We start from the raw sequence: 142,784 nt of genomic DNA, 5'->3' as shown, positions 1-142,784 counted from the left end.
CAACAAGGAAAGCTTATAAAGGTACATGAGAGATAAAAGAAAGATTAGGAAAAATATGGACCGTCTTCAGGAGGAAATGGGAGACCTGGTTACCCAGGATATAGCTATTTAGGATGTTACAGATATACAGGATATTATCTAGGATATGGGGTAGGGTGAGGCACTCTATGACCTTTTTGCCTCAGTCTCCACTGGAAAGTACTGCCTAAGTCACTGAGAGCAACACACACACACACACAACCTCTCATATATTCACACTCTGCCTTGGCACTAGTGCTCATCTAACCCTGCAGTGTAAGGTTTTCGCTCTGGGAAGTGTACTGGGAAGTCTGAGAATTTGAGAAGAGCTCATTTACTGAAATAACTCCTGTACAGGGGAAGATAACCTAGAGTTGCAGATATTTTTAAGAAGTTAAGCATTTATATATGTGGCGTTGCTTTCTTAGGTAGAACGTTAACATGTGATGAAGTGGATTCTATCTGTAAATTATCTTTGAATTACATGCTCTTGTGTGTTTATCTAAAATTTTAATGTGAAGTGATTTTGATATTGCTTATCTGACAATTGCTTTCTTTATAAAATTCCATGTTAGAAATAATTGTGTTTTTTATGTCAAATGGAAGGTGATGGTCAATTTTATGTTTCTGAACAATCTCAGATGCATTTTGCTTGCCTCAAGTGGTATGTGAAAACACTTGCTATGCCAGCTCCTGTACTGGACTGATGCTTTAGGTATCTGAGCATGAGCAAAACCTGAAAAGCTGGCACTGCAAACAGAATGCCAATTTCAATAGAGGGCAAGCAGTATCTAGAGTGGAGAGCTTCTGAGTGGTTACAGGCATAGTAAAAGTTAAATTTGCCTATGGTGCATTAGTTATTATCTTGAAGGCTCTCTCAGATTGTGCTAAAGGGCTGTTATTCTTCAGAAACACTCAAAAATACTTTACAATGGAGATATCCAAGACCTGATCCAAATTGGCTGTGGCAGATGACATTCAGGCAAATGAGCAATGTTACCCACAAGACAGCATATTGGTCCTGGAGGGCTGTGCTGTTGTTGTAGGCTAGAGCATATTCCAGAAGTGCATTAAGCTAAAATCTGCCGGGTTACAGGTGCAGTTTCACTGGTTTAAGTGGCTTTGAATCAACAAGCAGCAAATATCAGCCTTCAGGGATTGCTTGCAGAGCCCCCAGACAGAGATACAAACAAATTGCAAGCAGTGTTTGTGTGAGCTGCAGCGCAGAAAGGCACTTCCAGCAGGACACTCTGCCACCCCAGGCACTTGAACTGCCTCCCCAAAGAGAGTTCTGCCAGGAGCAGAGCTCAGGAGGTTCAAGGCTGATGCAGGAATTCAGCAAGCACGGTCTGGGCAGGTCCCAATCACCCACCTGGCATGGAAAAGTTACTACAAATGACAGCAGATCAGACAGTGTAAGAAAAGACTGTGGGGTTATAGATGGGGAGGGGTGAGAGAAGGGTTTCAGTACAAGCTTTTAGGTCTCATGGAGGAACCAAGCAATGAAGATGGTTTTCCTGCCCTGAAGAGGGGTATCTGGCCAAAGTGTGGTTAGTGAATTTTAGGTTAGACAAAGGGCTTCTGGCTTAGGACTGGGCTTCTCCTCTCTTGAATGTGGAAGCCCTGGCTGCCTGGGTGGAGGCTGGGGTGACAAAAGCTGGCCTGCAGGTCCAACAGCTCTGCCCAGCGGTGTCCTCCTTCGGCAGGCAAGCAGAGCTGACTGCCATTCCTCACATGAGGTAACTCAAAGTCATGGGGCTGGTGGCTTGCTTTCTGCCAGTCTTCAAGCACCCAAATCAGTAAACAGTAGTTTTGAAAGCTCTTCTTCATGCCTGGGCACAGGACTTTGTTTCATGCACTTAAACACATTCTCACGTCTAAACTCTGGGTGGAGTTCTCAGGGAAACATGAATGCTAGTCAGGATGAGCCACAGTGGCAGAACTCTTCTGCAAACATCCTCTTTTAAAACTATGTTTTTCTTTTCCCCAGAAGAAATTCGTCAGCATTGTCTGGATTTAGCCTAATGGATCTGTAGGCTACTGACTTCTCAGTTTTGTTTAACTGTCTTTTTTTTTTTTTTAAAGAAAGAGAATAAATTCTCAAAATTGGAATTTGAGGTGTTTTTTACTACTTTTCTCATCAAATGTAGACTGAAAAAGCTGTATGCCAATTGCATCATTATGGATGCCCAGATGTGTAACCTATTGATGTAAAAGTTGGTCACTGGTACCTTTCAGTAAGCACATTTTGATGCTTTTAATGAAAATAGTCAACCTTGCTGGACATACCAAACCTGGGGCAAGAGAGCTGTGCAAATTCCTCCTGTAAAGAGTTTAGAGGAAAACCTAAGTGCAATATTATCCTCACATTGTACCTTTTATATGTGCTTGGGACATCATTTGGGCAACTTCAGACAAGTCTGGGAGATGAATTTGAGTGGAAGCGTCATACTGAGTTGTTCTGCATTTGGCCACTGGCACCCATGGAACGATGTTAGAGTAGCTACAAGTGCCAGGGGCATCTCATCATGCCAGCCAAAGGTCTTTTGCTGGAATAAGAAAGGAAGCAAATGCCGTAGAGTTGTGCTCTCCCTGCAGCACCGCTGCAGTCCCAGGCCACGGGGTGGGGAGAGTCACCTTGGCGTGATCCTGGGCCACCAGGAATGCTGGTAAGAGTGTGCTGGAAGGGAAAGGTTCAAGGAACTTCTGTTTCCAGCCTGGCAGGAAGGATGTCAAGGTCAGCACAAACAGCTGACTTGTAGTGCCTGCTGTGCTTCATTGCTGTAGTAAACATGGCAGGCAGAGAGCTGCTGCTGACCCGTGCATGGCTCTTAACCCCTGGAATGTTTCCTGACCTGTAGCCCGAGGGAGTAATTGCTCAGTGAGGCTGTGGGGATGTGCATCTTAGGAACAAAGCCTGGAAGCACATAGGAAATTACTGGTTTTGCAGCCCATTCTGAAGACTCAGGGAGCAATATTACATTCCTAGAAGCATCAGAGAGGGGGTCTTGATCCCCCTCTCTCAGCTGAGGTAGGCCTGATAGACGGGTACTGGGTGAAGGCTTAGGAACAGAGTGAGAACTGCTGTACGTGGTTTACAAGAAAGGTATTAACTCCTTCCCGAACAGAAAGAAAGAGGACTTGAAATGGTTATTTTCTGATATTTTGACGTCCTTCTCCTTAACCCATTAGAGATCCAAGCAGCCTGCCTTGTGTGAAGCTTTAAATGGAGGGGAATAGGCCAGAAAGAAATTAAAACAGCTCGCAATGCAGAGACAAGGAGTGGTGCTTGGGAAAGGACTGAGTGTAGCATTTCGTAAAGGTGGGGGAAAGAGGAGATTCTCTACAAAAACACAGGCCACCATGGCTGGGGACAAGGCTCCTCTGTTCATATCTGCCCTTGAGTTCCCTGATGTACCACAGGCCACACCTGTCAACTGTGTCCTAGAGGCAGGATATTCTTGCTGGGGTAGGATGTTCCTCCTGGGGCAGGATAGGCCAGGGGATGCTTCATAGCAGCACCCTGGGGACCCTGCTGGTGCCCTGGAACGAGCCCCTCTGTCAGGCCAAGTGTGAGGACAAGGTGCTGCCTTCATGTTTGTGTGCAGGGAGGGCCAGACTGACCTCAGCCTCCTGCAGGCTGGGGATCCCCCTGGACTGCACTAGCACGGTGGTGCAGGTGGCCATAGGTGGGTAAGTGGGCAGCTGTGAGCCCAGAAATTCCTGCACCAGGCAGGGAAGGAGGGAGGGCACGACTGGGAGCGCAGCTGCCAAAACAGGAGACTTGCAGGAGGGCAGCCGAGGGCACAGCTGCAAACACCCTGGTGTGTGTGCTGACACATGCTTTTTTAAAAAGTCACTTTGGTTCAACTAAGATTCGTTTTAGTAAGTGGAAACAGGTTCTGGAAAATGACTTGCAACAGAAAATGTGTTCTAAATTGTGTCCCGTGCGTGACAAACTAGATAACTATCTGTAGCATACTGGTTTTTTCCATTTCCCCCTGCTCAGCACAAACAGTCTCACTCTTTTCAATCCATTGGTACATCCTTGTTCCCAGTCCATGCCTACACAACTGATGCATTCTGGGCTTAGGGTTTGATTTAGTTTTTTTTCCAATTGCCCCATATTACCAGAAGCAGTGGGTGTTTCCTACTGGTGATTTCACCTTTACTTGAAGGTAGAAATTGTAGGCATACAGGATGCCTTGGCCCTGGAGCCAGTTCCTTTGTATATCTTTTATAATTTTCCTTTACCCTTCTAATTTTATTCCTCCCCCACTGCTCCTCCTCTTCCTGCCCCTTTTTGCCTCCCCTCCCTGTGCTTCCCTGGCGGCACTGCCGGCTCTGCACAGGCCCAGTTTCTCTAATCAGATGAAGCAGCAGGATTATCTCTCTCCCTCCCTCCTAGGCTCCATTTTATTTCCTCTCCAGCCAAGGGGGGAGCCAGGAAGGGATGCCACATCTAGGCAGAGGGAACCCCATCTCCCAGTCTCCTGCCTTTGAAGCTCTCTGACAATCCCACCTCCTTCCCCTTGTCATATGCTCACCTTAGTGTCAACAGCATCAGGCGGATCAAGGAAAGGAAATCTGAACTCTTTTGGCTTTTGTTCTCCTCAGATTTCTGAGCATCTATTTTTAAATACCCTCCAAGTAACTTGGACAGGGAAGCTGGATGTGCAGTCTGTGATTAGGGGGAAGGTAAGGACCACAGAAGTCATGTATTGCCCGTTCTCTCGTCTCCCGTAAGGACACTGAGTCCTCCCTGATTTGCCAGCAGGTCTTTGAGAGTAACAAAGCAGATGAGGGGAAGGCAGAGGAGCTGCACAGAGACAGACCCAGGCTTCTGTAAGTGCTGTGTTGGCAGCAGAGGGTTGAGAGCTGGACTGAAAAGCCCAGGAAATGGTAGTTTCTCTTTTTCTAAGATGATGGAAGCTATGGCTCTGAGCTTTAATTGAATTTAATATATTTCTGCAGAAGGGTTTTTTTTGGTGCTGGTGTCTTTCACTTACATGTGTATGTGTTTGTCTTTTAGTAAGTGTTTCTAGAATATGCTTGTCACTGTTTCTCTGGGGGAGAAAAAACCCCATAATCTTGTTCATCTTATTCCTTTGCACATCTGCAAGTTTATCAAGATGCTGTTTGATTATCCTTTGTGTGTATGTCAGGGGTTTGATACTAAAAATAAGAGAAAAGAGTAAATTGTATTATTTTAAATTACTACCTTTTAGTACTAATCTGCCAGAGAATTGTTTACCTTGTTTTTTTATACCATGTGTACCACATGTTTTTTAAATTCCTAAGAAGTTAATATCCAACACTAGAGAAAACCTGAGGAATATTTCAGTGCTTTCTGCATGTCAGCTCTGTTTTACAGTCTTGCTTCCTAGATAAATGTTCAACTGCTGTTTAGAATGACAAAGAAAAATTTTCTCTTAAACCAAAACATGTCTCTTCCATTGTGAAAGATTTGATTTGGTTTGGCCTTTTATTGTCTCTAGAGGAAATGTTTTAAATCAGAATCCTTAGTAGAAGGGTGTTTTGTGCATATATTGTGGTTTACAACCTCCCATGATTAAAAGCAAGAATCTGTGCTGATGCACTTCTAGTTTTTAGGGCAAGATGTTTAAAAAAGGGAGGGGGAACAAGCAGTTATTTCTGTTTAGAGAACTCAAAACATGAAAGGTGACTGGAAAGACAGCCATGAGATAAATATATTTTGTAAGATGTCGATCTTGTGCGTGAATAAGATGGACCACACAGAGATCAAAATCTACCTCTCTTCCATTGACTCAAGCTTCAAAGTCATCATCTCGTACAAAAATATCAGTGATTTCCTTTCACCAAGACATGGATTAAAGTTTGCAGGTGGTTGTTTGCATGTTTAAGGTCAAGCATGTGTCTGAATGCTTGCAGGATGTAGACTGTAGTAAGATCCGAGTTCAAAGACCTCGGCATGGAGTCTCTGTGTATGAGAATTAGATTTAGGGAAGGTTGCATTTATGAGGGTGGATTAGATGAGGACTTTTTGTTTTCATATTGTGACTCAGTAACTCTGTAAAACATTTCTCCAGTTATAGGGTTTTGTTGATTTTTACGATCCAGACCTTTTATCTTAACTGCACTCTAGAGAAGGCTGCAATTGCCATTTAATTGCTCTGACAGTTATCTAAGACTGCATAAACAAGAGCAGTAAACTGCATATGGCCTTGTGGTATCTGAGCTGGTTTATAATACCAAATATCATAAATTCCCATTAGATAACCATATCAAATCCATATTTTTCCTGCCATAGTAGACTATGTGTATTCACTTTGCACTTGAAAAATCAAAGTGTCTGAGGGAGGGTAGAATAGGTGAAAGCTGTTATTGATGATCATTATAGTTTTGAAGTTTAATTTTCTTTCTGTTAAGGGTAATAAGAAAGGGTAAATTGGAGGTAGCATTAAAACACTCCGGGAGCAGAGGAATTTGCTGTGACAGTGAGATAATGTTACATCTCAGTGCAGGTGAGTTAGTTCTGAGCAGAACAGCAATAAAATCCTGTTTCTTCTTCAGCATCTCTTCTGGAGATTAAAGAGCCTGCATTGTCCATTGCTTTCCCTTGGAGTTAATGTTTTTTTAAATGAGGATGGAGTGTACTTCACTGGTCCCTTGTATTTGGATATTGCAAGCTGTTATCCAATTTGCAGGAGAATGAAGCCTGGGAATGATGCTTTTAAAGGCTAAGGACTAGACAGAGAGCTGTTAATTGAATTTTTTTGTATAAGTACTTTTTCCAGTTAATTAGGGGAAAATATAGCTTCTTTTTGTTACTGTATGCCATAGTTTTACTGTTGCAAGTGACCCTCAAGTCACTGGGCAATTCTCTTACTTCCTAAAGGAAGCAAAGGTTTGTATCTTTGGCAGGTGTGTGTGATATTTCATTACTTGTAGCCCCAAACCATTCTGGCCCAAGAGCAACAATCATAGGCCACAAATGATGTTACACTTTACTGTCTTTGTCAGCCATGAACTCTGGGGTTTTTTTTTGGTTTGTTTGTTTGTGTTTGGGGGTTGTTTCTTTGTCTTTGCCATTTCCCATAGCAATGAGCCACAGCATAGGGCCCTTTGGTTAATTCTTGCACCCTCATTGCGCAGAAATAAGAGGTTTTTAACTGGTGTAAACTGTTAAGCTGTATTAGTGAAAATGCTTCTCTCTGGGCTGTTAAAATTCTGGAAGATCTGAATTATCCAAACTCTGAATAGTCTTGTTTGTTTTTTTCTTGGCAAGAGAGTGGGGGATGTTTCAGTGATGTGAGAGAAACCTTTTCTGTAAAAGCAAAATGAGGGGGAGAAGGAAAATAAATGTTGGAGTACAGTGGTCAGGATTATCTGCATGAGGGATACAATGAGAAGGTAGAGAACTGAAAAATACTGCATGAACTATTCTGTGGTTAAGATAATTTGATGCAATATTTCTTATGGATGCCTTATAACTATTGAATTAATCTATAGCCATGCAGCTGTTAGTTCATATATGTCTTAAGAGCTGTCCCTTAAGGAGTGTCCTCTGATTCCTTGGTGGTTTGTGGGCAAGAAGGTGGTCTCTTCCATTTAGAGAAGCTGTTAAAGTTTTGAGAATAGAGTTGCAGTCAGAGAAATTATCTGTAGCAACAGAACCAGAAAAAAAAAAATCTCTTTGATGCTGCTTAGGTGTATATGCTCTGAGCATGGGAATTGGGTCAGGCCAGCTAAATGAAGTTGACATCAGCCAGGTCTTTGCTGGCTTGGTGTTGAGTGTGAGCATTAAGCACGTGAGTTATAGCCAAGCATCATTCTGCACAAAGAAAGATCATCTTTAAACTGGCCTGGCCCTGTGTGCATCTTTAAAGGTCTGTGTCTTCCAAAATTATGGCTTAACTCTTGCACACTGTGGATTTAATACAAAACAGAGAAAGGAGCAGGAGTATTTCTCCATCTGCAGAGTATTTGCTAATGAAGCTTTAGCAAGGGCACACCTGAGTGTGCAAATGAAGGTTAATGGGATTGAGCAGTTGTAAGACCTTCATTTGACTTGCAGAGCTGCACTGTGGTCGACAGTGCAGAAAACAGGATCCAGTTCATCAGAGCTGAGTTGGAAGATCCAGCTTCCTTTTCAGCTCAAACTAGGCAAACCTGACATGGAAATTGGAGGGATGATGAATTCACAAAGCCACCCTGTTTCATTTGGTTTGGGGTGTTTTTTAGACTTGTAAAATTATTTGGTTCTCAATGGCCTCCAAACTGTGGAAGGGGTGGAGTGTTTTTGTTGAGAGGTGCTAACGGATTGGAAAACTTTTGGAGTCACTGCCTCCTTCATATGTATCCCCTTACCTGCAGAATACAGGAATCACTTTTGTGATCCTTTCTAAAGTCATTCCTTTTTCAACTTGTTTCAGTAAAAGGTGCAGGTTCCACTAATCAATTAAAAAATGGTTTAGTATTGCAAAGTGGCTGCACATTTCAGCTTCTCTTGAGGCTCAGGATGAGAAGCTACATGAAAACTTCTCATTGGCAAGGACAGATAAAAGCACAAAATTATGAAAACAATAAAAAAAATACCATTGTATCATTCATTTTTGAAGGGACCTTAGGAACCCATCTATTCCAATCTCCTGCTCAAAGCAGAGACAGCTGTGAGATCAGATCAGATTTCTTAGGGTTATGTCTGCTTGGGCCTTGATTATGGTCAAACCAATGTTTGAAAAGCAAAGAATTCCTGTCACAGGGGCTTTATTTATTATAATCAGTATCTTGTTGCTAGCAGCTAACACCAGATGCTTAAAGAGTTATCCTCTAGCTGTCCTCGGGATCTTCCTCTATCCGAGTGATGACAGGAGCTGAACTGTCTTGCAGCTCTTGAGTTGTTTCAAATTTATACCTCAAAATTTTGTGTTCCTGACATTATTAAATGATAAATAAGCTCATTTTGTGATTGAGATTAACCAAAGAGAGGGGAAATTTGCTTCATTACGTAGAGCAGGGTGTAAATGTTAGTTCTAGAGGAAGTTCTTCTCATACTTGGATTTGACAAATATTTGCAAGCTTTAGTCTGCTGCTTTGGTCTGCTACTTTACTCTGTCTTGGTTTTTCTCAAGGTCTCTGGTGGTAAATCAGCCTTGGATAGCATGGATTTTCTTCTAGCCAAGCTCTGATGTTTTTCTTCTTTCCTGAGAAGTCCTGATAGAGTAGAGAGATGCTCCCTTTCATCCCTTTCAGGCATTTTCTGAAAAATATAGATAATAGTTTCCCACATAGGACTGATCAGATCACAGAGGATCTGGTACAGTTGCTTTTTTGAGAGACAGACAATGCACTTTGACATAATACCACTTTTTTAATGACAAAATAACAATTTTGAAATGAAAACTTCTTCTTCCTAGTTCCTCCCATGTTCTTTGTGTGTACTTTTCAAAGCTAGCTCATACTACAATGGCAGCTTTTAGCAGTGCTATGAAATACGATTAGATAGTCCTCTTTTTAGTCCTTTTCAATACTCACTTATCCCTTTGGATAGAGATTGCCAGTTCTTTTCCAGCTTAAGGATATACAAAAGACAGCTTGCAGTGTGAACTGACAGCTTAAATTTCTGAGAGAATCTCTTTTTCATGAGAAGTCCATCATAGTAAATAAAAGCTTGCAAGTGAATGTGGCACTGCAGGACAATGTGGTCTGCAGTTGTGACAGCGTTGCTTATAAAGGTTTAATGAAGCTGTTTATAATAACACATTGCTATTTAATATACCATGCATATTATATAGAGAGTATATACACACAACACCTAATTTGAGAAACTCTGGTAGTACTGGGTTTGTGTATTTGAAATCCTTGAGATAACTCATCCTCACTTGATGCTTGAAAGCTGGAGGGGGGAGGGTGCTTCTGAGGCTTGATTAGTGTCTCTACTGGTAAAGTGAGCTTTCTGCAGGTACAACAAGAATTTCCTGTAGAGATGCTCTGTTTATTTCTTCCAAACCAAGTATTACAAAAGAAGGGCCAGAATACATTATTTTCAATCTCTTATATTTAATATCTTTCATTCTGGGATTTGAAAGCACTCTGCAATCATGAATTAAGCCTTTAAATACCTACATCAGGGGCTTCTGCATCTAATCCCTGAGTCACAGTGAGTAAACTGAGTCACAAAGGGAATGACTTGCTCAAGGTCATACAGTATGTCAGTGGGCACAGACAGAATTAGAAGGCAATTGTTTCCTCTTTCTAATTACTGAGCAATTGTTATTTATAATCTGGAAGTCAGTTTTCTGTGGGTCTACAATGTAAAAGTCAGTCTTTTCCCTGCCACCACTGAGAGCGGCTTCTGGGGTTAGATTGTCGTTTTGAATCTTTCTTTTCTCCAAGGTTTTGTGTATAGTTCACAAACACTCATTTAGATAAAGAATTGAAGGGGCTTTTGAGGCCCTTTGTGTGGTGTTCAATCACAGGAAAAAACAAGGGAACAAGAAATGAAGGTAAATTACTGGGTCTTGCTAGATGAGTTGTCAGATTTCTCTAGGTAGGAAAGAGATTCAACTATTACGTGTTCAAGAAGAATGAACTGTCTTTGATTGTTTTGATGGGGCATCTTTCAGTCTAAAATACTGTTTACTCTAATGGAGATGTTTTTGCTATTATTATTACTTTTGCTTATTTCCCCATTATTCCTGTTTGATGCCACTATAGGAACTGCCATCCTTCAATTAATGTTGATATGTGAACATGAAAAGCCACTGTACCTGAGGCTATATCCAGGCAGTATCTTTAAGGCAGATTTGAGCTAATAACTAGTTATAAAGCTTTTATCTCTGTTGGCACAACACTGGACCAAGTGAGGGAGCTTTTTGGAAAGGCTGGGCATGTTAGACAGAGGCTCAGCTCTGTGCTTTTGGCCACCGCCTTCCAGCCAGCACTGAGCACACACACACTGACTGTGTCCACTCACACAGGCTCTGTGACAGAGCTTTAGGTGTCAGAGGTGTGTTCACTTGTCAGGGCAGAGTATTTCACTGCCCTCATGTTCAAAGGTAACTAACTACAGTGCTGAATCCCGTTATTAAAGCCAGGGTATCCATAGGGCAGGGTGGCTTGGCTGAGTTCGTATCTTCCCTCTGACTGTTGCTGTTAAGCTTTCAAGCAAATAGCAAAAATGATTATTTGAACATTTTCTACTAAAACACATGAATTTACAAGTAAATGTTCTAATCTTGGAACGCTTAGCCAGGTTGGGTGGAGTTTGTTGGATGTGGAAACTGCTGGCCTCTTGTAAAGGTTGCATTAATATCCAACTGTATTCCCTTGCTCTGAGATTGGAAGCAGGCTGTAAATGAGCTGCTGCTTTTCTGCAGGATTTGGGCCTCTGACAGGCAGAGGCTTGCTGAGCAAGCAATGGCCATGTGTTTTTGCAGAGTTCCAGATCAGTGGGTTTGCTTTGGAAGTGGTTTGCTCAGGACTGAGGAGTAGACACAGAAAGAGAGCTTTGAGGAGCACAGGTCTTTCTATACCAGACTGACCCTGTCCCCTCCAAGCTGGTACATGTGATGGAATACAATTTGATCCTCTGCTGCGAAGAGGAAAAGGTTCACTCGTGTCTGTCACTCTGAAATATATCCAAATGTTCATAGATCACTGCAAACATTTTCTGCATTAAAGATTAATTCCTAAAGAAATTGTGAAATGTTTTTCCCACAGGACTTCTGTACTGCCAGTGGATACCAGTAGCCAGCAATTCTTAGCAGCATAAACCTGGCAGCTGAATTAACAGTTTCATTTTGCTTAATTCTGATCTGCTTAAACCAGAAAGACAATTATATTAATATACCACTTCTCTAGGCACGCACTATTCACTGCAAGCATGATTCTAGGTCAGTGTTGCCTGCTGTCATAATATTTGATTTTTCTAAAGCCCCAGCTGCTGAAAACAGCTGATCACATGAGCACATCAGCATATTTCAGTTGTAATTAAAATGTTTTAAGTCTTCTGACTTATAACTGTACAATATCTCATATTTTAGCTCTGTTGGGTGTATTGTAGGGTAATTGTATGCTGAGGCAGATCTGTGTGCACATTGAGTGGGAGTAATGTTTTGCTTGTAAAATTCTTCTAAAAAAAGATCAAAATCCAAGAGATTTTTGAAATTGTTTCTGGGACAGATGATTAGATAACGGTGGTGAAGAGGATGCGTAGTTGCACAGTAATCATGCAGTGGTGTCAGGACTACATCCCAACACATGCTTCCCTTGTGACAGAGTGTGCCTCTGGTTTCCCAATGATTTATTTACAGCCCCATGTGAATTGTCCTTCCTGGGAATTCAGCTACAGATGTCACTGAAATAGTCTCTTTGGGTTCATCCATATCAGGCTCCTCTCTTGTAGCACTCTCACTTTAACCTTTCTTATTCTTAGAATTCAGAGTTCTCAGCTCTGCTTTCCAGGCTCAGGCTGTACCAGAGCTGTGGGCTGTCCCTGCTGGTTCTTAAAAGAGAATGTTCACCCTCTTGCATGGTGAACTTTTCTTGCACTGTTGGGGTAATTGTGGACACAATGGCCCTGTCCCTCTGCACTGAGGTGAATATATTGGAAAATGTTGGAATCTATTAATTTTCTGGTGTGCCAACTCATTTATTATCCCCTGGTGAGGTCACTGGTAACCAGGCTACCCATAGTCCCTTCAGCATTTGGGGGAGGAGGTCTCTGCTTCACTCCTCAGTACAGAGATGGAAAAAGGGGACTCAGGAAAAAGGGGACTCTTTCCTTCTCATCTTGTTACCAATCCATGCAGAGAGATGTCTGTCCAGTGTGCCTTTGCAGTCCTGTGCACTGAGGGTCAGAACTCTTCTGCTCTCGTGTTTTCTAGCCTGTCAAATGTACTCCTCTTCCTCTTCCTGCAGGGAATTATGGTCCCAGTGACACGAACCACTGTCACCGGTGCTTCTCGTGGTGCAGAACTGAAAAATGATCCCATTCATTGCCATCAGTGTGCACTTATCTGCTGTGTCCATCTGATGGCTTTTGTAAGTGCCCGGACCAGTCTGTCCTGTGGATCTGTCTGATGCTTGGAAATATTTAAGATGACCTGAAATATTCACAAAAGGACATTAGCAGATTGAACTGAATAAGTCATAGTACATTTATAATGCTATTCCAAAATGGAAAGCCTACAGGAAGATGATGGATTAAAGGTTAAGTGATTGGGGTCTCAACCTAAGTCTTTATTAATCTAGTTGCATTGAAACAGTTGTATTGACAGAATTAGAGAAATTCTTTTATGTTCCGTGACAAGGGATACCTTTTACCCTATTGTAACTCCTCTATTTCTTCCTTTCACTTATAATTCACCAAAATAAAATAACAATTAAAAACAACAACAAAACTCCTAATCCCAGACACTTGAACCTCTAAGCTTTTTACCAAGGTTAATCCTGTTTTGCCAGTGCCTTTCAAGTGGTTTGACTCCCCCCACCCAATATAAATGTTAGTGATTACTGCTAATGAACTGTTTCTTTCAGTAGTAGTAATTAGGGAGAGGCCATCAGAACTCATCATACTAGCATGTCAGTCTTTTTCTGAGTGCAGAACAGATCTTTCTTGTGGAAATGACTGGTAATTCTCAGTGTGGGCAAGCAGGGACACATTTTTAGACATAACCTTGCTCTTATTTTTTTTTTATTTTGGTGGTATAAGTCTCTTCCAAATTAGTACTGCTCTAAAAGAAATCAATGTCATATTAGATGATGTTCCTTTTTATGTCATTTTACCACTGTAAACATGTATCTTAGAAGTTCAGTCGCAGATTCCAATAAGGAAGACACATTGCTTAAATTCCAGGCCTGAAGAGAACACAGTGTAAATATGCTGTACTGCTTCTGGCATCTGAGGTAATTTGGCTGTTCAGGCAGAAATTCAGGTTTTCCTGTGTGTGTTGTCTTGTGTCCCAGGCAGGTGTCAGCCGTGTTTATGGCTACATGACAGCTGCCCCTTAGGTTGTAGTTCTGTCATTTTAACCATAAACTGTTCTTGCCTTTTCAAATGTATAACCATGGTGTTTGTAATAAGATTAAATAGAGTTAAGAACCTACATATAGCAGCCTTCTATTCAAGTAAATCTCCTAAGTTAATTAAAATCACACTACTCTCCTTGTATAAAACATATATGTGTTTGTCTTGGAGTTTGGTGCTATTGCAGAAATTCTGTGTTTGCCTTATGAAGCTGATTATTGCACAGGTTACTGAGGCACGGTGGGGCCAGAATGATGCAAATAAAGGAGCAAATTCAGGGCAAGGACCCAAAATTTACAATTATCATCCAAAAATGTTGGTGTGGATCAAATTGCCAAATGTTTTTCCAAATTCCACATTTGCATATTATTGCTCTCACCTCTGAAACTGGCTCTGATCACCATTTTGCAGTCAGATGCTGGTTTTGAAAGCATAAAATGAATCGTTATGAGGAAATTTTTATTTTTTTTAATTGTATGATCAGCAAAGTGAGAACAAGTGAAACAGCCTGCAGTCACTATTATAAGTGTAGTTGACTTGTGGGTTGACCATCACAGTTATATAATGCAAAGTCTTAGAGAAATAAGTCTCTGGCACTGCATGCATGGTTTTAATAAATAGCAATTAATTTCTCTGAGTCTTCCCAAATTCTGCAACTAACTTGTATTGTTTAATGTGTGAGGTGATTCATACTGCCTCACTGTCTATTGTTGCTGTTGTTAACAGAGTACTAAACAGGGGTTTATAAAAAAGAGGGAAAATTACTCTTTACATGGGCAGATAGTGATAGGACAAGGTGGAAAGATTTTAAACTAAGAGATGGGAGAGTAAAATTAGATTTTAGGAAGAAATTCTTTATTGTGAGGGTGATGAAGCACTGGAACAGGTTGCCCAGTGAAGTTATGGATGCCCTATCCCTAGAAGTGTTCAAGGCCAGGTTGGATGGAGCCCTGAGCAACCTGATCCAGTGAGTGGCATCTCTGCCATGGCAGGGAGTTGGAACTAGGTAATCTTTAAGGTCCCTTCCAAACAAAACCATTCTGTGATGATTCTGTCAAAGAGCATAGTCACTCTTGCCAAGTTGCAGTGTAGATTTTTTCTTGAATTCTCAAAATCAAGCATCCTAGAAGGATCCAGCAGCTGAGTTACTTTTATGGCATTTTGTAGTTTCTCTCTTTGCTTGTTGGAGGAAATGCAAGCATACCTGGATTTCTTTTGTTATTAACACATCATCTCATGTCAGCATCCCGTGTTACTGTCCTCTTTATGACATCTATGATCTGTTTTGTGGATGTCTCATTTGTCATATCACTATTTTGAAGCCTGCCAGTGCAGGGAAGAAAGCAATCACTAACGGATACATAACTCAGGAGCTAAATATGATCATACTGGAATACATGGAGTATTATTATTTTACATGAAATCTGGCTTTATATATTGACATGCGTGGAACATAAAAATACTGAAGAATTTTACAATCATCATTAATTTACCAGTGTATGTCTTTCGATTCATAACATACATTATATTTAATATTTTGAGACTAAATTTACTGGTGCATTAAATAGGTCACAACTTTAATCATAAGTCATAGCAAAATACACATTTGTTGCTTTAAAGCAGTTCAGTGGAATTAGTGAAAGCAGCCTAGATCCTCTCATAAGCTATCTGAAGCTAAGCCAAAAATAGTGGATGTTAATTCCATTTCTATCCTAATCCTTTCTCTGCTTGTCTAACAATTTTCTATATATTCACAGCAGAGTATCTGCCTCAAAGTTACTGCTTTCTTGTTTGTCTATTCAGGTGTGGATTTCCTTTGAACTTCAAAATTAGAATCTTTCAGACAAACTCAGAACCTACAATAGGTATTTTTGAATTAAATTCCTTTCCTATAAATTATATATTTACTTTTTAAGAAGCAAAGCTAAGCAAAGCAATCTTCTCTACCCAGCATGCACAGAGAAAGCTGGTTTGGGTCTCTAAGTACCCAGTAAATCAGCTGTGTCTCTGTGTTTCACATGCTAATCCATTTCTAATTAGCTGATTCACAGAATACAGTGGTGGTGTGTGACTGTGACATTAGAGACGTCCCATGTTTTGGGGGTGGATTTTGTTGTTTTTTTTAAAAGTTTGTCACACAATTCTGGGTGCCTGATCCATCCCCTTGCTGGTAGGTGTGTCAGTATGACCATCCAGACACTTCTGCTTCCCTCCTACTCCTTCTCCACGGCTGGATGAGCCGCCCAGGCCCACGAGGGACGTGTGGCACTGGGCCCCTCCTGGGGGGGGTGGACCTACACAGGAGAATTTCTGTGCACCCTGAGCAGCCAGTGCCAGCACTGCTCGTGTGAAATGTGGTTTGGGAAGTAGGAAGTAGGAAGATTCCATGCCATTTCCAAAGACTTGGGAAGAAGAGCGCTGCATGTACAGCTTTGCTGTGGGTTTGTGCCATGTGTGAGTTTGTGTTTCTCCAGAGGGGCACAGCCTTCTTTTCCCTCCCCGTGCTGACGTTAGTGATTGGTGTGTTTGGATTGATGAATTGATGTCATGAGAGCTAAGCCACTGAAAAAAAAAAAAAGTCAAGGGGATCAGCAAGCTGGTGCTGTTTGTGGCACACCTGCAGGCTCACTTGTGCTGCTGTGAAATGCTGAGGCAACATTTGGCTGCAGCAGAGGGGAGGAAAGGCCAGGGCTGCCACAGGTCTGTTCTGCAGCTGTCACTCTCCGTGCAGAGCTCCACGTGCACAAGTCCGGCTCAGGGCCCTGCCTCTGCCAGGTGGACACAATGTGCTGGTTGTGTAAGAGCTCCAGAGTGGGCCAAAGGAGCAGGGAATGGAGGGGGGAAGCAGTAGGTGGCCTATAAAAGGAGAAATGTTCAGGCTGTCTGGGAAAAGTAACTCCAGATTTCAACATGACAGGAAAGTGCATTATTCTCAAGGAAGCTGTTTCATCTTGCTTGAATGGGGCTTTGTTTCCTTTTTTTCCCCATCCTTAACTGTGTCATAAAGTCTCCGGTGAGAAGGTGAGATGTGGTTTTAGTTAACTGGTAATCATTCCTATTGTTTTCAAGGCCCAAATCATAGGATAATTGTTACAGTTGTGCTAGCCTGGAACACTGGTCTATCTGAGCAAGGATGTTTGGATGCTGAGGGTAGTTGCTGGTTTTAATGTCATACATGTGCATATGTAATATATGTTGCATTGGCCCACATTCGGTCCTGATTTCACCTGCAGTGGGGCAAAAATAAATTTCTTCAGAGTTCTCTTGGAGAACTATATAGTGACTATATGTCACTATATTTGGACTGTTTCATTTGTCTGAATCTGTTTTGTGTGAGGTGATGAATCAAATTGCATCACTTCTTTCAGTTACAGAGGTTTCTGCAGCAGTGCTACACATAGAAAGTAAATAGAGGCCTTGGTCTTTGTGTATATTTACGTATTTGAACCTTGTAAACTTTGTGAGAGAACCCTTCAAAGTTCACAGAGCCGTGTATCATCTGTAAGAGGATATGTTTGCGCGTTTCAATATGTGTGGCTAAGGATTCCCACTAGTCAGTGTTGTTTCATCCCGGTGTGTGTGAGAGCCTTTGCAGGTGTTATCTGTTAAAGAGATTAAGTGTAAGGTTCTCACCTTGCAGACAGCTATGCTGTGGTGTTTAATCCTATTGACTCCTCTGAGCTCTGTGTGGCAGACTATCCCCACGTGTGTAAGTGGCTGCAGGACAGGTAACGTGCTGGAGGAGGTGAAGCATGTATGAAGGACAGGAAACTGCCTTTTTTCTGCATACAGTCCAAATTTGAGCAAGCCCTTTGCTAGACCATGTTGCTGCCAATCACAAGTCCCTGCTACACAACCAGCAGTTAGAAGCTTCCCAAGGAAGTGATTGCAAATATTATTATTTTTTAATGTTGTTGTGCTCAATTTAATTTCATTATGGAAAATAGGCAACACAGCTGGATTTCAGGTGATGGGAAAATTGCAACCTGTTAGCCTGCCAAAGTTACCAGTAAAAATGGAATTACAAGCACTGATAGCTGCCTGGATCAGCAGTAGAGCTCTTGGTTTGTGGATGGAGCAAAAGGCATGCTCTTTATCAGTTGTGCTGTTTGGTAGATGACTCTTTGAGCCTGTAAATATCACATTAGAAGGATCACATATTAGAAGCTTCTCACTGAGAGGGTCAAGTGTGAGCCCTTGCAGCCACCATGTTCTTGGTGTAATGAGTGAATTTTCCTGTTACATTTGCAGAATGCTTTTGTTCACCACGGGTATGTACCTTTTTTGTTCCGCACATTCATTTTTATTTTAGTGATACAGTGCACAGTTGTGCAGGTTTCTGTAGGAGACCTGCTTGGGAGGCAGAGTGTATAGAGAACATCTGGGGGAAAGTTGTCTTAAATGAGAAACTGTGGCTTCCACTATACATCTGCACGACAAAATATCCAGTAGTACTTGACCTCAAAGAAATGCAAAAATGCTCTAGATTTTCCTGTTCAACAGATTGAGTTCTTGTAGAAAAGAAATACATCTATGTGTGTAGTTATAGATACATGAGCATATTAAAATATCCTAGTTATGGAAATATTGCAACACCTCTGTGACACCGAGGGAATGTGCACAGTCGATCAGTGGAAGATCTGATTGAATCAGCAAAAATAAGTCACTAAATCTGGTTAGATTCAAAATCTTCAATCACAGCTTTTCTTAGTTGTGGCAGTGCTAACAATATATAGCTACATCCACCAGTAGGAGCAAGAAGTGACTGAAAAAAGGACAGAAGAACCACAATACTTTGGTTAAAGATTTTCTTGTTTTGTTTTTACCCTGCTTTCAGTGCAGTGAGTGTGCACTTTCCACAGCCAGCATGAACTTGTGGATTCCCAAAGGTGATCAGCCCGAGCAGCCCAAAGCATGTACCCTTAACAGTCTGTGCTGAGGTGCAGACTCTCCTTGGGCCTTTATGGTTCCTAGAGGAGTTTCCTCTCCCACCTTTCACTGGATCCCTCTTTGCTGCCACCTCCTATGGTGCCAGTGGTCAGCACAAGCTAGAAAGCCCCCTGAGCTGTCACAGTCCAGCTGGGCATCAGTGCCCTGTGCTGCCCAGCACTATTTGTTCTGGGAACACTGGCACTGACTCCACACAGGCCTGGGAGAGCTCATTTCTTTGGGTTTCATGTCACGTCTCCTGTGCCACAGGTAGCCAAACCAGTTTTGTTCATATCTACAGTTCACTTGTGTGGAGTCTGGGAAAACAGTTGACTAAAATAGTGATCTTCTTGTGAAATGAAATATGAAGAAGCTTGAGTATGGGGAAAAGGGAGAACTTGTTCAGCTGTTAATGGCTTTGGTAATGTTTGAAAGCTCCAGCAATAGCTGGATAAGTTCTGAAATTATGATGTCAAGAGACTAAAAACTGAACGTTTCTTTGTTTTGACAATCAGTTAACATTGTTGGCTTAATGAGCACTGTGGCAAAGAGTTATCCTGTTTGAAAATACATCTGTCTTTGCTTAAGTTACATGACATCTCTGCATGTCCCAAAAACAGCTCCAGTGAATTCAGGGGAGATGATAGTTGGGATTGTTTTTGTTAAAAGGTAGAAACCAAAAAAATTTTTTCCCTTTGTGTTTTGTGAAATGGAAAAAAACCAACCAACCAAAAAAAAGAAAAACAAACCAAACCAAAAAATCCTCACCAGAATTTCAATAAAACCAGAATCTGATTTAGGGAAAAACCCTTTGTGGAAACTGACTGGCCTGAGTACACATAGACTAGAATACTGCGCTTTTTCAAAGGTATTTGTGAACTGTGAGTAGCAAGAAGCCCAGGCAGAAGGCAATAGAGATTATAGTTTCTGGTTCATTTATTTCCTTCTTAAATTGCTTCTTTTTCTTCTCCACCATTTTCTGCAGATCTCTCTTTTTTGCCATGTCAGCTGACAGCCACCAGCTCCACACTCATTCCTACCAGGACTCGCTGAGTTCTACTTGTCACAGACTCTTGAATGTCAACAGTCACCCCCTGTCCAAGAGCTCCTCAAATCTGACCTGTATTGGGCAATCAAGTCTAGAGGAAAGGCTAAACAACAAACAGGAGCTGAAGAAAAGCTACAGTAGCACCATCTGCCATACCCTGGAAAACAAGAGTGATGCAAGGAGTGTGCAGAGTCCTGGGTGGTCCTCCTCACAGCCTGGGAGGATGGGACTTGGATCAGAGGTCCAGATAAGTGACCCGTCAGCAAATGACCGTTCAGAGAGCAGAACTAAGACTACGAACCATTTCCTTATCACAGAACAGCCTTCAGCATCCTGGGAAGTGGGGGATGCTAAGATGTGTGTAAAGAGCAGCACCACTGAGAATGTTTCTTCAGCCTGTGCTGCTCACCAGCAAAGCATGTGTGAAATGCAAGAATCAAGAACTGCCCTTCAGAGAAGCCACTCAGACCTAACCTGCAGCTGCAAACAGCAGACTTATGTCACTCACATAGAAACCAGTGCCACCCACTCCAGCCTGAGCTCTTCTAGCTGCAGACATGGCCCACCAGGGGCTAGGATGTCCTTCCCAACACAGAGGTTTGGATCAGAAACAAATGAAAACACATCTCACTATCAAAACCTTGTGACTCATCTTCCAGTCCTGCCTAGAGACCAACAAGTACCCACAAACACCTTTGACAGTGGCACTATTCCACGTAACACTACTGTTTACACAGATCCTGGCACGTTTCACGCTGCTGTTCTAGGACACCACATGCCTGGAAATGGTTTCCCAAACAGGACAATGTTCAATCAAGCCACTGGGATTATCCATGGCGGTCTGACTTATGGTAATATTCCAAACTCTGCATACTCCCCCATGGTGATGGCAGTTCATAACAACTCTGCAGGGCCCTGCAGTATAAGGCAGGATGCCTTGAAGGCAGATGCCACCATCCCTGCCTACTGCCACTCCTTGCCCATCCCGTCCATACAGCTCGTTCCACGGTTGGTGTGCTCCGTAAGTGAGACAGGAAGAGAGCCAGCAGCACCTGGCTATTTTCATTCCTTTTCTGCTTCAGACATTCTGACCTATCCTAAGCTGGTGTCTTCAGTAAGTGAATCGGGCCTGGATGCCAAGAGAGTCCTGAAGTGCTGTAATGTTCCTGGAGAACAACTGCAGCACGCTCAGCACTGTGCTCATCAGGAGAGAGCTCCTCCAGAAACCAAGGCTGCCTGCGTTGCCCTCAGCAGCCAGCAAGGTGCAGACATGGTAGTGACAACTAAGGATATGTGGACTATGACCTCTATGAATGATTTAACCAGAGGACTGAAACCACCTCTTGAGCGAAGAGATGCCGAGGTACAAACTCTTCCGACCATGGAATGCAAATCTGTGGCTACAAGCCCAGCAGCTGCAGCAGAAGGTCACCCACATGTGTTCCCAGAGGTGAACCTGGAGCAAGACTTGGAGGCCCCCAAAACTCCAGTACGTGAAGTGAGGTGGGATGATGAAGGAATGACGTGGGAAGTGTATGGGGCATCCGTGGATCCAGAAGTTCTCGGGGTAGCCATTCAAAAACATCTCGAGTTTCAGATAGAACAATTCCAGACAGAGCCTGCTGAGGTGGCTGAGAAAAGTAATGAGGAGCCACCTCCTGAAAAACCAGCAAAAAAAAGGCCTTTCAGGACAGTGATGCATTCCCTGAGATATCCAAGCTGTTGTGCTCGTTCCAGCACTGCAGTGGAGTGAGCACAGCTGTAGGCTGCAGGATAGCTGTGCTGCTTTTAAATTGTAAATAAATGCCAACTCTTAACTGATAACACAGTCCACATCAGGATAAGTGGGAGAAGTTCAGTGATCATCGAATATACATCAAAGCAAGGAAAAACCTGTGGTTGGGCCATATAAGAGAGAATATAAGCTGGTATCTACATCGTGTCGTCCGAATGCTCGACTGTATGTAATGTAGCACTGTTTTCTTCTGTGTTATTTTAAACTGTATTGTAAGGAATGAAACTTCTTTTCTAAATGATGGATCTTTTTAAAATAATGATGATTTTTTCTGTATTTTAATAATTTAGGGCTAGAAAACAAAGTTAGAAAATTACGCTTTCATCAAAGTTCTTAGCTTTCAATCCTGCTCCCTTAAATCGTTTTGGGGGCTTTTGCTGTTAATTTATAAAAATGCTGACTATAAGCCCACTTTAACTGTAGAATGACAAACTAGTGTAATGCTCTATGACAAAGAATTGTAACTTTTTCTACATAATTGTGAAGTAATTTCAGTATTACTAGTCTACACTCTTCCCTCTACGAGCTCACGTACATTGGATGCTCCTCCAACTTCCCAATTAGTTTGTAGTTATGATGAATTACACTATAAATATCCAGAACTGATGTTTACCAAGCGATTGACACAAATGTACAGTATTACCAAAGATGACTCATGTAATGTGAATTACTTACTGAATGCTTGTTTTAGAGACATAAACCAGAAGGTGTTCAGATTAGTCTGTCACACATCATACCCTACAACTCGTAAGCAGTTTTGTTTTGCTTATATTAAAAGTAATTTCCAGTGAGTTCTTTTTATGTGCATCTATGCTGATCAGTGGTTATTTGGCTGTTGCATAAGCCACAGGGGACAGTTTGCATGTAACCTTTGCTCGTCTTGTGTTTCTCCTCTGGTCTGACGTCAAGCGCCTGCTGGAAGTCAGACCTTGTGTCTTCCCCAAAGTACAGCTCTAAGGTTATTTGTTCCGAGTGCCTTGGTCATTTGGGCAGCTTAAAGATTTATTTTCTCCTAAAAACAACTTTGCAAACCATTTCTCAGTGAGAAACCTTTTATGATAGTGTAATGCAGCCATGGTGCAGGGCCTGCTTGAAGTGAAAGGTTTGTCAAGGAAGCTGAGAATACCATTCCCAGTGTCATACGTGGCCTTTGGTCAATGAGCTGTGATGCATTCATTTAATAATATACAGTGGCTGAAGATCAAATTTTCACTCCTGGACAAAGTGGAATTAAGCAGAGCTGGCTGCTGTGAAATTCACTTTGAGTTCAGGAGGCTTCATTCAGGCCCTGGGACTTTGGCCTCAGTGAAGTCTGAGCTCAAAATGGGTTTTATACAAACCAAGTCTGAAACCACTGGAATATGATGCCTTACTCAGGATGCTTCTATAGCTCTGAGCATCCAAGTTTTGATAATGATCCTGGATGTTAAAATTCCTTTTCTTTAAGCTTTAATAGAAGTAAAGAAGTAATGAGTAGCTAAATAAAATCACTCTGCTGTTATTTAGAGTTTAGCTAAACAGTTTCTATATGAACTTATTTTATGGCCCAGAGTATCAAACGCTGATTTCTCCCTTTCTTCAAATATTACACTTTGAGAATTTCAAGCACTATGGTGGTCTAAAACCTTGTGTTGTCTATTAGCTTGTCATTGGGTGTGCAGGAGAATTAAAGATTTGAAGAGTCAAACTAAACCTTTAAAATAGCAAGTGTACCTTGTTCCCATGGCCATCATAATCCATACTTTTAAGCTATTTGACGTGTGGAATAACCTGTATTCTCTTTCCCACCCCTGCCAATCCAAGAACCCCTCTAAAATAAAGCCCCCCTGCTCTAGGAAGGTGATAAAATAGGACCAGTATCAAACTTGTCAGAAAGAGATAGTTTGCAGAAGGGATTGGAACAACATGGTCAAGTCCCTGGAATCCTTTGGCTGTTGTACTGTAAAAACTGGAACAACTCTTGGATTTCATACGGCTCTGTTGGCAGTTATTTGTGGTTTGTGCATTGCTGCCACAGTCCTAAATACTGATTATCATTCCTGGATGAGGAAAATAACAAGTAAGGAGAGAGGATACCAATGATTTGCAAGTCCAGAAAAACAGATGCTCACTTATTACAGTCTTTAGGATGACAATTGGAGTTGTTGTTGTTTATAAAAATAGTGTTTATGTTTGAGGATTTCCTATGCTTTTGCAAAGGTTTAAAGTACAATGTATATTAATGGAGATTTAAGGAAAAAAATACCAACTGAAACACTAATCTGAATATCAGCTGCATGGATAAAATAAGTCTTTTCTGTTGTATGATAGATGCCTCAAAAAAAAAAAGGCAATTTGGATTCACTTTGCATTTGGGTTCAATTTTTAAAAAAAATTAAATGCAGCCACATTGTGTATTAAGTATTCTCTGTTTAAGTGTTACTCTTATAAATGTGAGAACTCTGATTCTGTTTTTTAATGTTTTCTAACTTAGGAAAATCCAAATCCATTACATTCTATTTTCAAATATGAATAAAGTAGCAGAAAAGCTCATACTGGATTTATAACTGAGTGGGTCAATGCTGAACACAGATGCTTATCAAGCCAAGGTGAAATCAGGGCGTATTATTTTCTTGAGCCCATTTGAAAACCAGTTTGCACTGCATCATGTTGCCTCTGCTCCCCAGCCTGAATGCTGAGGCACCAGTTACAGCTGAGGAAATTGGGATTGCCTTTCCCTGGAATCCTCAGTGAGGGCTGCACTGACACACTGGGTGCTCCAACCATTTTGCCTTAGTGCTCCTTGTTTCCCTTAACATATGGGAACAGCCACAGCTAATGCAGCGTTTTGGATGTGTTATGTTGTCCATACACACTAACTAATGTCTCTAGAAGGGTTTCATTGGATATGATACTTGAGGCTGAGAGATTGAGAGTGGGCTGAGATGCTTAGCTCAGTGGCTCTGCACAGGTTAAAGGGAATTGATACTAATATCAGTATGCTGAAGAAAGGGCTCTGAAAAGGGGTTAGAATAATTCATTTCACTCTGAATTATTATTTACTGTTACCATTCCTAGAGGAGAGACCAAAACCTGTCAGACATTTGACACTGACTATTATCATTGCACAGTTGCTATTTGAGATAACCTTTGACTGTGGGGTTAAATACTGAAATAGAGAATATTCTCTCAATGTTTTAAATAAAAACCTCCCACAGTTAAATCGATTTTTAAAAAACAACAAGCTACTAAAAAGTTGCTTTGTCATTGTCGTATCGGTCACTTTTAAAATCACTGTCCCTATTGTTTGGTCCTCTCCTGACAATGTCCGTTTGTTCTGAGGAGCAGCTTTCTAGGGTTGTGTGTGTGACAGGTTGCTTAATGTCTGGGAATCGAGTGGAAAGGCCACCTAACCAAATTCACTCCAGGCCCAGTAACGTGGCTGCCCCCATAACAAGCTCCCCAGCATTCCTGCTGCCCCGGGGCGATGAGGAGGCAGCAGCTGGATGGGGATGCACTGCTGAGGGGCTCTCTGAAGGCTGGCAGCCTGTGACAGGGGTGCTGTGGGCTCTCTCTCACTCCCAGTTCACTCTGTGGTGTCTGCAGACACCAGATTTGAGCTCCTGCTGCTGGAAGAGACCTGGATCCTGAGCTGGTTCTGTTAAGGATGGCCGCAGAGCCCTCGCTTGAGACACAAGTTTTGCTGTGGGAAGCCCTGCTCTAGAGAAAGCTTATCTTCCTTCCAGGTTAGCTTAAGGAAGTGTGTGTCGTAGGGCTGAGCCTAAAGGCCCCAGGGAGCAATGCTGCTCCATGCCCATGGTCCTCTGAGACAGGGCAAGTGGGAGGAGGCAAAAGCAGTCAGCTGTTATGTACCCAAATGTGGCCAAGATGTTCTAGGGAAAAAGAGCAGCCCCTCTGTACAGACAGGGGAATGTATTTCTTCCTGATCACTTCTCTGCTTATAACCAGTAAGAAATGATGACAGGCTGGACTAATTGCATTATTGGATAGACATTTAGTCTTTTAAATCCAAAACAGTAAGAACCTGTCTGGAGATGTGGTGAGGCAAGAGGCCTTCTGGAGGGATGTTACCCCTGTTGAAGATGGAATAAGAAAAACAGTGTAACTTTGCTCAGAAAAAGTAACCTGTGGTGAGGTTGGGTTAGAGCAGAAGCTCAGAGTGGAGACAAGACTGAGGAACCCCAGCTCCACACAGGGAGCAGGGCCAGGTGCCCTCCAAACACTCCTGCTGCCCCCTCTTTCAGGAGCTTTTCCAACTGTGAAATTGCAATGTTAATACTTCATTGCCATCTGTTCCTTTCAGGCATGTTGAGGTGATTAATTTGTCTTCCTAAGCCCCTTGAAAATGAAAGCAGTCTATTAGTGCTAAGTAATACTGTTAATTGGCAAGAGAGAAAGAGGCAGCATGTGGGTTTATGAGGTGGAAATAAATAATTCTAATCAACTTCCACAGTATCAGTTAAATAACTTAGTGGAACTTGCTGCGTCAGCCACTCATCTTTCCCTTCCAGAGGACTTTGGGGCTCTAAGATTGATTTCTGAGTTTTATTTCTTTTTTCTCCATTCAGAACTATGGATCTGAAATTAAGAACACAATGTGCCTACTGAGCTTCTTTCCAAAACCTTGTTATTTACTGAGGTCACAAGATCCAGCTGACCCTCTGCAAAAAAAAGAGGAATCTGATGCCTGTGAGCCTGTGCACAGAGCCTTGGGCTGCTTGAGTCTGCAAGTACATCGTGTCCACAAATACTTCCTGCCTGCTGAGGGAGGGAGCTGTGGTGCTTTCTGCTGGTGCTACAGTCTGGGTCATCCCACTCCCCTGCCCCTCTGCAAGGGGGAGCTCTGCATGGGTGTGCTCCACTTCCCAGCCTCTGCCATCTGGAATGAGCCTGTCATTTTCTGTGGGGCAGCACCCCTGCCCCAGGCAAAACCAGTGCTGTGGAGTTGTTTTTCCTTCTGGAGCTCCTTCATCAGACTAAGCACACAATCACTTGTGGCTTTTACTACCAGTCTGCATCAGTGAAGGGAATGGTGCATATCCTTTGCCATGGTCATTTGGATGTCCAGCTTCCATGTTTCTTGAGCTGTAGAAGTGCTGAGTCTCGAGCTGACAGCCATCACATGTACCAGGGCCCATGTGTTCAGATAGCAGAGTACTAAGCTGTAGCTTGTAAGTCCTGAGAAGCATTAATCCTTTCTAAGATGTGACCTAAACAGATGTCATCTGTCTTATTATCAGGCTTTCAGTGTACTACAGGCTATGCCACTCAGATGATGGGAAGGAAGCTTAGAAAACAAAGGGGAGAAATGGTGCTGCAAGCTTCCATCCATCCTGTTCCAGCCACCTCTTGCTCTCCTCTGGGCACAAAAGACAGCTCTAGCAACAACAGTGTCACAGGTGTGCTGAAGGGGAGATTTTGTCCCCCGTGGTGCTCAAGGTAGTGGAACAGAAGGAATCTGGGTCAAGTGCCCTGGTGAACTGCTGCTGGCCAGGATTACATCTCTGAGCTCCACCTGGCGCATGGCCTGGCAGGACACACCCACTCCTCCTCCCCTGCATCTTCTGGTCCCTGCTCACCTCCTACAATTTTAATGTAAAGCAGAGATGGGGGCAGAGCTTGGGGGGTAGTGAACCTTGCCCAAACACCCTTTTGTCTGTGCTTTCCAACACACGCCTGCTGACAGGCAGCTCTTCGTAGTGCAGGAAGCACGCAGCTATCCAGGCCTGGGTGCCTTTGCCTGACCTGTGATGTATTGCCCTGGCAGCAGCAGCAGCTGGAGCTGGAGTTTCTGGTCCTTCCCCTGACACAGGCACTAACCCTCAGTGCCTGTGGAAAAAGTCAGGCCTTTCACCTCCTCTGGTGGCTTTTTGCAATGGTTATAGGTAATTTGCTTGCCCCACCTCTGGTGCTGGTTGTAGGGCAAACTGCTTTGCCCCTGCTCGGGACTGAGCAGAAATTCCTGCATGTAGGTAAGTTAAATGCTGTTTTGTGTTCACATTGTCTGGAAAATCCTGCAAATGCCATTGTCTCAGAGAATCCAACTTTAGGAAAGCCTACCTGTTAATTTGAATTCATGGTATGATGGGTTATATTGTAATTTCTTCCTTGTTTTTGTAGTGATCTGCATTTGCTAAATTTCACACTTTTTTCAGCACCAACCTCACTCTAACAGTACAATTAGGGGTTAATTTAGTGTTGTGCTGCTGTAGCTGCTTCCTTAAAGAGGATCTTGAGAAAAGATAAGTATTTCTGAGGAAGCAGAGACCTGTTTTGATTGTGTTATGCCTGTTGTTCAACAATCTACTTCTCCACTCAAACGAGAGTAATCCCTAGAGCTGTTACACAGCCCTCATACTTTAAGCCTGCACTGAGTCCCTTCCTGCTCCAATTTTGACTGGAATATATGTGTGTGTGTGTGTGTGTGTATATGTGTGTGTGTGTGTGTATGGGGAGGAGGTTCAAAATGTTTAGTGGCCAAAATCACGCTGCTGTTTCACTAAAGGCTCAATCTATATTTGTGATAGGAAAAGTTTCCTGCAGTAGGTTGAAGCTTTGTAAAAATGGTTTTAGGTTAGTTAAAATTGTTTATACACTGTTTACATGCTCCCTTCCTTCTAGTGTAAGCCCTTTGGTGCTGTGCCTGACCACTGATGCTGCGACCTCGCCTGGGGCTGCAAAAAGGGGGGACTTGCATCTTCTCTGCTTTCACCTCCCTGGAGGCCCTTTCCTCGTGTTCAAAAACAGGTGTTTGTGGTGGGGCCAGCACCCCACTTGAGTCATCAGGCCTGGGCCTTCCCCATGCATTTTCTTCTCATTAATTTATTATTTACAGTTTTTGTTACTTTTGCCATAGAAAAATGGAATATCTGGGTATTATGTGCCTTTATATGAAATAAAGTACTTTCCTCTATTGTGATGCTAAATTTCCCACCCTATGTCACACAGCAGCTCTTTCCTGTACTGCTTTCCCACCTTTCAAGCATCACAGAAGCCAACTGTCTTTTGCTGAAGGTGGCTCATAATAATCTTTCCTAGTTTAAGCTCACCTCCTCAACCCTGAAATTTTGGCAGTGAGGTCTACACTTGCATGGCAAACTTTTCCACTGATGTTCTGATTTCTTAAATTTACAGCATTTTTAATACCCTAAGTGTGCCAGGCAGTAATTCAAGAACTGTCTGTGTGGTGTATGTGGAACATGACTAAGGATTTGTGTTTAATACTTATCTCCTTCCTCAATATTTCAAGTTGTAGGAGCCATCAAGTCTAGGATCGATGAATGACTGTTGGGATGTGACTTTGTGACTTTGCTTATTGAATGTATTTCTTTGTGTATTGGAGGCTGGCCAGCAAACACCACAGGGAGAATTACATCAGGTACTGAAGCAAAGCCCCACTCCTGGCCTTGACAAGTCTCATTAAAGGTGTGCACCGTCTTTAAGGCCATTTTTCAGTGACATGAACATTGCTGTCGTGGCAGAGGTTGATGATGAGGTCAGTAACACACTTATTGACAAATAACACTTTGTACTGCCAGATTTTTGCATAGCTGTTGAGCCATTCCTGCTGTCACTGAAGATGTGATGGAGCCTGTTGTAACCTACAAAGCACATATGGGCATTCCTCATTTGTAAAGCTCATGTGACTTGCAATACCTATCCATTGTACCCAAACCGTGTGTGCCTTCCCCTTCATAGGTGGGAAGACATTTAATTTTTGGCCATCAAAGAATCTCCTGTTTCTGCAAAAGGATATGTGTAAATGTAGTGGTTGCTGTTTCAGATGCATCTACCAGATGAAACTTTGGAGGGTTTCCAGAGGGAAAAATTAATAACAAAAGAAGCAGAAAAAAAAGGGGTGAGCATTAAAATGGCCACACGTGTAGTTTTGTTTCCAAGGACATGTGGGATTCCTAGGAAAACCTACTTGCATAGGTATCTATCACACAAAAGATGCTGTGCTGGCAGACATTTGGGTGTTTGGGTATGTGCTTACCAACGTGTCTGTGCATAGGGTATGGAGTCCTAATGCCTGCATGGCATACATGATGTGCTAGTACATAAATAAGGGTATTTCCCTCCAATTGCTGGTAACTGCACTTGCACAAGAGAAATCATTTCTGTTATCACAAGTTAATCTGTTCCTTTTGTCTGTTGCTTTGCTCAGGAATTGCACTGATTTGGTTAAAACTTCTGTTATTTTTGGAATTGATAGGTTTGGGCCACAACAGGTAAGAGATTTGTTCTCATCTGTGGCAGGACACTAATTCACAAACACTGAGTTCTCATTGGTACCCATTGCTTCCAGAAGTAAGTTCTGCCTTTGGTTTGACTGCCCAGAGAAGCTATAGAAAACTGTTCTGAGAACCTCTTTAAATGAAAGATGATTGTGGAGTTAGGTGTAATCTGTACTTCTGTTTGATGTGAAGCGGGACAGATGAATAGATAGTAATTAAAAAGTTTGCAGAAATGAGAAGTCCCTAAACTAGAGAAAGGAAAAAGGCTGTGTGTGGTGTGCAGGAAATGGCTATTAAAACATCTGTTTGCAGTCTATATATGGAACCGTTCGTGTGGGAGTTCAAAAACATTTCGTTTCTCTCCGGTACTGAGGTAGCTCGGCACAAAAAGCAAAGATTCAAGGTGAGTAAACACAGCAGAGAGCTTTGCAGGTCCCCTGCAGGGCAGTGAAGGCTCGGCCCTCAGCACGCAGACGGCTCCGAGCCGCGGCGGGGTCGGGCTGCGGGCACGGGCGGGATGAGCGCCGGGGGAAGGCTGGGGACAGCGCTCAGCTGTGGGACTGAGTGCCAAGTCACAGCCTGCCTGGAAGGGGACCAAGGCCAGACGTCAGCGAGGATCCGTGGGAGGGAGGGACAAAGGGAAAACAGCTCCCTTCCCGCAGCAGAGCTCGGAGGAAACTGGCCATTCCTCCGGGAGCTGTGCGAGGTTCCCTGACGCCTGCACTGGCGACTCTTCTAGAATTTCATGGTCCGGCTTGGGGCTGTTGCTGCTCCTGACAGGCTAGAATTTCGTAGTCCGGCTTGGGGCCGTTGCTGCTCCTGACAGGAGCGGCCGTCACTTGGTTAGTCTGCCCTGGCATTTGGCTTCACCTCCAGCTGTGCCGTTCTTGCTGTGCCACTGTCCCTGTGCTGCACTTCATCTCCCCTCCACGAGGCAGGGACGGACTGCTGAACTGGGGGGTAGCATTGCAGAACAGGGAAATTACATTATGGGGCCTTACACAGAGAAGTTAACACAGCTGATTCTCTTCAACTAAATTACTGCAGTTACTGAAAGAGGAACGGTCTAAACAGAAACCAGAAATACTATCTAAACACCATAAAAATTCCTCTAAAATCATCGAACCAGAGAACATTCTTCAAGTTCCTTGTGGTTTGGGTGGTGCACAGTAGTACAGTTTGGCAGGCCAAAGGACTGCAGGAAAAGCTTGCACTTCTCTGTCAAGGATCCTGTTTCCTGGGGTTGTGGAGGGATGAATCTCTCCCTGCTCTTCATTTTCACACTGCAGCCAAGCAAGGAAGAACTTGGAGTGTGCAAAGGAGGTCACTGAGCACTTTTGCAGAATCAAGGAAAGATGGGCTTTACACTGCAGGACTACAGGCAGGATTCCCATTTGGCAAGAAATAGCACTGAATTTTGGGTAGAGAAGTGCATAACACAGTGTCATACACTTCTGATGGGAAAAGCTGCAGGCTTTTATCCTCATTAACTATTTCTGATGTGTATGTAGATCCCTTTTATGCATCCAAAATGCTTCTCTTTGTGCCCTGGTTGGAAGCTCACTGCCAACACAGTGCTGAGGAACTGCCCAGTACATCTCCATCTTCACTGCTGTTTGAACATAAGCAGATCATCTTGTTTATTTTCCCATAAAGCTGCAACTCTTACCCAACCCTTTGCCCCTATTTTAACATGCCACCAATTTGTCCTTTGCTCAGGCTAATATAATTTTAAATTTCTTTTTATGATGATTATGCTATGCAGCTTTGGGTAAAAAGGCACATCTGGCATGGCACAGGATATGCCTGAGGGAGGAAGAGCATGTACTGCCATCAATGGTGGGAGGAAAGAGACCATTAAAATGTGCACATGGTTCCTTGACATCCTTTAAGGGCAAGATGGAAGATGTATCCAACAGGGAAATCCTCCTAGGAAGTCATAACCTTAACCACAATGAATCCACACAGAGTGTACCATGTGGAGTGTACTAGCTGTGGAGTGGTTCCACAGAAAGCACTCAAACCACCTGGATTATGGGATGGCCTTGGTGAAGCCCATGGAAGGCATGCCAGCAAACCACTTTGCTCTGCCTGCCTACCCAGGAGAGGCTGCTCTCTGTCCTCGGGCCAGTCTCGCTGTGTAACTGGATGGTGTACACAACAGGTGTACGAGCACTGCTGGTTTTCCAAGGTCAGGCAAGGTTGGTATTATTTTTCCTCTCAAATCCAAATACACAGAGGAGGATTATATAACACGTCCTGTGCCTCCTTCGTGTTTAGCCAAGGAAGCCAAATACCTGAAACACAGGTTCCTAGGGTTAACAGCACATTTGGGTCTGGGTGTCTGACTTCTACTTTCTCTTAGGTCAGCACTAAATTCCTTGTACTGGTAACCCCGGGTAAGGTCCTGTTCAAAAGAACGGGCTCCTTGGTCCGTGCCCAGGGGAGGAGATGTGTGGGAAGTAGTGACTCGGGTACCACATGCGCTCAGAGCTGCACAGACACTGAGATTTCCATCTGAAGCCCTTCCCAGGTGAAGCGCTGTCCCTTTGAAGCCTCTGTCGGGCTCCCAGCGCTGTGCAAACAATGCAAACACCGCACAGGGCAGCGCTCTGGGGCACGGGCAGCACCAGTGCTCCCTGCCCGGGCAGTAACTGGGTGCTTTTCCCAGCTGGCAGTACTGGGAAGCTCCCGCTGTGCTTCACGCTGGGAGGGAAAGGCAAACCCAAGAACCGTGCCGTGTGAGGCCAAACCAAGCCGCGCACCCTGGGCATTTCCCAGCGCCCACGAGAAAGACCCAGGCCACCCAGACCCATTCTGTCCTCGGGGGACCCGCTGTGCCGGGTCGGATGCCGTTCCCGGTGCTTTGGATGCCGTTCCCGGTGTCCCGCTGCGGAGCAGCCCCTCTCCCCTCTGCCCCCTCCCGCTGCCCCGCGCCGCTCCGCCGGGCCCGGCAGGGGGCGCTGTGGCGCTCCTCCGGGGAGGGCGCTGCGTCGCGAGAGCGCGCGGCGGTGTCGGTGCGGCGTTGGGCGGACGGCGCTGTGAGGGGAGCGGCGCGCGGCCGCGGTGAGGGGCGGAGCGGGGCAAGCGGGGGCGGGGGGGGCCAGCGCGGGAACCCACCGGGAATCCGAGGGGAATGCCGGGAGGGATCCCAGTGGGGAATCCCGTGCGGGATCCCGTGCGCGTCGCAGCGGGAAGCGCGCGGTCGGGCCGGCCTGGCGCGGGCCGGCGGGTCGTGGAAATTGGGCGGAGGGTCGGACGGGGAACACGAAAGGCGGGGGGGTTTTGTGCTGGTCTCGCTTTCCCTTCGTGCCCCCGAGAGGGTGTGCTGCAGGCGCTCCTGAGGTCACTTCTTTCATCGCGAAGCCAAAATCTTTAGTGAGCGGCCGCGCTCCCGGGAGGTTACATAAGCGGCAGTGTCCCGAGTGGTGGGCTCGTCCCGCGCCTCGCTGGAGTTTGTCAGACCTGTGTTGTTCGGTGCCTGGTCACTGGTGTGGGCCACAGCTCCCAGAGGGGCTGCTGTGCATTCTTTCGGCTTTAAACTCGGTGTTCGTGGGTGACATTAACGAGAAAAGCTGAGAGAGCAACCAGGTTGCCCCCCTCGGGGGTTTGGGTAAGGTGTGCAGTCACGGCAGGGTTTTCCCTGGCAGTCCTGTGAAAACCGCCGCAAATGCACAGCGTTGGAGGGGTGGATGTGCAGAGAGCGTGGCACTGCTATCTCTGAGGCCATATGCCTCAGGCAGAGCCAGGGATTTGTCACTTGTTTTCCAAAGGGTTTTAAATGCAAAAGCCTGGAAGACAGTTGTGTTGAAATGTGCAATCTCTGTTAAGATAACAGTTTGTCTTTAGCACTCTGGGACATACACTTTGGTATTGTCAGTAATTACAGCATAGAGATTTCAGGCCTTCGTTTTCAGATACTTTGTGATTTCACTTGTGTGCTGTGCATAAAACATATATTTACAATAGATGGAATTAAATGGTGACCAGACTTCTTGTCTCAGCTGCACTGGTGACTTGTAACTCTACAGAGCCCAGCTCTTGTGAGGGTGTCTGTGCAAGTGCTTTGTGCAATGACTGTGCTCTTCTGGGGCTAAAACAGGCTGAAAAGGTGTTCAGGTCTGTGGCACAGATCATACACTGTGCAGGCAGGTAAAAACTAACTGAATTTTAGAGAATGTATTACCTGAAACTTTTATTACTATTCCTTAAGGTGTTAATTTCACTTTCTCTCTTACTCAGAACTGCCAGAGGTCATTTTTTTCCTTCATGTGGCTTGTAACTTATACAGTAGGGTGGTACATACTTGTTTTGGAGGAAAATAATCCCCCCAGCAGGAGCTCCACACAGATCCTGACGCGTGATGCTGATGCTGTACTGTACAAAATGCTTGTTGTGCTTGGATCTAAATGGAAATTTCTGAGACTCAGCTCGTGTACTTACAGCACTTCACTCCCTGACCACAACTCCCACGTACCTAATTTGGGACAGTTACTTAAAAGGAACTACTGTTTTTTGGTGGGGTAAGAGTGAAATCCGTGGGGATTTCAGTTCAAACAAGCCAGTGGGTTTAAAACCACATGAAGTCAGGTCAAACAGGGCTTTGGAGCAGCCTTGTCCAGCTGACTGGAAGAAATCATTCCACATTTATAAACAGAGCCTGTTTGATGTGAGGATTCATTCCCTTCAGAAGTTTTTCCCCAGTTCCTCTCTTTTTGAGGTGATTCCACACTCATTTGCAGTGGAAAACAATGCTCTTCCCAAGGGCAGGGGGGACGGGTGTGCTGAAAGTGAAAAGCTGGTAAAACCAGTTTCCTGCTGGCCTGTTTGCAGCCTGTGCAGGCGAGGCAGGATTGTCCCGTCCTCCTCTGCTCCCCAGCCACCAGATACTTAATTAAAAGCTAAAAAAAAAATTTTTGTCCATCAGTTTCTGACCTACAAATAAAATAAAAGACAAATACGGGAAGTAACACCTCAGGGGTGGAGGGCAATCAGCCAGGGAGGTTGCACAGAGCACTAGGAGAAGTAATACTGTGACAAGGATTTGGCTGCACGGTCTTCGTGGTGACAACTCTAGCAAGCCAAAAATCTTCCTGCAAGAACTGGTAGTTGTTTTATGATTAGGAACAATAATATCACCTTCCTGCCTCATTCAGGCACTATTTTTGGTTTCGTGGCCATAATATTTTGACTGATTATGTACGGCAAGTACATGTACGTGGCCCTTCCCTGAGAGTGTTCAAGGCCAGGCTGGATGGGGCGCTGAGCAATCTGGTCCAGTGAGAGGTGTCCATGCCCATGGCAGAGGGGTTGGAACTGGATGATCTGCAAGGCCCTTTCCAGCCCAGGCTGTTCCGTGTGCTTTCCTCAGCTGTGTGTGGAATTGTGGATGCAAGAGTAGATGTGACAATAACAGTGTGTGTGAGAGTGTCATTTTGGTCCTTCCAGGAGCTAACTGCACCCGAGCGATCTCTTGTCCTGGTTTGTGGCAGTGCCAGGCGCAGCGCTGGATGGGGAGCCTCGCTGCTGGGCTGTGCATGGCCGGGGCGGACGGGAGGGTGAACTGTGCGGGCCAGCAGCCCTTGAGCCTCGGGGGCTGCAGCAGAAAGACGCGCTGGGTTTGCTTTGTTGCGTTTCTTGTGTGGAGAAGTCACATTGCCACACTCCCGAACTTGCAACAAACAGCGGGTTTGTTGCAAAACGTCGTGGTTTCGCGGTTTGAGCTGCCGGTGGGACGCTCGGAGGCCCTCGGTGCTGTGGCTGAGCGGAGCGGGGCCGGTGCTGGGCCCGGCCGGTCCCTCCCGGCGCTGCCGACGTGCGGCTCGGGCGGGCGCGGTGCCCGGGCCGGGGCGGGGCGCGGGCTGGGCCGCCGATAAGGGCTCGGGGCCGGGGCGGGGCCCGTCCGCTCCAGCCAGCGGGGCTCCAGCCAGGGGGCTCTGGGGCGAGCGGGGCTCTGGAGCGGGATCCGCAGCGGGAGCAGCCGCGCGTGACCGCCCGAGAGCATTCCCGAGGCCGTGCCTCTGCGGAGCGGGAGGCTGGGAATGGGAGCGCCGTGACAAACAGGACGCTGAGGGATTGATTCCTGCGCTCGGAAAGTAAGTGCGAGCTCAGCTGGGGGGGGTGTGCATCCCGTGAGTCACGTACCCCTGGAGGGACCCCTGTGTGCTCGGAAACAGATGGTACGGAAATGGCCAAAAAAGGTGACTGTGTTGCAGCCACGTGTCCTCTTGCAGAAGTAATTGTATTTTGTTACTGTTGAGCTGAAGTGTATGATCCCGGTAGTGTCAGAGCATGGGAACTGAAAACGGCTTTAACTCCCAGTGCTGTTGGGGGGTAACTGGAAAACGAGGAAATAGGTGGTTACTCTCACTTAGTTTTGTTAGAGGCTTGTGGAAATTGAAAAGAAGGGTGGATTGGCTCTAATCCTCAACTGTCATGTGAGTTTTACTGCCTAATTTTTGCCAAAGCATGAGAACAGCCATTTTAAGAGGAGTTGGCTGGCTGGAGGAAGGCAGCATTCATTCTCTCTGTACACATTTTGGAAAGAGTCTCGTGCAATCAAATGAAAAAAACAGAAAAGCAATAAACAGTAGTTTCAGAAATCATTAGAGAAACATGTATAAGCTTCTTAATTTTGACTGTACCAGTATGAAGTTGCTAATGCAGAGTATGAAAAAGTAGCATTTCTTCAGGCACTGAGCCCAGTTCCCTCGTGTAAATTCAGAGAACACATAAATGGTAACACAGCATTCTTTGGGCTTGGTATTTGTACGTACAGAGCTTAAAATAATTTTCACAGACGTTGTAAGTACATTATCTGCCATGTGAGCAAATATGGCAGTTATATTTAGCCTTTCAGACTTTGACTGGGTTGTTATGTAAGAATATAATAAATGAAATAATAAACAGTATGATTTTTTTTGTTGTTACTTGTGAGTATAGGATGGCTTTTAATGTATCAAATGCCCTTGCTTTCTTGGCTGGGTGTATCGCTGCTTTTGCATTAACATTTGTTAGATTACATCTGAGAACTAGGGCTCCCAGTTACATTTCCCTGTAGGTGGTACATGAGAGTTGACAAGCAAGATAAAGTCTAAGGACAGTTGCGAGGAGAAAGATTACCTTGTACTGAACATTGCTAGCATGGTGAAGATCTTGAGACCTTACAGAATTGTGTATTGCACCTCTGAATGTGCAAATACAGGGACAACCCCAAAATTTATAGTGCAGCATGGGGAATGATGTATTTTTGATTTCTGTACCCTGTCTAATTTGGTGTAGAATAACATAAGCTGAAAAAATACATTCAAGTTCACTTCACCTGTAGTTGTGCTCTGCACTTCCTAGAAGATGAGATGTTATGGTGAGGATGGGACTGAGTTGTGTGCAGGGTCTTTGGGTAGCTCCTGTGCCTGCTCCATGTCTCGTGTCTGGGGGCACGAGAAACAAGAAGCCCGTTGTGTTGAGGGAGCCAAGGGAGATGCAGCCTCTGCTCCTGCCCCACAGCAAACCTTGCTTTGTCTGTCAGCTTCCATGTGCAAGCCACTCCCAGCCCTCTGCTCCCTGAAACACGTCTGTCTGGTGGGTCTTGGCTGTAGAAGGATTTTTGGGTTGCAGTGGGGCTTGGAAAGTGCAGACAAAGTAGCTGCTCAGTAACACAAGCTCCATGGTCGTCTTATCATATTCAAAACAGTCTTTTCAGTTCCCTCCAGAGGAGTGGTAAAATCTGTGACATTTTAGATGGGCATGTGTACGCTTTAGTTAGTTCTGCTGGGAGTTTCCGTAGCTGTCATTGCTGAGGACTTGTTTTGAGTAGAACCTTCACTGTGAATGTTTCATTAGTGCTTCAGGAATCCCATGGTTGGGATTGAGGAGAGTTGAAACTCTTCAGTAATGAAATACCCACCGTTTAGAAAAAATGCTTATAATGATCCTTCCCATTTTTACTAAAAACCCATACTATCTTTTCCCCTTTACTTGCAGAATCCTCACCAGTCTGACTTCTGCAGAAATTTTGTGTCTGAGCCCCTTTTACTTGAGGTTGTGCTGAAGCTACAGTAACTTGAAGTAAGTTACTGCTGCTGTGAGACCAGGACAAAAATAATGGGGAGCTGCTCTAAATTTTGGCCTTTGCAGCTTAGTAAAGAGTGATCTGTGGAGCAATATTTGGGTGTTCAGTTAATGGAGCTGTATAGGAATTTTCTGATTTATGGGAGCCAGTTCCTTTGCCTGCAGCTGAAAAAGGGGTGACTGAAACATTTCCTCCCCCAGCTCTGGCATTGCTGTGGAACCCTCCCTGAATCAGCCCCTCAGCTCTGGAGTTTTGCTGGCAAGACAGAAAAGCCAGAGCAAGGTGACTGGCAGGGGAGGATTGCCTAAGCTCCTGTGGTTGAAGCTGTTGTTAAATATCTGTGGGGTTTCCTGCAGTTGTGCAAATTCCATGGGCTGAGGTGTTAGAGAGGCCATTGTTGCTCCTGGAGAAAGCTTTTTCTGTGTCTGGAAAACTTCCATCCATACAGGGTCTTGGGGTTTTTTTGTTCACCTTTATAGTGAAGTAGAGCAGATGGCTCTTCATATGATGCCCTTCCTCTTCTGTTAAAAGAGGAATAGAAACTATTAAGAAATTGTTTTTCCACTGTGTTTTAGGAACACTTCAAGAATGAGTCCACCACAAGATAGAAATAGAAATTCCTGCAGCAGTGAGACTCTGGCAAAGTGCTTTCAAGCAAAGAAGGACTTGGAAACAGCTATATCTGGAATTGTCAAAGCTGAACAGCAGATTAAGGAGAACTGGCGGGAGGTAATTTTAAATTATTTTTAAAAAATATTTTAATAACTAACATTACTGTAATGACAGTTTGCTATTCCAGAGTACTTACTATTGTCTTGATGATCTGAAATTTCCCTAGAGACTTGCAAGGATGTTGCTGTGTCATTTGGTCATGCTGTTGATAAATTCCTGTATTAAAAGCTTAGGCATGCAGAATTTCCTAAAGCTGTTGGTTGAAACATTAGAATTGGGAACTTTTACTAACCTGAGTTATGTGGTGCTGTGGATGACTGTGGTTAGTTTTTGAGAAATAAGTTGCTCCAGCAGCCCTTGTCACCTGCCTGTGACAAACAGCATTTTGTCATCAGCACAGCACGTTTGTTCCCCGTTTGGCAGATGTTGTAGAAGTGCTGGGTGTTGCCTTGCAGGTCAAAGCGAAGATCCACAGCCACATCAGCCGGCACCTGGAATGCCTGCGCAGCCGCGAGGTCTGGCTCTTCGAGCAGGTGGATCTCATCCAGCAGCTCAAGGAGGAGGCCTTGCAGCAGCAGGCACAGCAGCTCTACTGGGTAAGGCTTGGAAAGGGCCTTGTGGTCACATGTTGCACTGGGTTTTTGAGCAAACTTCGTCCTTGCAAGTATTTCCTCAATTCTAATCCTAGAAGCCGAAGCAATAACGTGTGTTTTGTCTTCCATGCAGTATTTGGGACAGTTCAACTGCCTTATTCATCAGCTGGAACGCTCCTATAGCAATGAACTAGCAAACCAGATCTCACTTTGCCTGGAGAGGTAAATATATTTTATTTATATTTTATCAACACAGTTGGTTTTATTTGACTTATGAATTTAGTCTGATTTTTTTTTTAATAGAACTAATAATAGATCTCACTATTACTACATTTTTAATGGTTCCTAGAAATAAGATATTTGAAGCAGTCTGAGATGATTCCTTTCATGTTTGTTTTTTTTTTAATCTTAGATTGAAAAACAGGACTATAACAAGCAGGGAGGTACTCATTTGTGCAGATTATTTCAAATATTAGTTGATGATGGCAACTGAAGTAAGGAGAGGAAACTTGTGTTTTGCTGGCTATTTAATTTGTTCTGTGGTTTGTGGATAGGCATCTCTTTCTTTTATGAAAGTATTTATTTATTTTTTTTTACCTAATAAGTGCCAAGTCAGCTAGGAAGCCTTTGCATGAAATAATGGAGTGACTTCCAAAACAGGACAGAAGAAGAAAACTGTAACTTTTTTCCTTTCTGTAACTGTTGTCTTACTCTTTCAGACTGGAAGGTCTTACACTTAAACCAGAAGAGTCTTCCATCCTGAATTTTGAGGCTGACACCTCTTACCTTCGCCAGGCTATTACCTCATTTGGTTCAATTAAAACAATGGTAAGCACCAGGACTTCCCTGGGTTGGAATATTTGCCTCAAAAAGTAGTGTGAAAAATTCAGAGGGATAGTTCTACTTGTTACAGCTTGAATGGAACCTGTGTACAAGTCATATGGTTTTAGCTGTATAATTAACTGTTGCATGTAGTTTTCAGTTTCACTGAATTTAGTTATCTGCTTATGTCCATATTATTTTAATATATTTTGACAGAGGCTGAGGGAATGACTACTGTATTCTTACTCTATTCCACCAACTGGAAATTAATGTCACATTTTTCTTTAGATAGTAATAGTTAAAATGTTCACTTAACTAATAGTTAAAATTATCACTTTCTGTGATAAAAATGTTTTGGGATTCTTATATAAGCAGTATATATCCTGTATTATTGGAGAAAATGCTCATAAAGGAAGTGAACTGAAGGTAGTATTTTTTAGTAAATCTTTCTCCATTCTGTTTGTAAATGTTGAGAAGATGGTTAGCCACAAAGCACTGACCAGTTTTAACTGCACTTTACTTCTGCTTTATTGTAGAATTCATCTTTGAAACTGGACAAAATGGAGATTGAGATTAACTTTTACTTTTCTTTCAGCAAACCTCAGAGAGAGAGAATGCTTCTCCCTGGTTCCCGGGGCAGAGCTGTGCCCTGATGAACTGTGAGCAGGTAAGATTAGAACTTGTGTCTGTGAGTGTTTAATTGCTTTAAAGGGAAGAGGAGAACTCAAGCACGTTATGTGAGCTTGAGTAGTGACTTGTGTTTGTTTGAGATGCTCGAGTAGTCAGTAACAGTGGCTGTGCTGAGCACCAGGGATCCGGTGTAGCTGCTCCAGGAACAGACATGCAAGGACATTTTATGAAAGGGTATGTGGGGTGTGAGTGTCAGTCAGAATTTTTTAATTGAATGTTGCTTGATATTGTCAGGTCAGGACTTCGAACTGTCCAATTCCTTTTAATGCAGAAATTCATGGGGAAATGTTATATTGGGCTCTGCACCGTGTCAGTGAAGGAGGGCAGTAGATCAGTGATGGGAATTGGGGCCAGGAGCAGGGGGCTGGCTGGGTTACACAACTCAGAGCTCTGCCTTTTAGGAATTGTCGCTTCCCTTTCTTGTAATTTGCTCTCTGAAGAATCTGGGGTCACAAACCAATCAGTGCAGTGGCTTCAAGTCATACAGGCAATTGAAGATTTACTTTTTTTGTAATTAGAAGGGACTGGTTTTTCTTTTGGTGCAGAAATACTGATGTATGTTGATGTTCACCATAGATTGCCTCAGCAATTAGCCATTCTCATGACCAACAACATTGTTTCTCAGCAGAAGACACTGTGTGGCACAGTGAGTGCCTCCCTTGCCGACTGGCTACTGGGAAGCAGACCCGTGGCTGCTCACCAGGCTCCATATGTTCCCAGCACCAATCTTGAGGAATGGGTTACACAGAAATGTGTGTCAGAGCCCAGCCAGGTAAGCCTTTTGTGCTTAACCTAGCTTTTAACAGAGGGGAAAACAGAGTATCTGATAGCAGGCAGAATATGGTGGGAATTAAACCTTCTGTAATTCTCTTTATTCTGCTTCATGTTCAGCTAATCCTTTGGCACTTACTGTCTGGATGCTCCAAGCTGTAACTATGCAAACAGTTACTGAACTTTGTCTTTCAGTCTTAATAGATGTATTTCAATGTGTCTTTACTAGGATTTGAATTCTTCCAAAGTTTGTTATTCTGAGCAAGCCTGGGGAAATCTGAAAGATCTGGAGAACTGGCTCCTGCAGAATCAGCAGTGTGATGTTGCTGGGAAGACAGACTCCCCTGGCCGCAAGGACTCCACCTCTACTTCCAGCTCATCCTTTTCCACTATTGAAAAGGTGGAGGAACTGGAATACCTTGGACAAGAAGAGATGGACCTTTCTGACTGGCTGATTACTGCTGACACAGAAAATGGAAATACTGCTTCAGATGAGAAATGGAAGTGTGAGTTTAAACCTTTTAGGGAAGAATGCAATTTGAGTGATTGGCTCCTCAAAGCTGAAACATGTACCAGTTGTCGTGGCAGCCAGATCAAAAATGTGGAAATTGAGAACCTGGGAAATCTGAAGTGCCTGAATGAGCATCTTGATGGAAAGAAATCGCCCACTACATCTGCTGTAAATGCTTGGCTTCTTCAACATCCCCAGGCCCCCTTTAAAGTGGAAGATGTGTGCAAAGCTAATGAGCTGTGTGCCAGCTTTTCAGAATGTGTGTGTGATGAAAACTGTGGAAAAGAGGCTCTTTGTAAATGGCTTCTGAAGAAGGATTGGAAGGATAAAAATGGAGTTCCGGTCAGCCAGAAAGATACACCAGAGCCTGAGTATGAGAAGACCAAGTCTGCTGCCAGTACCTGGCTTAGCCCCACCCAGCAGCTCCCAGGGCAGCCCATGAGTGTGGAGAAAGCGGATTATTCGGCAGAGATCGCAGAACCCTTGAAAGTCTTGCTGGAAAGGCCCCTGACGAGCTGGCTGGCCAAGGCTGAGCACAGAGCAGACAGTGCAGAAGAGAAGGCGAGCCGGGAGAAAGCAGACAATTTCAAGAGTCCTTTCCTAGACCTCCTGGCTCCATTCCACCTCCCCTTGAATGTGAACAGTTGGGTGTTGGCTTCAAATGACCTGGAAAATGCAAACCCGCCTCCAGCGGAAGATAAATGGCTTCTGCGCAAGAAAGCACAGGTGAGCATAAACTTGTTACTGCTCTGTCTTATGTGCTGGGTTATTGTCTTACTCTAATGACTTCTCTTCCAATTTCATAGCTCTTCTGGGTAATACTGAGTGACAGTTTTAGGTTTCTTAGCTCTTTTAATATTTTCATGATTATTTAGTTACTTAACGCAAAACAATGTTATACTAAATGAAGAAAGTATTAATCTCAAAGACTCAGAAGTCAGTTTTGGTTTTGTTTTCGAACACAGCAGAATTTGAAGAGAAATCAGAATGTATTTGTGTTTGGGGATCAGTAATTAAGGTGACTTCTCTTTCAGGACTTTGGCCTTCCTACAGTTTGTGATCTTTTTGCCTGTATGAAACTCAGTGGAGATAACGAGAAGTGGCTGTATCGATCTCCTTTACAGGTAGGATGCACAGAGTGTGTTAGAACAGCTGAGCCTGAACATGACTTGGGGGTACAGAACACAGACACTGGCAGCTAATGGTCATCTTCAGTTCTTTAAATGTAATGCTTAGTGTTGTAATTTCCTCCCAACAGACCTTTTCAATAGCTTGGACCATTCTCCTTTGTCATTATTCCTCCTCTTTTGATAACAAGCCACAGAAGGAATGACATATGTTCTTGTGTAAATCACTCAACTGATTGACACTTGGTCACTTCAGTTGGAACCAGAATGTGCAATTAATGTATAAATTTCCAGGTAGTAATATATTTACAACTGACATCACGCTTTTCCTTTCTGACAATGACTCTTTGTCATTGTTTTTGAAATAAATGAAAATAGTCCTTGGCAGGAGTACTTCAGACCCTAAAAGGCAAGACACTCATTCTAGGAGGAATTTTAGTATTATTTTTTCCCCCCCAGGGTATCTTATATGTGTTATTTTTGCCAAAGTGTTGCTTTCTATTTATCAAAGAGAGTAACCTCGTTTTAAATTTGTTTAGATGTGAAGAACTGGAAGCGTGGAGCCATCCCCCTCCTGCCATCAGTGCACATCGTGCTGAGTGACTGCAGCCAGCTGAGTTCTCGTCTTTTGTGTTCAGAGTCTGCTTTTTCTTCTAAAATTATAACAAAAAGAAATATTACTCATATAACAGAGTTATGGTGCAGAAGATGCCTTTTTGTTATGATTAATTCTGAAATGTAAACCCACTGAACATAAGCAATCTGATGCTATAGAGGTGTTGGCAAATTCCTGTCTGTTATGGGGATACAAGGATCTTCTTTCATGGGTTGTCACTTGAAGTATGTTGAAGCCAGTGCAAGTGATAAAGCAAAATCTTCCTGGTGCTGTGAAACATCCACCTTTGGCAGTGACTTTAGAAGTGCTGCTGTTCCTTTCAGCTGCTACAACTTTGTCATGCATTGCATTCCAGCTTATGGGGATTGCAAGGTAACTTAGGCTGTATTTGGAAGCAATTTCTTTTATTGAGCAGTTGCCAACTTCGAAGGCTTCATTTGCATCTTGTACTGGTGCATCTCCCAGCTGCGTATGTGTAGTCCAGATTTTGAAAAGAACACAGATTTATGGGACCTGGCATGCAACAGGAGAATTGGTAACTTATTTTTAAATGAAAACTTTTCTTGCAAACTTTTGAGCCGTTCAGGGAATATGGTAGGGTGATGATTTTCATTCATCAGGAGATCAGATCCTACCGTGTCCCCAGCATTTAATAACTATTTGAATGTCACTGGAAAAGCTGTAAAATGGAATGTGTATGTTTCTGCTAGTTCTAGGTAATTCATAATGAATCTTTATTGACTGAACCACTGCAAAGTAGGCATCTTAGCCATATAATATTTAAAGGTAAGATCTGGGGAATTAGATGCCTTTCAGCAGATTGATGTTATGCTGTTTCATTGGGAAACACTAACTTGGCAAACTGTGTGGCTCCCACTGATGCAGTTTAAGGTATTTAATCTGTGGATTTCCCTGTGATTATGCATGTGAAAGTGCATCCAGTAACTCATATCCTTATAGCTGTGGACATAATATGAGCAATACCTCTTCAGATATTTAGCAGTTTGAGCCCGTAGGAAAGAATGCAAAGATGTTAGATGGAAATATGGATCATGAAAAACTGAAGTTTTGTAATTTCTGGTGCAGTTTCTATTCACTTAACAAATTGCTCTTTTTGAAAATAGCCTCCCCTTCTCCCCTTCTGCAGCCTGCCTGGGAATGGAAGTTGATCCTTCACAACCCTGTAGAAAAGAAATTATTATCAAGATCTGACCTTGGTACCACTTTGCAGTGTGAACACATTCCTGTCTGATCGAACCTGTGCATTTGTTTAAAAATAAGTTTTTAGTCTGAGAAGGGGACACTGCACATCTGAAACCAGACCCTGAAAGGGCTTAACATCAGCAAACCACTTTAGGCTTTTGTACTTTCATAGCCAGGGCTTTCTGCTGGAGGCAGAAAGGTGTTTTGGAAGTCCACTGTCCCTTTTAAATGTGTCCTTGTTGCTGTATGGGAGGACTGCACTGTGACTACTCCAGTAATAGCCTGATGTGATTAGCAGTTGAATTTTATGAAGGTGATTGACGTGCAGCCCACCTCTTCTAATGAATTCCTTGTAGTTGTCATTGTGTGCTACTTTGTCAGTTCATTATGGGCCTTTAAAACTTGGGAGGTATGTATTCCTTTACTTACTCAACTGACTTGTTGTCACTAATTGATATTTATGTAAAACATTGATTAGTCTTTTCCATTAAAAAATAATTGCAACCAAAGGGTGTGTTATGTCTCCTTTGCAAGATGGTTATCAAAAAGTGCTGTGGCACAGGTCCTGGTTGGCCTCTGTGTGGGAGCTGCTGCAGTTGTGCTTTCATCCTCAGCTCAGATTCATGGGCTTTAGTTCATCTCACCACTGCCTGGAGCTGCATGGAGCTCCACTGGGAAAGGGGGAAACCCTGGGACAGGGTACACAGCCAGTGGGGAAACTCCTGTCTTTTACTGCCCTGCAAGGTGAGCTGCTGGACATGCAGCTTTGGGTCTGAATCACCTGGGCTCTGCTCAGCTGCTCTAAGAAATACAGACTTGGACAAAGTGGCACATTTGCTTCTTATCACTCTTGAATACTTAAAGAGGATTCATGGATTTTAGTAGCTTTTGCTGCTCTTCTCCTGTGGCTGAAAAACATCTGTGGTCTGGCTGTGCAATTGGAACAGAGTTCCTCTCTGGCTCTCCTGGTGTTTGAACATCAGCCTCCCTGCATGAGTGGTTCCTCCTCTGAGGATTTTCCATTCCTTTAAACTCCAGCCTGCCTTGTACCAGTAAGAGAACATTTACAGTTGGGCCTGGCAGCCTTTCAGCCACGGTACTTTGAATTTCATGGGTGTATCCTGAATGTTTAGCTTTCAGAGATAGGGAAAAAGATCCTATTAAGTCATCCCAAGACAAAGAGGTCAATAGCAGGAGCTGAGAATGCTCAAATGTTTGGAGAGCTTTCTTTGAACAATCTCAGATACTGGATTGTTGCCTTGTGGTGAGGAATGCTTCCTTCTCTCCTACCCAGCTCCCTGGAGCAGGGTGCTTGCAGGGTTCCTGGGACACCAGCTCCACTCCTTGGCCCCAAACCAGCTGTGGTGCAATTGGGCAGCTGTTGTCAGAGGCAGGGAGAGCGTGGCTGGCAGATGGGACACCCAAGGGGGACACAAGACTGGTACTAATAATGCTGTGAAAGTACCAAAAAGGGTTGTGGTACCCTCTGGTGTCCCTGCATTGGGCTGGCACTCACCAGCACAGTCCAACGCTCACAGAGTACACAAAGCTCCACTTAAAACATACCAGTTTCCTATCCAGAATTTATTAAGGACAAGAGTAACCTTCTGTTAAAGCATAGAAAAGGATTTTCCCCTTCTTCTGCAGTCACAGGAAACACAGGCTGTGAACACTGGATCATTTTTCTCCCCTAACATACGTTTGCCTCCTATTTTCAAAAGCAGCTTCTTTCTTCAGGGAAGCTGGAGATTTCTACCATGACTAGTAGAAATTTGTTGATTTTTTTTTTTTTCAACAAATTCCCCCAACCATAAGAGAAGTCACCTGCTGGCAGGGGATAGTGCAAGTGGTTTGCCTTTGTGTTCCAAAGACTAAGCAAACCCAGCATTACAAGATTCAAAAAGCTTTCATTACACCTGTTGTCTCAGGCTCCCTCACTTGCTGCCACAGCACAGAAAGCTGCCTTGGATCTCTCAGCAAAGCTGGATGCCAGACTGGCACCAAACCCCTGCTCTTCAAGACAGCCAAGGTCTCCCGTGCTCACATTTATGTAATGCTGCATGGGAGGGCTGGAACTTGCTTGCCAAATCCTGTTTGCAATTTGATTTTACTTCCTTTTATTCCTACTGAACTTGCATAAATTTTGGTATATTGATTGGTTGCCATTAAACTGTGAATACAGTATGTCATGTACACAGAATATCGTAAACATGTTCCCTCTATTCCATATGCACAATTCACCTCCCTCACTGCTGCCTCCGTGCTGGTTGTGTTTCAAAGCTCAAACTATGGATCACTCCATACACAAACAAATTATGAACCAAAGCTTTTGACAGCTGTAACACAGCTATTTCAGAAAAATGCACTCAGCTCTGCCCCTGAGGTAAGCAATTCCAGGAGATCTGGGGGTACTGCAGTCCAGATAACATGCTAAGTTGTTCAAGAGTCAGCCTAGACTCAGGTTGTGCTAACTCTGAACTTGGAAAGGCTTACTCCTACATCATCTCTAGTGTACCTAAAGGAGGAAAGACATTTGTTAAGCTTCAGAGTTTTCCCATTTAATTAGGGCAGAGAACTCCTGGGTCATATTTTAGTCCTGAAAAAATCTCTAGAAAACCTAAAAGATACATTGCAAAGTTCCTGATTTAAAAAGCAATGCTCACCCACCATCAGCCCCCAAAGCAGCTCTCAATCCTTCATCCATCATGGTCAAGAGCACTGGGACTTAAGTCCAACTAATGGTGACCAAGAAACGTGGGGGAGGAACTCACTGATGCCAACGGGGAGGGCAAAAGCTCAGAAGAGCCAGCAGAGCACACGTTCTCCTGATGTCCCACGACAGTGCTGCCAGTGTCCACGTCACCGCTGTGCAGCTGCGAGCAGGGGACAATTTCTTTGGTGGCAGCCCTCAAAAAATGCCCACTGGAAAGTCCAGCTGTCACACCACAACAGTAATATGCAACCCACTGATCACTGTGAAACACAGGGCTTAGCAAAAACAGGCATTGCTGGCATAAAGCATCTAATTTGACCTGGTATCCAAGCAAAGCTAACTGAGTTCAGCTGTGAGGGCTCGTTAGCTGGAGCTCTATAAAAGGCTGGTCTTGGTGGCCATTTCTTCCTAAGGAGGCTTCTTAGCAAAAGCTGCATGTCTTTTTGGAGGAAGGTAAGAGTTACCACCTTCCTGTTACTGCTTTTTGGTTGCCTTTATTTTGTCAGGTGCACTGTAGATATCGAGAGCTGCTTCAGGAAGGAGAACTCAAAGCAGACTCTTGTTTAGCTTAAAGTTGTCTGCTAAGCAGTAAGTTTCCTGTTTTTCCCTTGCCCTGCCTTCACACTGTCTTCAGACCTGTTTAATGATTTACCTGATTAATTCTTTAAACACTGAAGGAACGAGCTGTTGTACAGTAACTCTAATTACTGAACTCATTAACATCTTATTGTTTAATTTATGCACAAATGATGCTTGGTACATGGTTTAATTTTAACACTGGAGAAGGTTTAGGTTCATCACAGCCTTCATTCTGCCAAAACCTTACGAATGGTATTTCAGGCAAAAAGCTTTGTGCTAATTAGAAGTCCTGTAATAAGCAATGAGAGGAGTCTTTATACTGTTTGGTTTTTAACTGTTGGCTAAATGAGCTCTGAGATACTGGAGCACCCAAGTGTTTTGATAATCCATTGGCAGCTGTTCTGCAACAGCAACTGTACCTCATCCATAAACAACCAGTTCCTTATTCATTAGCACAAATAAGGGCGTGCAGGGAAGCCCTGCTATGCCCCACCACAACCATGCATCAGGAGACCCTCAGCCTGCTAGTCCACTTCCCCTCACCCACTGACTCCCCCAGGATTTTATCACGTTGGTCCTTCAAAATAAATCCATAAATAAGTCAGTGAGTGCAGCACATTTTTGTCTTACCAGTAGCAGGAACAGCAAAGGATAGAAATGGCATTGAGTAAGTACCACCCTTTTTATTAATGATGATGTCCCTTTTTATAGCTTGCCTTGTGCTGTCAGAGTAACAAGCCTTGCCCTGTGCCAGTTGCCAGGTGATGTGTGCTGAGGCTGCAGGGAATGGTCTATGGACACAGACTTTATTACGGGGCTGTCGCTGCCGTGCCCCAGCAAACCTGGCAGCGGGACTTGAGCAGGCCTTGTGGCTCTGGCCCAGGGCTGGCTGGTGAGCGTGCCAGGAAGACTGTCTTGGTGGCCACTCTGTTCACTTGCAAGTCCAACAAATATTGCTGCCTCTCCAGCAACTGGCTGGTGGGAAGGAAAGGGCCAGTCCAGCTACACGGTGTCAAGAGGTTCCTCCCAGCACAGCTTCCTTCGGTTTCACCCTAATTGTAAATAAAATAGGAAGGGGCACCAGATATATCTCACAACTGCTTTGATTGGTGACTATGCAAGTGTGTCCTCTGCCCTGCTCACAGGGACTGCCGGGCCAGGGAGCCCTTCATGTGCTCCCAGTTGTTGTACAGAGCGTAGAGGCCGGTCAGCGTCAGCCCCGCGATCCCTCCTCGCGCCATCCCACGCATCCCACCTGAAACAGAAAAAACAGTAAAGCTTGTGGAGTTACATTTGAGGAGATGGTCAGTCAACAGCACTTCCAAGAAGATCTCTAAATCCAGAGACATTTTAACGAAACAGGTTTTCTTTTTTGAGTAACTTTCCAGAAAGGGTCCTTGTGCTAATCCTGCCTTCCTCTCAACCTGCTGCCAGGCTTGAGGTCAGTCCTTCCTGATCCTGACACTAATTCTGCTCTTATGGCTTCCTCTCAAAATGTGTTAGCACTGCTGCCTCATGGAACCACTACAGAGCCCTGGAAGCAAAGATGGCTTTTCCCAGTCTATTCCATCTGTCCTTAACACAATTGTTTACAGTTAGGTATGATCTCTTCCTGCTGTAAGAACTCTTCCATTTAGGTTTTCAGAGGATGAATGTGTTTTTCAGTTATGGTAACTAGCACTGGGCAGAAAGAGAAAGGGCAGGAGGGAAATAAGTGAACACAACAGCAGCTGATGTGGACATGGCCTTGGGCTCCAGAGATTTGTGAGGGCCATTGTGCAGAACCTATCACTGCTTTTGTGTCTTTGGAATTTTAAAACCCTTTGATAAAAAAAAATAAAAAGTAGATGAGAGAGATTAACTGGTAAGAATTTACTAGGGTGTACATTGACCAATTTATTTAGTTTTATTAATATTCAAAATTATCACCTCACAACAGGTGATTAAGGTTTGTGAGCACCTTAGTGTAAGGCAAAGAGAGAGGGCAAGTTTGGCTACTACGTGGCTGAAGGTGGGAGTCAGATGGTCCCCCAACTCCATTCCATCCATGTAAGTGCTGGGGTGTACAGGGGCAGAAGTAGAGACTTCTGATGCTTTTACTAAACATCAAAATGCTTCTATTCCTCAGTAGTAGGAAGTGCCTCAGTAGAGCTCCCAGAATGCACCACAAATGCACAGCTGAGAGTATGACCCTCAATGCTAGGAAAACTTCACTGAGGTTGATTCTGCAATGTTTATCATTGCAGCTGAAGCAAGTTAGATAATGTGTACAGTGTATAGAACAAGGCCAGTTTCTGCTGACAGTGAGATAAAACCTGTCTGCCTTATTGGTGAAACTGGCAGTGCAATTCAGGTTCCTCAAACTTGAAAGCAAATCCATCTCAGTAATCAGAGATTTTTATTTTTTTTCCCCATTGTGGGTCATTATGTTGTCTCACAGAACTGCTTTTAGGCTTGTATTGGGGCACAAAGCTGATGGTGTCAGTTAGACTGAGACTGTGGTACCTGTGTTGCAAGGTTAAAATACATTTCATTGGAGTTGTTAAACCTCCTCCTATTGCCCAGGCATGCAATGAAACCAAAAAGCTGCAGAAGTGGGACTTGATACTAGAAGCCATGTCTAGTCATAGTTTCTCAAAAATTCATTCCCAGACCAGCTGTGACCATTTGAGTTTTTTGGTGCATAAGCCTAAGTTTGCTGCCCTAACTGCTGAGAATTCAACAGCTCTAAGAAAAGCCTTACTGAGTATGCTCTGTGTGCCTAAATCAGCATTTAGGAAAGCAAATGTAGACTTCTGTGTTTGCTAATTGATCCTGAATTTGTTGCACAAAAAGCTTTTCATATGAAGGGGTTGCAGCTGGGTACACAAAACTAACCAAGTGCAAGCAGTGTCTGGCAAAAAGCCACAGGTGAAATTTAAAGGACACTTTGTGCAAAACAAGTATTTGAGATAATCTGTAAAAATATTGACTCCTCGTTTCTGCTGGGAAAAATGAATAAAACATTAGAGCCTGATTTTCTGTTGTTATCAGGAATCACCTGATCACAGCAGAAAGCCCCAAAGGGGGCTCATAACCATTAGGGTGTACAAGGAAATGCACAGAATGTGGAACATCCCCACACAACACAATGCAGACAGAGCTATGACTATTCACATAGGTTCTTCCCTAAGCCCCCATGTTCAATTCTTCTCCTTTCCTCTTCAAATCCTGTTCTTATGGAAGGACAGGTAGTCAAAAGCTGATTGAGCTTGGTTCCAGATGCTGTGAAGTCAGGATTGTACAAGAAAGGTATCATCTTTAATTTGGATAGCTGAGCCACTTTGTAGCATCATGCAGACTCAGGGCACAGTTCTGCTGAGATGTACTAGTTCTAACCCAACAGATGTTGGTATTTCCACGTGCTGAGGCCAGCCAGGTAAGGATGGCAGCTCTGAACCCGCGTACAGGTGTCAACTGCAGGGCCTAAAGCCATCTGTAGGCTGGCAGACAACTTGGGGACATTGCTGAAGATGTTTTGTGAACAGGAACTAAACTTGTGCGTTACTGAGAAAGAAAATATCCAAGGAAACAGGTAAAAAATGTTTCCTACCAGGTTGCCTAAGCTTCTGCTACAAAACATTCACAGAAATTTTTTATTTTTTTTTTGTAGCAGTTTCTCCTGGTTTCTGAGCTATCCATGGTAAATACAAAAAAAGAGAAAGAGAAAACTTTCCTTTCTCTAACTGGTCAGATTTGCATTGGAGTAAGTCCGTGCAGGTCTGTGGTAGACTTCAAACAGTAATGCACTGTCAAATGCAGCCCTGTTGCTGGGCAGAAATGTTAGGCCCTCTGAGGAAAATTAACTTGTTAAGAAAAATAAAAAAAGAAATTCTCCACTCCCATCCCAGCTGTGTTTACATGATAGAACACGTTCCCACCCCTCCTCTGCAATCACTCTCTGCAAGCCTCTGATACCAAGTCTGCCGTGACAAACCCTGCTGAAACATGGTTGTGAGCCTCTAATCTTGCATGTCCCAGTAAGATAAAGGTTCCAGCTGACAGATGCTTCTGGAAGCAGGTATTTTGAGACCAGGCACCTTGCACAATAGTTGAGAACTGCTATGGGTTTCCAAAGATACATCTGATGCTCTCTAAATGGGAGTTTGGTTCTCTGGCTTTGGCTGCTGCACCCTTTCACCATAAAGTATTGTCTCTATTCTGTGCATTTACAGTAGGTTCTGGTGTACACTGTGCCATGACACACAGCACTGCATTCTGATGCAGCTGTGTTATGGCACAGCATTCCAACAGCACAGCTCTGTGTTTCTTCATGGTAGGAGCCTCTCCTAACACTGCACTGGACTTGTGCAGTAGGTAAAACCATTACTACGTGCCATAACATTAGGGCAAAGTCCTCAGAACCTTGTGGTCCCGATTTTCAGAATGTTACTCCACTATCCTGGGACAGTTCCTGGGATGTTAGAACCAAGAACTCCAACAGCAAACACTGGAAATACCTTAACTGAAACCTCAGGCTGGCACACTTATGCCAAACAAAAGAAGTGTAATCACTAAATAGTTACTAGTTTTCTGTCTTCTAATCTCTCTCTTGGATACTCTGAATGAAAATAGTTTCTCTTCCTTTCAGGCTTCCAGGAATGAAAATATTTTTTTATCGAGTTCAGCTTCTAAAATGTACAAGGCAATCTCAGTTTTGTTCCAAATGAAAGCATAGTGGTGCTAACCAGACCACCTGAACCATCAAGACATTTGTCTGAACATCTATGGGTAGTCCTAGTGGGCCTATGTCATTAGAAAATACAAACAGTTTCCTCCTGCTGCTCCATGGTGTTTATTTTATGAAGTCTTTAAAGTATGGGCAAAGTCTGTGGATACAGAAATTACTGAGGAAATTGATAAACTTATATATGGAAGCAAGATACATTCCAAAAAAGCATGTTCTGTTTTCATATTGCTGCAGCTAAGGCAGTATTGTGGTTAAAATACAGAAACAACAAAGCTTGAAACAGGGAACATTTCCTGTAGTTACTGTGCTATGAAGGCTAAATTAGAAAAACAGTAGGAATTTACAATTTAATTTACAAGTTTAGGAGTACTAGAGCTGTTGAAATTACTTTGCAAACATGATTAAAGCTTCCTGTCTTCTCACTGTGTGAAAGCAGCAGCACCTGAGTGACAGGAGGCTACTTCAGCTGCTTTAAATGGCACCTGCAAACCCCTGCAGGAATGAGCCCTTAGTTCATTGTTCCTGCCTAGGAGGGCTGGGCAGCACTGAAGGCAGCACTGCTCTCAGTGGCCACTCATACTCTTAGACATCAGTCCTCATGTAACTAAGAAAGCCTCAACAAGCTATTATGCTGCTTGTACTTTGCCCTTACCTCTTCCTTCTTTCAGATCTGAAACAAAATCCTTTCACTAAACACCATTTGACTGATAATCCTATGGACCTGTTCTGCTGAAAGAGCTTCTTAATTTCTAAAAGAGGTTCTTAATTTCTAAAATGCCTGACAGCCCTCAAATTCAATGTTCAGAGGCAAATCCTTTACTTGCTTTTCTCCAAATAATGCAGAACAGTGAGATATCCCAGGCCCACACCTGGGCAGTCCCCCAAAAGCTCCTCTTTCCCCCTCCCCACGCCACAGGAACGCGAAAACAATCCTGTCCAACCCAAAGAAAAACCCAGGTTGAGCCCAAAGGGAAGAGGCTTTCTACAGCTCAAGAAGTAGTCAGCTAACACAGCTGCCCTGAACTACCCACTGAATGTCACAGAACTGATCTTGAGCTCCAGCCAGACTTTACTGTTGGCAATAAAACATTCAGAATTCATAACGTATTGACTTTTCAGGGCTGTGTTCTGAGGTCTTAAAATGACAACTACTACCTTCAGCTATTGCTAGCATGCAGTTCCCTTCTTCTCAGACACACACCACTTTATATACCAAATTACATAACATCTATTGTGCAAAAGGCACGAGATGCTGTGCTTAGTATTGGTTCCTACTGCACAAAAGTATATAAAACAAAGTAATTCAGTTTTTCCAAAGCACTACTTTACTTTTGTTCCTGTTACCCCTAACCTTGGGAGGGGTAATTATCTAAGAAAAAGAACATCTACAACCTGTGTAACCCTCAGATAAGAGGTAAAGGTTAGTTAACTTTTTTGCTTACTGAAGTCTCTGTCAGGAATTTCAGTGAGAAATTAATGGCTGTCACACAGGGTCAGACCAAAGTCCCACCTAGCTCAGGATCTTTTTCCTGAGTGATCAATCCTTGAGCAGTGCAGGATCCTCAGCCAGCTGTACCCTGGTGACATGATGACTTGAACCATGTGCATTTTCATGGTGGGAGATAATAGTGCACGGTGCCAATCACCTTTTGTTACTTTTGGTTACTAGTAAAATTATGAGGAAATGAAAGATGTATGGCTTAGAAAAGAGGTTGAAAACATGGGCAAGGGGGCTAAATGTTTGTTTAAGATGTGTTTATGCTTCGTAACATTTATCAGAAAAAACCCTGGCATAACAGAGATTAATTTCTGCCTTTTCTTGAAACTGAAGAATAAAGAATAGTATCTTATTAAATGGAAAAACCATCCTTGTGGATTTGGGATATCCAGACCTCCTTTTAGCCAAACTCAAACTGAATTGGCTGAGTCACAGTAACATTTCTACTACATATGCCACTGACAGAGGAACACAAAGGGTTTTATTTTGTCTGTCACTCAAACTGAATGTTCTGGGTAGAAGTTAAGTGGTGAGCTCAAAAAGCAGCTTCCCTAAAGCTGTAAGTCTGGTGAAACAAGTTAATATTGTACTCTCATTACTACATTTGGGCTAAAATCTAGTAAGTAATATTGGTATTGAATTTAATTTAAAATAAATGTGAAAGCTAGAGATCACTTTGGTCAGAGGAATCAACCAGTATGATGTTTCAAAACTGCTTATATCAGTTTTATGTTTAAACTCAATTCAGTGTCTGTTAACCTAAGCCATGCAGTGTGGGGAGATGGATTCCAGCTAACACTTGATTTATGATGGGGATTTAATGGCTTTAGTCACCTGCAATGGGGAACTTCCAGTGACTACTGCCACTTCCAGTGAACATGGGGGGAGGCTGAACTGCCACTGTTTGTCCTCACTTGCAGACTTTTCAATCTTCTCACATCCAGCTTGTGTGTCAAGTAGCCTTGCACAAAACTGCTCACAATCCAATGGCTTTAGAACATACACGTTCTGTTTGACTCCTGGCATTTTGGTAATGATTAACACTTCCACAAGGACAAATTGTGAAAATGGGGACCAGTTTGGGGCAACAAATCTCAGCTTTCAAAAAGTCTTCCCACTACTTTTTTTTCCCCTGGTCACTCATCAAATGCTTATCATTTGTTTAAGAAATTCACTCTAGGCTTTGTCGTGTACACAAGAGGATTTTTCAGTGCAGCACAGCTGCTGATGTGATTCTTCCATCAGTGCTGTGTTTAAATATGAAGTCATAATAAAAGACCTCCATACTTTATAGGTTTCTTCTTAAGTATGTTCCCAACCTCTTTACAAAGCAGGAATGATGGAAGTGGGAAATCTGAGTGTTTGAACAGCACTGTTTCCGACTCTGTAACTACACTTTGTGAATTACAGAACAGCCTTGATTTGCAATGGCATGTTTGTGGGAGTTTCCAGCTGACACTAAAATATGGAGGTTTATAACTAAGTGTCCTTGACAGCTTTTAAATTTTCCTTTTTTTTTTTTATGGCAACACAACATGGCATTCCATGAAACAGAGGAAATGATTACAATCTTGATATGTCACAGATGTGTGCTGATGATTTGCATGGTTTAAATATTCAAGGTTTTTTAGGTGAATATATACATTGATGCCGAGCAAAGGCAGAACTTAGAAGTTTTACCATCCAGAATAAGAAAGGGCATTCTGGCATAAGGTGACAGGAGAGGCAGACTGGGAGAAGCAGCAAGAGGAAAAAAAAGATTGGAACTAAATTCTTGAAACAGATGTGAATATAATCTTTTTCACTTTGAGAACTAATCCTTGATCTTTGAGGTCACATTTCCTGCATATGGTGAAAAACTTATTTCTTTTGAGTTTCTCTGCACTATGGTTCATATGCACGACACATACTTGAAATACAATACTGTAATGAATACAGATTTACTGACTGCATTTGCCTTTATCAGTGCTACTATTAGCTCAGTAGATCTTATGTTACAAAACAGAAAGTCCCACTGTGCCCTGGTTAGAAAAACTTCAGTAGTGTCAGATGACTGTGCATGTGACTGGGGGAGTTATCTGTGGCTGCACTGTGACAAAACAAGATTACATGTAATGCCAGCTCTATACTTTGGAAAGGTAAAGGGGAAAGTTCTGCTGGAGACTAAGATGGCATTTCTTATTAACCTCATACAGAAAATGTTAGACTTCTACACTGCTACCCTATCTGGCTGTTATTGCTAACCTGTCATATCACTCATGAAAACTCAAGGAACTAGCAGATTACAAGAGAGCTGTGTGCCCTTGCAGAGTTAAGAGCACAAGCTGGTATTTATGAGGGCTGCTGAAGCCAATTACTTTTGGTTTCAGTTTGGTTTCAGTTCGTCTAGGCCAACAGGAAAATAAGACTGCTCAAACTGTTTTGCCCAATATATAAAGCTGGACTTCAGGAATGCTTTTGAGACACTGAGGCTCAGTTAGATATGCAGAAGTACATAGGTTAATTCTAGAATTATCTCCTTAGTAAAATGCAGGTGACTCACATAGCCAAACCTTTACTGAGTTACTTAAGGTTTTACTCCATGTGGTAATATCAGCCCGTGGTACCCAGGAGTTCTCTAAACAAGATGACATCTCCAATGGGCAAGCTTTGAACATGTGTTGACAGACATTTTGCTGATGAAGCTCAGACTGTCTCTTCTGCAAACAATTCAGGATGCATCAGCAAACTAACCTTAAAGCCATGCTGTTCTCAAATGATGTTGTTTGTTGGTTTTGACCACTATGCAAAGACCAGAGTCCTACCAGAGGACAACAGTTTCACCAACAGCTAAGTAATAACTTCATAAATACATCTGTTTCAATGTGTGTAGGGTTTTGTGTAGCTCTGGGTGCTACTATCCCATGAATTCCTATCACATGAATCACCTGTAGAAAGTTTCATGTTCATGCAGTCAAGCTCTATGTTCTGTGTTCCACCCCTGCCCCCACTTACTTTGCCTGCATTCCCTCATGGACTTGGGAAACAATCAGTTTTATTTCTGCTGTCGCTGAAAAACATGGCTAGAATGAAGTGGGTGTGTATTTTACACAACCTTACTATAAACCTGAGTAAATACTTGAGTGTTTCTTCAGTATATAGGTATAACAGTCATAATTTGGCTCTCGTGATTACTGTCAGTCCTGTGCAAGTTGGAAAGAATCAAATTTAATTCAGCTTGATTTTTTTTTTTTAAAGTGCAAATTCTCCTTAAGTAGTCTTAGTTGTGTGAAAAAACGTTGTGTTAGGGGACTTTGAGCTAATAGTCATTTTTACACTGTCAATTTTCAGAGCAGGACAGTATTTAGTAGAAGTAATGAGGATCCTAATAACTAGGACAAAGTACAAGAGGAGGAAAAGGAGAAACACTTTGCTACTCTACCAGTGCTCTTGTATAGCATTCCTGTCAAGGTTCCAGCAGCTACGGTGTTCAGGTCATCTTCTGCACCTCGTGTTTTTTCAATGATGACTCCAAATGCACTGTAAAGTAGAGCTGGGGAAAAAAAAAGATTAAGAAAACTCAAGTTAAAACCCCCATTGCCTGAGGCACAAGGCTTAGAATCCAGGCTTGGTGTAGCTATTTAGACTGTGCTTCTGAAGCACTGATTTTCTGCTTATTTAAAGGAGAGGAATCCTCTGAAAAATCCCACCTTTGGTGGTTTTCTCCTCAGACCTCTTTCTATTTTATAGATATTTAAATTAATATTGGATTGCTTGCGATTTGACATGCACAGGCAGAGAAGCAGCAGCTGGAAATGAAAACTTTATCCCTAGAGCACATTTTGCTCTGGGACAACTTTAGACAACTAGAAAGAAAAATGCATGGGCTTTTCAGTATGGATGCATCTATCATCTATGCCTTGGGATGAAGGGAAAAGGCACCACCATCACCACCCCTCGTGTATTTCATGCATTAAATGAAAGACACCAAAAACCCCACTTGTATTTCATGCTGACAATTTGAAATCTTTACTTCTGCTAAAAAGCATGTAAATCATTCCTGAACAACAACAATAATGCTGAAGAGTTGAACAGCAGCATCTTTCTCCTTTCAGCACAGGCAATGGTATTTTAGCTTGCCTTAGCAGCAAGTAATATTAAGAGTGAGGGGAAGGAAAAGCTGAATTCAACATAATTTTTTTAAGCAGTTCAACACAGATGTTGCCCCTGTTCAGGAACAGAATGACAAAAACTGTCAGTAGTGACAAAAAGAATCTTTGAGATACAGAAATGCTGGACAAGCAAAATCAAAAGCAAAAATAATTCAGCTCCTTTGAAAGGAACTTCTCTGGGAGCTAGGACAAGACAGAGCTATACGAAATCCCCAAAGTTAAAGTTCAGCTTAACTCTCTGATTTTGGAGGCTGCATTTTGTAGGAAAATAACAATTTGTTACTGGAATGCACAAACACTTTCTTGAGTAATCTTTCTTCAAACACAGCTGAAAAAACATGTTAATGTGTCACTTAAACTGGAACCTTGAACTGCAGTGTATCTGCATCTCAGTTTTCAGACATGTTTTGATTAGACTTGGAACAAAAAATAAGAAAAACCAACCAACCAAAAAATGACACAATAAAACTCACTAGGCAATCAATGCATCTCCTATGAAACAAGTGCCACTTTTGCTGTAGTTCAGAATCCTATCTCTAACTGTGGCTTCTCTACTATGCCTCAAAAGGTAATGTCTGATTTGAATGGCAGCTAATCTGCTCTTTAGAAATAAGACTGAAACAAAATGTAATAAATGCAACTTAGCGTATGCTTTGCTGCATTTCTCAAAATTCAAATATATTACATGATGTCTTCTGATTTAAATATTGCTAAGTCCCACTACAACGTTGTAGGGCAATGAGTTCCATCATTATTCTTCTTCAAAATAATTTCATCAGTTTTACATTTCTCCTTTCAAAGGTACTGTGTAACTTCTGGTCTTTAAGACTGGGGAAGACTGAGGGTGGGGGGAGGCCAAAGAGCTTGTACTCCCTAGGGCATTAGGTATTTCACTGACTTCCATGAAATCTTCTCCAGTTTTTCTAAGGCAACTGATGTGATTTTATTTCACAGCCCATTCCCCACCCAAAGTCTCTTCTTCATATATCATGTTACTGATCATTTGTTTTTCTCTTTTTTCCTAACCCACATTAGTTATGAGCAACATTTAGGTTCAGAGTTGGTGGTGTCATATGTGAGTTTTCTAGCTAATGGGTCATCATTAAAGGATAAATCTTCGTAGTCACTATCACTTTTCTACTTCAGATAAATATTTTGTTGACTCTTTAAATGGAAACAAACATCAGGCAGTTGATCACATGATCTCTGTAGGTTAGAAAAGTTACTTCAGAAGTATTAAATTATATTTTTTTGCCTTAAGTTGCGAATTAGCTGTAATTTATTAACAAATAAGCATTATCTATAATTTCTAGTTATTTCTTTTACTCTACAGATAGAGTCCTTGTTTGTAATATAGTAAAAACTTTGGGGTTTAATTAAAGGCTTTTGGTTACTTCTGCTTCAAACCCTATTTTAGCCTTTAATTTCTTTTTTGATGTCTACTGAAATGTCCTCATGTCCCAAAGAAAAAACTTGCATTTTTTCCACAATGGATTTAATAATGAAAATTTAGAGAATTCTGTTTAGAGAACACACAAATACACTTTCCCAATTATTACATCTTTAAGTAAATTGTTTTCCCTACAAAAGAATGACTTTACTTACCCAGTGATCCCAGTGTGTTAGCCCATAATGCTCCTTGCCTTGTCACCATATTTAGAATTCTAAAAAGGAGTTAAAAAGGTATGAAAATGTTTAGTGCTCTGTGTTTACATCAAGGCAGTGTTTATGACATCAGGTCTTGTGTGTTTACACTACACATTGGGTTAATAAAACTGGAATAATGAACTGAAAGCTCTTCAAAACAAAACACTAAGGCAAAACACAGCTTGGTAACACACAATCTCTATCATGGACAGTGTGCAGGCAATACTGAAAGCAAATACTCAGTCCTGTCAAATCTTAAGAAAACCTTTCTCTCTTTTCAGGGCAAACTTGACCCTCGCCAAGACTCAGATCTCTTCCCTGCAAATAGCTTGCTAACCCTGGGTGTTCCTTACGTGGTGACTACACACAGTTACCAGAATGATGGGTACACCCGTGCTGAGGTAACTGGGTAAAAGACCTCGGGGAAAGCCAGAGTGCCCTTCTAGAAGGACCATGTGTCAGGGGGTGGGGCGATGCCTGAGACTAAAACCAATTCTGAACTAAAGCAAGCCAGGAAGAAGAGAGGCAATCCTTTGCAATTCCATTTGTCCAACTCAGCACCAACAGAAGGTGAAGAACCCCAGGTGTGTCTGTATGTATGCTCCCAGACTAGCACTACAGAGGGAAAGCAAACCTCTAGTGCGCTCTCAGGGAAGCACAGGGACACTTCTTTCTGGCCTCAGCTGTCTCCAGAGCGGGGACAACAGCAGCCAGAAGTGACTGATCTTTATCTCCCAGCAGTGTAACACTATCACAGGCACAGGATTGCTCTGGACAGCTGACTACCACTGGAACTTGGTTTATCATTTAAAGCAAAAAAGTCACACGTCATGTCGTTTCTGGTTTAATTTTCTACTATTTTTCCTTTTTTTTTTTTTTTAAATACTTTTCATTAGGACACAGGTCATTACTGCATATGGTTAGGAAATGAACTAAACAATAATGGAAAATTTCGTTTTGAAACAAGAGAAAAAAAAATCCAAGAGGTCAGGGTACTGACAACCTGTCCTTAATTACAACTCCCACCCCCACTTCTTAACTTTACACCAATTTTGAACTGATGAGAAAATCGATAATTTTCATAACCATGACACATTGAGATACTTGATGCAAATTCATTAAAAAAAAAAATTTGTGCATAGTTAGGATAAATTTGGAGGAAATCTAGGCAGGTCTCTTCCCTGCATCTGATAAGGAAAACACAGAACTTAATGCAGTGTTTGAAGGTGATGACCTTCAGCAGGCCAGGATAACAGCAGGGTGTGCACTGACTGCCACCTCCTGGCCTCGACCTGCCACAGTTAGTGCTTAACAACATGGTTCTGTCCATTCCAAATACATATACAATTCTGTTCATCTAGGCAAGAGCTGTAATTATAGTGGTGAATATTTTGATAAAGAGGTTGAACACAGAAATAGAATTTAAAATGGGGCAGACCCAATATAAACTGTACCAGAAAATAATAAGTTCCTCCTCTAAAATTCCCTTGTTACCAAGTATTCTGGGAGTGAAAATTTTCCCCCCCCCCATCATTCCACTCCTCCAATTTCCTATAGCTCCTTCACTTAGGTTTTCTCATAGTTGTGTCTAAACTACCATTAATTCTAGAAGAACCATCCTGTTGAAAACAATGTTCCTGTTTCATACTGCTTTCTGTCAAACAATCAGGTAAGGTGAAACCATGGCAATGCCATGGGTGTTCATGGATGCCATAATCCAGAACAACTTCCACCTTGCAGCACTTGCTGAGCAGCATGCACCAATGTCAACCCTAATGCAAATCCAGGCAGGCCCAGCTTCTGCATTTTAATCTTCTCTTGGTTTTGAAAAGCTTGGGAAAGAAGGGAGACTCACTCCCAGAAAAATGACAGCAAAAAATAGCTCAAAGCAAACTCTGCTGCCTCTGGGAGTATTTCAACATATAAAAACACTGCTTTGCCTTTGAAGTAGATTTTTAGTAAACATCAAGACAGTAATTTAGTCTCAAGTATTTAAGGTAAGTCAGAGGACACACCAACTGTGACTAAGTGAAAAGTAAAAAGCTTGAACTGAACGTAATTATAATGAAAAACATTTGATAACTTGTTGAAGACAAATATTGATTCCTGTTTGTCCCCACTAAAGAAAAAAAGGGCATTTATTTTTGCAGTATATTCATATCTGATCGTGTACAAGGTGGGAGAAAGAGCTCTGTCACTAAGGTGTGCTTTGCTTTGAGGTGGAACACTTACTGTACGTTTCTAGGTTTTGACCACGGCATGTTCTGTGTCTCCTTCAAGCCAAGTCTCAAACCATTCAGTGCCCCAAACGCTGCCCCTGGGTGGCACAACATCAGTCATTACTTTTTGAGAAGAAAAAGGAACAAAAAATCCCTGAAACAATACTAGAAACAAATACTGAGAGGAGACTTCAGTGTATTTCAGAAGTCAAATATCTGTTCATTTAAGACTAGAACAAAGAATGCCTTGCAGAACAAGACATTGACAAACTTATCAACTACTGCAGTGCACAGGTGTTACCTGGACAGCTGGGAAAAGTGGAAAACACAACACCTACCTGTCATACAACATCCTCCAATGGTAAAAAAGGCCAGCTCAAATCTGCCTCGAGTTTTGTTGGCTCCTGTGGGCAAGATAAACTCATCTGTGTCCTGAGGGAAAACAAAAACAAATGCTTTTGTATTTTCCAAGCATACCTGCTTCAAATGTAGGTCATATGTAGGCCATATTAATCTTTATTCTTTAATTCATGCAATGAACTAAAGATGGATACAAGTGTTTCTGGAAATTTCTTGCCTACACTAGCAGAGAGAGGGAATACAGTTTGTGTATGCTTTATTAAGTGTGAAAAAGGACTTTAAAAAGATAAACTGAGAGGTTTTTTTTTTCCCTAGCTCTCTTAATTTTTAGAAATTACATCAGTCAGGCAAGGAACTCATACTGTGTGGGTTGTTGGTTGTTTTTGTTTTTAATGACTATTTGCCTAATTATTACATCTTCCAGCAGGCAAAACAAGCTTTCAAAAAACCTTCCTGTTTTCTGATTATGTAGCACTGTTTCCTCACTGAGCAACCTATATTGATGCAATAATGCCTTAATTAAGGTTTTCCACTACTCTGACACTAAAGAAAAACTACCTTTGTGCCAAAAGACGTATTTCCATGCACTGAAATAAGTGACCTATTTTAAAGAGGTGAAAAAAGAAGGAATACACTCAAAATTAATGATCAGGTGAGGTCAGTAGTTTTTTACTTGTGCATCTTCCTCTTACAGAGACAGGTTTGTGTCCTTGTGAATGGCCTGAGAAACTTTGGAGAAACCAGCACATGTAGAGAGATTAAGGTGGGCCAAAGAAAGTTTTCAGTTAGACATGAGCAGGATGCACATGTGTTGATGAGGTGCTAAAGCAGCAAGATCTGTTTTATGCTTCTGTGCTTTCCAGACAGAGTATTACTCACCCCCTCTGTAACTGATACATGACTGCAACAACTGCAAGCTCAAGGAATTGCATTCCAAGGGCTTTTATTGGCCCATACTTGACAGTAAATGTGGATGGCAATACAGGAAAAATATACAGCTTCTAAAACTGTGAATATTGTATCAGTAAACTGAACCTGTAATATGGTTTCTATCTTCCTTCTAACTAAATTGTTGAAGAAATTCAGTGCATACACTAGTCAGCAGCTTCTAACAGTTTTCATTACTGCCCCAAAAGTCAAGATGAACCAATCCTTGTCTGTATGTAACATTTAAGTTTCTATAACAACAACCAAGGAGCCCCATCCTCTGGGCTTCTGCCATAGTATAAAATGCTATTTTATAATGCATGTTACCCTCTGAAGGCAACAAAGCATTGCAGGAAACACCTTGTTCTGTGCCTGCATTAATGGACCAACCAAGAAAGTGGGTTTTAAATAATGAATACCACTGTCTCATTTGTTATTATGGGAAGGCCAGAATCAAAATGTAAGGTTCTCAACAATAAGGCTTTTCCTTTGCATTCAGAAAGCAAAGAGATGGTCTTTGAACACAGGAGACCCTCACCTCTCTTTTCTTCACAGAACCCCTAAATTTAAAGGCCAATAATTTAAGTTCTTGTATTCTAAAATATTAGCTTTTTTTTTTTCCTTGAATATTTAGAATCCCAGGGACCTGTGGAGACTGCTTGGTGCAACCCACACAGCTAAAAGTAGGGTCAGGTAGTGCTGGGCACTCAGTCGCTCCCAGGTCTTGTGCTTCTCTAAAGATGGAGACCCCACAGCTTATCTGGGCAACTTGTTCAGGTAAAAACCTCGAAACTGTCTCACATTTAAATGGAATTCCCTTTTTATTTCAATGCACTTTCCTTTTATTTCAAATCACTAGTGCTAAACTTAAAGGCAGGGAAGTGTTATAACACAGACTGCAGCCTATGTGTTACATCAACAGGTATTTTTAGAACTGTACCACGACACTGATGCCAACACCTTTTAGTTTAAAGCAAATTTCTCTTCTGTTTTTAAAAACTTTTAACACCACCATGTTCTCAGATAAACTGTACTAAGGACACAAGACAACTTCAGAGAGTGTTTTGGGGAGAGGTCTAAATAATCACTCAGCATTTTTCCGACCACTCAACAACAGCAGGCCCCACTAGTGAACACACAAACAGAGGCATATCCCCTGTTTTCTGCCATTATGGGAATGTTACATTGTAATCTGGGCTACAACAGCTTCTAAGGAAAGAGAAACATAATAAACAGCCCCCAGAACTCCATTCAGAGCTTCCAGGTACAGAATAAACAGGGTACCATCAAACATAAGGCACACACACATAAAGCAGATCCTATGCAACTGTGCTAATTCTACAAAATTTAATGTTCTCAGATAATATGAGCCACATATAGAGAAAAATATTAACTAAATAAAATCATTAAGACATGCATCCTAATTGGACTAACTTAAACATTTTCAGCTACAGTTAATATTGCTGAAAAAGAAAAACATTACTGGAGTTCAAATAATTTTTTTTTCCTTATGGTGCCATCATTTTACATTAAGTAATGTTAAGCTGTGTGTGACAACCACTATTCTGTAGAACAAAATGGGAAGTTTCACTTCATGATGGTCCCCCTTCAGCTGGGAAATGACATAAGTGGTGTGACATTAGCTGCTGCTGTGATGACAAACCCTGTTATCAGGTCTGGGTTTTGGCCCAACACCTCTGTAAAGTTCAGAGCTTCACAGAGTTCTGGAGACCAATCCCTGAATCATCAGAATTCTCACAGTTGTGATGATGATCAGAAAATTCCCACTTCAGAAAACTAATCCATGAGATGAGTGGAGAGATTCTGGCTGCTGTTAGGGATTGAGGGGGCTCAGGGGAGGGTGTGACCAATGCCAGGATTGCTGTGAGGGTGCCTTGGGTGTGCCAGCCTCAGGGCAGGGAGGGACACCTCCTCTCCTCCCCAGCAGCAGGCTTGTACTGACACAACAGCCTTACCAATCCTCTGTATTTTCACTGGTTGTCTTCTACATGTCATGGCACTGCAAACTTTTATTAGGTACAACACTCAAAAATTGTTTTTTTCCACTGTTCACCACTCAATACCTCAGCACACCCTGCACAGCACTGCAGGAGTTTTGGGGTGTTCACGTGTGGTTGTGCAAACACTGGGATCGAGTTCTACACGGTAAAAACAAGCCTCCGTCTCACCTGTACTAGATACTTGGGGTCCAAGTTTAAATACGGTGACAAAGGGCTCATTCCAGTCACTGAAAGGAAAAAAACAAATAAAACAGAGCACTTTAACAGCAGCTTCCCCAGTAACGATCCACATCCTGTGAGGCAGAAGGGGGCACACCTCGTGCGCGGAAGCGGGGAAGATTCCACCGTGAAGTTGCACAACTCGTTAAAAGGCCGCCCCGGCCTTTCAGGAAGCGGAACGGGAGCTCCGGGATGGGGCGGCCGCGGCGTGACCAGCGATTGTCGCGACACGCGGCACGGCCGGGGCCTGGCCCTCCGCCCCCGTCCCGGCAGGGGCAGGAACCGCCGGGGACCGGCTTCCTGCGGCGGCCTGTCGATGCCCGTTCCGCCTTCCATCGAGACCGGCCTCGCTCGCGCCGCCCGGCCCCTCCGCGCTGCCCGTGCTGGCACCACTGCCCCCCGTCCCCACCCACGCTCCGCCGGCTGCCCCGGTTACTCACGTGGCACCCGAGCGAGGTCGGGTGGCGAGTACCCGAGCCCGCAGGACGCCGAAGAGGCCCCGAGGCCCGGTGCCTTGGAGTTCCCCGCCCGCCCTACCATGGCGGCCGCCCCGCTCGGCCCTCACCCGCCCGCTGACGCCCGGGCAAACGCCGCAAAGCGCCGCAAGGCGCGCAAAGCGCGCCGGCCGGCTGCTTTGCGGTCACCATGGCGACGGGGTGAGGCGCGCCCGCCGCCATCTTGCCGCGAGCCGCTCTCGGACGCGGCTCGTTCCACGAACCCGGGTCCCGTTCCCGCTCCCGCCGCGCCTCGGAACGGCCAGGCGTGCGGGGCGGAGGATGCGGACGGGCCGAGCCGCTGCCGCAGCGACGCGCCGTTCCCCGGGGGGCGGGTTGCCGCCGGCCCCCGCGGGCAGGGCGGCCCCCGCGAGGATGAGCGCGGGCTGCGGGCGGGGAACGCCGCTCAGAGAGCCCGCTCGGCCGTCCCAGGCAGACGCCGGCGGCGCCCAGGGACAACGGCAGGACGGCGCCGCGGGCACGCCCCGCCACGCCGTGGGGAACAAAGGTTGGTTTGTGGCACGGCCCGGTCGGCGGGAACGGGGCTCCCCGGGATCCGGAGCGGCCCCGCCCTTGGTGCCGCTCCGTGTGGCCGTGCGCGGACGGCCGGGGGTCCCCTGTGCCGCCCGGGGCACAGCCCCTGCGAGCCTCTGCTGCCCCGGGCATCCCATTCGCGGCGAGGCCGACTGTGTCTCTGCGCGGAGCTTCCCTGGAGCTGTCCTTCCTTTGGGCTGGAATTATTTCCCGCTCCGGTTCCCGGCGTGTCCCGTGGAGCCGAGCCCGCTGGTCAGTGCGTGCTGCTCCCCCTTGGAGACGGCGCTGGGTGCGGGATCTTTAGCTTGGTTTTGTGCCTGACTCTTTGCGAACTTGCACTGACAGCGGAAACCATCCCAGAGAGGTGCGAGCCACCAAAGGGAGCGTGTTCTGTAGGAGAGAAGGCGAATACTTGCTGCAGGAAAAATGTCTTTGGGCGGGGATTGTGCCGGGCTGTCACAGGGAGAGCCGAGAGCAATGACAGGAGCCCACATGGGCTGTGGCTGCCGGCCCGGAGCGCTGCTGGCCCCGTGGGGCGGGCAGGGCTGGCTGCTCCTCCTGCCGCCTCGCACAGCTGCCCGGAAAAGTTCCCACGTGGCTTCCTTAGTTTTGTTTCTTATTTGGAGCTAACGCTGTCAGGATAAAATTTTAATGCGCGACAAAGTGCCTCTTCCAGGAATAGAGAGGAATGGAGGGAAGGGGAAAAAGACCCCAAACAGATTTGCTGTTGTCTGCAGCTGATGAGTTAAACCCCAGTGATCAGCAGGTAAGAGGCAACTTTGAGCAGATAATAGTTCATAATTGTAGGTGTGCACTCCTACGGAGTTGGAAAGTAAGTTGTTTTTCTCAGAGGTAGATTGTGGGGAGTGGTTTCTTTTATGGAAATGATTTGGGGAATCTTGAGTAGAAATTTAGACACCACTTTAAAAATTACAGCAAAGTCTGGTTCTGTTGTTTACCCTGAAAGTAAGTTTGTGTTGTCTTTTTGTTGCCTGTTGTTTTCACCACCCTTTCTGCAGCAAAAAGCGATGCTGACAGTGTGAAAGTGATGTGTGTTATGTTGGCTGTAGGACTTACGTGGTTACTCAGTTGTTAAAGTTCAGACCAAAGCCATTTGGTTGTGATGCTGCTGCCATAATTTCTTTTATTGTGCTGTGAATAAGTATTTCTTCCTCAACACAAGTTTATACCTCAGGAGTTAGCTACCTTTGAAGAGGTTTGTTTGTCCCATGTTTTCACATGTCTTTTCAGGTTTGGTTTTTTTTTTTTTCCTGGCTGCTGCTTTTCCCTTACCTTAATTTGGGTTAACACTTCAAATGTAGGAAGGTGAAATTTGGTAATCAGAATGACTAATAGACTTCAATTTAGTGAGTCTTTAGAAGTAAAAATATTGTAGTTCATAAAATCTGTCCATTTTTGTCTGAGTGTGGTGAGGCTGAGCATTTGTTGGAACATTGATTATGGCACAGGTATCCTTGTGCTTGTAACCTACACATACCTTGGCATTGCTCCCTGATCACCCAGTCACATAATGGCAATTTTGCACTATTATTTGTGCCATTATAGAGGAACTTAAAACCATTTAAACATCTTCTGGAGATTCCTGCTCATTCTAGAAATTCTCGTGTCCTCTGATGAGGATATTTGATAACCAACTGTGGGAAAGTGTTTCTGAAACAATGTCTCTTAAGTTACCTATGGCCTAAGCTGCCTTTGATACAAGTTACACAACGTCCATTTGCAGAAAAAGCCCCTAGTGACTGTTAAATTAGAAGAGCCAGATCTACTATACTGCTTTTAAAGTTCTGCAAAACTATTGTTACAATAAGGGCACTACAGATGTTACCTATCCAGTTGAAAGCATTGAGTGAACACTTTGCACAGTCAGCAGTAGTAGGTGGGTACTTTCTCTTGGCAAATGGAAGCTAGTTGCCACATTTGCAGAATTACCATTAAATAAAACAAACAAAACACAACTAAAAACTCATTATGCTAATGAAGATATTTCCAGTTGTGAAATAACTGCTTTGAGTTTTTTCTCCCTAATCCCCCACCCAAGTTTTTGCATAATTAGTTCGATTGAAAGCTTGTCTGAGATGCAAAAATATACAGATAAGACTGGAACTGTGTTGTTGGTAGTAAATCTGAAAAAATGTTGTCCTTTGTTTTGTTGCTGGTTTTGGGTAGTAAGCATTGAAAAGCTTTTCAAACTGTTTGTGAATGGAGGGGAAAAGAAGAAGTCCTTTTCGGAGCACTTGTCACTTCTAGTGTGTACCATGGTTATATGAAGCCTTATGTTTCCCAGTATGCTACATACAAATAAGGTTCTTGGATGGGTTCTCTAAGATGTCTAGTTGTTCATTCTTTGTTTCTTTTAAGCTATGTCATATTACCTCTTTGTTCCAAAAATCAGCAGAAGGTTTTGGGACTCAATGTGGTGGTGATTAAAGGTAATGATGAGGGCTGGAAACTTCAGATTGTCTTTTTTTTTTTCCCTAGACATTCACTGTATATTCTTAACCTTTTAATGATATTAAAAGAATGATATTGGATGAAAAAAAAAAACCCACCACACACAAAGCCTGAAATTTATAAAGATCATCACAAAAGCGACAGCAGATTTAATACTGCTGGTGTCTGGATGCTCCCTACAGTAGAAATGCTAATGAGGATTTAATTGAGGTGTTTTATCCTCATCCAGTACAAGTTACCTTATTATTATGCAGTGATGTTGCAGTTTTATCCTGTTCCATGTAGTAACCAGTGAATTGTGGTTTTTCAGTTTGCAAACAGCAGACAATTACCAGTTGGTTGGAGAATAAAGGACCCAAGACAACGGAGTCCAAAAGGTAAAATGCACAGCATACCTGTTCAAAAGTTGTGTTCTGTGAGTGGGTCTGGGGGGAGATAAAGGTGCAGGTTGCCAGTACAGCTGGATAAGTAGAGGCAGCCCCAGTTCTGCTGCTTTCCTTACCTTGGCACATCCTCTTGAGTTACTAACTGAAAGACTTTCACTACAAAAAGCTAACTAGTCCCCCATCCCTCTCCTCTAAACCCCCAAACCCCAACTTTTTGCTGACAGAGGTTCCTGAAGCATCTCACAGTTTAGGTGAAAAAACACAGCCGTTCCTACAAAGAAATAGATGGGAAGCTGCAGCAAGGGAAGGCAAAGCGGGACTTGCTTCCAGTAGCAGTCAACACTGGATCAAGTTAGCTGTGATATCAAACTGTGTCCTTGGTCAACAGCTCTGCTTTCAGTTTTGTTTAAAATAGGGCACGAACAGTTACAGATTTTGGCTGATAGTCCTGTGGTCAGCTCACAGTTTTGTTGTTGTTTTACATTTTGGTTTGTCTCATGGGACTGTGATTGTAGTTTAAACGTGGGCAGCTTGATTTAGTTTCAGCCAGAATTTACAGGTGCTCAAATGTGCATTCAGGTTATTTTATGAAAGATGTTCCAAAAGTTTTGCTGCTGAATGGCTTCAGGTAAAGTTTGGTATTTTTTGTTAGTGTGCTGTCCAGAGCAATGATTGCAAGGCAGTGTTAAAATTAAACTCCACAGAGTTTAACTATGTGGTGCAGAGCAATATCAGATAATATTTTTCTATAGTTGCCAGTAAATGTGCTGGTTTATTTTTCATTGAGTTTTTCCTAATAAATACAAATTGAAATCTGTATCAGTGCTAAAATAGCTGGGAAGACTCATCCTAATGGTTAATACAGAAGTATGCAGAGCTAATTAGAGGCTCACAGGCTGCAGTAAATCAGGGATGTTAAAAGGATGCTTAAGGAGGAAATTAATTATTTTTTTTAATTCCCTTTAGAATAGTGTTCCTCCATCCCTGCTAACAAATTACAGCCTACTCAGTTTTAAGCAGCAGATTATTCATGTAAACATTTCATGTGCCTTTCTATTGCAATTAACGTCACAATTTTAATTTAAACTCTGTCCTTGTGTTAGATTTGATATCTCAAGTTGGCAACACATGTTGTCAGTACCTTTAAAGAGTCATTCAGATGGCATCAGTAGCATAAGTTTCATTTCTGTTCATCAAAATTTTCAGGAACAAATGCAGACACGGGAAATTAAATTATCATAACATAAAGCCCTCTAAAATCCTTTCCCAGCTGTCATCTGTTGCTTCAAGCCCCCTTTTTTCTTTTTTGTTCTGGAGTGGTAGAGGTGTGAATGCTCTGTCCTAACCCTGAGTGGTCTTTTAGAAGAGGTCTGTTATCATTCATGGAGAGAATTAATGCCTTCGGGAATCTGCTGAGATGTTCAGTTGCTGAATTTAGGATTGTGTGATAATTGCATATTTTCCTTTTTACTGTAGATGGGAAGCTGGGCAATGACCAGACACAGAGTTTGGTTTGCATTGGTAATATACAGAGTTGTACCAATACATTCAGGAGAAGATACTGTTCAGAGCAGTGTATTCACCAAGACTAATCAGGGTTTTTTTAATATTCATGTGCCATCTAAGTAATTTTCTTTATCAATGCACGGACACACAAATTAGTACGTAAATGTGAAATGACTATGTCGTCTTGAAAAGTTTCCTCTGCTCATACAAAGTTCAGTTCATTTCTCTGTGTAACCATTAGGACACATTTCTATCCTGCACTGTCTTACACAAGGACAAATCAGGTTATTTTTCTCCTAAAAAATAACTGATGTAATGTATCTTTTAAATTTATTATCAGTTCTAAATATATTTTACACTTGTGCCTTTGTATGGTGATTTTTATTTTTTTTTTTGAAGAGTCATGGGCTGTTTATAAAAGTAAGGGAGTAATTGGATGTTTTTGAGACTTTGGACTGTTGTGCCCTGCTCTTCTAAAAGTTGAATTTGTAGCTCTGAGGGAAAGGCCCTAAACCCACCAATTTCCTTGCTCACTGTATTAACAGATAAAAACGAAAGTTATGGAGGACTTTATCATGACTTCTAATGTTTTTTCATCTGGAGAAAATAGCTAAATATTTAGCTATTTAGCTGTAACAGTATGAGGGTACAGCCTCTTACTGTTTAGGTATGAAAATAAGGATAATGAATAGATTCCTAAGGTAAGCAACTGATTCATCATCTTTTGGAGCCTTTAAATGGAAATAGGTTGCTGCTGAGCTACATTCCTCAGTGCAGTAAAAGTTGTTGATCCTGGTAGTACTCACTTACAGAGTAGAATGAGTAAAAATCTCTACTTTCTATTGTTTGGTTGTCATTGTTCCTTAAAAAAAATACTTACAGGAATTTCATTTGGAAATCAGACATTGAATTCCCTGACTTCTCTTCCGCAGCTCACACAGCAAAATTAATAACAATACTGAAGTAAATCCCAAGATGACTTCCATTAAAAAAGAGAACTTTTGTGAGCATGATGTGAAAAAACTAGAGAGCACTTGTCAGCAAAATTACACAAAAATGTCTGTGGAAGTTGGTGCAAAGCCTGTAAATTTGCTTCAGGCAGGCAACATGTGTAACTGGGAGGCTGAGGACAAAGACACAGCCTTGGAGACAGATCCTGTGAAGGGGCAGCAGTCTGGAGACCTCTTTAAAAATGCCAACATTGATCAGATGCACAGAACTGGCCAGCAGGCCCAGAGAGGCTGTGAGGAGAGCAGTGAGAGTTGGACTCAGAGGAAGCTGTCATCAGGCCAGTCTTTGAAAACAGGAAATACAAAAGCTCCTTCCAGGGACAGTGACACGGGTGGACAGGTGGCTTCATGCAATTCACAGAAGCCGAAGAGTTGCAATTCTGTCTGTTTGATGGGTGAACAAGAGGAAGGGGATGTCATTCCAGAAAGTCCACTTTCAGATGCTGGTTGTGATGCCTGTATACCTGATCTTGGAGGTCCTGGGAAACTGAGCAAATGTCAGAGCAGTTCAGGGGACTCACCTGCTTTTGAGAAAGAGAGTGAACCAGAGTCACCAATGGATGTAGATAATTCCAAAAATAGCTGCCACGGGTCAGAGGCTGATGAAGAAACAAGTCCATTTCTGGATGAGCGAGAGGAGAATAATATGTCAAAATCCATAAACAAATCTTTTAGAATTCAATATGGGGATGCTGAATTGGAGTCTAGAAAGTCACGTTTTTCTGCCAAGGTCTGTGGAAGCTTTGAGGAAACAGATAATTCGGTTAAGGAGGATGGTCTGCATACAAAGCCACCTGGAATCTCTCCTACTCCATCATCAGAATTCAAAGGTGCAAAACAGAGTGTGAAGAGAGACTCCAAAATCACCTCTCACTTCATGAGGATACCTAAAGTTGAGGAGAAAAGGTAGTGTTCCATCTGTCTGCTCCATCTGTTATTTTCATGCTTGAAAATTTCCTGTTTGGCCACAGAACTTTGGAGGCTGGATGATATAAAGAGTTTTGCAAAATATAGTTTAAGACAAAAAGACAACTCTGATATAAGATTGAACTTATTTTTATTAGGACTGCTTGTACCTTTAAAGGAGATGTTTGTCCAGTGACAAACAGTGAAATTTTTAAAATAATTTGAGATCTGTTAAAATTGGGGATTAAGACACTGTAGGAAGTTGATTTTCTTTATCAAAGTAGTGATTTAAACCATAGGATTTTTAATGCTTGAAAATGAATGGTGATACAGGAGTGCTTTGTGGAGTATCTTTAGCATTCAGCATTTAATTCAAAATACTTGAAGAAACTGATATTTTTTCAGTTCTATTAGTTTTACCTGTCGGAAACAGTGAATCTTGCTTTGTTGAACCATCAGTGCTATTGATGCTTTGATTGCAATAGATATGAAAAAATTCACCTTTGAAAGCAGTTGTAGAGATCTGTTTCTTTTTTTATTTGTTTGTTTTTGTTTTGTTTTGTTTGGCTTTATCCATAATTTGTTAGAGAGAAGGACCCATGGTTACACACTACAGCAATGGACATAGAAGCCATGAGCATGGGGACTCTGAACTCCAGGTGTTGTGTAAGGACAAAAGGATAATCTCTGCTCTGAAGAGCTTAGATTCCAGTGGGAGCTGAGAAAGTGAATTAGCAGCTAAGAAGTGAGCAGAAACAAAAGGGCTGTGTGTGTTGGTATAACATGCAATTATGTCACTAGACTCAAGTCCTGAAGGGCAAGGAAGGAGTTTCACAGGTCTTTACTGGGACATGGTTTCTGCATGTGAGGAGCAGGACAAGAAACTTTTCCAGGAAATGGAGGAGAGACTGACAGAGGGTGGCTAATGAGTGGCATTTGAGAAATCTTAAGAATAGACTGAGCATGTGAAACAAAAAGAAAGGTGGTTCTTAGCAAATTCTTCATCCATTTTTTCTAAAAAAAAGTCTGGAAATAGGGGTTTTCACGTTTAAAATAATGGCTGTAGAGAGTTCTCTTTTCATTAATTTAAATGAATTGCTGTTGAGCAAAGCAGCAGAGGTTGAGGCTTGTATTTTTCAGTGCTAGAGCATTGTGTGTTAGAATAAACTGATGTTTGAGAGGGGAAACTCATGCAAAAGTGGGGTTTTTTTTGTGGATAGATGGGAATTCTATCAGTGCTTTACAGAATAATCAGTAAGGTAGAGCATGAGGCTATAAAGAGATGATTTTTTTCCTTCTGGGGCCTAAACAAGATAATATGAAGGTTATAAACCTCAGTGCCAGGAAAAATAGTGGTATTGCCTATAGTGCTTAAGAGGGTGATTAGAAAATCCTAAAGGTTTACTGCTAAAGGTTTTTGTTAGACCAGGTCTACAGCAGATAAGACTGGCCCAGGTCTTAACTTGCAGGGGAAGAAGCAGTAGTGTATGAAGCAGGTTTCAGACATCAGTAATGCTGTGCCAGGGTTGTGCACAGGGGCCAGGACTCAGTGTGTTATGTCAAACATACAACAGGTTCAGATTTTTCTTCCCCAAAACATCCCAGATCCATGCAAATACCTTTGACCATTAAAGATGATTAGTTCATCTGCTCTTGCCTATATTTGAATGTTGCAAGTGGGTTTTTTTTTTGATTGCTTTTAAATGTCTACTTCCATTGCAAGTATTGTGTGCCTGACGTGAGAAATACAACCCCAGTGAGAAAGGGTGCTAAAGGAATTTGTTTGCTTTTTTTCTTTTTTTAATTTTCACTTTGAGGAGGGAATATGTGCGTTTGTGCATGCACACATTTGTTTTCTAACAGGCTGTAGAAGGTAGCCTGACAGATGCAGACCACTGAGTCTGCCTCCTGCCCATGGATAGAGAGATCCTGTTGGGGAGGATGGCTCTGCAGAGGATAACCCACTGCAGTTCTGTGGAGGTGTTTGCAGCCTGTAGAGAAGAGTGTTTTGGTAGACATCACGTACTTGTCTGTGCTGGGGAGGAGGAGGTTGGTGATGGTGGGAGTTTTCCCCAGATAGAGCTTTATCCTGGGGCCAGAGCAAAGGCTGGCACATAAACTGACTCTGTTATGATTGTAACCCTGGGGTGGAAGTTCGTGTATTTACCTACCAGGTTTTTTCAGTGGAAATAAAATGTTTCAACGCATTTTATTTTGACAGCAGGAAAGAAAAGTGTGAATTCAAACCCCAGAGGCCAGGAAGGAAGATTGCTAAATATGTGCCACCCCCTCTTCCAAGCAACAAGAAGTGGTTTGGAACGCCGATGGAGGAGATGAGGAGGATGCCGGCGTGCGGGGCCCGCCTGCCTCACCTGCGCCCCTCTGCCAACCACACCGTGACCGTCAGGGTATGATGGCTCAGGGTGTCACCTGGCACCAAACTCCTTACTGGGCTGCTCAGGAATGGGGAATGCTAAATGTTAGGCTTAGATTTCAACATTCTGCTAATACTGTTCTTTGCCATTCCTTGTGAGTGGGCTCGGGCAACTGAATTTCCTGAAAATTGATTTTTCTGATGCAGAATTAGGATATTAAAATCCACAGGAAACAGAATTATGGTTTTACTGCCTGTGTCTTCTTAGGAAGAAGTATTTTTGTTTTGCATGTGGGTGTGTGTGCTTCCTTGTCTGAGTTATAAACTGTGGGAATTTAAATACATCTGCAAGTAAAATTTGTACTTCCAGCACTTTCATTCTGTATTTTCATTTTGATATGATTTCTGGTTTGGGTTCAAGATGTACAAAAGGTTCAAGATATGAAAAAAGACAAAGAATGAAGAAGAATTTCTAGCAATTTTACTGCTTCATTTTAGATTGAATCTGATATGTTTGTCTTTAATCCTTTGGATCAGTGCTCAGTCCAATTATTGTTGAAATAAAATGTGACCAGAAACCCGTAGGATCATGGATAAATCCCAGCCAAAACAAAAGCACCTTGAGTTTAAACACACATTCTGAGACAATCAGTTCTGCCTGAGGGCTGTATATCAAATTAAGTGTTTAAGAACATTGTGTTATTTGGTTTTATGTTTCTGACGTTCTGTGGAGAAAATTTGAAATATTGCTCTATCTATAATAATTTCTCATCCTTTTCAGTGTTAGGTTAAAAAATATTATTTCTGAACATGACTATTTGGAATTATATTTTGAAAATATTTGGGTGAAACTGTATAGATACTTAAATTCATAAATGAGAAAATCTTTAACTGGTAGTTGGATAATAATTAAATATTATTATTATGCCACCTTTACTTGAGTGTGTTTCAAGAGGTCAAATGATAAGGTAGCATTCTTTTCAAGAAGTATAATGTAAGATTAACAGATGGATTTTTTTCTAACTGAACATCCTTTGTGTGGTCAGTTTGTAGCTTACCCCTTTCCACAAAGGGTGGTTGTAGATGAGAGCTTTATTAAACTATGTTTTTGCTTGCTTTTTATTTCTTCCATTTAGAAACTTGAAAGTAGGGTCTGAGCTTTTCCCCCCTCTCTTTCTGTGTTGCAGGTAGATCTTCTGAGGGAAGGAGAGGTACCTAAACCTTTTCCAACTCACTACAAAGATTTGTGGGACAACAAGCATGTTAAAATGCCCTGCTCAGAACAAAATTTATACCCTGTAGAGGATGAGGTAAGATTAAGTATTTACAGTTGTGTAATCAAATAACTTTGTTTACACATAGATGAGTTTTCAGTCTACTGCATTTGCTCAGTTGTCAAACTGTGTATGGAATGAGAAAATCAAGTCTGAAAAGCTGGATTCTGGGTCATGATGCTCCAGACAGAGCAGAAGACTTTTTTCCCTGGTAATTATTTTAGCTAGCAAATGAGTTGATGATGTGTATATTTCTATGCTTAAATGGAGTGGAAGCTTAAGCTCCTTATAAATCATGTATTTATTTACTTATGGGTTTATATGGTATATATATTTTGTGTGTGTGTGAAGCCATTTGCAATGCCAACAGATGTGAGTGAATTTGTAACCACAGTTTGACAGTGAGGTGTGTCTGACTGTTGTTCTGCTGAAACAGTGGCAGAGGTTAGAGTTGGCCCTGAATAGTTTGTTGATCTGGTATTTCTTGTCACTGCTTGAGACTTACTTAAACATACCCACTGAAATACTTCAGACTATAGTGAATAAAATCAGCAAGTGTGTCTTATAGTGAAAACTGTGTAATGATTATTGGTACTTGACTCTTGAACAGAAAATTCCTATAGCCTCTATGAAATACACTCAGCCTTTTCATTTATCAATTTCAAAGATGGAGCAGAATATGAATTTAATTGATGTTTCAGAGATAACATGTTGATAAGATAGATCTTTCTTTGCCAGATGAGCAAGATGATTTGTCTCTACCTTTGTAAGAAATAGTCAAGATGTGGTAGTCTCAGAAGAAATGTCATTATTGCTTGCAGTGGGCAATATGACTTTCTGTTGAGGAAAAGTGTCACAGAATGTCTTAAATTTGGGTTGGCATGAGTGTCAGCCACAGCAATATGCTTCTGTCTTCCAAGCCTTTAATGTTCTTGAAGTTACATTTTTATAAAGTTCAGTTTATATTTTCGAGTTGCAGATTTTATAAAGTGTGGTTGTGTTTTATCCTCAAAATTCACTTTCTTTGCAAGGAATGAATGGAACACTATTTGTCCCTCTTGAGATGGCATGAGGAAGAGTGCTGTGTTTGTGGAAAAAGAGCTCTATGAATTTTGTGAATGCTTCAATTAAAAATGAACTCTTGGAGAAGTAAAATGCAGTGGACTAGCAGTTGCAGAAGTTACTTTGCAGATACTCAAAAGATGTGTATTTTTAAAGAACTTTACAAATAAAGCAAAGTTTATTTAAAAAAAATATGTGAAGGAAGACAATTATTAGTAAATGTGTCTTTCTGTTTTGGATAACTTAATCTGACATTGTTTTGGGCTTTTGCTTTAAAGAATGGAGATAGAACTGCTGGAAGTCGATGGGAGCTAATCCAAACTGCCTTACTTAACAAATTTACCTGCTCACATGATTTGAAGGTAAGGTTGTCAATTTGAAATCAAACCTAGGTACATATAAGTACATTCAGGTTCTCTGTGTACTAATAGTGATCCTGTCTCAAGCCTATTTATTTAATTACTTAATAAATTATTAAAAAAATCTATGCTGTTCAAGGGATTACCTAATGAATTGAAGTTCTCAATGAGTCCTGAGTGTTAGCACTGAATTTATTAGGTATTATGAAAATTATTGTCTTTTTTAAGTTTACATAAAGCTGTGTTTGTCCAGCAGTATCTACTAGTTTGTGGTAAATGTAGCATGAGGGCTTTCTGTAGCCAGATGGTAGGGGATGCACAGGTGGGAGAGTTTGAAATAGTAACTTTTGCTTCAGTTCACTCCACTAGAATTGCAACCATTCAAGCTGCTGACAAAAATCTGGAGAGTTTGGAGACTAGAGCTCTGTTGATAACTTGCAGTTACGTTGCATGAATTGTGACTTGGAGCAGCTCAGAATTGGTATTATGTTTTTTTGTGAAGAATAATGTAATTTAGATTATACCTGAAAGGCAGGGAAAGGAGGAGAATGCTACAGATAAACTTTAAATGAATAAATAGTGCTTCCCCAGCAACTGGTGAGACTCCCCTTGACAATAGTTTTATTTGGTATATTTTTCTCATGAATTTTTTCAAGGGGGTGGTGTTGTACAGGGCCTATTTAATTTTGTTTCTTTAAGTCCCTAAACTGGTACAACTTCTACTATATTGCTAAGAGACACCTTTTATTGGTATTTTTAACAAGAGCAAGCATGGGGTGCAAACCATTGATGTTGTGTGTTGGCAGATCCAGGCATGGCTTGTCTTGTTTTGTGCCAGGAGGAAAAACCTGTAGACTGAAGCTTATTCAGTGTTAAACCTAATATAGAGAGTTCAGTGTCATGGAATTGCACTGTATTAATATTATGGATTTTGGTGGGCTCTATGGCAGGTTTTAGCCACCAGATGGTGCTGTTCCTTCAACAGGGGAATTTCCTGACCTGGTTTTTCTTCCCTTAATAATTATCTCTAAACTCCGTTTTGTTGTGCTCTTTCCCTAGGAAGCCATACTGAGGTACAACGTTGCTTATTCCAAGAAATGGGACTTCACAGCTCTTACTGACTTCTGTGAGAAGGTAAAACAAGTTGATGTAAAGTAGGAAGAAAAGTAAAATAAAAGTGACTACTTTGCCTATATACCTCAATGTTTTTGGCTTTATTTCCATTTTCAAGAGTAAAGGGTTTGCAGTCATCATCTATGTGAACAGCTCCTTGACTGGTAACTTCAGCTGAGACAATAATTATGCTTTATAAACTGGCTTAATTTTAAATCTTAAACATGTAATTTGGGTGCTTCAGTAACACCTAAACTTACTGAAGGTAAGGTGAAAAATGCCCTTTCTGTGTTTTATGAAATCAATCCTGACTGATAATCAGAAACTTCTAATTAAAGCATTGCGGGAGATTAAATGAGATGCAGTAGAAATTGTATTTTTATTCCACCAGCTCAGAAGTACTTCTAAAGCACATGTGCTTGTTTTCTTGGGAGGGGCTTGCTAAGCTCTATTAAGGTTCAGTGGAAACTAAATTTGATTTGAAGCTAATTTTGCTGGTTGTGTGTGTAAATAGAGGTCTGCTTGGGTCATGGGGTCAGAGGAGGTGTTCTGTCTTGCCTGTGTCCCTTACGTGTGGGGGCTCTTTCACAGAATGAGTTTTCTTTAGCATGCAGCACAGTATTGTTATTATTGACAAAAGGTAGTTATAAAAATGCTGGTGGTACCATATTTGCAAGCCATGAGAGCTACTGTGCTCACCCATCCTGCTGATTTAGTGCTCCCTCCTCTCACCTCCAGAGCCTCTCTTTTTTGGGCCACCTTGGCTTGGTGGTAGAGGTGTGGACATTTGGCCTCCTTGCTGCTGTTGATGCTTGTACCAGCTGAAATTCAGTTGGCCTGTTCAGCTGTTCACTCTTGTGTTATTAAAGTACACATATTTACATTTGAATGTTTTAAACTGCAAGTGCTCCTTAGTTAAAAATCTGACTCAGGGATGTACCAGGTTTGCATCATATTGCTACAAGAGCAACTGAGCTTGTCCTGGCATGTTCATGTTGTGCATTTGGGATTTTGGAAACTATGGGTGGGTGATTAGATCCAGAGATCATCAGCCAGAGAGCATAAGTAATATCAGCTGTCTCCAGAGAAGAGAGGGACAATAGGGAAATAAACTGTGTTTCAGTCATCAATCTTTCACTGGGATGAAAAGTAAATTTCTGTACCCTGGGAATGATGATTTATTTGTGGGGTTACCAGATGAAGGGGGGAGGGCTGTTTCATACACAGATTTTAGACCAAGTTAAAGAGTGTGCAGCAGTATATTAAATAAGAAAGAGTGAAGTGCTTGTGACACAGTGGCCTCTTGTAGACCAAAGGAGCAAAATCTTAGCCTGGCTTGTGTTGTTGAATGTATTGAGTTTAGTGAACAGACCACATGGATGTGGTACATTTTGTAGAGGAATACTTGAGTCTTTTGTATTATAAAGGGATGTGTGAACTCTTCAAGATTTTTGAGTTAACAAGACATCTGCTTTCAAAGACTGTTTGCAGTCTACTTAAGCTCTTGAGTGAATATTGACATGTGTGGAAATGACCTAAATATGCAAACTGTAGTGAATTGTAGTGCTTTTGAGTTTACTGTATTTGGCAGTTAGTGATTAAGGGCATACCAAGGGCCTGTGTATTTTCATGTTTATCCTACAGTTTTGAGAGTACAGGGGAATTGTTTCAGGTGATGTTCACCCAGCAAAGGTTGAGGGGGTTGGTGGAAAGGAAAGCTGCCTTCAGCAATCAGCCCAAAGGGAGTGGCAGTAGCTCAACAGAAGGAAAAATAGGCACAAATATATATTAAAAGAAAAAGATTAGAGCAGAGTCTGGTTGTGTAAATATCTACTTATATTCTTGGATGGTATTGACTTTCAGTGCATGCTTAGCCAAAAATTCTGTGGTCTGATTTAGAAGAGAACTGTGTCCTCAAATCTGGTGGTGTCTCTTTTAGGGATTGGAGGCCACTGTATTCAGATATTACTTCAATAGGTCTGTGTTTGATAAATTATAAAAAGCCATTTGTTGTTTTAACTTCTGATTATGGACACTGTTCACCTAATCTATTAATCTCTTGAAGGTTTTTCTGTCAGTCTTACATTGTGATTCTATTTTAGGTAGTTTCCTTCCAAGTTACATGATCAAAATATGCATTATTTTTAAATCCTACTCTGTAAGATTCAAGTAAATTGTCTTATAATAACAGTAATTACCAGTTTCTTTGGCTTAAGTTTCTTTCCTTTAGGATTAAAACACTTTCAGCTTTCTTAACTAATAGGAAATACATACATAAAATGCATGTGAGCCAGAATTTTTTTCCAAAACAAGATAGCCTGACCAGTTCTGCAGTTGTTAAAAGTGTTGGCAGAAGAGGGAGCTCTCAGACTTCTCAAAAGATTCTTTTGAATGTCAGTTTATGTGTGGAAGTAAAATTCCTGTTTGTGTAGTGAAGTAAATTTGGAAGCTTGGATTTTTTTTGTTTGTTTCTTTTTAAAAATTCATAGAATTTATACATAGGACATAGAACTTGTTTCTAGAATAATGTACAAAAAGATCTGGATGGCTTATTTGCTTCAGATATCTGATAGTTTTGTTGTCCTCTAAAGCGTTTTCACACTGTATTAATTTGTTTTGCCATCTGTCTGTTAATATTGACAGACAGGCTTAGGATTTATTCAAGTTATTACTTAGTGGCTGCAAGTTATTAGTGTAAAGATTTTTCTTCCTGTGTGCAAAGTTCTTGTCACTTGGAAGTCATCCTTGCATCTGTTTCTCCAGGCCTTACCTAGGAAAAGTTTAGGAAAGAGTAAGCAAGAAGTAGAAAAGGAAAAGTGAGGAAGCCACTATGGATGGAGCTGTACTGGGACCCACAATGTGCTGTAGATGAGCTTTTTTTATGTGAATGATGATGAGTTTGGTATTAATTACACCCTTTTGCTCAACAGTGCTATGTACTGTAGTACTTTTTATTTTTCTTTTTTTTGCAGATTTGCCCTTCCACTTCCAGGCAAGACCAAGTTATTTTGCTTTTTCCCAAGTGCATGAAATAAAAAGTCTGGTTCAGTCATTAAAGACTTATACCTTAGACTAATCTGCAACGGCAGCAACTTTATGTAAAGGAAGAAGTAGGGTTTTGTCATTTAATACAGTCATGTGGTCTACTGCTTTAGATTGGGCCTGCTTGTTTTGGACATGCTTTGGTTTTAAAGTCTCATAGAGCTTAAGCATAACTCTTCTTCTTACTTACTTCTCTTTCAGGAACAGAGGAGTGTTTTAATCTGAAAATGATGTGACATTGTATAAGCAGGGCATAACTTTCCTGAAAGGTGATCCTTCCTTTAAACTCAGTTTTAGTTGCATAGTATACAAGAACTTAAGTCAGTAGGATTTATGTTGTGAAGCTTCAGGAACCTTGATGTTAGAGAACCTCTGTTATCCTTAAAATCAGAGTTAGCATTTAGGATTCCCCAAATACCTGTTTAAAATGTCACTTGTGAAATGATGTCTGTATGCTGTTCAGTGCTGAAAAGGATTATATCCAATACTTAGGCATGTGATTAGAAGACAAACTGTAGTCTTTGGTGCTTATTTGTGTATTGGAAATTGCCAATAGTTTTGATGTAAGTTTGATTGATCTCTTAAGTGTAGACCAGAGATTGAGTTCAGGTAAATTTGTGTGGCGTGGACAGTGATTATCTCTGAGCTTCTGTGAGTCATCAGAAAAATGGATCACAATACATCCTGGAGGGTACAGTACATTGTATCCATAACTGTTTTTGTTCTTCTGGACTCTTTGATCTTGATCATCTCAGTGGAAAGTTTGTATCTGTGAAATGCAGATGATCCAGTGAGAGGAGTCAGGAATGGTGTAAAATAGTTCCCATATGAAGAATGTCTAAATAAGTTGGGAGAATTCCACCTTTTCATCTTAGGTAAGAGAGATGTGAGTAATGGGTATAACAGTGGTGCCCAAAATGAATGTAGGAAAGGGTAAAGAGGAAATGGCTGTGCTTTCTTCTAGTACAGCAGTTAAGGGACAGCAGCTGAGTGTTCCTACCCAGTAAAGGTTTCAACACCAGGCTAAAGTAATTACTTACTGGGGTACTGAACAGAAGGCTGTGGAACCCCTTGTCATGGGACATAGAGGATGCTGTGGCCTTACATCAGGTTTTGAAGGGATTTGGAGAAGTTGCTGTAAGAAAAATCCCATTGACACCGACACAGGTACTGCGATGGACTCTGGAAATGTCTCAGACTGATTACTGCAAGCGAAGTGTGTTGTGAGGAAGTGCTGCTGATTACTTGGTTTTCTTGCTGTTAGACTTTTTGAGGCATCTTTTCTTGATGGGCTTTGATGAACTTTTGTCCATTTTTATGTTCTTATGACTTTTCTGAGTTGAGGCTGAGATAGAAGTGGCTTTGTCATGCAGGGCCCGTTGTGGTGTAGCATTGGTATGAGGTGTTGCTGACAGAAAGGCATGGGCTCTATGCACTGCCCTCTTTTAGGAGGAAAACATAATAAAGGTAATTGACATTTTAAATGAACCTCTCTTGAAGGCACTTCTGTCTTTTGAAATTTGCTTTTCCAGGCTCTCTGTAGAACTTTAAACCCTTGGTGCCTACTTGACTCAAGTAGGAATACTTAAAGGGGATATGTTATCAGTATTTTTACAAAGACACTCTCCACTATATAATACTCAGTTTCCAGCTGTTAGATTTGGCTTTTAGTGTAGGAAGAAGTGTGTGTGTGGGTCTACAGTGCCTGTGTATGGATGGCTTGTGGTCTTTTTGTCTTCTGAGAAAGCTGTTTGAAGCCAATCAATCTATTTAATGACCAGAAATTGCATATTTACTCTTGATTCCCATATAAATTAGGCATTGAGGAAATCTTTTTATGTTATGAAAGAAGCTGTCTTAACTTTTACATTGGGATTTTTCTATCAGATTGAAAGAAACATGACAATGCTCTTTAAAAAGACCAGTCTCTTCCCTGTCTATACTTAATTACAGAGAAGGACCTTCAGCATGAAGGAGGAACATACCAGAGCACTTTATCTGTGCTCCTTTTTCTCCTTTTCCAGTCAAGCATGAGTTCACTGGTTTTTGCCTCAGAATTGACTGTTAGCAGTTGGGGTTTTTTATGGCAGAAATTTCAGCTTATCCTAAAATCTGATAAAAAACCCTGTAGAAAGAAAACAAGTCACTTGCCAAGCTAAAGGAATATATTGCAATTTTTCTTCACCCTTTAGTTACGCTTTTACATGGTATTGAATATAGACTTTTCAAAATGTTTCCCTTACAATTACAGCTGTAATTAGTTTTGAAAGAGGATTAGAAAAGAAGTTCCATTTCTCACTTCTTTCCACTAAAACTTGCATGATAATACTTCTGTATACTAGACCCTTTTAAAAGTCCAGAACAGCTGTGATGTGAGGCTTTGTTATCATCTGCTTTTACATGCGTCTATGTAAATTTCTAGAATCTCACTAAATGCCTCTTTCAAATTTTCTATAAATGTCATTTAAAAATACATAAACTTATTAATATATAACACGAAAGATAAATGTACAAAGAAATTCATGTATAAATACAACTTCTTCTATTTTACACAAATATTGCACATCTGTATTACAGATGTTTTGCTCTTCCAAAAGTTTGGTTTCCTTCTCTTGAAAAATTGAAGTTAATTATTGTACTAGAAATGATTTTTTGTTTGCACAAATGGTTACTATTTAAATTTTGGCCTAGCAATATTTATATGGATGTGTGCTTTCTAAGATACCACTTTTTCTACTGTAGGTGTTCCACACAGATTCCAGAACATAGGAGAATATTCTTAAAGTGAGGAGTGGTGTAGCATGTTACAATCAGTCTTGTTTCTGTTAGTTTATGCTTTGCACTTTTGAATAGTAAGCAGAAGATAACTAATATATTTCACTGAAGCACCTAGCACGTGTGTGTTGCTGAGTCGTGGTATAAACCTGGAAAATCTGGGATAATATCTGCAGAATGTGCTTAGTGCCTTTTTTGGCCAAACTGTAGCATACATTTAAATGTATACTACAACATAGTATACTGGCACATTTGGCCTGGACTTGTTACTTTTCAGAAAATGTCAGATGCAGGTAATTGATTTAAGGTAGAGAATACTTAATGTTTGAGAACTGAGGAAGACAGTCAGATGTGCAAATACTGGCAGTGTGTCTACTTCCTCTCTGAGAGGAGTTGGTTGCATTTTGATAGCACTGAATAAAATTAACTGTTTTGTCAATTAAATACTCAGAATGTGGCAGAACCACACAGCCTTTGTGCATGTGTGTGGTCTTATCCTTAATAACCTCAAACTTTGCTTGAGAAATTTTGGAAATCATCTGGACAATATTGGAAATTATGCTTCCTTTTTTTTTACCATTATTTCAAACCTTCATCTGAAAAAACACATCTGAAGATGATGCAAATGCATTATAGTCTAGTTGGATTATGGTTGAGCTCTGGATTTTCATTGATTTGAAAAAGACCAAACACAAAACACCCACTACAGTTAAGTATGTGCATATCTTGGTAAATTTTTATGTTCTAATAAGGCTTCACCTCGTTCCTGTCTCCTTGGTCTTAAGAACCATGTCAGTCTTTCTGGTATGTTTTGTTGTTTGAATGACCTGCTTGAAAAAAATGATTACTTTAATCAGTGATACTGGAATAGAAGGAATTTTGAAGTACCAAATTGTTCTGGTGACTGGGTTTTTGATAAGTCATTTTTATAATTGTCTGGACAGCACTAACAGAAGTGAGCATTGTACAGAGATGTCAGCACTACAAATGTAGGCTTTTAAGCAAGAAACAGAATGTCCCAAGGCTGAAAATAGCCTATCCAGTGCTCCTTGCTGGATTTTATTTTACTCCAGATGTTTTCAAGCAATTTTCATTACATCAGATTACCTTTGTAAAATCTAAACTGAAAAGGTCTTTTGAGTGTGCCATGAAGGGTTTTCTTTTCACAGTAGCAGAGAGGAATTTATTCCTGTACTGAACAAAAGGTGAGCTTTTCTGGGGTGGGGGGAATATGCATTTTGTACACATTTGAAGCAGAAGCTAAGCATTGCAGAGGAGATAGAACACTGAATTACAGGTTTATTCTTAGTTTTCTGTACTTTCTTAGCAGAACAGTTGAGTATTTTTTGAGTGGTGTTTTGTAAGCTCTATCTGACTATTGAGTTGGAATTACCAGGGAAGGGATATCTGCACACACCACTGTAGAGTTATATTTACACTGTCTCTTAAGTGTTTGTGGACACTTAATGCTTTAATAAAGATCTTTATGAAGACATTCTGAGGGTCTCTTTCATAGTTTTTCACTGTATTGAGAACATTCCTGTTTGAAAAAGAAAAAACCCACAGTAAATATAAATGTCCTGGGTTTAAAAGCTGTCTTCTGATATTTGCCTTGTTTTCTTTTGGTGTCGGAGAGCTGGTGAATAGATTGATTTCCTTCCACTGGATTATGTGTAAGTCATCCTTTATGTGTGCCCACCTATCTACCAAATGACTGAGAGAAACTTCTGTTGGTTGTGGGGGCTTTCCTTAGCTGCTTTGTGCTTTTGGATATTTTATGTTATTTTATTTATAGTGTATTGAACTGTTAGGGGGAAAAAACCAAAAAACCAACCAACCAACAGAAAAACCCAACCCCTCCCTCAAAACAACAAAACAAACCCTGATGGTCAAAGCTTTCAAGAGGAATGCTCATGGAAAAGGTGCACATGGAAGTAGAGAAGTGATAAAGAGGCATTGCCATTGTTTGGATGATTATGAAGGCATAAAGGAAGTGTATTTTAACTGTACTCCCATGTTCTTTATTTCTCTCTCTCTTTTCATATGGAAAACTGAATTTGCTTATATTGCTTCCTTGAAGAGCCATGCACTCTTTAAAGAGCAGGTTTACAATGTGGGCAAAGTGTGTACCCTGAATATGATCTGAGGGTCTTATTTGGCCAATATAATATTAATTACAGGATATTTTTCTCAAATTATTGTTTTTTTTGAGTTTATATAATACTGACAGTCAAGCAAAAGATAGCCTATAGATTTGATGAAATCTGCAATGCTATTGTGCTACCTTTACTGGATCCTTCTTTTTCCCCTTCTGCCTCTGCTTGACTTTTTTTTTTTTTTGGCATGTTAAAGAAAATACAGTTTTTGTAAAAGTAATAGCTGTGTTATCTCATGAAGCTTTTACTGCCAAGGTTATCAGTTTCAAAAGTGGTTGAAAAAAGTTATATTAAATATCTAATGGCTTTCAAATACTTCTACACTGTGGTTTTTAGCAGATGTTTTAAAGTCATAGCAGTATTAAATATTTTTCCCCAAGTACTGTATTTAGAGAGGTAACAGTTTTGAATAAACCTGGAAACATTTTCACTCTTAACTTGTGTCAGTCAGGTGAAAGGTACTTTTTTTTTTCCCCTCCCATGTTACAGCCTTGCTGTAGAAACAAGGTCACTGTCCTCTCCACTCCTCTACTTCCCAAGAGTAACTTGAAAGTACATAGAAAGTAGTATTTGACTTTTCATCCCAGGACTCTGCCACTGCTTTGGAAATGGTTGTGATGCCTCTAACAGTGGTAGAATTCTTTGCAAGAGCACACAGGTAGAATCTGTTGGTGGCCTGTCGAGAATCAGGACTGAGATTTCACTCATTGGTAATGAAAACGATTGAGGGTAGATTTCCAGTACCTTGGAAGTACAAACTGGGCTTCTAAGGCCATTAAGAGGTGATTGAAAAATTAATACACACTTTTCTGTCAGATTTTATTTAGAATGTTTAAAAGCTTTGAAAACAAAGCAGCAATTGCTGCGGGTGATACACCTGAGAGATCATTCCAGGGTTGGATTGGCAGAAGACATGAATGAGCCTTGCGGAGGGGGGGGGAATTAAACAAAAATGAATTAACCTCTGCCTTGTAAGCTGTCTTCTTTTTTGCTTTTGAAGTGTCAGTTTGTGGGTTTGATAAATGTCAGAAGCATTCTTCCTCTCAAATAAGATTCTTCTCTGCATAATCCAGTGTTGCAGCTTTCTCCCTCTTTCCTCCAAAGATTACTTCGTCCTCCCTTTGGTTTCTAATCAGACAAGTGCTTAAGAAATGGGATGGGTTTGACAGCTAAGTGTGTTTCCTACTGAATTAGTTTTGTGAGGGAACTAAAGGAGGCAGACGCAGTTTTGGAAGTTAATGAACTTAATAAAATGGGAACTAAAATGTTCACCCCCCCCCACTCCTTATTTTCTTATAGGTTTCAATCTGTTTATATGTATAATATTTGACATTATGGTAAGCAGTCATTTTTACATAAGCATACGAGTTAGTGGACTGCAGCCTAGTGTCTCTGTCTAGGTATGAGGTACACTAATAGTTATGGTACAATGTGTTTAAGTAGAATTCATCTTCTTCCTTGTTCAGAAGAAAAGGCTTTGTAGAGAGTACAATTTAGCGAAGCTTGTTTGGAGGTGTATTCACTTAAATATATTAGTTTTTAAAGTCAACCAATAAAAAGTTGTTTTGGCTTTTTTGTTTGTTTTCTTCCCAGCTGTTCCAACTAACAAATTGAGAAAGTCTGCTTTTAGGATTCTGTAATGTTTAAAAGCACTCATGACAAGGATTAGGGGAAGACGGGAAGTACAGGTTGCCAGTCTGAGGTTGGTTTACTTTCAGGTAAAACACTTCAGTGTCATAGACAGTGGCTTGGTTGTTTTATTGGCACTGGGATGTTCTAATCATGGATTTAAGTGTTTAAACTTAAACACTTAAACACCATGTTTAAGTGTTAAAGAGTATACTGAAAGCATGTGACTTCTGTATGAGACAGGAGAACAAGAAAGTAAGTACAGGCTGCTCTGGAAGGAAGAGAAAATGAAAACAACATTGCTCAGTGCAGTAAAGGTGCAGCCACATGTTGTGATTGCTTGAGCACACTCAGGTGTTTCAGTGTCTCAGAGTCATAGAATCATTTAGGTTGGAAAGGACCTTTCAGTTCACAGAATCAAACCATTAACTCAACACTGCCAAGGTCACCACTAAAGCATGTCCCTAAGCACACCACATCCACATGTTCTTTAAATACCTCCAAGGATGGTGTCTCATCGACTTCCCTGGGCAGCCTGTGCCAATGCTCTACAGCCCTTTGTGCCCTTATTTGCTACACCTCTTTGAAATCAAGTTTTTCAGCTTGGAAATATTTACCATGTGGCTCGAAATGCCCTGTAAAAATATCCAGAAATATTTTATTCGAGACAAGTTATTTGGTTTGTCTAGTTACTTAGTTCAGCATTACCACCTCTAACCATTTAATATCTTACAATAAAATCATTAGGAAGCTTGTTACTGGAAAGGCAGTTCAGTCTAGTAACTAATGGTACAGAGCACTTACAGCATGAGTCATTATGGCAGCTGGGAAGGAAAAAGTCAGAAGCACAAAATCCATTAGAATTAGGAAATAAGAGACACATAGTCTAAAGGAAGCACTCTGGTTTTCCTCTTCATCCTTAAGAACATGATTCAATTGGTCCTTGTCCTGCCACAGAAGTTAGTGTGGGGATATAAAACCAAACAAATTGAAAGCATTAAGCCGTTGCTGCCTTAGCATGCTGGTTGTCTGTTGGCATGATGGCTCTGCCTTCCCATGTGATAGATGGAGCTGTCCAAATCTGTGTTCTCTATGTGCAGTTTGTTTGCTTTGATGAGCTGTCAGATTTAGATTTAAACTCTCCACCATCACTATCACCCCATACTGCTGCAGATCCTTCTTATTAGGACTGTCAGGATCCTCGCCCGTTACGTTTTGGGGGACTGGTTTATAGTGACAAGAGGCCATTACTTATGGCTGCATTTAGTCAGGCCTCTTTGCTGCAGTATAAATGTTCCTTTTGCTAAATTGCAGTGCAGGTTTGGCAAAGAGCTTGTCCCTCTGCCACGGCTCACTGAGCCATTTGCATCTGAGGAATTGGAGCCCTAAGTCATGTTCATTTAATCAGTCACTCCAGAGCAAATTGCCAAGTGATTTCTTTGGCAAAAGACAAGTCATGCTTTCCAGCTTTGATTCCATACGCTTTTCCCTCAGGGTATAACCCCTTCTTTTATTAAATTCCTACATATTTTACATGATTGGAGGGCTGAATAAAGTCAACAGTGTATATATGTTTTTATTTCAAATCCTGAAGGAAGCTGCAAAGGACATGTATGGGTAATAAGGAAAGGAGAACCTGTTCAATTGTTCAAAACCAAAATTGCTATGGTACTTCATGTATTTTCCTTTATCAAAAAATTGTTGTCAACCATTTCATATTTTAGAATTCCTTAAGTTATAAAACAAATGTTTAGGTTTTTTTTAAAATGCAAACTCAGTTCTTTCTCTTAATGTTTGCAGAGTTGTAGCCTTGAAAAAGGTTGTACACAGGTAAAAGTATTACTGAATTGAAAACAGTTACTGAATTGAAAAAAGTTACTGAATTGAAACAGACATTCCTGTACTAACAGATTGACTTCCAAGTGAGATGCTTGTAACAGCTTCAATCTGAGTAGAATATTGCTGCTTTTTTTAGTGAGAAGACTTGCAACTGATATCTGCCTTTTGTAGCCCACTGACAAAGGGACAGGACTGGTTCTGTCTCACTACCACCCACACTGCACACATCTAATAATGCATGACTTTTTGGTAGGCTGCTTTGACTTACTAATGCAGAGGAAGGCTATCCCCTACCCCTAGGTTATTTTCCTGTAGAATTAGCAAGCTGAAGGATCTCAGGAAATTGTCAGGTGAACATGGGAACTGGTGAAACATGCTGATTGTGCATGTCTTTGAGGGGATAGAATGACACATCCCTCTTTCAGCAGCATCAAATAAGTAGAATAGCTAATGGCACTCTAAATATGCTGGATTTTATATCGGTACAAGTCACTGCTTCCTGAAGAGGGTTTCCTTCTAAATAAATCTTCCTTCAGTTCTGTGCCCAGGTGTTCTCTGTGCTGATGCTGGATTCTCCCAGGTTGGCATTTGCAGCATGGGATGTCTGCCAGAGGTAGCTGTGGTGTCAGCACTCCATGTCCTGGAATCCTTTTACTTTCCATGACTGAGTGTTCTTTTTTTGCTGCTTTCAAAGTCTGAAAAGACTGTCACAGATAACACCAGGCTCTGTGTTGCACTCAGCATATGCAGTGACAGTGGTTGGTCTACAAAGCTGCACCTGTGATGGTGTGCTGGGTTAGTGCTCACAAGAGGCTGAGGGCAGGCAGGGATTTGCAGGTGTTCTTTTCCATAGAAACCTCACAGGAATGTTACCTGTGCAGGAAGAGTGTGGGCAGAAAGGGTAAGCTGTAGTTACATGGATGTGGCTGTTGATGCTTGGTCATTTGATAGAGAACAGTGCTGAGTTAGGAGTTTCTTGGCCAGGTCTGTGAACTCCTAACAGTCATATTTTTGAAGTTGTGGGGTCCTCGTGGCACCCAATGCTTTTAAAAAAAATTCAGTTCATTTACATGTAAGAATAATGAGAAGTCAGTGAGAACTTGTGGGCATTAACAGCTCTAAATTTTGATGCTTTTCATTAGTGGAGGTCTAGTAAAAGCCATGCATAGAAATAATGTCGAGAGGAGGGCATATTCTGTTACAACATCAGGAAGGTAAGAAGAAGGAAAAGTAGAATTTCAGAGTTGAAGAAGTGACCTTTGTAGTTAAGCATTCTGCATCAGAGCTGAGCTGTGCAATTGCTGGCCTGCTCCTGTTTTGGGAAGAAATTGTCTTATACTATTATTATGTTGTTTTCAAAGAAGCATAAAGAAAAGGTTGAAGTCTTGACAGCTGTGACAAAGTCTGGTGCCATAATGTGTCACCAGATAAGTGATACTGTACAGTCTGTGGCAGTCAGCAAAGCATGGCAGCCACTATTTATATGTCAAGTTCAAAAGAGAGGAAGTGTTACCCGAAGGGGAGAGAATATCAGAATTTGACAGCCTGGTAGACATCTAAGGTTAAATGTCATCTTTTGAATAGATATAACTTTACATATTCATTCTGTGTATTGAGATCTGAAATTCCAGACTTTAAACGCTCATTTTGTTACTTTATGGCACTTAAAAACATTGTGCCTAAGAACAGAGCAGAGTTTCCTGCTGGAGCAGATGATGTTAAAGGTTAGGTCATAGTTTTCAATATCTGACTTATACTGTATAAATATGTGGGTGCATATGCAGCCAGTGACAGGAGAGATGCATCTTGCTTATTTCCTAATCTTAAAAATAAATTTCTTTTCGGTATTAATTTGTATATTACTTGGATTCCTCTTCTATTTTATCAAATGATTTTCGTGTTTCCTGGGCTTGCTGTTCTTTTTAAGTTCTTGTTTCATTTTAAAACTTTACATTAAAACCTTGTTTGCATGTCTCCACAAGCAGCATACATAATACATAGAAAGTAACTGTGTAGGTCTTGGGATTGTTTTATTTTCCCCCTTTTCCCTACCAGAAGTTGTTTGTCCTTTGGGCATTTGTTTGTGTTTTGGTTTTTAACTTCTTGAGTACTCTTATCCCTCTATCTTACTTGGAGTGGGAGAGGGTAGAGCAAAGATATTTCTATAGTTATTTTCATGATCTCAGAAGAAGAGACATTGTAGCCTTTAAACGATATTTTCAGCCTTTATGGGGAACAGTGTGCTTTGAATCAGAGGCACCAGATTTTCCTCTTCTCAAGAGATTTGCCAGTATCTTTTTTACACTCTGAAGGCTGTATGAGACTTTCCATTGAAATGTGAATTACAGGGCTCTGATCATATGGCTAAAAAGATCACTTTCTGTGATTTCACAATTAGTCTTAAGTGTTGCAGAGACCAAAGTTAATAATACCTTCATGCTGTTTCATCCGTTCTGTCTGCTTCTGGTTTTGTGTGAAATTGGTAGTAAATCAAATTATTTTCCAAGCGTTACTTGAAAAATAATATTCTGTCGTTTTAAAGCCACCATTTCAGAATTTGAATGATTTTAATCTAGAAACTGGTAGAGATAGTGGTCTCAAATACACATTCACTGGGTGCAGGGGAAGGGGGGAGGCAGCAGGCTGAACTGTGACCTTTGGATTCCGCTCCCCAGCTGCAGTGCAAGGTGTGTGTTCTATTCTCTCTGCTTTTTGCCTTAAATGCAGCATGCAAATCTAACAGCCAGTCACATCTGCTGCCTGCATCCCTAGATCAGGGGAAAAATTTCTACTGCAAGGAAGAATGTGCTTTTCTCTTCTTGATCTTCCTTCAGCCCATTCATATGGCAGAATGTGAGAGTTTTGAGGCTTTTGTGCTCCTTCATGTATTGCAGCTGCACCACTTTATGTTGCTTTTCTTCTTACAGCCTCCTGCCCTAGCTTTTCTTAGAAGAGCATTGCCCACCATAAAGAACTTTTTGCACCTTTTAAAAACAGGTGCATGATACATGAATCGGGGTGTGAGTGGGTTCATCTAAAGCCTGGGGTTGTGATGTTGAGCTCAGAACTGGCTGCTGCAACTTAGAAGACAAGCTCTGGACTTTCTCTGAATATATTGGCTTGAGACACTTTGGCAGCTAAACATGTGGGCTAGACAGTATCAGGGAGAGAACTGAGAAAAGGGCATGAAGGATTTGGTATGACTTGTCTTGAGTATAAGAGCTTTGAGAAGCCTTGTGAAACGTTGGTGTGTCCATCTGTTTTCAGTGTTGTCAATTCTGATCTTCCCTTCTCAGGAAGAATGTTAGAACAGTAGAGAGAGAGAGGCAGCTTAAACAGTCACAGTATCAGCTGTTTTACAGCAAGAGATGGAAAAGATTGCAGCATGTGGGACCAGGCAGGCTGCACCCACTACGTAATCCAGTGGCTGTGGTTCTTGAGGGAACAGGGTGGGGATGGATGGCAGAAAATGCCCAGAATTGAACCCTCTTGCACAGGATTTCCTGTTTCTGCTGCAGAGGCCCAATGGTCTGAGCCAGGAGTGCATTTCAGCTGCCATTAGCAGGGGAATGTCACAGGTGCTCGTCTTGGACTATAACCTGAATATGAAATTCAGGTGAAGCATTCCAGTACTTTTGTGGTTAGGTAGGGATTTTTCAGTTGAGAGTTTGGTTCATTGCTTTGGAAAGAGTCAAATGGTAACTTATTCAAGGTTCCTTTAAAAGGGCATTTGGTGACATGTTTTCTCAACTGCAGCTTTTGAGAGTTGTTTCTGTATTTCCATCAGTGGATTACTGCAAGGTAAATTCAGTGAGGTACCACTGTGAAAATATTACAGATTTGCATAAAGACTTATTTTTTTTCTCATTTCTTGTGAATGGGTCCTGTTTCCACAAACTTTCTGTTCAGTCATTATTTCTGAGGTAAAATACTTTTTTTTTCTTCTTTGTTATTAACAGGTTCTTGAAGATGCAGAGGCTCAACATCTCTTCCAGTCCATTCTTCCTGATATGGTCAAGCTGGCACTCTGTCTCCCTACTATCTGCACTCAGGTAAGCAACACAGCCAGCAGGTGTTCTGTGGCAGACCATTCTCTGCAAACTGTAGCTGATGGCTAAGTTCAGAACATCAGGACCATGTTATCTTCTTAATAAAAGCTATAATTTTTGTGTTGAATGCAGCTGAGGCCTCGGGAGCAGAACAGACAATACACATCTGAAATTATGTAATAGCATGTAAAAAAAAAAAGTAAATCTTGCTGTCATAGTTTTACCCTGGGCTTCAGTAATACTTTCCTTTGTGTATGCTGGAGTTTCTTCTTGTGTTTCTTAAATGAAATGACCATGCAACATTTGAGGTTGTAAAATCACACTTAGAAACTGGAACAACTGAATAATCCTGAAACTTCTAATTTTTTATTTTAGATTTTTTTTAATCCTAGAAGTGGTATTTTCATAAAGCCCTCATTTGCTTGGGAACACATTGTATTCTGCTTAGAGCATATAATACTTGCATGCATACAAACCTTAGATAATTCTTTATGAATGCTGTGGGAATTAGTTCTGGAAGTGATAAAGCTGATAAAAGTGAATAAGACTGGTCAGGTGAGGATGTAGGTAACACATTAGCAGGGTAAACAACTCTAATTTGTAAACTTCTTTGTTTTCATTTTCCAAATTGATTCCATTGGACAGGAAAATCTCTCCCTACTTTGTTATGCTGTGAGAGTCCTAAAGTAGATGCATAATTTCAAATTATGAATAGTTCTTAAATTTTTTTGCCAGTAACTTGATGAAGGAAGTTGTTTGAGACTGCTGTAAAGTTTCTGAACACAAAGTCAAGCACATGACTTGCAAGTTCATGTAGTAGTGCCTTTTATAAAGATCATGTACTGCTAGGCAATGTAAATTGTGAAGACCTTTGTCAGACTCATTTCTTTGGTTAAGCTTAAAGCTAAATTTGTTGCAGTGTAACACTATCCAAAATATTCTGTTTTCATAAGGTTTTAGAACTTATCAGAGTGAGCTGCCCAGGCTTTTTTATCCTTTTAGCTGTATGACTTCAGACATCACAGTATAGTGTGTTAATTAAACAGCCAGAAGACAGAATGAGATTCAGTGAACATGAATGTAGTAGTTATAAGAATGAAGGAAAACCTGTTTGTTTTCTGGAGTAAACAGGGCTGTGTGTTCTGCAGTCTAAATTAGCAGCAGTTTCTGTATTCACAACTGAAAGGATGAAAATGTAGCTGCTCAGCTCTATTGGAGCCTGGCTAATGATGATGGCTGAGAATTTTGGAAGAAGAGGTGAAAACTATTCTCTTTCTCCTGTCAAGTGGGTTTACTGTAATTGTTACTCCTAAGCAGTCAGAATGATATATCCCCCCACACCACATATTATCACATAATTAAAAAACCCACATAAAATGCCATGAATGCTGTGAGCCAAAGTTCCAAATCAGGAGGCTAATGCCTGATAAAAAAGATGTATAACAAAGTGAAGCTGAGCTTTTTGTTCATTCGGCTTATAAAAGAAATGGATAATTATGCACTTTCTGCAAATACTGTCACTGCTATTTCTTAAAGTAGGATGGAAAAAAATTCAAAAAGAGTCACAGAATTATGACTTCCCTGTTTCTTTGGAAAATTTAAAGCAGGGTTTTTGTAGCTGAAAGCATTCCTTAAGGGCTCTTAACCATACAGCTATTGAATGTGGATTTTTACTTCAGTTTTTAACATTACTCATTTGCAACATCTTTCACCCTTTCCATTCCCCATGGTTTTGTTTGATAACTTGTGTTTTCCTGATCTTTCTTTTTATTATTGATTAGAAATCTGCAGTTTCTCAGGCGAGCCTTTTCTGAATTGTCTTGAATAAACTGTTCTTGACTTTAATGGTGCTGCTGATTAAAGGCTTTACCAACGGCCTAAATTACTCTTGCTCTAATATAACAAGTGTAATTTTGTGCTCCTGTTTTTTCTTTCAAAAAGGGTAAGCTAATTATTTTTCTCTCTCCTTCCCTCCCTGCCCCTCCTTCCCCCTCACTTCTTTTGTTGGTAGCCAATACCTCTACTGAAACAGAAGATGAATCACTCCATCACCATGTCACAGGAGCAGATCGCCAGCTTTCTGGCCAATGCTTTCTTCTGTACTTTTCCACGTCGCAATGCAAAGATGAAGTCTGAGTATTCCAGTTATCCAGACATTAACTTCAACAGGTATGGCACTCTGGAGTAAATGAAGCTGATAACCCTCCCAGGAAAATATTGCTGGTGTCATTTGGGAGAGACACTGGTTTCTTTCATGTTTCTGTTGCTGATTTCAGTAGTTTGCTGTATGGTTTTTTCCTGTCCTCTAAGGGACAAGAAAACTGTGCAATGCTGCAATAAAGGATCCTGTGCAGAGGAGCATATGATTAATATTCCAAATTTTTTTTTTCCCCCTGCGTGAACGTGCACAGACACACTCGTGCTCTGGCATTAATTAGATTGATAAAATATCCTAACTCCTCATAAGCCAGTCATCTGCAAATGGTATATTTTAGTTGAGCTTGAAGTGTTCTATATATTTAAATTAAAGATCAGTGTTTCCCCAGCCACATTTCTGTTGCCTCTGTGTCATCTTCAGGGGTGATCAGCACATTAAGTCTGATCAATAGGACTTCGTTCTTCATCCATATAATCATTTTAAGGCAGTTGTAGAGCTGCATGTTAACCTGTCCTTTTTGCTGCAAGAGATTTTAAGACCACAATAAGAATTTACCTAAAGATACTCTGATTTCTAAGCAAAGGTTTATTCATTTTTCCTCAGTGCTAGCTTGCAAACAGATTTGATTAGAAATTTTTCTTCACATCTTTGTTATAATTTAAATATCCTTATACCACTTTTAAATGAGGGAAGAGGATGGAGACATTTTCTGCAGCAGAATATTATGGTTCTTGTGGAATTGTAGATTAGAAATGAGGGTTTGTTTCTTGGCACTTCCATAGAAATCTGCATAGGTCCACCTTGAGGTTATTAGTCTGGAGCTTGGATAGATAATGATCTAGAGCTTTTCTTATTCCTTGCTGTTAACATATGTGGTGTCTGTGCTCTGACAACTGAGATGAGATACAAAACCAGTGTTCCCTGTGATCCAGGACACTTGGGTGTGTGTATCATGAGAGCTGTATTACACTAGAACTTCCTGCAATAAATTGTCAGGCATGCTGATGAACTAATAATGGCTTTGGTGCTTGCTGCCTTCAAGGGCTTGCACAGGTTTATGTAAATTGTGTATTTCAGAAGGGAGACCAGGGGCACTGTCTTGGTGTTTATTCCTAGAGTGCAGTGGGTTACAGAAGAGAAGTGTGGGTGGGCATTAATATGCCATTCAATTCAGCGTGTTTTTCTACCAGTAGTTCACAAGAACAAGTAAATGATGCATTAAAAAATATTGATGTTCAGAGCAGTGAAAGAGGACAGAAAAGGTCTGGAAGGAGTTCTGTTTGACCACACACTTCTAGCTGTACTTTATGGTATTTTTAAAGGACTTTAAGCTTCCATTTTTGTTGTAACTTAAACATTCTATAAACCAAGTGTTTAAATTTAAGTTGGATAATTTCTTACCAACTACAGAATAAAACACTGTTAAATAACTGGAGTAAATTCATATTCTCCTCTATGAACATTTCAGAGCAATGTAAAGTCACAGTGGTACAGTGAAATACTTGGGGTGTAATGTCAAAAGCTACTTTTAAATAAAAAAGCCTTGGCAAATTATTAGGTAAATAATTTCCTGCCACAGACTTAAAGAATGACCAGTATAAAGTATTAACCATTCAGAATTTTCTACCCTATTCCAGTCAGTCCTTCATTGTTTTCTGACTTGGCTTCCTGATGCTCCCACTGACAGTAAGTTCCAACAATGTTGTTCAGAGGGGGAATACAGCAGACAACCTTCAGGCTTTCCTCTTGCCTTATGGATGAAGTAATGCTCAGCTTCTAGTCACATGGGATAGAAAGCCATTTTTATTTGTGCAAGAGCAAGAATATTGTTGCCAAACTGGAGAAAAGAAGGGAAGCTGATGTCCTCTGGTTCTTGAGGATTAAAAGTGGCTCTTCCTCAGTGTTTGCCAATTTATGCATTTATTATATAAGTACAGTTTCCTTTTCCAGTCCTTTACTTTACTTAACCGTTTGTTGCAGCAAATCCACACCCCTGTACCCTCTGTACTTTGCATTTGATAATAAACAGATCAGTGAAGTAGAATAAAAGGTATGATGGGCAGTGGGTAAAATAAGAGGGGGACTGGCAGGATAAAAGCAAAAGGATATTGAAGAGTAGTGGAGAGAGTACTACAAGACTGTATAGTTTTCTGTTACTGTATATAACCTTAGTTAAAATCTGAAATGAGGGAGAAGTATCCAATTTCTTTTTTCCTCCTGCCAACCCTGTATTTTCTCACCCTTCAAAGTAAGTTCTTTAGTAGCAAGGACAGAGTAAAATGTCATGTTTTCAACTGTTGTTTCAGGCTTGCAGTGATGACAAGGTTTGATTCACTGCATTGTGTATTTTCAGCTTTTAAAAAAAAGTCTTTTGTGAAGCTGGATATACTCTAAAGGCAATAGGCAGTGACTGAAATTAAAATGCTTGTGACTTCTTTTTTTCCTGTTCATAACAATGTTTTGATGTAAAGGCTTTGGAGGCTGCTGCTCTGCTCTCTGTGCTTAGTGATGGGCATAACAGATTGTTCACACAGCAACCTTTTGTCCCCATAGTATTATGGTCTGCAGCTTTTTCCAGACTTAGTTCTTTCCTCAGCATAATTCATCTGCTACATGGCTGTGAATGAATGACTTTGTTCTTTGGGTACCAAAAAATATTCTGCTGTGGTTCCCTAACAAAGCAACATTACTGAGTGGATGCATTTGAGGTTTTTTTTTTCTTTAGCAAAGGTGGTGTTCCTTGATTCCACTCTCCATGTCCTGTCCACATTAATACAAAAGGCTTCCACCCCTCCCCTCTACTCCTTGAGACTGAAATACTGAAATTCTTGACTTTAAAGTTAGTAACACAACTGTGTAAGTTTTCTTGTGTTTTTGGTTTTACACAGCAGTCTTTTTGCAGACTTCAACATTAGTGCCTTTTTATAAACTATGAAATAGTTATGGTTTTTACATTTAAATGCCATTATGTTCCCTCTTTCCTCCTAGTCTTCTCCCTGCTCTAGGTTTTTATGTGGTATTAACCACCATAGTGTAAGTTCCACCCCTCCTCCCCTCAAGGTACGAATCTGTTTGACAAAACAGCAGACACTTAGTGCAAGATATTGAAAATTTACTCACAGAGACATAAGTGCAGCTGTTTGGAAGGAGGGCTGTTCTGTGTGTTAGTATTAACATACATCACCTGTGCTTTACCTCTCCTCTCCTGCCTGTTAGCCTTGCCAAATGAGAGGAGGAAAAAAAGGTGGCCATTCCTCTTTTGCCAATGAAGCACTCAGTTTAATAGTATGTTGTGACACTGTCTGTCTATTTTGATTATTCATCTTGCTACAGACTGAAAATCACCTGTGTATAATTAAATGCTCAGTAATTTAATTGAATTCTTCCCTTTTATACTTGGCAAGGTTGGGCCTATTATGATTCTTAAGTCATTAATAACATAATTCATTTGAAATATAGTTGATTAAAATGGAATTGGTAGTTTAAGAGCTTTAATATTTATGAATTCTAGTAGATAGAATGGCATCCATTCAGTGGCCAAACATTGGATCATACTAAGTAGCATAATGTACTGCTTCAAAATATCAAGCTAAACTTAGAGTGTTCCGTTTTTCTTTTTGAAAACACTACTTAATGTATTTGATGGCAAGAGATTGGGCAGCTTTATGTAAAAATAACCCATCACAAAAGAAAGAAATAATTGAATTTACAGTTTTATATATCTTATTAATGAGTGTTTCATGGAAGTTGCATCCTAGTTGAATGTGGAACCTGCATTGCATTGACTCTCTACATTTATGATGTTAGTTGCAGAGTTTAAAGTAGTTTCTTGTGGTGATAGTTATAATTAACCTTCTTTGGTGAATAGTTTGTGGTTTAATTAGGACTTCCATGAAAAATATATTCCTCTTGAAATATACTGAGGTCAAACCATACTTTCTTGCATTTATTTTTTATAAGATGCTGAAATGGATACCATCCACTGTTAGACAAGACTGCTCTTGGACATTTTTCTTTCCCACTGTTAACCAAGTTCTCAGACCTGTGTTAAGACACTGTAGAATTTGATAATTTAGGAAACTATCTGGTTTGGTTATACGTGAAAGCAAAATACAAGGAAGAATGTCTGCGATCTTGGGTCAGTGTTCTGGAAAGGACAGAGGTTTGTCAAGGACCTGCTTTGCTTCTGCTGGGCCTTTGACCTGCTACAGGTCCGTTCTTAGTTGTTGTGTCAAGTTAGAATAACTCATCTGTTCTCCTTATTCAAAAAACTCCCATAGTTGAGTTTTTGGCACATATATTAGTGGATGACCTGGCCTGAAACCACCAGTATTCCACTAGGACTGAATTTCTCCATGTTTATGAAACAAACCTTTAAAGTAACTTCAAGTGGTTGGAAATGACGGGAAAAACACACTAGTTAAGATATATATCTTTTATGGAATATATAATACATGAAAGGAAATGAGAAACTGTATAGTACATTTATGCAGGAGAATTGAAATCTAATTTACCAGTAATGCAATTGTCTCTCCATAAACAACATCAATTACAGAACACTAATGAATATTCTCTGGGGAATAAATTATTTAGTGACTCTGAGAGATGACTGAGATGCATTGCTTCTCTGAAAGGTGTTTCTAGATTTTCTGGGTTTACAGACACTGATCCTACAAAACTCATTCTGTTACGCCTGCCTTGGGTTATGTTCTCATTAGCCATGGGTGGAATACTTTGAGTATAATTTTATGAAAAAAAATTTAAATCAACATTTATGTTTGGTAAATGTGGAAATCCTCTTTAAATAGACAACTTCAAAAGGACACTGTTTATAACAAGTCTGGCATAATTACTTTGCTGTAGTGATTAAAACAGTACTTAATCTGAAGAGTTTTGTTAGCTTAGTAAATATAATAATTTAGTCCAGAACTTAGTTGTACCATGCTGTTGGACATCTCTGGTTTTAGATCCCCAGGGTAAAACAAAGTGAAACAAAGTGCTTTGATAAACTATGCTTAGTATTGGAAACCAAAGCTTACAAAGTATTTCATGACAAGTATGATACTGGTTTTGAAAAAGAAGAAGTTCTATGTTTCTCTTCTATTCCTGGAACTCCACTTTTTTTTAACTGTGCCAATGGGTTGGGAATTGCAGGAGAAGGACAGAAGAGCTGTGCTCCCTGGTGTAACTGATGCAATCCTAAATGATGTGCTTATTGGGCCATTCAGCACTATATTGGTTTTTCCTTCAGGGTGCTGTGTATCAGTATGAAATTTCAGTGGTTCCCATTAAGGTTGCTGGCAATTGAGGATGCTCAGCCATTTAATCAAAATAGCCCTCAATCATATGGAGAGCAATACAAGTTGACAGTAACATACATAAACACACTATTTCCACTCCTACATGTATGTATATGTCAGATAACCATAGGCTTAAATGCAGCAAGGTGGAAAAAGCAAGATACTTGGTTTATTCTCTTTTCCAAGTGTTTTATCATTCTATACCTTAGGCTAAAGCTCTGTTTAGTGATTAGCACTGTTGTTGAGGTCGAAGGAAATTGTTCAGTATTTTTGTTTCTGCCTTAACTTTCCATCCTTCCAACTGCTCTATCCCTTCACTGGGTGAAATTTGGCTATCCATAGTACTTATTTTTAAGCCCTTCTTTCACTTTTATTTGTAGGAGAAAAATGATGTTTTAGTAAAATGTTTTATACTTGCTGAGATGTTATCTTTAGTGAGATCACACTAAAATATAAGAAACAACACAAGTGTATCTTCAACTATAGTAATAAAGAAAAAGGCACTTTTTAGTGCCTGTGGGGGAGTCAAGGAAAAAGCACGTAGTTAATTGTGGGGATCACAACACAAAATTGTGTATCCACACTTCTGCAAACAACTGCTATGAAATGCCATGGATTTATGAATGGGAGGTATTCTTTAGATTATAATCCATACTGCTCTTACTATTCTTAAATCACGCTCCTGTTGCATCATTGGCAGTGCAGCCTTTGAAGTTCCTTGCAGATTTTCCACTTGCCTCATCACTGGAAGGAGTTAAGAGCAGGTTCTTTAGAGCTTTTGGCTCCAGCTTTAGAAGGTGGAAATGCTGGTTGAAAATAGAATTGTGAGTTTGCAGTTTAGACTGCAAAAACCAAAATTATTGATTTTCAAATGCTTTTTTTTCCACTAATTTTTTTTTTAGGAAAACACTAATGCAAAACAAATGCACATGTTTTTTGTAATAATTATTAAAATTACATAAACTATTGCCTTGTAACTTTACTATAGGTTTGCTGACAGTTGTTTTAAATTTTCCCAGTATCAGTTCTTATTATTTTTAATATTTTATTTCTCATATATAGGATTTCTCTTCAGTACAATTAAGTCAATTAAGTGTCTGAATATTTGCTAGGAAAGAGTTTTCATTTAGCCACAATGACTTTAACAATCTACTTTGTGTTTATGACATTGTTCACACATCTACTTATGTTTTAAAATATCTGACTTGATTGCTTGAATACTTAAGTGTATCTCTCTAGAGGTCTTCTGTGTGATTAACATTGCCACTACCGTGGCCTGGAAGCTGGAGAGCCAGAGATGAATTTACAGCTATGTTTGGTGGGCAGCCCTGGAAGCTTTCTTAGCTCCAGTACCTGCTAAATTTAAGTTTGCTGCATGGCAGTGGGAACATCCTGTACAAAGCAAAACAGCTTACCTATGCAATTGCCAGTAATATTTCAATTGCTTCACCTGAAAGTGAGCTTGAAGTGCTTTGCATTTGATTTACAGTGCACTTCATTTGGATGAGTTCTTTAATTGGAATTAATGGGTTTTGGCCCTGGGTGTTTCTGTCAGGAAATTATGTGGTTTGCACTTAGATTTTTGGGTGTTTTTTTAGTAGGATCTGTGCTGGAGGAAGAATTTTATTTAATATCTAGTGATGCCTTGATATAGCTTTAGTCTTTAAAATATTTGCTTCAAAAATAAAATTTCCCATAATGTTGCCTAATTGATCATTTCAGAAATAAGGTTCAAGGTTAAAACATCCATAACTCTGTCGTGTTATGTCCTGAGTTAAATTAATGGGGTGGGACTGGGCCATTTTCAAATCATGTAAAAATCACTTGCATTTGCTGTTGCATTCACAAATATGACTGGTTTTGGCTTGATCTGACTTATTTCAGACATAGTTTTTCAAGTTCTGCACCACTTCTGCCCAATTTGCTTGTTATACAGAATCATCAATCACCTTTGTGACATGAAGAACTCTCTCCTGAGAGCTTACAACTTAAGCAAGATGTCAATTTGCTGTAAAGAGGCAAAAAAAAACTAGTAAAGGCATGATCAGGCTAATAAATAAATTAACCAGTTTAAAGGCTTCATAACAAATAAGACTTGAAGATAAAAGGTCAGAATTAATTTAGGCATTTAGGTAAGACCTCCAGACACGCACACATTAGCTCCTTTTATGAACCCCTATTAGCTGTGCAGGCACAAACCCTTGATAGAACTTATATATTGGCCCATTTTGGAATAGACTGTATGAGTCTGGAGTTTGCCTTCTTAAAGTCCTGAGTCACTATTCAAAGAATAACAAGTTAATAAAATTAGCTTCTGTGACTTAATACAGATTTTGGATTAAATTGATCTGTTCAGCCTGCATACCTCATAAGAATTTTCAAATACTGAAAAAATCTAGTTCACTTCACTGCTGAAAGCTGAATTCATCTGACAGAACTCTGGTTTTGAAGGCAGGCTGTCATTCCAGTACATGGAAACAAATGAATAATGTTGTGTCATTCCTTTACTTAAGACTGTTTATTGAGGGGGGAATCTTACATCCTCAGGGCTTTCAGTGGATCAGGCATCTTTTAGTGAACTTCCTATTCAAAGGGGATTATTTCTGAAGTCACTGCCATTCTCCCTTCCAGATAAATTCCATTATGTGTTGCCAATCACAATGCCTTGTCACTCTGTTGGAAATGAAATTAAGTAATGCGTTTTCAAGTTGCTGGAAGACAGATGATGCAGTGAAAGTATTTCAGCTAACCTTAAAAGCATACATTCACTTAGGGGCTAAAAATAGGATAGTTCTTTTTAATGCTTTGGTTTTTTACAAATGAATGTTAGAATGCCATTAAAGCCCAGAGGATGGAGCCATTTCTTCTGGGGGAAGGTTCTTTCCTTTAGAAGCACTGCTGGTGCAGTGCAGCTCTTGAAAGCAACACGGTTGCATTAATTGTTCTGTGTAAGACATTTGTTTTTTGGAGTACTCAACATACATGTTTTCACCCCTTGGTCACTTAATCCAAGCCTGTTAACCTTTGGATCTGTTGCAAATAAAACTAGTAGCTTTCCTGAATGTTGATATTGAAATGACATTTTTTTATATTCACTTGGATCTTCATCAGAAACGTAGCAAGTCAACAAACTTGTTACTCCTAAAGGGCTGTCTAGAGAGTTCTTTCTACAGTACAGTACTTAAATGCAAGGCTAATGTAATATGTGCATGATAGTTATAAAAAATCAAATTGCAGTTAGTAAGTAGCATTAATTACTATGCGCTATATCCCTGAAATCTAGTTGATTGCTTTTATTTCTTGTTTTTCAGATTGTTTGAAGGAAGGTCACCAAGAAAGCCTGAGAAGCTTAAGACCCTTTTCTGCTATTTTAGAAGAGTCACAGAAAAAAGTATATCCTTTATTCTTTTTTTGAACTACAAAGCAGATGCATGTCAAATTTAATCCCATTAAATTTAGAAATGGCTATGCAGCATTATGATGGAAGTGTCTAAAAAAAGCCAGCTTGCAAAGTACACTGATATTCATATACATATGATTACCATCTATATGATGCATGCAAGCAAATTCTTGCACAGGGCTTCTTCTGTTTTCTTTTTTCTGATAAATATATGTGTGTGTGTATATGGAGGGTGTGTAAAATCCAGATATATATTTTCACCCCCTTGTAGATATATATATATAAAAGTACGTGTGTATATCATTGTGTATATGTGTAGACATAAATATGTGTATAATGTCTGGAATATATGCCCAGCATCACAGTGAGAATGTAGGGGGAACTTGGCACCATATACAGTCATTAAAATCACAGACTTAAGATTTGGAGTCAGGTTTCAAGTTTCCTGCAGTACTCAATTCTTTGACTGGAATGTTTGTAGTTTGAGGGATTTTCCCCTACTTGTGTTGATATTTCAGGTATTTCCCTTCTATTGTCCCAAAGCAAAGCTGTTGTGAAGTTTGCCCAGTTCAAATAAAAAAGTGATAGCAAGACATGAGATATCTCCAACTCTTTGAGAAATTAGTGCACAGTCAGATCTTCTGTTATTACCATGAATTGAACATCTGCACAAACTTTCACAAATAGATTTATTTTTGTGATAACTGTATCATACCTTATATATTGCATTTTTGGGGAGAAAGAGATTTTACTGCAGTAGCATACATCACATCTGCAGCAATATCCTTACTATAGTCTTTTTTAAAGAACCATATTTACATTTTTTTACATGTCAGCATTTCCCTATTAGGTTCATATTTTCTCAGAATGTTTTAAAAGAAAAGACAGCTTTAAACTATTAAATATAAGAAGCCCTTGGTTCAGTCCATCTTCAGTTCATCATTTTAATTCACCACAAACTAAATGCAGCTATAGCCTGTTTCAGCTGTCAGACTTTCAACACTGTCAAGAGAACTAAATTTCTGAGGTAAAAAGTAAATTATGATTTATGTGTGGGACTGAGAAGAGATACAGTGTACTAGCTTTTTTTAATACTTGAGTTATAAAGTTTTCATGCAAACCAAATCCTAAATTTAGGCAGCTGTCCCTGACCCACTGTGCATATGAAATTTGTTGGGAACATGCTTTATGAACCTACCATATTAGATTCCCTAAGATTATAACTTTAAATAATATTTAATGAGATTCTCGAATGCTCTTTTCTTGAATTAAAAATTTTTTATTCTTTTTTTTTGTCTCAGGAATTCCTAAGACTGAATAACTCAGGAATTCCTAAGACTGAATAACTCTCTAAATTACTGTAATAATTTTGCAACTCTTTTTACTGTTAATAGTAATTGAATTCTGTGTAAAAGAACACAATGGAGACTGAAGACTTTGCACTTAAAAGTTGAATGCTTAGTTTGTATAATACTGCAACTGATACCAAGGGTTCCCATCTGGAAAATCACTTGATTACTGAATGCTGTGCACTTTTCTTAAGAGCAAGTAACCCTTTTTTTCCCCTAAACCCCTATAAATTGCAAAGAAAAGCATAGGACAGTTTAAGGCTTTTAGAAGGATGAGTTTGTGCTTTACATACTGTTTTGAATGTTTTCACAAGCCAGTGCAGTAGACTTGTTCCAGCAAAGAAATGACTCTCAAATGAAGTTTTTTTTAGGATGGCATCACCTAATAAAAGGCTGATATTTCCTTTCTGTTGCAAAACTGAACTTTTTTGAGTAACATAAGGAAAAAAGATGGTACTGCATCCTTCCTGCAGAGAGCAACACCTCTTTTTCTCTCGAGGGCAGGAGTCTCTTCTCAGTTGGAATACAGTGAATTTCACTAGCATCTTGGCAGGGCTGAAAACTGCTTGGTTTGGAATCCACTAACACTGCATCTTTATTGACATAGTAGGACTTTCTTGGAAATATGAGCTGCTGCTTCAGCCATCCATAGTACTCACTCTGTGGTTTGCCTGGTGGTACTGAACAGTAGCTGCTTTCAAACTGTACAGTTTCCTTTTTTCTAAGTGGCAGCACATTTGACTTCAATTACTGAGTCTTTATAGTAGTGTTTACTGTTAAAGGGAAAATCGCTTAAGAAAAAGAACAATACTCAAACTACAAAGCTGTAAGAGAAGTAAATACTTTGATCTTCATGTTATTTGTCTTTAATTTGAGCGTAGGCTGTCAGGGAAAGATTCAAAGTAACTCTTGGGGAAAGTTAAGCTCTTGGTTTCTGCTAAGAATGATGATTGTAATTTTAAAAGCTTACCAGTTAAAATAATCTAAGGACTAAAGCTCCCCTACTTAATGCATTTTCCTTTGGGGTTGGTTTGCCTGTAGAACCTACGGGATTGGTGACGTTTACAAGGCAGTGTCTCCAGGAATTTCCAGACTGGGAGAGGTAAGTCAAACATCCTGTTAATGCAAGAAATGTCTTAAATCCATGATAACTGAATCTCATTCATGTGCAATTCATTCAGGCCTGGAAGAACTGCAGAAAACAATATTTGCTATGGATTGTTGCAGAAAGGAGTGAGAGGGAAGTGGGTGAACTGCCACAAGTAGTTTGTGTCCTGATTTGTCCATAAAGCCAACAAGTCTTAAGTTTTAAAACATAGCATGTCTTTGGTGCTGTTGCTTGAGTGGGGAAAAAAGAGAGAGATGACTTGATTTAAGAAATGACAGGAAATATAACAAATATGGGTGATAACCAGCACGAACACAAGTGTAGCAGTTTTCTTGCTGGTTAGCAAGTTAATGTGGGACAAGAAAAACACAGAACTCCAATTTCAAATTTGGGGCTTTATGGTGAAAGAGGTGAAGAAGCTGAACAATTTACTATGTTAAACCTTTAGAAATTGTTTCTGAATGGCAAACGTATTTTCTTTAATCCTTCAGGGGTTTTGGTTTTTTTAAACCACCTTATGTTTAAGAAGTTTGGGTTTGGCTGAGTTTTGTTTTAAAATGGATGCTTTTGTGTGGAGGTTCTGTAATTGTCCTCTCTGTACAATATTTTTCCTCAATGGTAGATCTCAGAAAAAACTCTCTAGACTGCATGTCACCTATGAAGGCACCATCGAAAGCAATGGACAAGGTATGCTACAGGTAAGTGATGCAACAGTTAATGTGGCTTTATGTCATGTTTTTGTTGTACTTTTATGGTCTGCCAGCTTAACAAAGTTATTTGTTTACCCTCAATTGACTTAAATGACAAGATGTTATGCAGTGTAAAAGAAACATCAGAATTAATTCCATGGGCACTCTTCCACTGTCAGTGTTCCCCAGCTCTAGGTAGCACATGTACCTGATACAGAAAGGGCTGACAGAAAATCACAAGCCCTGGACAGCTTCAGGTCTTCTGGTTCAAGCCAGGACTGAAGATTGACAGGATAAAAGATTCAGGCTGTGATCTTGATGACTTGTCAAGGGTTTCAGTTTATTTTTAAAAAATTATTCTTGTGCCCCAGACAGTGACCAGGTCAGTAGTTCAGGAGACTTTCTTGCTGCTGCCAGCACCACTGTTTCAGTCTGGGAGGCAGTCAGCAAAAGAAATTCATAAGGAGGATGTCCTCTCCATATCTATAAGAAGGAACATATTTGAGTTTTCAATATTTTTGTTTGCTTTCTGCTTTTCTTAAAAAAAAAATAGACTGCCTTTTAGAGTTCTTTTACCAAAAAAAAAAAAACCAAAGCAACAAAACACCAAACCAAACCAAAAAAAACCAACAAAGCAACAAAAAACCAAACCAAAAAAAACCAACAAAGCAACAAAAAACCAAACCAAACCAAAAAAAAATCACGCAAAAAACCCCAAACTACAAACAAATAAAACCCCCAAAACAAACAAACAAACAAAATTGGAACTTTCTTAGCAGGAACAAGTACTGCATAGGAAGAGGAGTACAAAGAATAGGAGGACTTTTTTTCTCCAATGCTTTTTGCTCAGACTTTAAAATGTCTCATGACTTTATGAAACTTGAGCATTCAAATGAGTGTTGAAATTATTAAGAACTCAGCAACTGCTCAATAATAACCATTTTTATAGTGTTGCACTCTGTAGAAGTAAGTATTGCCTAGGATGTGATCTTCTTCCTCCTGGCTATTTCAAGCCAAATATTTCAGCTGAGATGAAGAGCAGTCACTCCAGGAGGGAGCAGGATGACCCAGGCAGGACAATGCAGGAGTCCCCAGTGCCCCCAGCCTTGGCTGGCTGGCACAAGCAGGGCAGGGACAGGGACAAGAACAGTTCCTGCTGACTTGCTGGTGGCCATCAGCCAAAGGTGATGAGTCAGGGCACCAAGGACAATCCGAGACATCCAAGCAGGGACATCCAGGCACCAGCAGGGACAGGGCTGGGCTGGGCCCACACGTGATGTGTCTCAGGCCAGCTCCAGGACAAGGGGGGCTGTTTGTGACACAGGCTGAGGGGTCACTCAGCACAGTTAAAGTGCTTCTGGGGCCTTGGCACACTGAACATTTGTGTAGCTTACATGTAACTTTTTTTGTTGTAGTCAAGTTCAGTAAATCTCAAACAACTGGAAATGTGTTGGTATTTCCAGGATAGACTAAAGGAGCACCTGCTGCAGTAGTGTCTGGCTCTTGGTGTGCTTTAGGCTTGCCTCTAACTCCTGATCAGTTTGTAATCTACACAAGTGTTCAAGTCACTCCAGCAAGTTTTGTTCTCCTCCTGTATATGTGCTCTTATCTAAGTAAAAACCAGTAAGAAGCTAATAGCATTTGGAAGATGAAGTGACTTTTTAAAATAATAAATTTCTGTGGGCAGTTAATTGGCATAAATAGTAATTACTTTATTGAATAAACAAAATCCTTGTAAAACTGTTGTTTATATGAAACTGTAATTTGCAAAAATGTGTACTATTGCAGCAAAAAAATAGTCCAGAGCTTCTCTGTTTCAAGTAGAAACCTTAATAGTCAAAATTACTTGCCTTGTTCAAGTGCATTTCAAGGAGAATTTGTAAGGGATTCTGTTAGTGCATTTCAAGGAGAATTCATAAGGGGTTTATGGGTATAGAACTGTTACAGGGACACTGCTAATCTAAAAATTCTTCAGTGTGGACAGCTGGGGCAGAATGCTTATTAAAGGACAACTTAATGATTTTTCAATATCCCTAAAAAAACAAAAAGACTGCTCTAATTTGCTGTTTTCATCTTTCACATTTACTGAAATGTGTTTTCTTCCTAAATATGTGCTCTTCAAGGAAAACCCACAAAACCTGGATTCAGAGTATTTGAGATGCCAGAGTTGTTTTTGCTGTGTAATGTCTCACTTGTCCTACGTTTTCTGAGAAGTGGAATGGAAAAAAGAGAAAGGCATGATCATGTTAATCAGTCCCTCTGCTTGTATTTTTAAGTGAGATTTCAGCAGATTTCAGCAGCAGATTTCAGCAGAATTATTGAATTTGTACAGGACTTTATTTACCTTGGTAAATGAAAGGATTTTACCCTATTTGCTTATCTCATAATCCCCCTGAATATGTTTTTGTTAGGTTGATTTTGCAAACCGTTTTGTTGGAGGTGGTGTGACTGGGGCAGGACTAGTACAAGAAGAAATTCGGTTTTTAATCAATCCAGAACTGATTGTATCAAGACTCATCACCGAAGTCTTGGATCACAATGAATGTCTTATCATCACAGGTTAGTCTTTGCAGAAAATGTTTCACATCTAATTCTGATTTTATATATAGAAAATATATTTCAGGTTGAAGTTTAGTATGTTTAAATGCTTTAGGGATAAAAAAAAAGGAAAAAAAAGTCAATACTCATGTGACAAAGAGCTTCCTACTTTATCCCACCCCTTAAGACCATGTTCCAATAGATGCTTTGTGAAACAGGCAAAAAGAATAAAAAGTGAGAGCAAGCAGACAGAACTTTTTTGTCCTGAGTGTCTCTAGCTAAAGAATGCTGTTGACAATATAGGTGACAGCCACAATTACCATCTATTAGCTGGTCCCAACTATCAGTGGGTAATGCTTCTGTTAAAGGATGGGCAATTTTTGTTCCTGTCTGGAATTTGTAACATTTGGTGTGATCAGTGGGATTGAAAACTGAGAAGAGGAACTACCTTCTGGTTACCTAAAAGGGGAGGAAGCAGAAGAGGAAAAAATCAGCATCCATTAAAAAAGGGCAGAAAGTCAGGAACTGTCTCTTAAGGATTTTGATCCTGTAAGTTACACACATGTATTTGTGTTGCTTGTGAGTTTGCAATTACAGCATCAAAAACTTAACTGCTTCTCCAGTATGTTGTGGAGGGGCTGTGCATGTCCAGTGCTTTGCTGAAAGAGATTTCCTTTTTCTGTCCACCTCTGTCATAGAACTTGGAATGTTTTATTATCCACTGGATCAAAATAGTTTGCATCAAAAGACCAAATGTCACTGTTAAAAACTGGAGCGGCCCAGGTCACACCGTGTGTGTCTGGGTTCTATACATGAGAACAGTGAGCATTTCTCATGACTGAAAAATAAAATGATGCTACAATACTTTATTTACTCTAAAGAATAGCTGTACAGAAAAAATATACGATCAGAGAGATCCTGTGGGTAAATATTGTAATAGATTATGTTTATATTTTTCAGTCTGCTATAGTAAAAATATCGTGTTTAGGTACCTGAGCTGTCTCAAAAATCAAGACTTTGTATAGGTTTTAGAATACAGTTCTTGGAAAAGTCCATCTATAGCACTTCTTTCTCTTACAGGCATACACAGTAGAAAATTGAACTTAAATCTTGCAAGGCTTACTCTCTCCTGAGTTATTGATTGTACTGGGCAGAACATCTTTTGTTTTCAATGTTATACTTGGTAATCTTCTTAAGACAGTGTTTTATTTTGTTTTTCCACCCTGCCAGAATTAATGCCTTTTCTGTGAAAACTTTTTGATAAATTGGCTTTTGTGATTACCTTTTAAAAAAATGAGTCAGAAAAAAAATTCTTGGCTATCACAAACTTCTTTTGTATATTTTGGATATGATACTGTATTAACATATTAAAGCACTGAAGTTCTCTGGATGAGGGGGGTAAAAATAGAGCACAGCTATCAATCTGAGTAATAACTGATGGGGGAAAACTCTAAATGAATGTTTTGAAAGACCTTCTTCCATTCCCCTGCAAAAAAAAATGGACAAATAAAGGTGAGGACGTTTTTTCACTGCAGCAACATTTAGTTTTCTTGAGTACTTTACAGTGTTTTGCGATTAGTATTTGTGATATGGTGTTCTTCACTAATGGAAATATCCATTCCATCATTTTTATTTAATCCCTGGAGCTCTTCCACCTTGGTGCTTAGCCAGGTCTCCCCTGTGTCACAATCCTCTTGATAAATTACGTTCTTTGTGATGCATCTTGACTCAGTGGCCTAATGGGTATAACTGTGCAGTTTAAATTTGCAGAGGAGTCCAAGAAATTGGGAGATAAATTAAATTTGTTGTGATTGCACAGTATCTGGTTAATATCACTGCTGTAATGAATATGGAACTGGTCAAGCAAACAGTCAAGTTCTTCAGCATGGACATCTACCTACAGAAATGTCAACAGCAGTGCCAGAGGTTCCCACAGCTGCATTTCTGGCAGAGCTGTGAATGAATGTGAGTGGTTTTCATTCAGATTTTTTTTTCATTCTGTTTTTCCCCTGTTTGAGCTCACATGTACTCAGGCAGCATTAAGAGCAATGAAGCTGTGTTCCATGTTTGCTTTGAATCTGCAGATGGCCAGTCTGGACCACATCTTAGCAATGCATTTTTAGAGGCTTCTGACCACATTACCCAGGCAGCAGATGAGATCAGATAATTGGTTCAGCTGAAAATTTACTCAGGGGAAAATGGTTTTTCAGCTGGATTTAGCAGGCTGATCATGCCAGTGTCAGGAGAGCCAGAAGACTTAAGGAGGTACAAGATAAGGATTGGAAGAACTGACTGAAAGGGAGAGAAGGACCTTCCCCTCACTTTTGACATTAATGTGCCTTTATGTTGGTGACTACAAAACTATACTCTTGCAATTTTCACATCTGCTTTTTATTCAGTGCTAGTAGAACTGCCTCTCCAGAGGTAAAATCTCTAGCTCATAAGAAATACTAGAGGAACACTATAGTGGAGTTTTTCCCAATGCCTGGAAACACTATAATACTGTACAAGTCATATGCAAATATAAAGCTGGACTGTGGAGTCTGAGAAAGGTCTATTTATTGTTAGTCGTAGGTGCAAATCTTTCTAGGTTGATGAGATCCCATAAACACCAGCACTTGGCAGTTTCACTTTTTGTCTAATGCTGTAACTTTTACCAGTTTCACAAAGTATAGGTTTTTGAATGGCACTTGTATGTAGATTCTTTTGACTTTAGGTAGGCTTTTTTAGGTTTTGTAGCTTTTTTTTTTAAAGTTCTGATGGAACTCTGCTATTATGCATTATTTGTGGTTTGCCTTTTTTTACCCCTTTATTTTTTTTAATAGGAAGAAAAAAGATTCAACAGAAACATTAGCTTATCCAGCTTATCCCATACTGCTTCTGTTCTCCCAGAAACAAAAGTTTATATCCCAGTAGTTCAGAGGCAAAAGTGCTGCCAGTTGAATAATCATTTTTGCCTTACAAATTTCCAGAGCTTCACTTATGAAAAGTCATTGATTTTCATTAACTTTGGGTTTCTGGAACATGACTTTAGAGTTTGTGTGATTTCTTTGAGTTTCTCTGCTATTGATTTTTTTATAAATGTGTGTGTGTTTGCTTGTTTGTTTGTTTCCTGGTGCTTTTGTCATCAGACACTGCAATTCCATAAAAATTAATGAAAACAATGAACATTGAAAAAGCCAGCTTAATACTTTAACTATCATTTAATCTATCCTGGTACAATATCTTGATAACCTGGTGTTTTCTTTCCACACGTTAGACACCAAAGGAAATGCTTCCTTCTTGAAGTTGGAAGTTTTGTTGGATTGTCCTCTAAAGAGAGCTCTCAGAAAAGTCACGTACTTCCCTTGTCTGTCTTTTCTTGCTGTATGCTTGGACACTTTTTCCAAGCATATCAGTAAAACTGAATTTTATGTATGTCAGGAAGAGTCTTGCTGAAGGTTGATTGCCTGCAATTCAATTAGAAAGCTGATTTCTGAATATTGAAGCTACTTGTGGTTGTCCTTTGTATGAGGGCACGGATGTGTGTGAATACATGGGCATACTCTGTCATCCACAGTTTTGAGATGGTTTGGTATCAGGAAGTGAACTCTTGGTGAGGAATCTTTTACCATCCCACTCATTTTGCATAGCAACTTCTCAAAATAGCCTTGAGTGGGGTTTGTGTGCCCTCAGTGTGATTTATCATCTAGACAAATCTAAATAAATAATGAGTGGATAATAGGGCAGAGGAGTTAAAGAAGCACTGATAAGCCTTGGCAGTTAAAATTAATAAGGATAAATGGGCAAAATGTCTTGAAGGATATGCATAATTTTAAACAGTTTTTAACAGCTTGTTTCCTGTGCTTGAGACTACTGAAGGCCAACATTCAAATTCCCTTGTCAGTGAGGTTTAAAGTTAATAGTTTTATGGTTTTGATTGTTCAACTTTAATTGTATTTTTATTTTAGAGATTGGAAAACTAGACTAAATTTAAACATTTGTATTCTCAGGGTATTGCTGATCTACACAATAGTTAGGCACTACTCTTGTCTTAATAGTCAGATGTTTTGTGCTGTCAGCTTGCACTTCTTTCTAAAATCTATTTTTTTCCTGTTCTATTTATAGGCATAGCTGGTGTCATTACTTAAGGGGTTGCTCAACAGTTCTGTTCTTACTCTTACTGTTTATAACTTGTGCCAAATCATACCTGTTAGAACTGAAATTCTCCAAACAAGTTATCTTTTTCAGTCCCTCCTTCCAAATTCAGCTGGTGTGAGCTCAGAACTGGGGGAAAAGTTGTGATTTTTCTGTGGCATTACTTAAGGAGTATTTCTTTTAGGTGTTTGTACAATCCCCAGGTTTTGAAGCAAGGTCCTGAAGCTCTACAAAATGAGGTGAAAGGCAGCCCTTTAGAAAGGTTATGATCCTTGTTCTCAGTTAAGACGTGCTCCTTCTTGGTCTTGAGATAAACCATTCAAAAGGAGTTGGTATAGCAGAGCACAGTAGCTGAAATTACTGGTGGCCTTAATAAGCTGCTTTCTTACAGCCCTTCATGCTTGCCAAGATACGCTGTTGGACCTTTTCAGGAGCAGCCAAGTGTGTTCCAGACCGTGTTTTCTTGGGTCCTTGTGGTTTTACAGAAGTGGCTTGTGGTGCTGAGCACTGCAGCTGAGAGCAGTGGCCTTTAGTCCATTCAGTGCCATTAATTGCTGTGAAAGCTGACAATTCCTACCAGGAACCATAGTGCAGAAATGATGCTGAACCAATGTAAAACAAAACAAAAGGGAAGAGATGTATTGGTCAATAAGGCAAAGCTTTTAACAGCCCCACTTATGGTTGTGTAAAGTTGCCCTCAAGAGCCTGTAGGGCAACAACTTGGGTAACACTGGCATGTTGGAATCTGTTTGGTTTCTGACCATCAGGGTTTTCTTCAGCTGTATGGATTTCATTTAGTTAGAGAAATAAAACTCATTAGAATAATAAAATGCATAAACATATAGCTCACCAAATACATTTGAATTTCTTTATATTTTTCTTCTCATGTTTCCTAAACTGTTGGCCCAGATGTTTGCTAAACTGTGTTGAAGTGGGGCTGCCACATTTTTAATGGCAGTGACTGTTACCATTGTGTTTACAGGTAGTAAGTAACCTCAAAAACAAAAAAAAGAAAGGCAAGATGCCATCACAGTTCTTGTTAACCAGATATTAGCTGGTAAAACTTTAAAGATGACAGGCAGTGTACTGGGAAGCTATTGAACTAGGGGAGTGGTGAAGTTGAAAACTGTCTTGTTGCTATTATGCTGGGCAGCAGACATAGATCTGCACTTGTCATGTTCTGTGGTGGATGCTACTCCTCACCTGTGGGAAAGGAGCTTCACAAGAAGATCTTGTTCTCTATTTTCCATTGCTTCTGGGAGCTGCATGTTCACTGGGAGAAGCAGTGATTCCTATCAGAGTTTCACCAAGTGAGAAAAATATGTACATATTTTATAAGTAATATGGAAAATGATTTGTTTCAGGTACTGAGCAGTACAGTGAGTATACAGGCTATGCAGAAACTTATCGGTGGGCAAGAAGCCATGAAGATAAGACCCCAAGGTAAAGTTTAAGTGAAGGAACAAATAAATGTTACAAATTTAATACCTTGGTGCTCTTAAGTATTTCCTAGCATTTGCCTTGATAGAGTATTTGACTGCTTGATGCTGCTCTCTTCAGTAGAGCAAACAAGTTAAGAAAGTTATATTAATAATAAGATGTTAATGCTAACAAGTGGTACCTGACCATATGTTGGTTCTTAGACCAACATCTTTTATAGTTGTATGTATTTAATCCACATTTTTGTTAAGATACTATGGATTGTAATGTCACAAGAATTTTGACAATAATACCTCAGGTGCAACAGTGCAGTTCATGTGTGGCAAAATAAGATTTAATATCATGAATCTGAGTAGAAAGCTCTGAGCTCTTGAATTTATTTCTCTGACAATGTTGTTATAGTGTATACAAAATATTATTCATTTGGTAGAGAAACATACACAATATACTCATTTAAATGTAGGAGGAAGACAGAGAGACACTGACCTTGCAGTGTTCTGGTGTACTTAATAAATAGTGCTGTGTAATTGGGTTTGTTTCACGTTTGTGCCCAAATTTATGGTGCAACCTGTCTCACTTCTGCTGCTGCTTTCCTTCCCAACCCACAGAGAGAGAGCACTCCATTGCCTGTTTCGAGTTCACCTTTTTAACTGCTTGTAACAGAGAAGCTTTGCAGAGAACTACTCATTTTGAGTTCTGGTTATATGGCCAATATTAAACAACTAATGCCATCTACTTTTCTTCCCCCTCCAATTCTAGGGATGAATGGCAACGCCGCCACACTGAAATTGTTGCTATAGATGCATTTCACTTCAGACGTTTCCTTGATCAGTTTGGTCCGGAGAAAATTAGAAGAGAGCTCAACAAGGCCAGTAACTTCTTAAATCAGCCTGCAGTCTAATGTTTATAGTACCTTTTCAAATATTTTTGTATTATTGTCTTCAGCTAAGGAAGTTCTTGCTTAGTTGTTTCTCATATAAAAAAAAAGATGAACTTCAGGGTTTTGCTATCCGATGTTAAACACAAGATGGTGAAAAAGAACTCTCGTCCTTTGATACACCATTCAAAGGTATAAAATACTTTCAAAAATATAAATGAAACTTGCTTATATGTTTTGTTGACTCTTCCCTGTCCTGCTTCTAAATGACAGGCTGAGAGTTGGGGTTCTTCAGCATGGAGAAGAGAAGGCTTCAGAGAGAGGCTTATTTCATCCTTCCAGTACCTAAAGGGGGCTTAAAAAAGGAGAGAGAGGGACCTTTTATACAGAACAAGGTTTTAAACTGAAAGAAGGCAGGTTTAGAGTAGATATTAGGAAGAAATTCTTTATTGTGAGAGTGGGGAAGCACTAGAACAGGTTGGAAGCTGTGGATGCCCCATCCCTGGGAGTGTTCAAGGCCAGCTAGGATGGGGCCCTGAACAACCTGATGTAGTGAATGTCATCCCTTCCCATGGCTTGGGGGTTAGAACTAGATGATCTTCAAGGTTCCTTCCAACTGAAATCATTCTATGATTCAAAATTATGGTATTAAGTTCTTTTCCTGTGCTTTGCTCTGTTGAATCCTACTCAGCTGTGCAGTCAAGGTGGAGAAGGAGGTGCCTCATGTTTTAACATGGTGACAGTTCATAGATGTGGTGCCACTTCCTTTTCTTGCACCTTTCTTCTCTGCTCCTGGGGTATCAGCATATTACCTGAGAGTTTATCTTTTCATATGTTGATGACTTCTTGAGTCATCAACAGCTGCTCATAAATCCCCATTCTTTATTTTCACAATAGTAAGGGTGGTTGCAGCTGGATATGTGTATATACATGCCAGTTAGAGCACACAGTGTTCAGAAGACTGACAAATCAGGCCAGTTTTAATCCTTTAAACAAAACTTCTAGACTTACATTCGAGACCAGCACACTTCCTACTAATAATTATTAATCATTATCCGTGTGTATTCGAAGTTGTCAGTCCTTGACCTTTCCCTGAGTTCTCTGTGTGTATACAGAACTGCACTTTGCAGTGTCTGTGGTCCTTGATAGTCTCAGACACCAAAGTTGCCAGGCTGAAGAACTCTTTGACAAGGGAAGCTGTAACTGTGGTGGGCATGTTTTCTCCTGTCCTCTGCCTATTTTGGGATTTCGTCCTTAAAGAAGATATTTGAGATGGTTCCCAGCCCTTGGTCTCTGCCCTGGACTATGTGCTGCATAATGTTTGGGAACACTGGGTTACTTTCCCTAGCCATTGCAGGTGCTTTAACATTTGCATGGCTGAGATTTTCCTGTTATTTGGTTTTCTTGTTTCACTGCTGCTCTTTAATTGAAGTTAAAGCAGTCTTTTCCCAGGTTTTGGGGTTGTAATTTTTCAGTGACTAGTAATTGCTATCAGCCAGCTGTTTATAGTTGAGATATTAGCTTTCAACCTGTGCCCATGTTTTCTGCTGTTATCCCACACACAGATTTTATCTCCTAACATGCTGTATCTGGAATCAGTCTCCAGTTCACATAGCAAATCTTTCTCAGCTGGTACAAATGCTGCTGGGCTGGAAGAGGGCCTTGCATGGCTGGTGTGAGGCACAGGTGGTGAAAGGCCTGTTACAGCAATGGCAGTGCTGTTTTTACTGAGCAGTTGAGTACAAGAATGGTAATTCAGTTATGCTGTATTAGTGTGCTTATGTTGGGGTTCAGAATGTGCTAATGATGAAGTCTCCTTAGTGTCCTTCTACATTTAGAGATGCAGCATCTGCTTTAGCTTGGGTGCTGAATATAAGGGCTCTGTGCTGCAGGTGTTAAAGCCTCCTGCTTCCTGTAGTATAGCAGAGTGTAGAATAACATAGGATGTATTTTAAACAAATTCAAACATAGGAGTAGGCTGCCCAGATTCTCAGCCAGAAGAGGAATACACCCCTTCAAGATGATGTACAGTGCTGAAGGACTAATTTAATTTAGTTGTAAAACCTTAGCATCTTGACTAAAGTAACATTTATCAGCTTGTTTCTTCATGGTCGATAATGAAATTAGCCCTGAAAAAGACAGTTAAGTACATTTTGTAAATTTCAGTGATATCTTAGAACAAAATTCAAATTACCCACACCAGCGAATTTATGATCTGCCTACGATTTTTAGTTTTATTGAGTTTGGATTTTTAAAATAAATTATGGTAGATCACCGCAACATTTATAAAGTGTATTTGTTTGGCTGATGTTGTTTTATGAGGACTAATTTGGTATTTAAAGAAAATTTTAAGCCTGAGTTAATTCTCTGTTTATTACAGTAAAGATTTGATCAAGCTTATTGGAGTTTCTTCAGTATTTTAATTATTCAAATATTTTTTTCATGTACTGTGGTGGAGTTTTCCATTTCATTTAATATTAACCTTAAGAGTTTTCTGTGGGTAAAAGCAAGTTGATGGAATAAGCTGCAACTGCATTTCTAGTATGATTTAGTAAATCAGGACCCATATACCCCAGTATATGCAGACAGGCTTTGAAATACAAGTGTTAGTAAACAGAGCTCGGGATCCAGAAGTTCTTTTGTTTGTCTGTTATTTTGTTGGACACTATGAAATTATTGAGAACAACCTCAAGTGATTCTTCTTAAAACATGTATCTTATTATAACTGTGTATGATTTCTCTAAGATCATTTGTCTTAAAGAACCAGATGTTCATTCCCAGTTAGTTTTCTCAAAAGTTAGATGTCTGAGGCTGACCCTTGTTTTTGGTTTAACCCATACCCAGAAAACAAGATTAATGTGTCTGAAGCCAGCTGTTCAGAGTAAGAAAAAAATAAATCACTGTGTCTGATTTCAGCATGAAGGTTTGCAGATCTGTGTGTAAGACATGTCACTGTTCTATCCTTGCTACCCCTTGAAATGATTGCCTAGTAAAGACTCTCGCTAGCAATGATTTCTCCAGTTAAAGTTTCACTTTCCAAATCCTGGGGAACAACTGACTTATAACTGGACTGGCAATCCCACTCATAAATGTCATTAAGACTATTTTTATAGTCCCCAATTAAAAAAAAAGCTGCAGCTTCATGTTTGACAAGAAATGCTTCCCTAAGAATTTTGGTATGCAGAACATATTTCAAACGGTGCTGAGTGTGAGAATTATATGTAATAGTTTTATGTGAAAACAAACCAATTGTAAGCATCACACAACTTCAAGTGTATGTTCTCTCATATTATTTAGAAGTTGTTACAACTTAAAATCAGATTCTTTTATGTAATTCAAAAGTAACAGCTTTTCTGTTTCTGATATGGAAGTAACTCCTTTAAAGCTGCACAGAAACCTTTCATATTCCTGCATTCCTAGGTGAAACTTATCTAAAATATTGATGCATTGTCTCTAAAAAAAAAGTGATGAGTTTTCTTTATCCTTTGTTTGCTATGAAAAATCATATGGGAGCACTTACTTAGATATTTTTCTTCGTTGCTGCTGAAGTCCTCCCAAGTATTTGCTGATGACTTATTGTGTCTGACGAGACAGGTTTTGTTCTCCATATCCTGGTAACTTGAGAAATACATGCCTATTAAGTAAAAGCTGAAAAGAAAATGGCATCCTGTTGCAACATCAATCCATTTCCCAGCTGGGAGGGTGGAATTTGAAGCATTATTGTCCCCACAGCCAGTGTACTGGCTTGCTTGGCCCACGAGTTTGGTGCAAACTTGCTTTGGACATTAATCACTCTAATGGCTCTGACTTGACAGAGCTGCATGCACCTGATGATGTGTAAGTGCTCCTTATGTAAACTCTGAATCAGGGCACCCTGCTGAATTTAACTGAATTATAACAGAAGTCTGAATTTGCAGCTTAGATCAGATTGGAGTGAAACTGTGGGTACTTCTGTATTAGACAATTGTACCAACTCAATACATTTTTGTACTGTTGAAAAACTTCCCAAAGAGATTTATCTTTTCTTCTGTACATGGAAGTACCTGCCTTTACTCAAGGTTTATTAGTGAATATCACACTTTCTTCTCCTACCCTCATTTGTTTTATTAGACCTGTACTGGAAGATGTCATTTTGTATTTTATTTTGAGTTCTGAGGAATTTTGGTGATACTGGATACAGCAGTTCAGCTATTATGTAATTTAAACAGGCCCAAAAGCAACAAACATGCTACCATCTACTGTTAGTTATTCTCTGCTCTGGATATCCTGATAAGGTTCCAGTAGCTGTGGTGAAATCCCTGGGACTCAACACTTGTATCTTAATTTTTAGCTTGGATCCAAATAAGGCAAACTTCTTCTTGCCTTAAATGTTTTTGTTACTGATCTTAAATTTAAAGGAAGACTAATGGTATATTGAAGTAGTTTGAATTTGGCATTGCTAGAAGACAATACTGATTATTGTTGTCATCTTACTGTTTGAAAGTGTTGCACCAGGCTGCCTATGAAATTCCTCTTCTGCCTCTTGTCTGCATGCAGGCCTACTGTGGCTTCTCCCGACCCAATGTTCCACCCCAGCATCTCTCTGCAATAGCCACAGGAAACTGGGGATGTGGTGCCTTTGGAGGGGACTCCCGATTAAAAGGTAAATTGCAGAAGTTTCCTTATGTCCAAAAGAATCAAATAACTTAGATTTTGATCCTTGGCCATATGTTTTCGTTCAAGTACATTTTTTGGGTTTTTTTTCTAATTAATACATTTTAGCCAAGAATCGGAATAGTAGTTAAAATATCCATAGAACTGGTTCATTAGCTTTGATCTTTAGGCCATGAGTAATGTGGCCTTAAACAATAAAAAAGTACACTGCTTTTATGTGCTGTTTCCAGTTTAAAGTGTGAGGTAAGTACGTGATGGTAAAATGCCAGGTTTAGAGGGACCTGTAGCACTGAAACCTTCAAAAGCACAGATACACAGTTTTAGTTCTCAAAAGAACATGTTCATTGCAGTTGTCAGTCATATAAATCAGTTGGCCTTTCTGGAGCAGACTTCTTAGATTATGTCTGAAATTCATATCTCTGCAGAGCTGTTTAAGGTACCTGGTAATTTGCAAGGCTTCACAAATTTGCTGGCAATGCTTCATGTTTAGTTTTGCTCCTTAATATATTGCTGTATGCCAGAGAGGTTTCCAGTCACTTAGACATGCTTCTTTCTTTCCTGACTTGCCTGTTATATCACTCACTTTCTCATGTTCTTTTATATTTAATTAGAGTATTTATAATGCAGCAGATATCACATGCCTACATTCATTTAAGACCTTTTCCATCAAGTCAAGAACTGATGGATCCTGACATGTAAATTGATACCCTGACTCATATATAAGTCCTAAGTAGAAATTTACATTTTTCTTGTTTCCAGGCATTTGGAGAGTATTTAAAATTTTCTTTTCTGAATGGCTTTAAGTAGCTACATTGAGACAAACAATCATCAGGCTCCTAGCTTCATTAGCTTTCTTTCTTAATGTGTTTTATTCATTGAGCATCTATTTTTTTCTCAATGCTCATTGATTTCCTGACAGTTGTTTTTTGATGTCCATTAGATAAAATGGGCTGCCAAGTGCAGATTGTCAATACCAGGAGCAGTATTCACTGCAGGATCTGAGCATATTTTGTTTGTGTTAGGGAGGTTTAATAAACACTTTAATTTGCATAAGGTCTTTGTCTTGGGTCTCAACTTTCATATCCCATGTATATTTTTTTTAATGTATGGCTTTCTGATAAAACTATGGCTCATCTGATTTAACTCATTATTTTCTCAACACTAGATGTGTCTTTTAGAATAGGGGTTGCTCACTGCATCACTGAGTCCAAGTAAATAGCTTTTGTTGTCTACAGTGGCTTGATAGTGTATTGGAATGACAGAATAGTTTTCATAGTTTAAAATCTTACTTTTTGACCTATATTCTCAAATATCCACCCTTATCCTTTAAGAATTAATATCTGGATCTATAACAGAGTCTTCAGAACCCTCAAAATATTTGATGCAATTGGATATAACTGGATAAGTGCCATAATGCACTATGATATTTTGTCATTATCTTTTTGAGTTGCAAATTAAAGGAACACAATTGTGTATAAAATATGGTTTCACTCAAGGTCACAAATGATGCAAAATCTTAAGTCTTCTTAAGGGAGGAAAAAAATAACCTGACTTGTTAAAACAGACCTGGTATGTAAACAAGCCAGATTCCAGCTAAGTTAGGGAAATTTCTACAGAATTTCAGTATAAACTCAAGACTTTCAATACTGAAAAAAATAGGTTTATATAATCAGGAGAAGTTGGAAGATCTTGTCTTGCTTTTGAAACCAGAGGATAATTTAACAGTTAGTAGCTGCTGGAGCTCTGTGCAACTGTCTAAACACTGGAAAAGTGTTGTTTTATTGCAAATGCAAAGGAAGTGATCTGATGAGGCATCTCATAAATACATAAATTTAACCTCTGTCGGTTGTGAGAAAGTTCTCCTTAGCTGACTTAGTGTTCTTGCTTAGGAAGTTCACTGGGAAGAGTGCTTTAAAAAGGCCCCTGTAGGATTAGTGGGAGGAGAGGAAAGCAGGCCTCTGGCCCCATGGGAATGCTGCTGAGGTGTTGCTGTGGTGTTCCTGAGGTCCTGGCTGTGCCTCCTGGGCACAGGTGTTGGCCCCAGCGTGGCATCGCTGTGCCTGCTCTTCCCGTGGGGCTTCTGCCTGTATCATGGCATGGAAATGTCACATGGTGGTGTATGTCATTAATGGCCAGAAGACTGAGAAGTCTGAGTCCTGGCAGAAACTTTGGTCCTAGTTTCATAAGATTTACAGCAATTCAAAATAAACAGGAGGATATTTTTAATGTCTTCTGTAAAGTGAAACTGCATTGTTTGTATGGAATGAATAATAGTATTCATTAGGTTCTGTTCCCCTATGCAAGCCAGTTAATTGGACTCTTTAAAAGCTGAACTACTGAAGCTTTACTAAATCCACAGCTGGTTCAGTAGTTTAATTAAAATATCATTCCCAGATTGAGATTAATTCCACATGTGAATCATGTAATTTATAATTTTAGCAATGGGTTTACAAGAGGGTTTTTTTGATTAAAGAATGCAATGTTTTACTAGATCTCTGTTTAAAAATGTGAAAGATTCTTTAGCTATGAACAGCTTTCTATTTAGCTTCCACTAGCAGGTGGCAATGCAGTATGTATGCTGTTTTATTTAACATTAATCTTTACAAAGACAATATTAATCACATTTTAATTAACTCTACTTACTGGGTAGAAAAGGAAAGAATATCAGAACTGTACCAGTAGGCTCTGAAGTAAGACAAGCTGCAATAGATTAAATAGTTGCTGGGGTCCATTATTTGGACTGTTGTAACATTCCCTGGAATGAAGGTGTGACTGATCACTTGCCTCTGTGACACTCCAGCCTCACAGCACTGGTTGGTGAAAGACCTGTGCTCTTTTAAGTTTGGTGCTACCTGAGAGGGTCCTTGTTCTTCTTCTCCTCTTTCTCGTTCTTGGCTCTGTGGTCTGGGGCCCTCCCTTGCCTCAGCTCTGGCTCTTGGCAGACCCTTCACTCAGCCAATTCAACTGCTGTTCTAGCAGAAAACAACTCCTACAATTTTCTGCCAGTTTGGTAAATGGAATTGGGACAATGAGATGTTTGAGTACCTGAGAGCTGCAGAAAAGTCAGGAGGTGGGTGAGAAGTGGACCAGAGCCACTTCTCCAGTTGCAGTGGGTCATTAGCTTGGCTCAGCTGGACTGTTGATCAATACCCCACATCACTTCTCAAGATGAATCTTCAAAAACCTGTTTCCAAAATAGGAAGCATTTTCTTTCTTCTCCATATAGAAGAACAGAGTCTTCTCTATATTGTAATGTTAGCCACTGACAGAACTTGGGATGCAGCTGGGTGCAGTGAGGGATGCAGCTTGGTCCAGTGAGGGATGCAGCTTGGTCCAGTGAGGGGTGCAGCTTGGTCCAGTGAGTGTGACAGAAAGCTGGAGGTTAAATAACATGAATTGCATTCCTGGCATCAGCACTCACCTCCTGCAGGTCAGCCTGAGCCATCGTGTTCCACACTGCTTGTCTCTGTTACGGGTGTGGTGGGCACCTTCAATTTGTGCAGTAAGAGGCTGCAGAACCACAGATCTCCTCTGGGAAGCTAAAAGTTGGGTCAGCTCCTGCTTTGCATAGCTTACCTAGGGTTGGCTCCATTCCTTCTGACAGGTGACAGAGCATGGAAATGGTTTGTACCCCACTGCCTGTGGCTCGATGCAAGCAGCTCAAACCAGGATGTGAGATGGGGCTCTGTTGCCTTGTGCTGCCACAGGCATTTATTGGCTAATTAGTGGCTGAGTCCTGGCACAGACCAGAAGAAACCCCTCTGAGTTTCAAGCACATTGTTTATCTGCAAAGTAGGGGTGGTTGTCACTAGCAGCTGTAGCAGAATACTGCAGCATCTGAGCTGCAGTGCCCAGTATTCTTAATTTTAACTACCCATTGTTCAGATTGCTTTGCAGTGTTCACCTGGAGATGGGTGCTGTGATTCTTTGGTGTAAAATTAGGCTGTGTTTTTCCCTTCAGCAAATGATTTGATCCTGTATTTATGTGTATAATCTCTTTTGTTGTTTCAGCCTTAATACAGATATTGGCAGCTGCTGAGGCTGGACGTGATATTGTTTATTTTACCTTTGGAGATGTGGAGCTGATGCGGGATATTTACAGCATGCATACTTTTCTCTGTGAGAAGGGCCAAACTATTGGTGAGCATAAAAAAATCTTTCCTTGCAGCAAAGAGACTTCACCATCTCTATGAGTAGAAATTTTCCAATGGAATTATCATCATCAAGTCCTGAACACAAGCACATAGGTCTTGGTTTATTTGTACCTGTTTCCAGAATGGGGAACTCTTCTGATTCAGGGTCAGCAGTGTAATCTGTTAGAAAACTTCTGGAATTCTTTCTAATTCACTTGGGAGTTAAGCTGTAGAATCTGGAAAACACAGATATATGTCGTAGGTAGAAGGTTTGCAAAAGCTTTTAATATAACTCAGTAATACTTTAAAAAGGGGAAATCTGCTTACACATTCCTGGTACAGATCTGTCTTACAGTGTAATTGGCAATGCATTTGTAAGTAATGTGTATGCAAGCCCAGTGTTGGGGTAGCTGGTGCAGGAAGTTGAGGGAGCCCATCCTATGTTCTGAACAACCTGAAACAGTCACATTCCCATTACATGGCTCCTCTGCCACTGCTCATTTAGAGAGACATTCCTAGCCACTATGTCTGTGTGCATGTGCATTGCCAGCCTTCATTTGCAATCATGCATTGCTCATATGGCATGTTCTTACATGTTTTTTAATTATTTCTTTTTTGTTTTGTTTTTTTTTTAAGGGGACATTTATAGGCTGTTGCTGAGATACTACAATGAAGAATGCAGAAACTGTTCCACTTCAGGGCCAGATGTCAAGCTGTACTCTTTCATATACAACACCATTGAGTCCTATGCAGATTCTACTGATGATGATGATGAAGAAGAAAAAGGGTTGTGCTTTGAAGATTAAAATAAATGTATCTGATCAGAATAATGTTTATCTCCTCCCACTGGTATATTGTGTGAAATGCTGGACATAATGAATGAGCTGGCTTAACTCAATCTATATTGACTGCATAGTTATGTATAACATTCAAACAAAAAAACTACAAACACCTTTGAGACACTAGATTTATTTGGTTGGTTTCATACATGAAAACCTTGTTCATGTGTGTACAGAAAAAGTTCTTTGGTAAGTCTGGATTGTGTTATACCTTGTTAAGTAGAATATTTTGGTACATGTGTATTTCACTCAAGAGATTGCTGAAAGACTTTAGAATATTTCCCTGTACTCCTTTGCCTTTATTTTTCAGAACTTTATGTAGATTCCTTACACAGACTCAGAGCTGGAGTGCAGGCAGCCATGGAACTCTGGGATGATGTCAGAGAGAAGCAATGGAATGATTGTTCTTGCTGAAAATTGTCATAATCCTTAAAGACTACCACGGTGCCATCAGTGTTCTTACCAAAGTTTTCGTTCGTTTAACTTCAAATGTCCTGGGTTTAATCTATTTTTTTAATAAATGGTTAAAAATTGAAAGATTCTGGAGGAGCTATAATGCATTTCACAACTGCATGGTCTCTATCAAATCAGGCATAAAGGTGAGCATGAAGAAGTAGAGAAAAAAACAAGTACGGGAGAGTGGGAAAATGAGAAATGTGACCAAAGCAGAGGGAAACATTTTCATGTGAAACTGTTCCATACCATTTTGGTGGTGCTATCTGTTACCACACTGAGCAAGGTCTTAGTCTGTTTGAAGTTTCTCAAGATTCAGTGCTGCTGGTGATATTTGAATTAAGGTCTGTTAGTTGTGTTTATGTTGTCATATCAGTTCTCCTTTATCACAGTGTGCATATATGTGAGTATAAGATCCCCATGGGATAACGTGAGTGAGGAAACAAATCACATAGCAGTGGGAGGAAAGTCTGCAGGCTACAGATAAGGACATGAGGTCTTGTTAGGAGTTTGCACCTGTGTCATTTTAGACATGGGAATGGTAACAATGCAGAGTGTAAAAACAGATGTGTAAAAACTGTGCTGTTACTACCTGTGAATACCAAATTAGTGTTGCTGTAGTACATTGATAGTTTACACAAAACTGCAGATACATCTGTGATGAAACTTCTTCAGGTCTACGTACAGGGCCAATCCAGTGAGACTTGTCTTTTAGTAGTTTAAGCTCGGATTAAGCCCAAATTCCTAAGTTTAGCCTTTCTTTGTTAGATTTTCAGGTCTGTCATGGTTGCTATTACGAGTTAGCAATACAAGTAAAACTGCAGCAGGAAATGTAGTGACCTAAGCCTCTAATATCAATGAATCCTTTTGACTTATGTCAGATAAAACTTCTCCAAGCCTCAAAGACACCCTGGTAATTAAATGCTGGAAGCTGTTGGCAGTCTGGCTCACAATAAAGCACTCACTGAGCTGCTCTGGGGGAAGCAATAGGGGAGAGTTTGGGTTGTTTATAAACACCTTCAGAGTGCTATGCCTTGGCATTGAGCCTAAGTGGGGGAAGGTGATGGACACAGCAGTTTAAGGGTTTTTTCCTGTTCTTCCCACCACCTGTAGTTTTCTCCACCCCTGTCCATTATAAGGAAAAGATTCGTGCTAGAATTCAGGCTTCTTTCTGTGTTTGCAATCTGTGTCCTCAGATTTAGCAGAAATCTTTTCCTCCTGATGTTTCAGTGTTGGCTCAGATTCTGCTAATAGGAATAACAGTGTTTTATTAGCTGATTGGATCTTATTTGGGCATTTAGGTTAAACTAGGATAGTGCTTCTAGATGCATTGCTGATGATAAATGTACCCTGTTAATTATGACAAGTGATGGAAAACTGGTGCTATCTGCCAAACCTTCTTCACCTTACTACTCAGGATTTCCTGTAAGAAGAGATTAACAGAATTTGTTCCTAAACAACTGGAAAAAATAGAGCAAAAAGCTTTAGATGGCTAGATATGACCTCCCCTTTATTGTAGCTAAATGCATTTTTGTTAGTGCAATATGAATTTTCTTTGTAAGAAGTGGTTGGTCAGGTATGAAAAATGTACCAAAATATGGTGGAATGAAATTCTACTTCAATTCTAGAAACAGAAGAATTTAAACTTTGGAAGGATTCTCTGATGATCATATTAGAAGAATTCAGTTAAAAGAGTTCTTGCAGTGTCAAGTGCTTCCCTGATAGTCTTTTTATACAGTCTGTAGTTTCAGTGATACTGAGAATTTTCTAATATGGGGAAGAATGCCTTTTGTTTGAGATCATTCATTAGGGTATGTTTACCATACTTGGTTTTGTTCCCTTATGAATTATGCTTGTATGGACAGGAGGAGAGGAAAGTAACTCATTTAATGTGGTGTCTGAATAAGAGTGACATATCCTGCATTCTGTGGTGTGTTCCTGATCTTGTAAAGGGCAACATTGCAAGAATGCTTTGAATATGACTTTAATCACAGGCAGGCTGAAGAATTTATTTTTCTTGGGGTTTTTTGGGGTTGGGGTTTTTTAAGTAGGGGAGGGTTTTTTTGGTTGTTTTTTGGGGTTTTTTTGGAGGGTTTTTTTTGTTGTTTTGTTTGTTTTTTTCTTTAAGCAAAATAGCCCAAAATCAGCAAGTTAACAATGATGTTACATTCTCATGATGTTCTAATTCAGGAAAAGCTGAACTGCCCAGAATGCTGCATGTCAGCCCAATATGTGCTCTGCATCTTCCTTTTTCCCTCCACCCACCACTCTCTGTTTACAAACTACCCAAAACCTTTTCTTTTAGTGAGGCCTTTGGTGCTCTGCTGGAAGTAGAGTGGAATGGAGATGCTGATGATCTCCTTGTGCAGCCTAGAAAGCTTCAGTTTCACTCTTCCAGAAACCTGTTTATGGAGTATTCTGGGTTTGGGGGTTTTTTTATTACTTTAGGGATGTTTGCTATATGATTTCCAATAACAATAAACTTCCTACCAAAACTTTTGTTTTATACTTTTTAGTGGCTAAGTGGAATGTTTGTGGTGGAACTACAACAGGCAGTCATGTGGATTGCAATGTTGCCTCATAGCCAAGTTTGGTGTTGGAGCACTTCTGTTGTTTTACGGCTCTTGCACCTAAATGGCTCAGTTTTGAGGTTTTCTTATCTGATGAAGAGTACCCAATACTGTATATATTAATTTATAAACTGTTCAAGTGTTCCTGACAGTCCTCTAAACTTACAGTTTATGCACCATTATATTATATTGATTTTTCTGGATATGTATGCTAATGTTTACATAATTTTGTAGGAATATGATTAAAAAATTCTGACCGAAGCAAGGTTTTGTGATTTTTCCTTTCCAGGACAGAGAAATTCCAGCACATTTGAACACACATGGCACAGCATTACAGTTAGTTTGAGCAGTAAGTTGACATATTAAACATAGCTGAGAAGTTTATTCTTACTGTACAGTGTAGTGGCTGCTTCCATCTGTGCAGCACTGTAAAAAGGAATTAGCTACTGTAAATTGGGAGGGTGTGGTTTCATCCGTGTGTATGGCCATCTGCAGACATTTTGATGTTAGTTCCCAGGCTTTAGGTAAGCAAGCATTGGGAATACTCTTTGAACTTCATGAAGGAAATGTCACTAAACAAAAGCAAATAACCCCCTAAAAAGTATAAATAATAAACATGTTGCGTAAGTGTTCATAGAGTTTGTAAGAGTGGGGCTGAAATCCTCCTAAATGAGATTTCAAACTGCTTTTCAAAGATCTTGTTTTAAGGCAGTAAGGAATCCATTTTTTTAGCACTGCAGAAAATTAGGACAAAAATATTGTATGATTGCACCAGGTTTCATATGCAGCTGTGGTTATTGAGTTTGCAGTGTTAATACTGAAGGATTTAGTCTGTCATACATGGATCCCACTCTCCATGAGCAGTGTCTGGCCGAGAGCAGGACGAGCTGGGGATGGCAGGGCTCTGACTGAGTGATGGCTGGGGAGGGAGAAGGGTGGATGCCCTTCGTGTTGTACCTTGTAAACCCCAGGTGGGGGGAGGCAGAAGGTGCTCACACTCTGCTGCTGCAGTGCAAAAGCAGCTGCCAGTCTCTCCTGTCACTGATCTCACTGTAATCAGCAAACACCTTCAGGAATACTCTGTATTAGTTCTTAAAAGCAACTGGAGCCTGGGAAGGTATCCCTGCGAATAAAACACAATTTGCTTCACCATGTGCTTTTCCCATTTTTTCCCATTGTTTTCCCACCTATGTCAGTTTGGATAGAGGAGTTACAGACAACTGAATTTCACACTTTTGACGTTTACATCTTAAACGTTCTGCATCCTCTCGGCCTGAGCAGCACTATATGGCAGAAGGATGGACAGATGGATGTCAGACCTTGGGATTCCTAGAGCTGTTACAAACTCTGTCAGGGTCACTGAGGTAATTGTGAGTTAGTCAGTGTGGGGTGATGCAATGTTTGCTCTGGAAGGATGGCTGGGGTTCTTTTTGTTTTTGAATATCTGCATAAAGTCGTCTTTCACTTTTTTTGTGGTACGCTCGTGACAGGAGTGAGAACATCCATAAAATCATAGAAACTGCAAGATGCTACAGCTGTCTGAAGCTGTTAGTTTTTTTAGCTCAGAATTCAGTATTTATGATCTTGTTTTGTGCTAACAGTGTTTCATGCTCATTTATCATTGCTTAAGTGAGTGTGACCTGGAAGCTGCACAGGAGGTATCTGTCACTGATAACTCCATTACAGCAGTGCCATCAATTCCTGCTTAGCTGAGCTGTCAGCCGGGGCTTCACTGCACGCTTCTGGGAGGTGGCACTTGGGCTGCAGTGAAAGGAAGCACTGGCGTGTTCCAAGTCCTCTTGGCACTGCTGTGGGACACTGGGGGGTGGTGGGGGGTGTGTGCTCTGCTCTGCCTGCACAGGCATTGCAGGGGATTAAAGAACCTGCCACCAACGACTGGGAGTGTGGATCATTAATGTTGTTGTTAATCAGCTGCTGTAAATCTGCAAAGCAGGGCACAGGGGAACCTGAGCACTAGAGAGGGAGAGAGATTGCACTGTCTTTACAACCTGGCTGTGCTTGCTCAGGAGTTCAAACACATCAATCCTCTAAATCAGGTGGATTGCACTGAAAATCCTTTGCACAACTGATCTGCCAAACAACAAGAAAAAGACAGGTTTTTGTGCTGTTTCTTTGCTGTGATTTTTCTTTAGTTATTAATGGTATTTTAAACAGGTGATACTAAAAATGTGAGATATTTTGCCCTTAGATACTCAACTTCTGTATCTAAGAGGACCGCTTTGATGTTCAAATTTGCAGAGTAATGGAATATGAGGGGATTTCTTTTTTGGGTGTAAAATGGCAAGAGCTTGCCTGATTGGGTAAAGATTACTGAAAAGCCTCAACTCCTCCTTCTACCCAAGTGTTAAATGTTGGTTTGTATAAATCTTCTCTTGGAGAATTCATGTAACATGCAGGTAAGAACCTACTTACTCTGGACAGAACTTCCCACAGATGCTTTGTTTTCCCTGCTCTGTTATTTTCACTTGGAAGGCCCAGTTCAGTAACACCTTTTTGTTTGTTTGTTTGTTTTTATAGAGATGCCTTCTGCAAATTATTGGAATTTTTATACCTACTGTAGCTGCTTCCTATTAGTTATCGAGATTCTGCACAGATAAAAACTGCATTTGCTAAATAAGAAGGAGGCAAAAGACTAATGAGGCAGATTTGTTTTTAAAGTCCATGTTTAGAGTTAACAGAACAAGAAACAAGAATGTAGTGCCACACATGACACTACCAGCTTGGATGGAAGACATATGTTACATGTGTTAGCATCTAATCACTGTCCCTATGCAAATAATGACATTTCCTTCCCAGGCTATTTTTGTGGGAAAGTACTAATGTCAAATTGCAAACTGTTTGTTTTAATACATCCCTGTGTTGTCACTTTTTTTAAATGTCTGACCTTAGCTAAAGGTTACAGGCATTAAGGATGTTTTTGCCTGGAAATACAGTGTTTGTGAGCCTTTGCGTAAACTGCAGTTTACACTGGGAACAACGTCTGGAGTATGTGAGGAATGAAACCTCTGTGAATCCTGCCTGGATGTGCTCTGTAATGGCTGTTGAGCATCTGACATCTTTTCAGGGTGGAGGAGTGTGCTAGGAGACTTCTTGCTCGAAGACAGTGCTGTCACCCTTCTACACTCACTTGGTGGAGACAGATAGAAAATTATTTTGCTTGTTGGAAACAGTTATATTTATTCTCAGAAACTGCTGATAGTACCTATTAAAAAACAGAACAAAGCAGGAAAGCAAAGACAGAATCAGGGGTAAACTTCAATGTTTTCACATTTATCACAGGAGTCTGCTATAGTCATGCTCTCTAAACGTGATGTTTGGGTTCTCTCAGAAATTGTCATCAAGACCAACTACAAGAGGGGTGTGGATGTATGTTCCCAATTAGCCTTTAGTTTTCAAGTTTGCAGGTCTTTGCAAAGATGGCAGAAAACTCTTTAGGGAGGCAACTGGTTTTTGTTTCTGTGTTCCATTTGCTGGGTTGCCATCTCCCATGTGTTGGTGTCCAAGGAGAAACCTGTACGAGTTCCCTTGGGTGCCTATTTGATTAATGTTTTTCATTTGTGAAGGGCTGTCCTGACTGGACACTGACATAGCCTTGCTTTGCTTACAGGGGAGGGAAAGAAAGGTGAGGTTTCTCTGAAAACAGCAACGTGAGCTCTGACTGTGGCTGGGTAAGTCAAGTTCATTTTGGAACTCTGTGGGCAAATCACAAACTTAAGCACCTTCCATGGCCAAAATCTTGCAACTTTAGAATTGGGAATAAGAAAAACATGGAAAATTTTCTGCAGGCTGCCTGGTTAGGTCAAGTTGTTTTGTTTTGTGTACCTGGAACACCAGAAAGTAGTTTTTCAGTTAAATATTTCCACAGGGTTGTGTGTCTTCCCATGTTAATGGTGTCCTCTTTTGTGATCTTGAATAACCAGGCAAGTAAGTAACTGTATCCCTGTGTAGAGATGGCAGGGTGTCCCCTCTGGCACTGTTGGCCTTGCAGGACTGATCAGGGTGAAAAGCACAGTATTACAGATCTTGTCCCTGGAGTTTAACCTGCTCCATTCACAAAGGGAATGTATTTGTTGAATTATTCTCCCGTGCTATTTCAACATCAGGTGTTACCTACAAAGGGACACTTAGGAAAGTTCATGATCCTCAACTATGACATTAGTGTGAACTATAACTAAGCAGAAAGATGTTTTGTTTACTTCCATTTGAAAGGGGAGGAAGTTAAACCAATCAATTAATTGTGTCCACTTAAGATTTAGATGTAGTTTATGTCAACTGCTTTAGAGATACTTCAGAAGAATCCTCTTCCATGGCCTTGTGACAATGAGGATTTGGCTTCTCTGCACATTCCACCTTTCAGCTGGAAGTTGATGGGAAGTGCTGAATTTGCTCATTTTTTCATTTATCAAAGCATCTTGGCACACCAGATGCAATAAAGATATTGTATAGATCAAAGTGTTTCATCACGGCATGAAGTTAATTTTGCCAAGATTTGAAGACTTACCTTTTCAGAATTAAAGGTTTAGAAAATTGCTGTGAATAGCTAAATCCTGTTAATGAATAATGACAAAATTTTCCTTAATGTACTAGGAATTGATTGGATCTAAACCAAAATGTCTTGAAAATAAATTAAGGTAATTGTAAGTGTTTCGTACCCTTTTATATAAAGGATATGGTCCTAAAAAATTGTATTTTCAAATCCAGAGCTAACTCTATCTTCAAAGTGCCTGCATTGTAAGGTAATCTTATTGCAGTTTTAAGTCATTATTTTCCCTGTTGCCTGAGGAATTTTACAGCAGAGCAGTATTAATAAGATGCCAGGAGTACAAATTTCACAACTTAATCTCTGTCATAAATAGAACTCATATAAACAAAGTGGCATTTTCATTCATAATTACATGACCTGTGGCAAATGTGGGTCAGGAATGAAAGGATGTTTGATGTTACATTCTGTGGAAAATCAAAACTTTTGTATTTTGACAAGAAAAGTTAAAAAACAAATAAAATCGGTGTCTTCTGGACAAGGATTGAACATACTGCAACTTTGAGAAAAGGAGGCATCTAATTCATCCACGTTGTAAATCTCAGCTAAATGGCATTTGGACTTTACTGTTGGTGATGACAATTTCCTGAGCATTCAGATGAAAAAAAGAGACCTACTGATTGACTGAGTGCACACCCCCCCTCATTCTGCCAATTCCACAAACACAAAAACTAGGCAGCCAAACCCAGCAGATTGAATTTAAAATGCAACAGATTCGAAGCACTTTTTTTTTTCTTGTCTGAAGCTGGGCCGTTTGATTGTGAGCAATCATGAGGACTAGATGTTTCTAATGACAACTAAGTACCTCCTAAAGTCATATGACTTCAGCGACTCTGGCTCTGAATCTTCTGACTGACTTTTTTTGTTTGGTTTTGTTTTAAAGTTTTTGAAGTCTTAAAATTGTTTCCCAGTTGTTTGCATGTGAGCTGGAAACACTCAGATGAACCTGCACCTTCTGCACGTCAGTTTTGGAAGGGCTTTGTTATCTTGACTGACAGCAAGAACCTCTTTTGGCTGCCAGGAAAGCTTTTGGCCCCAGTAGTTTGAAGGATTTCAAGGCTAATAAGATTTCTGTTTGCTTTAAACAAGCATCCTTTTCTTTTTGCCTCAAATCTTGATTACATGTGACCTTCAGAGAGCCTCCAAATGTTAATACATTACTTGGAGATTGGTTTTTGCTACAGTCCAGTGTAAAATTGTAACCATGAAAAATGTTTAATCTGTGACCAAAATAAGGCTTTTATATACTTAAATGAGCAAGGGAAGGATTTACTGTTCTCAAAATTTCTGTGGCAATGACCTGACAGAGCTATGACTAAAGTTAAATCCAGCTTCAGACTGTGATCTCTGGCGATACTTGGCCGATGTTTATTGGGTGGAATGTATGGATCAAAATGAACGTCTTGAAACAACAAGTAGTGCCAGGCATTCTCTGCTGCCCTAATATTTCTCAAGGGCCGAGATATAACACAAGCAGCAGCCAGTGGCCCAAGTATTCTAATGTATTTGGTAGTTTGGTATCTTAAAGCCTCTGATAAATGAGCATTTGGAACGTCCCCAGGAGGGGGAAATTCTCTGAAGCGGGCTGAGAGAAAGAATGAGCCAAGAGGAGGCGAGGGACTCGTGAGTGTCCCCTGCTCAGCCAGTGTCCAGCAGGCACAGGCAGGTCAAACACACAGTGCCACAGCTCCCGGCTCGGTGGGTGAAACCCTCGCGTGTTTTGTCCCACGCTTGAGAGGGTGTTAATTCCTTGCAAAAGCCTCTTTGTTTACTGAAGTGCTTGCTTTATCTCTCTCTGTTCTGGTCTGATGGTCTCACTGCTCCGATGGCTCCTCAGAAGTGTCTAGCCGATGATCTCAGCCCCGGCCCGAAAGGCTCGCCCTTGCCTGCAGGACGAGTCGTAATTCAGGCTCCCGGCTCGCCCCCGCTAAGCCGCTGTGGCAGGCGAGCGCTGCGGGGACAGCTGCGACCGCTGCGCTCAGTGGCTTTACAGTATTGACTGAACCACCTCGTGCAAACTCGTCTGCTTAAGGCTCGGGCTAATCACAGTGCCCAAAATGCCATGCAATCCTTGCTCTTTGCAGCTAGAGCCTTCCCTTGCTCCAAGGTCCGAGGTGGTAATGAGTGAGGACCATGATTTGCTAGCTGGATTGAGTAAGAAAACGACAGGTGGGATTTATTTCTCACTTGCCAAACACCTTCACAGACTTTTCAATAGCTTTGTATAATTGGCTTCAGTGACAGCCTCCCACAGGCACTGTGCACATCCAGGGGAATGGGGCTGTGCAGGAAAGGTCTGTTCGTTAGGGCAACATCTGCAATTGCTTTAGGCTGCCACAACAATAACACTAAAACTCCAAACCCACCGTCATTACCACCAAAACTCACCTTATTGTGGGCCGTGCTTTTCATTTAATGATGATCTTCTTCATGTAGTGTTCTGTGCATTGAAGGGGATATTATGATTAATCAGACTAGGATGTCACGCAGCTCAAAATGCCTTCAAATGGAGTTGTAGGGAGACTCTTTTCACAAGCACCATCCTGACATCCCCTGGTAACTGGCCTGCAGAGACTGGACAGCTGGAACTGTGTCCTGAGCTCCACAACTTAAGCATTAGTGCAATTCAGTGAGCTTGGCATCGATGGGTGAGGACTGAAAAATAAGAGGATCTGTGCAATGTGACAGCATGGACTGCACAGCAAGTTAGTCTGAAAGGAATTCGGAGCCAAGTTAAAACAGTTTATTCTGAGATGATAAAACAAGCCCAAAATGACACACTGCAGGCAAGTTTGAGGTAAGGTGTTGCATTTTCCTTTAACACCAACATTATTTTTCTGAAAGTTTCTTTCTGAAAGTGATATGGTGGCTGCTAATGGACCAACAATCCATGTGAAGCATGGACAGTAACCTCACCTTGGTAACTGAGATGCTCAGGTGTCTACTCAGCTCAGATGTTTCTTTCCTACTGGGGAACAATTGCACAGTTAACTGGCAACAAAAAATAAGGGAAGCACAGAGCTGTTTCAGCTGTGAAGCAGAATCTCTCTCTAATACTGTCCAGCTGAGTCCAGCACTGTGAATGTAATGTTTCCAAATGGCCACTGTCAGGAAAATAAGTACTGATTGTGACTCTGCACGTAAAGGATTTGATATTCACAGCCCACCCCGACCCTTGGATATTTTACATTAGTACTTTCACTGAAGGTTGCTTTGGCTCAGGCACCACAGGACAAAGAGTTGGGGGTTGCAAGAGGTAAGTGTTAGAAAGAAATTATGAACTTTTAACTGCACAATAAGTTTGAAGAGGAGCTCCAAAGGATCCCATTGAAAAACAGATATGTTTTTACTTCTGAAAAACAGAAGTAAACAGAAAAGCCTGTTTAGTTATTGCAGAATAACTCAGTAGGGACAGTGCATCTAAGGGAACTCTAGCTTTGAGGCACAATGTGGTGTTGATTAGTGCAAATAAAGCTCTTCAAGAGTCACCTTTCAGCAATTACAATCAGACACTGCCACCGTGGCTTCAAAAGCTTCATTAGCAAACCCTGCTCCCAGTGAGAGCTGCAAATCTCTGATACCCCAGAAGTTTTTTAGCTGATGGAGAACTGTCTTGCCTTATTTATTTTCTTCCAAATGAAAGAAGTGGGAAGATAATTACACATTCCTTCATCCTGATAAATAGCATTAAAAATCAAAATAGATCCTCCTGAAGAAAACGCAGCCAGTGGTATAGTTCTAAAGAGATGAGGATAATTTTCTAGTTGAGTATTATAAGTCAGGGTACCTTCATGTTTTATTTTCACCTAAAGGGACAACCTAAAAAAATGCAGTGTGTTTTAGCCAAAAGAAAGGTATCAAAACCGATTTATCTTTTTCTGTTTTTGTTAGGACTCTCTTATGAAACACCTGCAAATTCTGAAAACGATTTTCTACCAGTTTTCTCCTAATCCACTGGTGACATAGAACATTCTTTCTTGGTTAGGGAAAGGGCAGTTGGCAGTGCTTTGTTCATGTTATTCTGCCAAATGCTGGCAGGCTTTTTCACAGTGCCAGTGGTGATCTATTTCCACAGTAAGTGGGAAGACTTCTTGCTGTTTTGCCTCCCAATGTACTAACTTCCCATTAAAATACTGGGACAAATTAAGTTTAGTGCTCTTGCTAATTTCCACATGAATTCATTATTTGGCAGCTATAATAAATGTTGTATGCCAGAGTTCCTCCCTAACCTACGTCTCTTATTGACTCGCTGCTTTGTATCTGCTGTAGTTATTTGTTTACTCTGAGAATTAAGTGACAATACAGTGAAATATCAAAGAAATAATTACAGTGATAGTTGCTTTTTTTCTTGTAGTTGTAATGGGCTAATTTATTAGGAAAGACTCATGAAACCACCAACTAGAAGCTGTGTTTTCTTGATTTTCAGTGGTCTCTATTGTCTGGCTTGTCTCTCTCTAACAGATCTGTGGCCAGACAAATGGGCTCCTGCAGTTTGATTCTACCCAGGAATATGTTTGGACAATAAAGTCACTTGAGGATAACCTGTTGGCCAGAATCGATCGAGGAACAGTCTTCAGTGATATTGGTCTTCCAATAAAACACTCTGTACTTGTAAGCTGCTTCCTCCAGAGCAATACAGCCTGAAATTTTAGAACAGAGAATAATTAAAAGCAAGATAGCTGCTATCTGTATAAACTATCAACATGAGTTTGCCTGTTGACCACATACTGATTGCATTCTTACCCTTAGGTTTGACGTGACTTCTGTTGTGAAATTGGTACGAATCACAGATGCTTCAGTCAGGTTTGAAGGAACCTTGGAGGTCATCCAGGGCAGCTCCTGCTCAAAACAGGATCAACACTGAAGTTAGACCAGGCTGATCAGGTCTTTGTTAAGCTGTGTCTGGAAGCCTCCAAGGATGGAAGATCCCCCATATTTCTGGGTCCCTGTTGCAATGTTTGTTTATCCTCTGAGCAAAAAATATTTTCCTTGTGTCTAGATTGAACCATTTCTATTCCACCATCTCATCCTCCTGCCATGCAGCTCTGTGAAGAGCCTGGCTTAGCTGGCTCTGTCTTCCTGTTGAACCCCCTCCCCTCCCCAGGTTATCCCTACAGCTTAAAGGGCAGTAATTGCTTCCCTCCAGCTCCTGGCTCTGCTTCAGTTGGCACAGCCCAGCATGCTGTTGGCTTCCCTTGCTGCCTCACATTTAACCTGCCCAATGCAAGAAGCAGTGTGATACTGGGACTGATTTTTCTGTCCCTCAGACACCCAGCAGCATGTCTCCTTTGCCATGGGAATTTTGTTCAGGGAAGTCAAGGATATTACTGAAGCTTATGGCACAAAGCCAAGGTTTCAGCAAGCAAAGGGAACACAAACAACCCATGTGAAATTCCTCACATAAACTTTTCTGCATATGTAATTAATATGCTTCTCCTAAGTAGGACTGGGAAGGGAGAAAAGCCTGATAAATGATATGTTGACAAAAAAAGGAAGATAAAAGAGACTGGGGGAAAGCACTGAAGTGAGCAGAAATTTGCTGCTGATTCAATAGGGTCTCATGGTTTCACCTGTTGACTCTGTAGTAGTTAAACATGTAGAACAAGGCTCTGTAGCTACAACAGAGAAGTATCCGGGAAGGGATCTGCGTTCAATGCAGATATATCTGCTAGAATAAAAACAAGAGCTGTGGAGCAAACCCAGAGGAGTTTGAGTAAGAAATATTCCAGAGGAACTGCCTGGCAGCACTTGGCAATCGTCAGCTGCTGCTAAAAGTAATTTGTTTCCTCTGGAAGATATGGTAGGAAATGCAGGCTGAAAAGTATGTCTACAATTAATGTCTTTTCACACTAACAGATGTAAGTGGAGTGCTGACAGCACAGGGTGCTTAACAGCAGGCAGGATGCTGGATACTGCACAGGGAGGGTATGGCATGGAATGGGAGCAGAGTGCTGGACTCTGTTACATCCTGGGGGGAGTTTAAGCAAGAATTTGTGGTTAACCCTCCTGTGTGAGTGCATCTGGTAGCAGGGCAGTTCTGGGGGGAAGGGTCAAGGCAGCTGCCATCAACCCGAGTGATGTCCCTGCCGAGGGAAGGCTGCTGTGCTTGGCAGAGGGGGGGAATCTGGGAGCCTGCCAGATTAATTTCAGAATATTCCAACTGAAAGCACTGCAGAAATGGGTGAGAAATGTTGTACAAGGAACTGGTGCAAATCCCATCTGGAAGACTGAGTGTTGTTACTCTGCTACTATTTGCAGGGATTAAAAAAAGGGATTTTAGCGCTTATTTGAAATGTTTACCTAGGATAAGCAGTAAATCCCCCAAAGCCTCCCCTCTGAAAACTGAATCATTTGTTGGAACTGTTTGGTCTAGGGTGCTCTGAGGGTTCTAAGTCTCAATTTTAAATATTAGACAAGCCTAATGAGCAAAGTCTGTATAACATTCACAGCATTTATTGTTGGGCTCAGAGTGAGAGCATGTTTTACAATTTCCAAATTGCCTTGTTCTAAGAAAAGATGGTACTTTAGATTTGAACCTCTATTGGTTTCTAGACTGCTTGTGTAATAAACACATAGAGAAATAAAGGGAAATACAGTTCCTGGCTTGGCTTGAGAGAACTTCTGGTAAACATTGTCTCTACTGGAATTACAATACAACAACAATGAAGAGTTGCCAAAAATACATAAATGTATCTATCTCAGGGGGGGAAGCTATTAATGAGATTGTCCTTCTATGAGTAATCCTGTACCCAGACCACCTCCTATGAGATTATCCTTTGAAGAAACAAGCCCACTGAGAAGTCCTGCTGTGTTGGAAGGAGTGTTGTGTGGAGCAATTAACCACAGGAACAGCAGTGCTGATTGCAAGTGGCTGCTGATCCAGTGAGGAGGATCCACATACCAAAACCAAGTGAAGACAGGAGCAAGGCATGAGGGAGGTGTGGAGTACCACACTGTGGAACAAAGAGTGAGTCACCTTGTGCCCTCAGTGGGCAACATGGTGAGTTTCCAAAACCAGCTTGGTTCTAGTTCTGTTAACTCATGCCTGAGTTGAGAGAGAAAGGAGGCAGAATTAAGTAAGCAAACATGTTAGATTGACACTGAGCTGCTACAGAAAATAAGGATGAACGTAAAAAATGAATCACGGGTAGGCAGTGTGTCTTTCAGCACAGCAATTTCACATCTGACAGCATAGGGGTGCTGTTGTGACTATCCTGTGCTGTGACTATCCAGGCAAGACTTCTCTAGCACATAACACTTCCTCAGTGTGGACCTGGCACGAGAATGACACAAGGCAGGCTGGCACACTTGGCTCTGCCTGCTACAAACTGTATTTTTTCTCAGTTTTCATTGCACTGATGGACTTCCATTCCAGCCAATTACAAAGTGTGATAGTTTAGCAGGAAGCAAAGCCAGTGT

At 40.9% G+C, this 142,784-nt stretch overlaps 4 protein-coding genes and 1 non-coding gene across 9 annotated transcripts; 3 read left to right on the top strand and 2 right to left on the bottom strand.

The window, feature by feature from the left end:
* Positions 1-19,950: 19,950 nt before the first annotated feature.
* On the top strand, positions 19,951-24,332 carry GPRIN2 (G protein regulated inducer of neurite outgrowth 2). The gene has a single exon (XM_018081560.2). The coding sequence runs from the start codon at positions 19,963-19,965 to the stop codon at positions 21,760-21,762; it is 1,800 nt and encodes a 599-aa protein (XP_017937049.1). The 5' UTR covers positions 19,951-19,962; the 3' UTR covers positions 21,763-24,332.
* Positions 24,333-35,988: 11,656 nt separating this feature from the next.
* On the top strand, positions 35,989-45,626 carry NCOA4 (nuclear receptor coactivator 4). Of its 3 annotated transcripts, none has more exons than XM_018081582.3 (10): positions 35,989-36,136; positions 38,688-38,841; positions 39,240-39,380; positions 39,511-39,599; positions 40,097-40,205; positions 40,795-40,866; positions 41,518-41,661; positions 41,890-42,897; positions 43,206-43,295; positions 43,838-45,626. In XM_018081582.3, the coding sequence occupies exons 2-10, from the start codon at positions 38,701-38,703 to the stop codon at positions 43,841-43,843; spliced, it is 1,800 nt and encodes a 599-aa protein (XP_017937071.2). In that variant the 5' UTR covers positions 35,989-36,136; positions 38,688-38,700; the 3' UTR covers positions 43,844-45,626. The 3 variants fall into 3 exon arrangements, with proteins under 3 accessions (XP_017937071.2, XP_017937073.2, XP_008927744.3); XM_018081584.2 differs by having other exon boundaries at positions 41,515-41,661; XM_008929496.3 differs by lacking the exon at positions 35,989-36,136 and adding an exon at positions 37,988-38,108 and having other exon boundaries at positions 41,515-41,661.
* Positions 45,627-49,072: 3,446 nt separating this feature from the next.
* TIMM23B (translocase of inner mitochondrial membrane 23 homolog B) lies at positions 49,073-66,731 on the bottom strand. Its single transcript, XM_029963177.1, has 7 exons — positions 66,621-66,731; positions 66,130-66,188; positions 62,992-63,085; positions 62,667-62,751; positions 60,393-60,451; positions 58,058-58,168; positions 49,073-49,664 (listed from the first exon to the last, which is right to left on the bottom strand). Exons 1-7 carry the CDS (start codon positions 66,718-66,720, stop codon positions 49,549-49,551), a joined length of 624 nt encoding a protein of 207 aa, XP_029819037.1. The 5' UTR covers positions 66,721-66,731; the 3' UTR covers positions 49,073-49,548.
* Positions 61,028-61,227, bottom strand: LOC112841276. The gene has a single exon (XR_003212882.1). It is a non-coding gene; the product is annotated as a small nucleolar RNA SNORA74 (small nucleolar RNA).
* Positions 66,732-67,049: 318 nt separating the features above from the next.
* On the top strand, positions 67,050-127,840 carry PARG (poly(ADP-ribose) glycohydrolase). 3 transcript variants are annotated; one of them, XM_029963172.1, is made up of 18 exons: positions 67,050-67,182; positions 69,991-70,057; positions 72,505-73,488; positions 75,710-75,896; positions 77,050-77,172; positions 78,477-78,560; positions 79,617-79,691; positions 95,071-95,163; positions 97,172-97,329; positions 105,930-106,009; positions 108,409-108,469; positions 109,098-109,173; positions 111,576-111,723; positions 117,204-117,282; positions 118,039-118,147; positions 122,693-122,798; positions 126,821-126,949; positions 127,579-127,840. In XM_029963172.1, exons 1-18 carry the CDS (start codon positions 67,050-67,052, stop codon positions 127,746-127,748), a joined length of 2,862 nt encoding a protein of 953 aa, XP_029819032.1. In that variant the 3' UTR covers positions 127,749-127,840. The 3 variants fall into 3 exon arrangements, with proteins under 3 accessions (XP_029819032.1, XP_008927745.3, XP_017937074.2); XM_008929497.3 differs by lacking the exon at positions 67,050-67,182 and adding an exon at positions 67,903-67,974 and having other exon boundaries at positions 75,713-75,896; XM_018081585.2 differs by lacking the exon at positions 67,050-67,182 and adding an exon at positions 67,912-67,974.
* The last annotated feature ends 14,944 nt before the right edge of the window (positions 127,841-142,784 follow it).

This window comes from Manacus vitellinus, unplaced genomic scaffold (genome assembly GCF_001715985.3).
Source record: "Manacus vitellinus isolate BGI_N305 unplaced genomic scaffold, ASM171598v3 scaffold_54_pilon, whole genome shotgun sequence".
Lineage (NCBI taxonomy): Eukaryota > Metazoa > Chordata > Aves > Passeriformes > Pipridae > Manacus > Manacus vitellinus.
The sequence above is the reverse complement of the archived record's forward strand: the minus strand, read 5'-3'. Positions and strand labels throughout refer to the sequence as shown.

Excerpts from the sequence above, each read along its gene's own strand:
- GPRIN2 (XM_018081560.2), top strand. The coding sequence starts at position 19,963 with ATGTCAGCTGACAGCCACCAGCTCCACACTCATTCCTACCAGGACTCG.
- NCOA4 (XM_018081584.2), top strand. The coding sequence starts at position 38,701 with ATGAGTCCACCACAAGATAGAAATAGAAATTCCTGCAGCAGTGAGACT. Across the intron at positions 39,381-39,510 it reads AGGCACAGCAGCTCTACTGG|TATTTGGGACAGTTCAACTG; the intron begins GTAAGGCTTGGA and ends TCTTCCATGCAG. Across the intron at positions 41,662-41,889 it reads GTGTGTCAGAGCCCAGCCAG|GATTTGAATTCTTCCAAAGT; the intron begins GTAAGCCTTTTG and ends TGTCTTTACTAG.
- TIMM23B (XM_029963177.1), bottom strand. The coding sequence starts at position 66,720 with ATGGTAGGGCGGGCGGGGAACTCCAAGGCACCGGGCCTCGGGGCCTCT. Across the intron at positions 62,752-62,991 it reads TGGAGGATGTTGTATGACAG|GGGCAGCGTTTGGGGCACTG; the intron begins GTAGGTGTTGTG and ends TGTGCCACCCAG. Across the intron at positions 58,169-60,392 it reads TAACACACTGGGATCACTGG|CTCTACTTTACAGTGCATTT; the intron begins GTAAGTAAAGTC and ends TTTTTTCCCCAG.
- PARG (XM_029963172.1), top strand. The coding sequence starts at position 67,050 with ATGAGCGCGGGCTGCGGGCGGGGAACGCCGCTCAGAGAGCCCGCTCGG. Across the intron at positions 108,470-109,097 it reads GAATTTCCAGACTGGGAGAG|ATCTCAGAAAAAACTCTCTA; the intron begins GTAAGTCAAACA and ends CCTCAATGGTAG. Across the intron at positions 118,148-122,692 it reads TTAGAAGAGAGCTCAACAAG|GCCTACTGTGGCTTCTCCCG; the intron begins GCCAGTAACTTC and ends GTCTGCATGCAG.